The sequence below is a fragment of the Terrapene carolina genome, unplaced genomic scaffold (genome assembly GCF_002925995.2).
Source record: "Terrapene carolina triunguis isolate 2854851 unplaced genomic scaffold, T_m_triunguis-2.0 Scaffold93, whole genome shotgun sequence".
Lineage (NCBI taxonomy): Eukaryota > Metazoa > Chordata > Testudines > Emydidae > Terrapene > Terrapene triunguis.
This window is the reverse complement of record NW_020664444.1, coordinates 2,188,893-2,332,572: the sequence shown is the minus strand read 5'-3', so window position 1 is coordinate 2,332,572 and position 143,680 is coordinate 2,188,893. Positions and strand designations below refer to the sequence as shown.

Below are 143,680 nucleotides of genomic sequence, written 5' to 3'. Positions count from 1 at the left end.
GCTGCCGAGCCTGGGCCTCAGCCTCGGCCGGCTGTTGGCCTGAGTGTGTCCGAGAGCTGCAGAACTTCTTACAGAGCAAGTAGATTTCACACGTGTGTGTCCCAGGCCAGCCCATCTATTGCCCAGACTGGAACCCCTCAGCGGGGAAATCTACACTGATGAATCTCATGTCTAAAAAGAGGCTCCCCTTGGGTTTGATTTTAAGCTACAGCATAACGTGTCACTGGCACGGCGTTGCCTTGTGCTCTTGTCTCTGCCTTTCCTTTGCCAGCGGTGCTGGTCACCAGGAAGTTTGTGGGTGAGCAGGAATTCCTTCTGCAATTAGCACTCTCCTAAACAGCCTGCTGCATCTGCTAGATGAGCTCAGCCCTGGGTTCCTGATCCCACCAATGGGGGTTTTCAAGTCTGTGGTTTCTAGTCATGATCCCGTAAGGAGGAGCAGAGTGGACGACACCCTCGGAGCAAACAGCGTGCCTTCCCGTCGGGAATAGGCTGTGCTCAGTGGGTGGTGTCTGATGTGCGTCTGGGTCAAGATTCTCAAAAAGGGGTTCTGTAGTTACACCCCTAAGCCCACACGTAGACACGTCAATCAGTGGCCTGAATCTCAAATGTGCTGAGCATGCAGCAGTTCCTGTTGACTCCAGTGGGAGACGCTGCGCACTTTTGGAAAGCAGACCATCTCACGTACGTGCTTAAATATGGACTCAGGAGCCTAACTTGAGTTCTCCATTGTGTTTAAAACCTTGGCCGTAGATCATCACATACAAGGAGATTTCAAAGGCCTTCTAAGGAGAGTTCTCCATGTCCCCCCATTTCGGCAATCTGTCCTTTCCTTGAGCCACATCTCCATCCAGAGACCCCTGCATAATGCTTCTCTCTGGCTAGCCAGCCGAGGTCCTCTGAGGGCAACACAAGGGGCTCCTTTGTATGGAGGTGAAGATGCTGTCTGCGCAGCCCTCCCCCCAGCCTGGGAGCCACAATTGGATTCCCCCAGTTTTAATCCATTGACTAAGCAACGGTGCTGTGAGGTGTTTAAGCAGTGAAGCTGTTCTGTCGAGTGGAACAAGCCTTTCCATGGACCGTCTTGAGAGAGAGCCGCAGCCGTGTGCTTTGGGGTCCGCAATGGGAAGTGGTTTTAAGGTGATTTCATGCTGGTAAAAGGTATCAGATCGGGAGCCCTGGAGGCTCCCTAGAAGTTATAGATTTAGTAGAGCGCAGGCTGCAGGAATGGGAGCTTCCCCTCGCGCCGCCATGGAGACATGTCTCAATCCTGCCCGGCGGGGGCCATCCCTAGACGTACAAGAAGAACAATCAGTCTTTGGCTGCTTTACTGCAGCTGCCAGCCAGGTGCTGATCAGTGGCTTTGGCACCTGCTGACTGTAATCTGGGCTGAGGATAACAAAATGTTTCACAAACCCACCAAATCCGCTTTTTTTTTTTTTTTTTTAAACAGCCTCTCCAGATCTAGGCTGGGTTTAAAGCTTTCCAAGGGACGCTGTATAGTTCAGGCACAGTCCTCTGAGCACAGAATATTCTTTAACAGACGTTACCACTGGTTTCTTTATCTTCTTGGCCTCCCCATGGTGACATGTAATTTTGTGTGTCATGTTCAATCACCCCATAGTAACGAACGGTCATAGATCTTGGCTCCTTTATTTTAAAAATGGAGATCTATGTAATCAGAAGTGACAGCCCCACACTAGCCCACAGCAACCTGGTCGTGTTCTTACCCGATCTGTGGCAGAGGGGAAGCGATGTCACTCTTGCATGATACTTGTCCAGTGTTTTTCCAGTGCGCTTGCCTTTATCTTTTGGGGAGGTAGGCCCAGTGTGTTTCATTTTGTGTAATTAGATTTGAAAGCTTTTCATTTCAATTTATCTGCTTTAATTATCAGTATTCCTGTTAAATCTTTAATTTCAGATTCTATGCAGCAGAAATTGCTATTGGCCTATTCTTCCTACAAAGCAAAGGCATCGTTTATCGGTAGGTGAACATATTCTCCCTCTCTCCCCTTCTAAAGAACTGGTGCAGAAATAGGAGCCTGTTTGTTACAATGATTGGACTTTGTGCTTAGGGTTCAAGGAGTCTCTCTTGTACCTAGTAATCCGCACAGCAGTCCACTGGGGCTGCAGCCCATTGCAGTGTCATGGAGCACAATTTGGCAGCTGTCCGGGAGGTATACATGCAGTGAATAGAACTGGAGGCCTGTTAATGTTAGGGTACGTCTATACTTACCTCCGGGTTCGGCGGTAAGCAATCGCTCTTCTGGGATCGATTTATCGCGTCTTGTCTAGACGCGATAAATCGATCCCGGAAGTGCTCGCCGTCGACACCGGTACTCCTGCTCCACGAGAGGAGTACGCGGAGTCGACGGGGGAGCCTGCCTGCCACGTGTGGACCCGCGGTAAGTACCTTGTAGTTCGAACTAAGATACTTTGACTTCAGCTACGTTATTCACATAGCTGAAGGTTGCGTATCTTAGTTCGAACTGGGGGGTTAGTGTGGACCAGCCCTTAGTGCTTTGAGAGCATGATTTTCTTTTACCCCAGTTTTGTAGGGAAGAGAGCTCATAAAAGTGGTTTTGATTTTTTTTTCCTGCCTCCCTGTTTTACATTTCTGTTTGGGCAACATAGATCACAGCTGGTGGGTTGGATGAATTGTGAGATGTGTATTTTACTAGGGAGCGTTGTTTTCTCATCTTTGAGACTTTGTGAGTGGTTTGTCCTGAGACTTGCAGTATAAACCTGGCACTTACCGTTCCAATGCTTGCAATGTGAGTTACAACATTCTAGCTTAGCTAGATTACTGGCAGGCCTGGACAGCACTCCGAGGCTTCTGTCCAGGCACTGAAACTAGCCATCGCTCTTTCACATGCTGGAGTCTCCACAAGGCCCAAGGTAAAGCAGAACATCCTTAATGAATGTCAGATGTCATTAACTGCCCGTGAAGGAGAATGCTGACTGCACTAGTGTAGTCATGAGTTACTGAACACTGCTCCAAAGACGAAAGCAGTCGGGACAACCAGACATGAGGGACATTTTTTTTTTTTGCCATTGGCTGTTGCAGAGAGACATTGTAAGTCCACTAGTACTTTGTGCTTCTTCTCCCTATAAAATTGAATGCAGCCTTTTGTTTATCTGTCCTTGCCCAATCCAAATTCTAAGCAGCGTTGCCATAGTTAGTGAAGTCCAACAAAAAGTCAGCAACTGTAAATTGTGCCATTCCCGCTATTGTACTTTCGCTTAATTGACCAATTTGTCGAACTGAGGAAGTGCTTAAAGTATAATTTTGCATATGAAATGATCTTGGCTCCAAATAGCTAAATATAATTTCTCTATGAAGTGTGTTGCAATACTGAATGTTGAATTGTCCATCCCAAACCTTTACACTCCTCCTTTGGTGTCCCTTTCCATGTCACTGCAGGATTAACAGTCTTACTCCTGGTCTCCCCGTCACTCTGTGCTCCCCAAACGTTTTTGTGATTACACCAGGGAAACCAGCTCATGATATCTTTGTTCCTTCCGAGTTGAGTCATGATACATGGTTTCAGTTAACTGGGGAATTTGTAGTCCAGAGCTCTTGTATTATCTCTTCCCCATAATTCTGGTGCATTCACTCAGTCAGAGGCGGGATGAACCTTTGTACATGTACCAGAGGCTCTGCCACTGTGACTCAAGTTAGTAGATGAAATGTATGCATGATTATGTTTATGCTGGAGGCCAGTTGGCTGCTGGGTGAGAAGCCAAAGAGGGAGAGGAGTTTAGATGCTGCTACTAAAATATTAGCTGGAGGGAAATCAAGGAGGGGCAAAGGGTTTATTTCCACCCTAACTACTGGTTATTTTCCAGCCTTCCTTTTCCAGTAGACCCTACTGTAGCTTGTGTTAGAAGCGAATATGGGTAACTTGCGTTAGAATAGCAGATCCAGAGCATATGACAGAGGTATTGTGAAAAGGGGCAACCAAACCATGAACTTAAACAAAAACACCTTTACAGAAACTCAGGTGATTGTCTGCCTTCTTTTTGAACTACAGTAGTTCTTCTCCTGGTTGGAGGCTCTGGGCTAGATCTTTAGCTAGCCTAACTCTCCATAGCTCTATGAAGTCAATGGAGCTATGCCTGTTTACATGAGATGAGAATCTGGCCCTGTCTATCAAGCTGGTTGACATTAACTTCATGATGTGCCCTCAACTTCAGCTCTACGGTGTATGATTTCCATTACCCTGTTAAAGAGATTTGCAGCCTTGGGCACAACTTCGTAAATCTTGATAGCAGATGGCAATTGACTCAGAGTTCACAGTTTGCACCATGACAAACATACCACTAGGTTACCGGTCTGATGGCCTTGCTGTACCCTGTGGACAGAGATACAGCACATACGCCCTTACCCCAAACAGAGACCTTTGGCTTATTGTACAGGACATAAACAAGAAAATAATAACACAGACCACATAGCTGCTTGGTAATTACATGGGGAGCTACTTCTACTTGAAATATTGAACGTTCACTGAAAGACTACCCTCCAATTCTTTTTTTTAGTGTAACCCCCTGGCCGCATCGTAGCCGACACTAGAGAACTGAGCCAGGCATCTCCAGAGCTGAAGGCATGAGTCTCTACAGCTTGAGCTGAGAGGTGTAGCAGACTCGTATCTTCTGCGGGTCACGCACAGAGGCCTGTTGTGTTACATTAGGAAGAGAAGTTGAGATAATGCTAGAACCTTTTCTGACTTGCTACCATCTACCTTTAGGTTACATGTGAACTCCAAATACACTCTGAGGTGCATAGAAATTAAAGATGAAAAATGATCTATTAAGTCAATCTCCCTGCCAGTGCAAGATTGTTCTGTACAGTATATTTTCCAGTGTGTTGTCCAGCCTGGCGTTTATGTGGAATAGACATTTAAAAACTTGGGCGCCGGTATGCCTAGATTTCATTCTGAATCATCATCCCCAGGACGTCTTCCTACAAAGGGTGTATGTGTGAGGGAGAGCCCTTTGCCTGAATGAGCTTGGATGCAGGAGGTCTGTTGGCTTTCTTTACTACAGCCTTTCAGTTTGACCCTTTTGTGTAACCGTTATTTTACTGTCCTGCTGTAGAGACCTAAAGCTTGACAACGTGATGCTAGATAACGAAGGGCACATAAAGATCGCGGACTTCGGCATGTGTAAGGAGAACATCTGGGATGGAGCAACTACCAAGACCTTTTGCGGCACTCCCGACTACATTGCGCCCGAGGTGAGGGAATGAGATGTGCAGCAGCAGAGGCTCCTAGGCGATGGGTTTTCAAGGATAAAAATATCTTATGGAAATGTGTATTTCATAAAACACCTTTTGCTTCTGTGACCAAGGTCTGAATGGATACAGGCAGAGAAAACACAATAGCTTCGGTGGCTTTTGTCACTCAATAGATGCATTGAATAGCTTTTGTCATAAGCCCTCCAACAATAATTGTCAGTTGACAGCATTTCCTTCAGCGATGCCTGTGTGACTGAGTCTGGAGGTGGCTTGAGTTTTTTCAAACCAGAGATAAGGGCGATCCCTTTAGGACCAGCTGGAGAATGCATGCAAACCAAAATGGGCACTGGAGCTAACTGGGAATTTTCCATTGGAATGATTTTGCAACAGAACGTGCAGTTTCTACAAAGTTGAAATTTTTGGTGGAAAAATTGATTTTTTTTTCTATTTGGAAAATCAAAATAAAATATTTCATTTAGGATTGGTTTGACCTGATTTGGAATATTTCATTTTTTTTAACAGACCCAAAATGATTTGTTTCAAATGACTTCAATAAAACGTAAACTACACTTTCCTATTATGACACATTGCCTTATGGGAGCTGTAGTTCTACCCTCTTCTCTCCAAAAGGAGGGGCTCCCAGTAGGATTACATCTACCATAAGGCAATGTGCAGATTTCATTCTGCCCAAGCTGTGTGGTGCATCAGGGCAGTCACATGACTCTGGATACATTGTGGGAAATGTCCTCAGGCCGGAAGCATTGTGAAGGCATTGTGCTCCCAAACTACAGCTCCCATAAGGCAATGGGTTACCATAAGAAAATACAGTTTAATGTTGAAATGACTCAAAACAAAGCATTTTTGTGTCATTTCAAAAAACTGAAATAAAACATTTTGATTTCGGGAAAGTCTAAGTGTTTTGTTTGGATCAAAAATATTTCAACACTTCAAAGTCAATTTTTTTTTTCAGAATTCCCATTACAAGGAAAATTTCTGCTTCCCGTCTCGTAGCGGGACGAATGCCAATGTTGGAATGTCAGAATTCCTGGCAGGAAAGCAATTCTCCGTTTTGCTCAGCTCCCGCAGGGGCCCATCACTGTGTCTGCCAGGCTCTGGCAGCTGGGCCTTGTCACCCGGGACTGTACTGAACATTCATTCACTTAAATGTTCCTGTGATCTGTGCTGCTTCTCCCACTGATCCCAGCATTACTACTATGTGTGCCTACCTGCAGCAAGGAAGCCAAAGGCCTGGCAGTCAAAGCTAATGTCTGAGCATCAGTCCACCCACTTCCTTCCCAGCTCTCTGTGACCTGCAAGCAAGGAGTTGCCTCCGTTCTCTGCTCTCATTCCAGCTTTTCAGTGCCCTCTTCCAGCTGCTGGGTGGTGGAAAGAGGGTGAGGGAAGGCAGCAAGGAGAAATCCTTTACTGCAAAGACCCTGCTCACAACTTTAAGGGGTTCCAGCCAGACAGGAGGGAACCAGCGGGAAGATTCTCTCCCGCTCCCTCAAACCACCTTCTCAAGGGCTCAGCTCGGGTTGTTGGCCCCGAATCAATCCCCTTCCTCTAGACACAGAGGGCTGTTGCCAGCTCCATTTCCTCGCAGCACGACTGGGTCTCTGCCTGTTGGCCAGCCAGCTTGAGGGCTCTGGACAGAGACCCAGCGAACACCATAGCCCCCTTAGTAAGCTATGTTCTGCTGGCCTCCCTGGTTTTCTGGCTTGGGGATCAGTACCTGGAGTGCAGTCTCTGCCCCTTCCCTGGCAGCCCAGTTTGTTCCCCATCATCATTCCCCCTCCATCCCAGTGGAATGTGGTGTCTAGTGGAGTCACCTTTGTTGCTGGGGATATGGGCACTCACCTGCCTATGAATGTGGTCTGGATCTCTCTGCACCCCTTCTCCTGCACCCTAGGAGCTCTTCTCCCCACACCCAGACTCCCTTTCACTGGGGTGGGGCAGCAGGGTTCCTCTGACTCGGGGGCCTCTCCTTCTCCATCTTCCCTTCCTCATGTACGCTCTCCTGCTGGGATCTGGGGGCAAGGCTGCTCTGTCTCCAGGCCATACTCCTCTCCCAGGACCATTCCTCGTAGGGACCTGTCTCTGTCCTGTTTCCCTAGCAATTCTGCATCTGTGTGTGCAAGAGAGATCACTGTTCCCATGTCCAAATCTTCCATGGAGAGCCCGCTCACCATCATCCCAGCCCTGGGGACGTGTGCCCTACCCATTCATTCACAGCTAAGAGCCAGTAGTCTGTTACAGCAGCAGTGCTGCAGCACGTAGGTTGACAGTTCAAGACTGCCTGAGACCTTTCTAGTGAATACGCTCTGACCAGGGAGGCCGGTTCCCCTTCCTAATGGCTCCCTCCTGTACGTCAAGGAACCTGGTACAGGAATCTGCAGGACGGCTCAATAGCCACGTCAGTCCATAAGGCCTTGCCTCACTCAGGGAGGCCGACAAGGACTTTGTCCCTTTTGCAGCTTTGGCTCAGGGTACAGGCATATGGAAGCCAAGAGGCTTTTGTCCTTCACAGGGTCCAGTTCACAAGGTGTTAAATGTGCAGAAATTCTCCCCTTCATTAGGTCTGGGGAATTCCTGCCTTCTCCAGGTTCTTCCTATTCTACAAGGCCCCGGGATAAGTGCGCTCTCAAAGCAATACCTCCCTCCTTGTTATGGGGCTGCTCTGAGCAGCCTCTCGGGGGGGCGGGGGCATTCAGAAGCTCCCAATCTGTGATTCTACACCCATGGTCCTGGGAACCCTATTACATTGTCTCCGTCTAGCCAGCCCACTGGTGCTACTTTGCAGCCACCTGTCTGGGTGACAGCTCCCTTTGTTCTGCTCTTTTGTTCGGTTGGGTCTGCTTCTTGATTTGGCTGCTGTCCAAGTACTCGCAGAAATGCAGAGTCCTCATTGCCAGTCTTTGCCAGGTGGGGAATCTGTATGTTGTGTTTTCCTACCTGGGTGGTGGAGTCATTTCTGCTTCCCCGACCCCTTGAGTGCAGAAATCAAGAGTCAATGATCTTTGCCCTCTTAGATCGTGGTTTCTTCATGATTGGACAAGGCTCCATCTCTCACCCTCTCCTGGGATTCTCACTGGAGCTCACATTTGGAGCAGACTGGCCTCAGAGGGCAGAAGCGTCTGTTTCTGAAATCTGTAAGGTGGCCACCTGGTCCTCATCTTTATTTGGCCTGACCTGTTGGATCTGCCCTCGTTTGCTGATCCTTTGTTGTCCATTAGGGCTTCCAGGACTTCTGTAAGGTAAAGCACCTCCATCCGCTCACTGCTTGCAACATCCATTGTTTGTAAATGGTGTCACTGGATTGGATGGGAAAAGAGGAACGTCCGACAAGGGAAAACTAGTCACCAGTAGGTGACTGTACTCAGCCCTTCTCCCATCCCAGCCTTGACGGAGGGTTATCTCCCTGTCTTTGTACTGGAAGTCTCTAGTTGGACTGCAAGTGGGTGGGCAGCGTATCACTGGCCTTGCCTGGCAGATCAGGTTCCTCGTTGCATCTCATAGAGAGAACTATGACAAACGGAGTTACCAGTGACTAATATTCCCTTATTAAAATAATCCTGAGACATCCCCATCCTGTTACTCGCAATGAGAGGCTGCAGGTGTGTTCTGAAATAACTTCATAGCAATGTCTCCAAACTGTTCAATATCTTAATGCTTGTGTCAGCTTATTATTTTAACAACTGATGGCATTGGGTGTGACAAATTATGCTTAAAGTACCGCCTGGGGGCATGTTAGCCATTTATTTAAGGTAGCCAATGTTGCGCTTGCTCGTAAATACCTGTCCCCTTAAAAAAAACAAAAAACAAAGAAATTTTCTTACATTCTGCCTGAATGCTCAGCAATGAAACATTAGTATTTACCCATTGAAACATTTTAAGGAAATAAATCCCCTTCAGATGTATGTCAGATTATGTCCCAGTATTCTAAACTACTTTGTGTTTCGTCTCAGCCAGGGAGATAGTTAATTACTAGCCAAAATGTGTATTATGTAGCCTCTGTGTATTAAGAGTAATAGCTCTGTTGCTGTGGGTGATTAATACTCCTTAAAAGCAGGACAAATGACCACGTCCTTTGGTAGTCAACTGAGCATTATCACGTAAACACTTATTTTCCTTGGTTTAGTTTGTTTTTTCAATAGAAAAGCAGAGAATGGGAAATTAGGATGCAAATTGCTAATGGATTTAGGAATATTATTATTATTTACCCCTTTGATAGTTTTCTTTACCTGTCGATCTCAAGGAAGGAAGTAAATTTATCCCCATTTCATAAATGGGGAAACTATGCACATGCACTTGGCCAACATCACACAGCTGTTCCGTAGCAGAGATTAGAACCCAAATTCCAGGGCAGTTCACTCTCCATTAGGCTCTGCTGCCTTCCATGAAGAAGCTGAAAATGTTTTATGCTGCTATGGCCTCAAGTTAGAAACATCCTGTGACTTGCTTGACCCATTTGCTGGGACTCTGTTATAAGGTACAAGTCACCTTGGTACCTAAGGGACTGCAGTGAGTATGAATGACTATCACTGGTACAGTTTCCTGTAAAGAGAGAGTGCTCTTTAGTGGTTGTTTTTTCTGATGTTTCCTACCAGGTTTTTTTGTTTGGTTGTTTTATTTAATATTTTTTACTCTTAGAGGACTTTGGTGTGAGCAGTTCACCCCTGAATTTCCCAGGGCATTGGCAAATCACCAAAAACCAAGTGAAAGGAACACTAAGTGAACTAGAAGTCAAGGCAATTCAGAACTGACACTCAGGGTCAGATCTGAGTAGTTCAGCAACACTGAAAGGAAGAGGAACAGACCCCGATTCAACAAGCTATGTGCCTGATTTTAAGCACACTGCTCAGGTATTTATAATCAGGCACGTGTGTAAGTACTTTGCTGAATCAGGACCCCTGTGAAGTTAAGGACAGCATATCCGCTCTGATCTTTAAACTTAACTGAATGTCATTGCTTTTGTAGGTTTAAAGTAGGCTGTTAGTAGGTCATTTGATGAGGCCTGTGATTTAAAGACTGAAAACACCTTATTTTCCTGATGGGGCAGTAATGGATCATGGTAAGAGGTCATAATCAGGCTCTGTGTCGTACACCAGAGCGGTAACTTTGGAACGGTTCTGATCTATTAGGCCGATAGGATTGGTCATGTATTGTTTATCTGAACCCTGCCCCATGAGCCTCTTGTATGTAGCCGGGTCCTTTCCAAACTGTCGGAAGAGAGAAGCTCTTGTTATAACCGGCTCCATTTCATGGCTGTAATCAAATGCAAATGGCTGTTTGCATTATGGAAGATTGACAGAGTAATCTGAAAAATAACCCGTTGCCTTTTGTTCTTTGGGGATGTTGTTCTCTGAGGGAGAGGGAGGTGGAATGTGCCAGGGTTTTCTCTTCATGTGGGAGAGAAATGGGGCTCCATGTGGGCTCAGATGTCTGTCTGTGCGGATCAGATTGCAGGATCGGGGCCTCAGTCAAATGTGGGGGGTGGGGAGGTGGGAACAGAAAGAAAAACCTCTTGGAGTTGAACTGAATCACGTGTGTGTATATTTTACTGTGATTAGCATGTGATTTGCATTCATATTTGAATATATGAATCTATTCAGAATAGAATTCTGTAATTAGGATGAATAAATTGTGTAATTGTTCTGCGTTAAGTAACAGATGGCACAGCCTAAGGCCTGTCAAACTCTGTACGCTGAAACGAGGCCCAGCAGCAGCAGCTAAGCAAATAAACTGGGGCTTGAAAGAGCCCTTCAGAACACCGATTCGCTCTTTGCCGAAGCCGGGTTCCTTAGATTCAGTTTCCAGCCTGGTTAGAACTGTGTGTGCGCGTGCGCTTCCTGCTTCCCCTTTGATCATTGGTACCCAAGACTAGAGTGACCTCCTCATTTGAAAATGGGAAAATACAATGACAGAAACATGGACTCTCCCAGACTCCCCCATATGCACCGTCATTCAGACAGCTGGACCGGCTGACTCAGTAGCTTGGTAGAACAAACGGTGTTCCTCCTTCTCTCCTTCACTCTCAGGAGGGTTGATTGCTGGAGTAGTTACTTTCCTTAAATAGCTGGGAAATCAAAACACATGCTAGTAGCACCACAGTTGGGCTGGAAATGTCCCGGTTGTGCAGCGGGATTGTACATTAGCTTTTTCTATGATGAAGACACACAATCTATGCTGGTGTGTCTAAATTGTCCTTTCATGTGGGCAAGGTACTTTGTTCATTTGGGGCTCAATCACACAAGCCAATGAGTATTCTGACCCTGATCCAGCAAAGCCCTTAGATCATGTGCGTAAATTTAAGTACGTGAGCAATCCCATTGACTGTGATAGCTTGGGCCCTTATTCAAGATACTGTGAAGCGACTTAGGAGGTTCACAATCTTGAAACAAGTCTGAAGTCCGCTACTGATCATGCAGATTGCTAATGGTCTGAGTATTGTGCAGGGACACGCATTTCTGGAAACAGTCTCTGGTCCGCTTCTAATGCAGGAATACATACCAGCAATGTCTGCATGCATAAAGCATAAACTATGGTGCAATATAACTGCCTCTATTTTTGAAGAATGTGAAGTGGAGAAGGCTTATTTAGGTAAAGTGGGACTTTCTCATGGTCTGGTTGGTTTTTCTCCACTGAACAACTTTGCTATCTAAGTGGAGTTTCTCTGGAAGCAGAATTGTAACTTAAACCTTGCGATGCACTGGAACAATTTTTGAGCTTTCAATTTATTTCACTAGAAGGAGGAGAGTTTCTCTGTGCCAGACATTACTCCAGTTGGTTTCCGTTGTACTCTGCCATGACTGATGGCTGTTCATGACTTAGGAGAAATTAAACCAAGCTGTGTGCGAAGCTGGTAAATGATCTTACTGATTTCACGGCAAGGTTGTATAGACTGTGATTTCACAGCCACAAGTTTTCACAAAAAGAGCCATGCAGACAAATGTGAAATGTCATGTTTTGAGACAAGAAATTGACCCTTATTCCAATGAAATTTTGACTCTTGAAATTTCAAAACTGTAATGGCTTTCAATTGAAAATTGTATTATATCCATTTTAACTCCAAAATGGTCAGATTTGTAAGCAAATATGATGCTGCACAGTTGTGGGAGCTTTTTTTTTCTTTTTCTTTTTTATTTTCTGGAAGTTTGAACTATTTTATGAAATAAAAATGCAATCTAATAGCTTCAAATGTTGAGATTTTTAATTACTAAAATTTCATAAGCCCTTTTGAAAGATATACCTCTACTGAATATACCTAGAGGGCCAAATTCTGTACGATTACTCCAGAGCAACTGTAGAGAAATCAGTGGAATTAATCCAGTTTTACACCACTGTGAATGAGAGTAGAATTTGGCCTAATGTTTCTAATTGAAACAACGTTGTATCTGTAGCGATGAATCGGGGGGAGACCCTACAGTTGTGAGCAAACCTGATCACTCTGATCGTATCATTGTTCTCTCTTGTCACGCATTGACTTTTCAGGCAACATCTCAATTTACCTGGCTTCTTAGAGCTGAAGCTCATAGCAGGCTGTATTTAAGACACCATGTGTTCTGCATTTAAAAAATATATATATATATGCTAGTTGAAAAATCAGAGTGAATGTTTTGTTTTTCCTGATGTCATACATATGCCATGTTAACAAGTGCTGTGCAATGCCTGACTTGCAAAGGTGCTGAATACCTGCTGTTACTGTCTATTTCAACAGCAGCTGCAAGTACTCATCACTTCTGAAAATCCGACCACAAATAAATATCCCTGTCCTTCTGACCTGGACCAAGGCTTGGAATTATTTCGCATTGTGCCAACAGGCTAATAATTGAAGCGTTGTAATCCTGCTGTTTTTGTTGTTTTTAGATAATTGCTTATCAGCCCTATGGGAAGTCGGTGGATTGGTGGGCATTTGGAGTTCTGCTCTATGAAATGTTAGCTGGCCAGGTAATTGAATTTTCATTGATTCCCATGGGATTTTGTTAAATTCCATTGTGAGCAGCTGTTGAAGAGCAATTTGTTTTGTCACCGGCAAACATCGGGGGGGGGGGGCCATGGGGAGAGGCTGCCAATCTGAAAGAGATCAGTCACGAAGCGCCCGGAGAAACGAAAGGTGCTGACTTCCTACCTGAAGATCATAAACACAAACGTTATTCCAAAAACAAGGATATGCCACTTAACCTGTCTTCTCTCGCTTCCTCCCTAGGCGCCCTTTGAAGGGGAAGATGAAGATGAACTCTTCCAGTCCATTATGGAGCACAACGTAGCCTATCCCAAATCCATGTCCAAGGAGGCCGTGGCAATCTGCAAAGGGGTAAGGGACAGCCCTGGCTTTTTGGAGGGGGCAAAGAACGTATGGTTTGGTTTTTATGCAGCGAGGTGCGGAGTTGCACATGCAGCTGCGTGCCTAATTCCGGGCGCGCTCCCTACAGCTGCTGTCACACATTGTGGGATCACCCATACAAATGGGCAATAATGGCACAGGCCACTGTTATTGGGCTCAATACAGGAGTAACGGGGTGACATTCCTTGGCCTCCTTTTAGACAGGAAGTCAGACTAGATGACCCCGTGGTCCGTTCTGGCCTTTAAAATCTAGGAGTAAGTGCACGTGCCAAGTAGCTGTAAGATGGGCCGTCCCGCTTGCTTCCCCCTCAGGCGGTAATACTGCAGCCCCCTGGAGATTTGCATCCGGTGGCCGCTCTCCGTAACAAAACGGTGGCGCTAACGTCTCTGCAGCCGGGGTGAAATCCTGCCAGTGAGGGTGCTGCCATGGATTTCAGTGGGATCCGTGTTCACGCTGGACAGGAAAGCGTAAGGCTTCTAGGGGCTCACCTTTCCCTCGGAGGGCACTAGGCAGTGCTATGTATTTAGTGTCCAGTTGCCAGCCATTTTGAACACCTGCAGCAGAGAGATTGTGCCACTGTAACGTGTATCTTCCAGCCTACCTCTCCCACTGCTCAGGGTCAAAGATTGAGCACCCTTCCCCGTTCTGTGCAGGAGGGAGAACGTGCCTCAGAAAGCAGCTGCTTTCCCCGTCCCTTCGGCTTTAGCCCTTCTTCCCTGGTGATTCACTGTGTATGGCCAGTCCAAAGAGGGGCCCTGGCACCTCCCTGGGAAGAGGCAGGCTCCTTATGCTGCTGCTCCCATCTGCCCAGTGCAGCATGGGCTGGGAGGGGCACAGGGGCCACATATCAAAGGGGAGCGTAGCGTACAGCCCTACAAAGGCAAAGCCGTGCCAGTTCCTAGAGTAGGTCCCCCAGCCCTGGGGGGCTTAACAAGAAGATCCATTCGGATGTGGTGTAGGTGCCACAGGCTGTTTCCAGGCCAGCCTCTCCCGCACGGGGCCTCTCTGTTATTTCATGCCGGTCTCAAAGAGTTTTAAATACCTGTTGGCTTTTTGTCCCACGTCGTCATGCTGCTGCTGTCACTCCAGCAATGCTGGCGGGCGGTAGCACGGGGTCAGCACGTGTTGGTTTGAGCCCAGCTGTGCACCCCCGTCACGCCCTTTCCATCAGCCCTATCTGTGCCTTTTGGGCCAACAGTCCAAGCCAGTTTCCAGAGCTCTGCCCGTGCGCTGGCTCTGCTGTTGCTGCACAGCTCCCCTCTCTAGGCCAGGCCCTCTGATATTGGTAGGACCCTGTGGCAAGAGAAAGAAAGGTGAAACACCGTCCTGTGCTTAATCGGTTTATTAATGGGCCTCCTCTCCTCTAAGCAGCTCCATCCCATTTAGAAGCAGGACCAAACTCTTTATTTTCATGGCTGTCTTAGGCCCGATCTACACTACCACGTACTTCGGTATAACTTGCATCGTTCAGAGGTGTGACTAAGCCACCCCCTGAGCGACGTGAGTTCCACCGACCTGAGCACCAGTGTGGACAGTGCTACCACTGCCTCTCGCGAAGGTGGATGTATTGTGCGGACAGGAGAGCTCTCTCCCATCGGCATAGAGTGTCTGCACCAGAGTGCGATGAAGCACTTCTCGGATAGCCCGTAGTGGGGGTACGTGGACGTCGAAGGGGGTGACCTTGCAGCTGAGAATGTGGGGATGCCACAGTCTCCAGGCAGCACTTGGGGTTTGGGCTTCTGGCCTTCCAGTTAAGTGGGGGTGGTGGGGATGAAGTGTGGAAGCTGATAGCAGGCACCAGACTTAGGGCCATTTATCCAGAGACTCCTTTACCACACTGAGTGGCAGCAGGGGAAGTTCATGTATTTGTATTAGACATAAAACAATATCAGGGCCAGGATCTGGGAAACTTCATAATGATATTTCTAACTAATTTTAAGGTAGAAAGTAAGGCCAGAATCCTGCAAATTTAAGTGCCCGTATATGTATTTTGCAGGATCAAGGCCTAATTTTACCTTATCAAATGGCTTTTTAAATGAGACCCTGTATGGAGCAGTGTACTGAGCTGGGAGCCAGCCCTACAAAGACTTAAGGGCATGCCTAACTTTATTTGCACCCTAAGTGAACAAAGCACATTAGAGTCTTGATGTGGATGTTTATTATTCAGGTTTGACCCCATTCCTCAGTCAGCCAGAACTCAGCTGTAGTCCAAGCTCTCTGATCATTAGATTATTTTGTAGGGTGCCTGCTTTAGTTTTAAAAACTTTTTATTTATTTGTTATTTTAAAAATGTCAAGCTCTCTGTAACTCAGAAAGTAGCATTTGCACCTGTTAGTGGATAATGACACAACTTGTGATTAATTTCGCTGCAGCAGCATTGGGTAGCTCCCTTTCCCATTGCAGCAGGACTGGTAGCATGTGTTACCAATGGGAAGTACTGGCTCTTTGGAGGGGAAAAGTTGAAGTGTTCCAGGTTTTAAGTGGGTCATAGGGAAGCGATTGTTTTCCAGGTCACTTGGCAGTCAATTTCAGTAAAAAGTAACAGTAAAGTCTGCATGTTAATTTAGAAGCCATCATATTAATCTGAGCGGGAGTTTCTGCCAACTTTCTGGTTAGTGGGGGGAGGAGGAGGTTATTTCTCCAAGTCTGGCATTAATGAAGAGAGGAAGATGTTTTCTGGTGTTATGCTAAACATCATTATCCCCACAGTGCTCCAGAGAGTAACACTGGCGAGTGATTAGAGATTGGAGCAGTGATAAATCTAGCTGTCTGCTTTATTTTCTGTCACATCAGTCAAAACCTGAATGCTGTAAATCGACAAGAAGAGACCATGATTAAAACATCTGCTGGGTATAGCTGTAATGGCTTTTCTCACTTCTGGCAAATATGAAACTGCATGGAAGGAAATTTAACTATACATACAAGTCTGGTCTCCTTTGTAAATTCTTTCTTTTTTGTCTTGTGTACTTTGTGTAGACAACAAAGTGGTGGTTCAATACATATATTTTTCTGAACTAAAAAGATACAAGGGACATTGCATTTTTCTCCCATTATCCCCTGCTCCCCCACAAAAAAATGGACTGCAATTTTAAGAAGCCTCAGTAAGCTAAAAAGACAGACTTTTTGTCCAGACACATTAGAGGGGTCGGTATCGTCAAGTTAATGAGCATCTAAGTCTTGCTGCTTTTCCAGGAAAAAGTTTCATTAGCTAATATACAAAAACAACCCAGTATCAATTCAATGAAAAAAGCAATTGGAAAAAGCTCTGCATGTAAACATGAAAGATTTGTATGTCTCAGCCAGGATTTCCAGGAACAATTGAAGGGGGATTTTGTTGTCCCTACACAATTTTAATCCTATGTGCTAGTGCCAGTCATTTAGTGTAGTTGTAGATGTTGCTTTGGGAAGCCAGGAGATGGAAAGCAATTTGACACAGAAGGCACTATATCTGCATGAGCCAAATGGTAAATGTTCATCAGATGCACTCACTGGGAAACAAATGGGATACTTAACTGCGTCTTTGACTCTTCATTAAATGCCACTTACTAGATCAAATGTAATAGTGCTTTCCCTATTAGAGTATCGAATGGGTCGGGGAGGGGGGTGTTTTAGGAGAAGAAATCTGGTTGTTTTGCGGTGGGGGGAGGGAAGGGGGAGGCAGACATAGTAACAATTGGTTTTATTGTGCATAGCTTTCTTTGTGCAATCCAGTCTTGCTAAAGAGACCAGAAATGCTGGTTCAGCTATCAAAAGCCAGCACTCATGCTGGCCAGGCTCCTGCCATCAGCCCTGTGTCCTAGATGAAATGACAGGTTGGTCTTCTATCCAGACTACCTGGCAGGTGACAACTAAAAATATACCCCATCTCTTTTTGAGGGACACATTCTTGTTTGTGACCCAACTGGTTTTCCTAAAGTCTGTATTTAATGGATCACGTGTGCACTAGAGCACTGGCATCAATATAAACTGTTTTCTTCCCATATGGAGACTTTTGAATGTGCCTGAACAAAGTCACTGTTTCCAGGTGAACAGATTGCCTGTGAATACCAGGTCCCTCTTGAATCTCTGTTGATAGCCATGGCATTTCCTGCCTTTGCTTCCTCAGTAAAATCTACAGGTATTTGGAATGGTATTTTCAATAGCTCAGATGCCTGGGGGAGGAAAACATCATATAATATATAACTAGCACATTGTTTAGATCATTTTAGTGGTGTAATAGACACATCAGGCTATTCCACATCCCACTACCCCATGATCTATTGTTGACACGGATATTGAAGTAACACACAGTATCTGATATTTCCAATGGCATCTTTATCTTTTAATAACATTGAAAAGCTGATAAAATGTTTGGTTTTTTTAATATATTTTTGGGGGGGTTGTTTTGGGGTTTTTAAGTTCTTTAACATCAGTTTTAAGTGACCCTGATAATATGGGAAGATTGTCCGGTAGGATATGTCATCGGGGTGATGTTTGTGCCAGGCTGTGGTGACATGCTGAATGCTGCATGATGTAACAGGCTACATGCAACTCACTAATGCTGCAAGTGACAGTTCACAGCATTCTGGTGACGGTCAAAATTTTCCAAATTTTGAATTCTCAATGACCTATTTTTTTGTCAAAAAATCAAATTTTGATGGGGAAATTTTCACCAGCTCTGGGACAGTCTGTCTGATCCTAATGCTATCTTTGCTTTCCTTTATGGCTGAGAGTTCAGCTCAGTTTCTGTTGTCCCAGTTTACAGGGACACAAGTTATTGTGACTATGTTCCAACCATGAGAATCTGGGAAACATATAGATCGTGGCTTTCAGCGGTTTAGGCCTGTGGTTTTCTTTAAGTGAGTTTTCCCATCTTTTTGTTATCTCTTGGGATAACTGGCAGATTATGAAGACATTAGAGATGCTCTCAATAGGTAATGAATAGGCAATGAACATATAGTGGAGACAAACCCAGCTTTCAGAACAAGACACCATGGTACACAATAACGCTGAGTGGTAATCTCCATTTTAGGGACATGTCTAGTATATGCAATGAAGTCAATATGTTGCATGCATGTCATGTGAGCCAGACACTGAATTTAGAGAGGGGCAAAGATCTGTTCAAGCATTTCCACCTCTCAGTGCAGGATAATCTGCTTTAAACAAAGCCCTCAAAGATGTAGCTCCCTTTGCATCTCCATTGGCTAATCCTATTATAACTTGAGAAGTTAAGGCCCCAGGTCAGCAAAACCCTTAGGTACTTGGTTAAGGACTTTGCTGCATTAGGACTTGAATCAGTAGAAGCTGACCACATAGTCAAGATACAAAATTATGTTTTTCCTAGACTACATAATTGCTGTTTGAATTAACTCTTGAAATGTACCATTGGCCTTGAATATGTATTGGTCTAATACAGTCCTCTTCATCTACAGTGATGTGTTGTATTCACGGCATTAGTGTAGGGATTAAACCAACTTCTTCCTATTTAATACACACAATGCCAAATGATTCTCTTCTATAAGTCAGGAGAATCAATCTGTAGGCTTCATGGGCTTCTGTATAACAATAGCAGATGGTGCCTTCATGCTAACATGAAGAATAAAAGCACAAAAGGAAACTGGAAGATTTAATTTCTGAGTGCATGTATCAAAAATACAGAAGAATAACTGCATCACAATATAGCCCTGTGCAGCAATGCAGACAGGTACATCAAGTAGAAAATTAATCTTTTATAATTCATTAGTCAAGGCAAGCTAGGGTGACCAGATGTCCCGATTTTTTTTTTATAGGGACAGTCCCGATTTTGGGGTCTTTTTCTTATATAGGCTCCTGTTACCCCACCCCCGTCCTGATTTTTCACACTTGCTGTCTGGTCACCCTAAGGCAAGCTGTTCAGAATGTGGTGTGGATTTGTGTTAACTTTGGGAAATTGTGTGTTTAACAGGGAAATTTAAATTGTGAAAATTTAAAGTTTAAATTTAAACTGTATGTGTGTCTGTGTCTGTGTGTGTTTGAAACAACTGCCACCAAAAAAACAGCAGGTAAATGGTAAGATTTTGGCTAGTAAAACCTAATTAGTAAATTAATGTAGGATATATTTACTGCTGTGGATGAGAAGCTGACTATAAAACAACAGTAGGTGCAATGGAACAGATGCTAGTTCAAATTTTAATGTGCACCTCTACAATAATCAAATTTCTCTCTTAAAACAAAGATCTACCTATGAGTTAACATCCAGGTCCCAATCTAGAGAAATTTTAGCTCCATCAACAATTTTCTGCTATCATGCGTTGGAGAACGCCAGCTCCAGTAGACAACGCATGCAATACTCAGCATTCGGTCTAATACCGGCTGTGGAAGCACAACAGTTATTTACATCAGTTATTAGAACTACAAAAAATCCACTCAGTGAAATTGAAAATTCTCTCCTTAATTCTTCAATGTTAAATCCTCTTGTGTGAGGAGAGAGATAAGGGAAGTCAGGGGACTGTCGTGTAGGGAGGAGCAATGCTGAAAGGTGAGCGAGATTTCCATACAAACCCAAGTAGGCGTTGAAAAACAGACATTTTGGCATTTAAATTGTGACCATCAGATTTTTGTCAAATCTGAACTAGAAGCAGATCCCGCTGGTTTCCAAGTGAGATGCCGTATTTCTGCCATTCTGCCTCCACAGGATCTGATCCAAGTCAGTGGGAGCTGAGTAGGCTCATAGGTCTTCAGAGGAGTCGCGTGGCTGACACGTGTCTTGTTTCTAATTCAACATTTGAAGTGACTCATCCTGCTTGGCATTTTCACTGCTGAATTTTATATGTAGGAGTCCCAGTGCTTGATGTTTCAGCCGAGGCTCTGGTCATGCCAACACACACGTGCTTAACTTCACTACCATGAGGAGTCCCGTTGACTTCAGTGAAGTGAAACATGTGCATAAGAGTCTCCAGGATCAGGCCCAAGAAAGAACACCACCACCCCATATAGCTCTTTGCATGTTGGCTGGATGTAATCCAAGCTAATGTTGCATGTGAAAATCAAATGGAGAGATGGAGAGAGACCGCAACTGAATGAAACAAATTTGAGGAAGAGTTCTCAGTGGACATTTTAGAGTCTCCAATTGTTGTAGAGGAAATGCTTTTGTAATAACTTCCCATTGATTCCTAGACTATTTCTCTCCCCGCTGTGATTCAACTGGCAGGATTTGACTTATCAACGAGGGTCTGATCCAGAGCCCTGTGAGGGAGATGGAAAGACTCCCGTTGACTTCACTAAGAGTTGGCTCAGCATTATAATGAATATAGGGAATGCCAGAGCAAAGATCTGAAACAGGGAGTCTGCCACTGTTTGGTACTGAATAGAGCCAAAAGAGAGCCACCCAACAGCCTCCATCTGGGACTTCTGACCACCAAGAACAGCCCCCTCCCTGCCATATGGGACAGGTGGTGTGGCCCGTCCTTGTACTTCTATGGCTCATTCACTCTGGTAGGGGAATAGGGGAATCCATATCAAACGTTAGACAAAAACGTGACTACATTTTTATATATAGGCTACTACTTACCCTATTCTTCTGAATGACCAGGGACATTTTTGCTGTTATTACATCAGCATAGTTTATTACAATGTAATTTTTTATTCTTCTTATTTATTAATTTTTACAATGACTCGAACACTTCAATATCAAATAAGACAATATTATCCAAAACCATAATGAGCAAGTAAAACCGCTTCAGTTCCCCCGCCCTGAGTCCTATCATCAGGTTACCCTCCTTCTTCCAGATCCACCTCTCCCCCTTCCCAACCACAGCTGTCCTGTGCTCCTGGCAGCCACAGTTACAGTGGCTCTTCTCTGGCAGGAGGGGAGGGCGAGGGAGTGATGCTATACTGGACGGACACCAATATCACTTCTTAAGCTTGCTAATGGGATGCTTTGATCCTCGCCACTAGCAAATTAGCACATGTTGTCTGGAAGATGATTGATTCAGATCTCAGAAGCCAGGGCCCACTGCCTAACACTTTGCTGCTAGATGCTGGGATTTCTAGAGCTGATGTGGAAGCCATGAACATTACTTCGGTAGCTACTCAACCACTGGCACTGAAGGGGTTAACCTGGGCTGGTTTCCCGCACTGCCACTGGCGACCAGGGTGGTTGTTGGCTCCAATCTTTTTACTTCACTTCACATTTGTATTTCCGGTTTGTTTGTTTGTTTGTTTATTGGGGGGAGGGTTTTCTTTGCCACTAGGTCTGCGTGGCACTTTTTTTTTTTTTTTTTTTTTTTTTTTTTTTTTTTTTTTTTTTTTTTTAAGATCAGTCTCCCTAAGCAAGTTTGTGCAATCATGGTTGACTTATGTCAAAACATTTGCAACTTCCAGAACTTGTGTGTGCCTACTTGGACACACAAGCTCTGTTCCGTTGCTGGGATGGACTCTCTGCAGAGCGTGAAATTCACCCCTGACAGAGAGGCCAGGTCCAGGTTCCAGAATCACTTAAATCCTGCTTTCACCCAAACAGCATTGTGAGTTGTGTGCACACCTCTCAACCGCTCCTAGTTTTGAGGGCTGTCACTCATTTTAGTCCCAACGTTACCACATTCCACACATGTAAATAAAAAATGAGGAGACACCACATCAGAAATAGAGCCATGAATCAGAAGCTCCAGAAAGAGAGGCCTTGACACTAAAGGAAGCAGCTGTTTCCTGCGTGAGCGGTGTTGTGGTTCCCCTTTACTTTGGGCCTTTAAACATAAGACCTTAAGAACGGCCATACTGGGGCAAACCAAAGGTCAACCTAGCCCAGTATCCTGTCTTCCAACAGTGGCCAGTGCCAGGTGCCCCAGAGGAAATGAATAGAACAGGGAATCATCAAGTGATCCATCCCCTGTTGTCCATTCCCAGCTTCTGGCAGTTGGGGCCTTTGTCACACCTTGCCTCCCAGATTTGGCCTGTAGCAGGTTGAGAACTGTTCTTTGCCTGACCTGCCCTGGAAATTGGCAACGTGACCCAGAGAGAAAGAATTTGAATCTCTGTCCAAGGAAGGAGAAGGGGCAGTGGAGGTTTGTCAGCTGCTGAAGTGAACGTTCTCCCCATGAAGTGAGGGGGAATTATGCACATGTGTCATGGGGGGTGTGTGGAAGGCATAGGACTAGGCCTGTCTTCCTCCCACTTCCTGAGTGTTGGAGGAGGGATCGCTCAGTGGTTTGAGCATTGGCCTACTAAATGCAGGGTTGTGAGTTCAATCCTTGAGGGGGCCACTTAGGGATCTGGGGCAAAATCAGTACTTGGTCTTGCTAGTGAAGGCAGGGGGCTGGACCCAATGACCTTTCAAGGTCCCTTCCAGTTCTAGGAGATAGGATATCTCATTAATTTAATTTAAATTTATTCCTTTGCCTTTTCCAAGCAGTTCCAAAGTTCATAGATTTGAAAGGCAGAAGAGTCCATTGTGATCATCTAGTCTGACCTCCACAGCTGGTCACAGATTGCACCCTGTGGTTCCTGCACTGAGCCGACTAGTGTGAACAGCTGCATAAGTCACAGCTAGTGACAAGTGGGAAGTGGTGGTGTCCTTTTGCAAACCCAAGTCCCTGTGCTGTAGAACAAGATTTGCTGCAAACTGGTTGTGCTCTTGGAACTGGTTTGTTTTAACCGCCCTGCTTCTAATGAAGCAGTCCTTTGTTGCAGGAGTTATGTTCATATTCTCCCTGCTTGTCGACATTGTATAAACCTCTGGTATCTGCATCTTATCTCAGGACACAACCCAAACAATACCACCAGGATATTAATGTTTGCACAGCACCTCTGAATTCCCTTACTCTTCTCTGCTTTTCTTACTGGGTCTGTGAAAAGATTGGCTGACAATACATCCCGTTTTGACCCGGACAGTTCCTTTTTTAAACCCTGTCCCGGCCATCCCGACGTTTTTTTTGGCAAAAGTGGGCATTTGTCCCGTTTGTTCTTGGCCAACTTGATCAGTTGGCAAGAGCAATCGGGACAAATGCCCACTTTTGTCAAAAAAGTGGGGTGTGATGCGGAGGAATGTGGGGGAGGGATGAGCAGAGATGCCAGCTCCGTGCGGGGGGCGGGGGCAGGGCTCTGGCGGTGGGGGGGGGGGGGGCCCATGAAAGAATTTAGAGGAGACTCTAGGAATCCTTGCTGTGTTTGTGGGCCCCGTTGTGGGGTTTTCTGTTGAGGGAGATGGTCTGACTCTAGGTGACCCAGTTTGTCCCTCTGTGCCTGGCAGACTGGGTCACAGTGTAATGGTGGCCTCAGCCTCCTCTTGCGCCCGTTCGATTGGTGGGATTTTCTGAAGCAGTTTGGCTTTTTGTCAATGAATGTTTCTTCTCTCTCTCTCTCTAAGCTAATGACCAAGCACCCTGGCAAACGCCTGGGATGTGGCCCCGAAGGGGAGCGGGACATCAAGGAGCATGCCTTCTTCCGATATATCGACTGGGAGAAACTCGAGCGCAAAGAGGTTCAACCTCCATTCAAGCCAAAGGCTGTAAGTTTGATTGTATTAAAGTCTCTCTCTCTCTCTCTCTCTCTCTCCCCCCCCTCCCACTCCCACACACACTTTCTCTCACTCCCCGCGCGCTCATACACAAGCATATGTGCAGATGCTACTTTCCTTACCCACTCGATGAACGTATCCCACACTTACTTTATATATTTAGGAGATCCCACGCCCATAATGCTGGCACATGTCTAGCAACCATCCTAAGAGAATAAATCATTCTGCCTAGCGGGGCCCCTCATCTTAGCGTGACCAGATGTCCCGATTTTATAGGGACAGTCCCGATTTTGGGGGCTTTTTCTTATATAGGCTCCTATTACCCCCATCCCCAGTCCCAATTTTTCACACTTGCTGTCTGGTCACCCTACCTCATCTTGTCTTCAGAGTACAGAGGTAGAAAGCCTGTGTGTGTTGGCTCAGGGATCTTATTGGATTGCAATACCTCTCAATTCGTTAGCACCTGGGTCACTCTCTCCTGTTGTTCTCCCTCTGAAGCTGAAAATGTCTCTTTCTAAACTGCCTCCTAACATCTAGCTCGGGAACATATGCTAAGTCTGAACTGGTAATGAAGCAGCAATTCACTCACTGGCTTGTACCCCAGGTAAAGCCCAGCAAGTCTGGAGCTTGAATTGTGTATGAGCATTAGCAGAAAGCCAGAGGAGAATCTGAGTTTCTTCCATTGTTTCTGTATTTCTTCCTGCTGGACTTCGCTAGCCGGGGTGCAGGTACTTCTGGGGGATGGGAGGAATGTGCAGCATATATTGCTAGATGTGGGCTCTAAACTCTGAGAGGTGGGTATGCCAATGGTCTGTAGACTATTTAGCTACCATGGGTAAGAGGAATCAGTACTTTGACAGCATGTGGCTGGCACTGAGAGGCAATTTGAGCAGCCAGTAATGCAGCATGCGTTTCAGTCTGTATAACGCCTTGCTTGAGGCATAAGAGTCAGAAATCAGAGGAGAAAGGAGACATTTTGAATAACAAAATAGGGTTCTGTGCCTGATGTGAGGGGAAGGATGGCCCAATAGTTAGAGCGCTACCCCAGCTCTCGGGGGACCTGCTATGGTGTTCCCGTAGGACCTCTCTGCCTCAGTTCTCCACCGTGCAACATGGGCCATAGCAATGCCCTGCCTCAAAAGAGTGCTGCGAAGATAAATACCTTAAAGATTGTGAGGGGCTCCGATACTACAGTGATGAGGACCATATCCGTACGAGAGAGAGATGGATCTCCTGCTCCTCTGTCCCTTTCTGCAACGACCATATGGCAATAATCGATCATGTGGTGTCGAGACGCTAACGGCATAACAGCCCTATTACAATCTACTTCCTGGAGTCTCCAGCTTTGTCCTTCGGTTGCTCACTTCTGTGTGTGTGTGTCTGTGTGTGAGTGTGTGTCCTGCTCCTCACTTGTCTGTCATTTCCTGGGTCAGAGACCTGCACGCTGCGTGATCCCAAAGGCCCAAAGTTAAAGCTGATTCGCAGGATTGGGGTTTTGTGTTTAGTAACCTCAGGTTGAGCTGGAGGGAAGCTCCATCTGCTCGCGAGTCCGTCCCCCTGCATTATGGCAGAAGTGATTCAATTATCCCTGACCCACTCCTGATAAATGTGCATCTGGGTCCGACTCTCTCAAGTAAAGGAGGATCCCAAAGTCCTTTGTTCCATCCCAGTTTCAAAAGCTTTCCCCATGTTTAGCCCCAATTTTCCTCACTGCAGCTTAAGGCCATGTTTATTTTTCTGTCCTCCGAGACGGAGGATCATAAATCTTTGCTCTATTAGTAACATCCCTGCAGTATCTGTATGCCGCTGTCCTAGCTCTTCTGAGTAGTTTTGCCCCATGTCCTGACCCTTCCCTCTCAGGTCTTATTGTCCGAACATTTTATTATTCTTGCTCATTATACTTTTACCTGTATCCTGATCTCATCACTGCTGCTTCCTCCACGGGGCTACTTTCCTGTAATGAAATGCCCAGACTTGCTTTTCCCCTGACTTACTCTAAGAACTGGGTCCCTCCGAGGATACTCATTCGCTGTTAACAGCACATGGAATGCATGGAGCATGTGCCCGTAGGAGACGATTTAGCATTACATATCTGTGGTTAAACACCAATCTTCTCTAGCAGCCTCTTCCCTTTTAAAGCCCATTGCCTGACTGTTCAGAATGGAGAAATTGTCCAGCTGGTGGGCAAAGTTAGCGCCACCCCAGCTGCGTGATGGCTTCCCATTTGCCACACTCATTGCCTTATGCGGTGTTGCCAAGACTCCAGTTAGGGCACAGGAGTGGTCCCTGGGAAATCGGATTCTGTTCCTGACTCTGCCACAACCCCCATGTGGCCAGGGGCACCTGTCTGCATCTGCAGAACGGGGATCACGATACTTCTGTTCCTCCTTGTGCTCATTCGTTCTGAGTCTCCCCATCCCACCTGGATCCCGTGGACCCCACCAAGCCCCGGAAGGACTCTGGCTTTCCACCCTGTGCTCCAACATAATTATGTTTAAATTACTATTCTGTATTTACAAAGAACTCCAGCTGACTGAAGTCTTGTCTGGGAATGAAGAAACTCTGCTGTCCTAGGAAAAGGAACTCAGGCACACATCACCCAAGATCTGCTGCTGTGGGATTTGCACTCTGACCATATTCCCGGAGAAATAAATGTCCCATTCCCCACAACTACAAGCATATTGGACATTTTGAGGCTCAAAGGCGCGGGAGACACCTGGGTGAGGGTTATCCATTGCTGCCTTGTGCACCGTGGCTCAGAGGGGAGGAAGCTGTAGGTCATACACTGTGGGAAGAGATTTCCTTGCTGCTGTCACAGCCCTGGTAAAGCTTCCCCTGCTAGACCCTTGCCAGGCAGCTGTGTTTGGGTCCAATGCTCTGGACCCATGTGCTTTTGAACTTCCCTTGGTCTGGCTAGGCTCTGGCACCATCTTTCTTTGGCCTCCATGGCACACTTCCTGAGCACGAACTCCATCTGCTCCCCTTCGCTGACCCTCACTGTCCAGCTGCCAGGACCTGTGCTGACCTCCCAAAACATCCCAGTAGCTCAGGCCCGCTCTTCCCCAGAGCTTCAACCATGTGTTCACCCTTCACTTCTCCAAGAACGTGTGAGAGTTGAAGCACATAACATGGAGCCTAACAAGGGTTCCAAAACCTGCCTCTCTTTACACAGCACAAGAGCTATAAAGATCCAGACAAAACAATAAAACACTCGCACCCCCTTCCCTGCCTCAGTTTCCTCACCACTCTGGACTGTTCTTGGGGCTGAAGTGGGAGTCCCCTAGCGTGTCCAGGATCCTCCCCCTTCTCCTCCTGCACAGCCTTGCTTTCTGCTTCTGCCTCTGCTCCTGTCTCCCTCTCTCTTTAAAACAGCTGGGGGGAGTCCTCCTTTCATAAAGATGCAGTCCCCTTTGTCAGGTGCCTCTCCCCCAATCAGCCTTGTCGGGTGTTCAGAGTGCCCCACCAGCTCATTCTGTTGCATGATTACTGCCCACCTGGGTGAGCTGTTTTTCTAGTCTGGCTGCCTTCTTTGTCCAAGGGTGCTTCCATTTGAATAGAAGACTATCAAGGTTTAACAACCCTGCATTACTAGCCTTGCGTCAGCACCCCTTGGATGGAGGTAAAAAGACAGCAGAGAAGGCAGACTAGCCTCACAATCAAAATGGAGTTTGCAGTTTGATAGAGAGATGTACAAAGAATGAAATTACGAATTCTGTCATAATTTCAAACTGGAATTCCTAAATTGTACATAGATTCCCCAAATCATCACAGCTGGTGAATCATTTGGGGTCAGTTGTAAAGCCAGACCCTGATTTGCATGCTCAGGACAGGAAATATTTGTGTGAATTATGTTAATGTTCAAAAATGAAAACCCATGTGGGGCTGCAAACTCGAGGAGAGGTGAGGATGATGCCGTGCATTTTAATGTGTGTCTGGAAGTTACACCATTTAGCGCAGAGCTCAGGAAGCTCAGAGACTGACTTTCATTTGGCAATGATCCATTTTTCCTGAAATTTGTAACTGCTAGTTTTCCCCATCTGTGCTCATTTTCTAACCAGACCTGCTTCTTCCTCTCTCCTGCTGTTTACCAGTTCCTTCCTGAGCCAGATGTCCTGTTACTGTATCTGCCACATGTTGCATCTTCTTTGTTTGTTTGTTTGTTTGTTTTTAATGCAAAAAGTTGAATTCTGTCAAAAACGCTCTCTCAATGTGTTTGTTTTTAAAATGTTCAAATTGTGTCCTGCTGTAAATGTCTTATTTCTTTAAAATTCCCTTTGAACGTGGACCTTGGAATGGAGCATGGTAAGCTATTGTCTGTTGTTTCTCATCTAACAGCTTGCTGTAGGAAATATTTTAACATTTGATAGGAAAGGGAGATTAGTATTAAGGTAGGTTCAGTAGATTTTTGGATTAATGAGGATTAAGATGACTCAGGTACCTGCTGATGGTTTATATTTCAACAGCCATGCATCTGTGTTGAAAAATACATATTCCTTTAATGCCATCTGCCAAAAGGAAATCAAAGGAAAGGAACACTTTTTTAAAAAATGGTGCTGTCTGGTTATCAAAATGCCCATTCACAGTCACAGGGATACAGAAAATCTGGGTTTAAAATATCCTTGGGGAAGGAAGAGTTTGTGATCACTTTTAAAAGTTCACCTGTAATCAGAGAATACCAGGGTTGGAAGGGACCTCAGGAGGTATCTAGTCCAACCCCCTGGTCAAAGCAGGACCAATCCCCAGACAGATTTTTGCCCCAGATCTCTAAATGGCCCCCTCAAGGATTGAACTCATAACCCTGGATTTAGCAGGCCAATGCTCAAACCACTGAGCTATCTAAGGCTTTTAATGGCAGTAAGTTTGGTCTTGTGCAGAAAGGCGCACGCAACGGCAGTATGTGCTAACATGGTCTTTTTCACTTCCACAGAAATCTTTTTTTTTTTATTATTTATTTCAGATTAGCCATTGAAATAATATAAAGACAATACACTACATGGAACTTTTCTTGTCAGCCAAGGTTTTAAAATTCAGACTGTAGATAAGTCTCCATATGGACACACGTGTGCACATGCGCAGAGAGCTTGTCTGCACTACAGAATGTTACCATGTTTGAACATGAGTCAGCTGACACCAAGCTGATCACAATTCAGGGGTCAGCACAGAGCAGACCCCATTGAGTTCAGCGTCACGTCAGCTCATTTATTTGGCGACAGCTTTGCTCAAACACGGCAAAATGGTTTGCGCTGTACACAAGGCCACTGAGGCCGGAGCGGGCCAGGGCTCCAATACAGATGCCAGTTAAGAAGCTAATGGGAGTGAGCTGGCACTGGGCTGGGTCAGGCCCTCATCTGCTGTGTTTCAGCTCTGGTGGCATCTTTACCACACTGGATGGTCACCTGTCTATACATAACTCTTGCTGGGGACTAGCTTCACTAACCTCCACTTTTGCATAACACCCAAGAACTCCTTGCAGACACAGCGGCTGGGTTCAAATGAAGCCTTTGTTTACTCTCCCCTTGTCTGGCTGCCCGAAATGGCCACGCTTCACTTCTTGGAAAATTGTATAATTGTAAAACAAACAAACAAAAACGGACAGTTAATTATTCAGCCTGACTTGGGTCTGCTCTGTCCTTGGTGCTGAAAATACATTCTTGAGATCTTGTGGTTTGGTTCCTGCTTGGTGCTTGATTAACCTTTATCACAGTGACTGTAACAAGAGAGATCCGGGGCTGCAGCTTGTCTTTGGTATGCAGAAAGTCAACGATTCTGACAAGGGGCTGTGCTTCGTTGCTCTTAGGTTTGGTCTCCGCATACCAATTCCCTGCCTGGTGGCGCTTACCCTGAGAAGTGTGTTTACACACTCGCTCTGCCTCTCATTGAGATAATTATTGTTTTTGGTGTCTAATTACTCCTTTACTTTACATAAAGCCTAGTGATTTGAAAAGTCTCCTCACTCTGAAAGCCTTGAAATCAAATGGCAGAGTACAGAAGTGCTGACAACAAGGAAGTCAGTGAGGTTTTTTTTAATCTTAATTTAATAATTATCTAATTGCATAAATTAGATCTTATTCGAATCATTTTGAGTTAATGAATATTGAAATACTATTTACAGAGCCAGCTACTTAGGAAATGAGTCAGTTATGCGCTCCTAGCTCATTTTTCTTGCTGTAACCTCTGTTGTGGTGAGGTGAGTCCAGGAGACCCTGTGAGCCATTTCCGAATCAGAGATGGTGAAGGGTTTCGCGGGCAGCTCCTATGTAGGCAAGCACATGTAACTGTGCAGTGTGACTATACGGTACCTGCGGGAGGTGTGCACTCTACAGCATGTTAAGGCTCAGTCAAATGGAGAAGAGTTTTCTAGCTGTATACAGCAGAAATCCCCAACTAGTCAATGTTTTAAAGTGAAATGTTTTTCCCCCTAACAAAATGGACATGCAGTGAGGGTAAAACCATGAGCTCTTCTCTGTCCCCCTCAAGATCATTCTCTCTGACCTCATTTTAATGATTTGGTTTATATTTTCATTCTCTTCCGAAGAAACCTCTTTGGTTACAGAAGAGACTTAGCAGCCCTGATTCAGCAAAACATTTCAGCAAGTGCTTAAGGCCCATTGAAATCAATGGGACTTAAGCATGTGCTTAAAATTAAGTATATGCTGTGCAGAACTGGGACCTATATTATTAACCAGTTTTTTTGCATACTGAAAATATTTACTCAGTTAGTATGCAGAAGTGTTCCCAGTGTATCCCTGCATATAGATTTTTTTTGGGGGGGGGGGTAAAATTGTCAAATGCACTTAAGACCCATTTTCAAAAGTGACTTAGGAGTCTTAGTCCTTCCATGGGCTCCTAACAGCCAATTTTTAAAGGTATTTATACACCTAAACATTCAGGCAGGCACCTAGTGGGAATTTCAAAAGTGCCTAACTCCCATGGGAGTCAGTCCCACTGGGTGCCAGTCTCCATCTTCAGGCAATGAAATCTCTTTTGAAAATCTGACCGAGTCACTTTTGCAAATGAGATTTTGGCTTCTAGGTCACTTAGGGGCTTTTGAAAATGTCACTCTCTCTAGCCTTTGCCACAGGTTGGAGGTGGCACATTTCAATCCTCTCTTCTCCTTTGAAAATCCCACCCTTAATTGGGCACTGGCCATTAGCAGTTTGTAACAGCCCCTCTTCACAGTAGGCAGAGATTTGTATGGTTTGTGTGATTGCTAGGGGTCCTTTAGGAAAAAGCAACCCTGCTCCCCCCAGAGACCTATAGTGCTCCGGACTCTGAAGGCCAGGCAAGGAGATGAAGGCCCGCTTTGGTGAGCAAAGGATTAGCAGCACACCAGTGTACTCTGTAATTCTGCGTGACTGTCTCTCCCTCTCCTGGCTGTGAAAAGGGGACAAGGGGAGTGGAATCTGTTTCATCCAAACACTTCTTTATCAGTGCATAATTTCCACCCATCCTTGTGCTTAGTATAATTTTTAGAAGTTAAGTAGACAAAGCCATCAGTACAGCATCTTGGCAGCCCTAAATGCTGTCTCGTTCCCAAGCTGCTCATTTTTCTGCTAAGATGCTTTATAAGTGCAAAGCATGATTACAAAGCAATCAGCACTTTGTGCATTTCATGGTCATGGACAGTGCTTGTTTAAACTTCTCATGCTTACCCATAAACAGTTCTTTCTTTCCACCGCATGGACCAGGATAGCTAGGGAGATGCACTCCAAGTTGGGCTAATGGAAGCATGTGCAAGAACTTGGCCAGCTGAGGAGTCGTCATCTTTTGCCTCTTCATGTGGACTGAATTGGGGGGGAGGGTTGTTTTTTAACCCTGTTTTCTGTCTCACTGCCACAGTTGCAAAAAGGATTCTGAAGCAGAGACAGCTTGTTAAACTAGGACTTGGAGTCTGGCCAAAAATTACCTGCCTGTTTTTATTTTCACTCTGTCTAATTTGTGTCAATGTGTAGGTGATGGAATAAGGCAATATGTTATAAGGTGATGAAGTGCCCTCTTTTTAAACCTCTCCTCCTAGCATTCCAGAAAACCTTGCTAGAAGGAAAATACTTGAAAACTCTGGTCCCTTTTCACAGCACTCTGACTCCAGTGGAGCAGACCCAGTGCTTTCAGCGGTAGTGCCCCCTGAACAAAATACTGCTCAATGGGGCAGACCCACTGCTGTGGTAATAGATCCTAGCTCCATTGAAATCAACCGTGCGCTGGCGGTTTACACCAGCTGAGGGTCTGCCGCAGAGGGGATGAGTGTAGCGGAATCAGGCCCACTGCCCATGGGAGACAAGGTGGGTGAGGTAATATCTTTTGTTGGGTCAGCTTCTGTTGGTGAGCGAGCAGCTTTCGAGCTGCACAGAGCCCTTCCTCAGATCCAGGAAAGGTACGTAGAGTGTCACAGCTAAATACAGATAGTTTAGCATAAGTAGTTAGCACCACAGTTGCCAACTTTCACGTGGAAAATAAGCACCCCAACTTTCACAGTAAGCCAAAAATCCAACTACCGGTAATCCCATTTCAAAACAAGCCAGTCCCTAAGAACCCCAACACTCTGTGACTAGATCCCCCCGGCGTGCAATCTGGGCCTGTGGTGGGCCCACTGTGCACCCCTGATTCTCTCACCCCCTTGCCCCTGCTTGCCGGGAGCCGATCAAAAAAAAAAGCAACAAACTACAAGCCAAACAAGCAACTAGCTAAAAGCCAAAAACTAGCCAACAAGCAACTCACAAGCCAATTAAGCCAAAAACAAGCCCAATTTCTGCGGGGGTTTTTGCGGGTTTGTCATGTCTGGTTCTCAGGGACCATTCTGGCCCATTAACACCCCTATAGTTCTAGGGGAAAAAGGGGTGCTCATGGGGTACAGATTGTTGTAATAAGCCATAAATCCAGTGTTTTTCTTAAGACCGTGATTTTTAGTGTCTAGCAAAGTTATGAATGTAAGCTCCCCGGCCCGTCTTCTGAATGCATGGTGCAGGTTTCCTTTGAAGATGAGGACTGATAGGTCAGATGCCGAGAGATTGCTTTGTGAAAAGTGGGAGTTAGGTTAATCTCCCCCATTCTGATTAGGTGCTCACAAGCTGTAACAATGAGAGTTTGAGGGTGTGTCCAACTCACCACCTGAGCTGAACTTCAGGAATAGGGGAAGAGGTTTGTCATAACAGTGAAAATAGCCAGAGTCAGCGGTGTGGTTTTTCATTACATTCCCAGGATCAATGGGGAAATATTTTATTATGTCTTTGTTGTCTCTATTGGAAATCAAGCGAGATATTGGTAAAACAAAAAGGCTATCTTCTAAACTGACAGTTTTATTTCTGCAGCTGTTAATAAAAAAAAAAAGCCATTCTGCAGTGGCTATAAATATTAGACAGGATACTTTGAGGATTTGTGTAAAATAGATTCCCACTTTCTCAGTTCAGGATGGAGTGCTGCTTGTTTGTTCAGAGAGTACTAAACTGGGGTGGATTGCTTTCCCCAGGTGGCTTTTGTTAAATATAAAAATTACTCTGGGATGTCTTGCTCCTCTTACAGAGGAGCTCAGTTTTGGAAGCAGTAAAACTCGATGCTGATGTAAAGAGCATCTGTTACAGCCAACAGCAATGTGAATTCTTCTCCGTATCACTTATCCAATGGAATATGGCTATATCATCCTTCAAAAGAAAAACCTGTTAAAATGTTACTTGTCAATCTGTTTGGAAAGGAATTGGCCTGTTGTTCGCATTACCATGCACAGCTGCCTGCTGTATTAATTAGTGAAATGGCAGGATATGGTGCATAAGGGCTCTAAGGTACTGGGGGTTGGGGAAGCTGGTTTGCTGATAAATGTCTCGGTAACCTTTAAAGAAAGAAGGAGCAATTGTCACATCTCATTCATACAAGGATGAAAGTTGAATTAGGATCCATGAAGAACAAGAACCCTGGAGGCATGGCTCTGATCTAAAATATGCAGCACAGCATCTCGTCAAGGTCATTTCAACAATCACTATCTTAACAGCAGAACACGGATCCCTGGTTATAGCTCTCAACCTTTGCGTTTTGGATTGCATGCAGTTCACATTGGGTATTTTCCAAGTCTCTTTTGGTTAGGGCATTTATTTTGCCATGACACAAACTCCATCCCTTTCCCCCAAAATTGTAGTTCTGTGACTTTGACCTACTAGCCAGGCAATTTCCTTGCCTTTTTACAAACTTCAGGAACAAAGTCACCTATTCACAAATCTGGAAAATAAATTCATAGTGTCCGAACAACTTTTCAAATATTCATACTGTAAAGGCCTTTCCGATATTATGGCAGGAGTCATGCCTTGTTGATGCAGGTTTCTGTAGCTAAACATTACAATAATACTTTGTTTTCCTGTAGAACTTTTCATCCCAGGATCTGAAAGAACTTCACAAACATTAAAACCTTGCCCAATTAACCCTAAAGTAATTGATACTAAGTGTTTAAAAAAACATGCAGCGCATCCCTTCAAAGCACGTTCAGGCCTAGTGCCCCCAAATGTTTCAAATGAGCTACCGAACGTCTCTCCACCAAGAACTTGTGAAGCTAATGGCCAGTGACAGGTATATTTGCAAAGCTTTAAATATATATGGGAGTGGATGGAATCTGCAAGTGAGCTGCTTGTTAGCAGGTAGCTCTTGCTATGCTGTATGTTACGATTCTGGGAACCTTTTTCAGTTCCTTTCCCAATCGTTTGTTTTATCTTGTTGCTAAGGGGAAAAGCTAGTGACAACGTGGCCTAGAAAAGCCCATATCTCCACATTCTCTTGAGCCTCCAGGGTTTGCGCAACTGGCAACTTCATTTTTGTGAATTTATTTTCTATTGTTGATGCTAATCTGATGGCTTTCAGGCAGCCAGCTAGCAGAAAAGAAAACATTTTCTCTGCTGACACCAGTGTGTCCAACATCTAAAATATCTTTTGTAAGAGTCCAGGTCTGGTGTTTCATTGCATGGCTTGGGATAGCTACCAGCTCTTGCCAAAGAAACTGGAAGTCTTGATGGATATCGTTCAAATTTTATATTTTGTGGGTTGTCAGATCGGCATGAGACACTCAAGCTGTTTCGTCTTAATTTCTAGACATCTATGACCTCTCCAGCTGTCATGCCGAGTTAGGGAGGGCATGTGTCTTTAGGTTATCTTCTGCTCCCTGAATCATTTGGAAATGAGGAGCATCCTCTTAACAGCCCCCAGTAGTGCCACTAAGCTAAGGTGCCATCAGGGCTTTTGTTGCAACCTTCTCTTTCCAAAGTCTATAGCTTGGCCGCCTTTTAAAATTGTTCTGAGTCTTAGCAGAGGTGACAGGTTGGAAGCAGTCTTATTGAACCAACTTGGGAGATGATTTGATTGTGGAGGGAGGCCAAGAGAGCAAACAGAAGTTCAGTGTTTTCTGCTTCAGTAAAAAGCAGCCGCTTACCCTGCGAATGGAGGGTTCCCTTCTGGTGTTCTCGGCCCTTTGTTCCCTACGATGCATTGCATCATGGGCCCCGTAGAATCGATTTCTCTCTGCTGAGAGGAATTTGGGGAGGGAAGAGTGTGAGGACATCAGAACGGAGGCTGGGAATTGGTCTGTGGGGGCGGAGAAATTACCCAGTTTATCTGTATAAAGAGCATCTAACCGGCCATCTGCCTATTGCTCTGATTACTTGGTTCATATATTTGTAACTCTTCCCCTCACTCAGTGTTTGTCCTAGACACTGCGCTTCTCAGTGCGGGCCTGCATTTCCCCTGTGCCATTTGAGGCACCCCCACAATATAAAGGATGAGAATCGCAGTGGACTAGTTCACACCGGATCTGCACTTTGGATTGCTTAATATCTTTGTAACTCACGTAACTTCTTTGTCAGCCTTGATCTTGAAAGACTCGGGCATTTTTATGGCTAATACTGTGTTGTTCAAAGACCAGCTTCTAACTGCTGCTAAACTAAGGCCTGGTCTACACTTAAACATTAGATCGATCTGGCTACCTTGCTCAGGGCTTTGAAAAATGTCACATCCTGAGTACCGTAGTTAGGTTGACTTAACCCAGGGTGCGGATGTGGCTAGGTCGATGGAAGAATTCTTCTGTTGGCCTAGTTTCCGCCTCTCAAAGAGGAGGATTAACTACCTGGACAGAAAAATCCCTTCCTTCTATGTAGGAAAGATCTACACAACGGCACTACAGCACCATTGCTGTACTGCTGCAGAGGCTATAGTAAACGTGGCCTCAGCTTTTTAAGAACCTTCCCTCTTGTTTTGCCACTGACTGACTCCTCTTTTACATAGTGACAATGAAGTGACTTGTCCCACTGAAGTGCTAAAAGGTTACCACGTCTGGTCGAAATACAGAACTGGGAGTGATGCTAGCCATATATTTCATGGAGGGGTGGTCCCTGTGATGGAGGGGGCAAGGTGTATTTGCCTTTCACCTGGCTAGAATAGCATGGGGAAAAGAGACAGGAAAAAACTTGTGAGGTGTCTGAGCACATTTGGGCCCTGATTCAGAAAATCACTTAAGCACATGATTACAGTCTCTAAGTATCTGTACTGGGGAAGAACTTTTCTGATCATGGACAGCTGTTTAATCTAGCCGAAGGCGTAATGAAATCCATTGGGTGGAAGCTGAAGATGGACAAAGTCAGGCGAGAAATAAGGTGTAAACTTTTACATTGAAGGTAATTAACCATTGAAAAAAACTTACCTAGGGCTATGGTGAGTTCTCCATCACTTGAAGCCTTTACATCAGGACTGGCTGTCTTTCTAAAAAAAAAAAAAAAGTGCTCTAGTTCAAACCTAAATTATGGGCTTCATGCAGAAATGGGTGGGTGAAGTTCTGTGGCCGTGTTTGTGAAGGAGATCAGATTAGATAATTGTAATGGTCCGTTCTGGTTTTAAAATCTATGAATCAGATGCTTCAGTGCTTTGCTGAATAGGATGAGCTTAAACTCATGTTTAAGTTTAAGCAGGGGCTTAAGTGATTGGCTGAACTGAGACATTGATCTGCACAATGGGAAAGGGCTACGTTATGGCTGAAGAATACATTCTGAAGATGAGCAAACAGGCTTTGCGTGGCTGTGGCTAGCATTTAACTTCCTCTTATGTGGCTAGCATTTAACATTATTCACTGAACTGTCCAATGGTTTTAGGAATAATTATGGCTTACCTGGTGGCTGTAAGAACATAAAATATGCCAAAGGGGCTGTGTATTAGCGAGCGGGCTGATGTTAGCATTGTCTCTTCTTTTTTTTTTTAACCTCATCGGTGAACAAAAGTGGAGAATTTTGAACAGTTCACAGGTATTGTCTTTACTGTTTAATATTTTTAGACCGACGTTACGTTTATTAAAAATGCAAATCTGTTTTCTCAGCAAATGATAGTTCATTTGGGGAAGTCCCAGCATGTAAAGCATATGTGCTCTTTTGAGATGTGTATTCGGGAGGAGAGATAAGGAGGCAGATAGGTCCTGGCTCCTGCACCTCTAGTGCCAGAGGGAATAGAGCCAGGAGTGTCGTACTTCAGTGATAAGAAATACAGCTCGCTAACCATTAAAGTAAAGCCATTAATTCCAGTTCATATAGGATGTGATATGCATGTGGTAGGTATAGTCAAGCAGTTTGTAACTGTGTCACTTCCTAATAATAGACCATTGATAAGTCTTATGAGCTTCTGTTATAACCTAGTACCCATCTAACAGTTCTCTGTAGCAGTATCCAAGGTTACAGGAGTTCTTTACATACTTTCTTTTACATTCAAAGTGAAGTGAAGCATTTGACAGGTTTCTCTCACTCCCGTCCCAAACCAACCCTTTGTTCCATACAGAAAATGTAAAGCCCCTATGGTTGAATTCTCAGCTGTCAGCTGACATCAAATGAGGTTCTGGCCCCTAGAATTACTATTTAGAGGATCATTATGCTGGCTATTTTATAGTGTCACCTCAGTGAACCTATCAGAAAGGCATAGCAGTGGCGCATTTCTGCGCAAGATGAGAAACCTGGAACCTCTTGGGTTCTAATCCTGGCTCTGACACTGATTCCCTTGAGGCCTTGGATAGGTCTCTTATCCTCTCTGACTCAGTTTCTCCATTGGTGAAATGGAGAGTATCCTTATTTTTCTACCTCATGCACCACGGAGAGCAGGGGGATTAAGGAGAATGTAGAGTGTTTGGAAGAGGACCCGTCCTGTGGAAACACCAGGGAGTACTTAACAAATGCAAACTTTTTAAAGGAAAGTGAAGGTGAAGCTGTGTGTAGCTCAGTGTATGGTGGTGTCTAGTGGCCAGGCTGGCCAGCCCAGGACAGCCCATCCGGGGAATACAACCCCTTTGTCCGAGATGGCACGTACTTTGAGCGCTGGAGGAGATGGTCTGGGTTTAGTTTTTAACCCTGTACCCTTTCCTTTCATGGTCTTTCCTCCCCCTGGGAACACACCTGCTTGCATGGGCTCTCAGGAGTCCGGGCATCTGGAGAGGCAGGATGAGGAAGTACTTAGTGCCTAGTGAGCCAAGAGTGCTGGAGATTAATAGTGTCTTATTTACTAAGCCCCCTCCTCTCACTCACTCCCCCCATGGGAATATTATCCTATTGCACAGGTAAGGAAGCAGAGTCCGAGAGTATCATTTTTCTGAGGTCACACGGGGGGTCATTGTAACAACCAGGATTAACGCTTGTGACTTCCTGACTCCCAGCCCTGGGTTGGGACCCCTAGACCAAGCCTCCCTAGGATGCCTGCTCATGTGACAACGCCCAAGAGCTGTTTGTTGTCCTGGAGAAAGAAGGAGCCTACGCACCCCAGGGTGGGGAGTGGTTGCACTTCTCTCAAGGTGACCCTTCCCCACTCTCCTAGAGGAGGCCTGAAATACTTTTACAACCTACCTCTTTTGGCAGCTGTATTATAAATGGGACCTTCTCCCCATCCCTCCAGATCAATTCAACGGAGCGGTTTCCCTGTGGGTCATAAGGCAGCACACCTTTCCCTCATGCTATGCATTTTCCAAAGCAGTTCTCTCTAAGAGATGCCCACTTGCAGTACCTGCACCGTTTCCCAGACCGCGATGCAGGAGCGAGCGGTGCAGTGTGGGACGCAAGGACTGTTACGCCAGGGATCTCTTTGCATGCGGTGCTGACATGGGTTAGTTTTGCTGGAAGAAAGTCTAATCCAAGCAGCATTTGGCATGTGTGTGGGAGCATGAGGTGTCTGACAGGTGTGCTGGGGTGGGGGTGGGGGGACGACACTGTAAATCTCTCCGGTGGCACAACGGCCTTGTCTGTGCTAGGCATTCAGCCCGTAGGGGTTACCTAGTGTGAGATCTGCAGAAGCTGAGGTGTCGCTGCTTAAACGTGGACAAGTGGAACTATCTCAACTGTTGCTTCATGACAAAACCGTCTAGTTCCCAGGCGATGGAAGGGAAGGGTGAGGTGTGTATTGGTAGAACACTGGTGCTCTTTGATAACGGAAGCTGCCTAGAGCTTAGCGGCACAGCTCAAACAGGTACAGTATGACTGCATGCGACTGGGAAAAGCTCAGCAAGTAATTGCACTGCCATCTCATTCCGCTCCTGCAATTACTAGCCATGCTACAGCCTGATAGTTTATCAGGCTCTGGCTACTCCATGAGAAAACATAGCCTTGCAATTAACAAAACTCATAAGTATTTTGCATCTTCTTTTCTTTTCTCTCATTTTCCTCATTGAAATAATCTGCTCTGCAAGGTGTGAATGGGAGGGGATTGCTGCAGACCGCATCCAGTTTGTTTTGTTTTCTCCACCCACCACGAGTTCTTTTTTTCCCTCTCATAGTGTGGACGGAATGCGGAAAACTTCGACCGATTTTTCACTCGCCATCCACCCGTCTTAACTCCACCTGACCAGGAAGTCATCAGGAACATTGACCAATCAGAATTCGAAGGATTTTCCTTTGTTAACTCTGAATTTTTAAAACCTGAAGTCAAGAGCTAAGTAGCTGTGTAGATCTCATTCCTGCATCTTTATCACCCAGTCCCAACAGCTGTTGTGGTGACATTCTTCATTGCAAAAGTTGCATTCATGGTTTTTCTTTTGTAACGATACTAGAGTGACCATGTTTCAAAGCCAGAAGTGTCTTCACATAATTTGGGACCTCTCTGAATGACAACTGTTGTGTGAAAAGTACTGCAATTTAATTATGTTTTAATCAAATTTTACTCCTAGCTAATATCAGTACATTGACCGACAGATCATTAAATGGGGTGTCTAACAGCTCTCCAATTACAGGCCATGACAATTGGGAGAAATCTAAATATTTGCCTTGCTTTCCCGTTCTTTCACTTATCTAGCCCTTTAATGTAATCACATGAAAATAGCTGCTGTCATTTCAGTCTGTTAGTGGCAAAGCAAGTGGTGTTCATTAAAACTTTACCTGGGAATTAAGTGTGGAACACTGAACTTTGCAGGCTTCTAATTAATTCTGAGTCTCCCCCCCCCCCCCCCAAAAGCAAATAGTTTGTCAAGAGATTGGACATGGGACTTCTTGTCTGACATGCAACCTTGAGTCCTTGTTTATTTAAAAACACTGCAAAATCTCTTGCCCTTTTTTAAAAATTTTTCATCAGACACAGCACTCCCTGATAGCAGTAATAAATAACTGGGGAAACCAAATCTATTGCTCACACAGATTTCTCCTGATTGTGCAGTTTCTTAGTAGCTTTTTTTATTAAAAGAAAGTGCATCATCCAGCTATAAAAGGAAAGTTTGAAAGAACCCTTGTAAATGCTTTCAAATCTATGGTCACCCTAGTAAACACCATACATGACATGGTTTTTACATTATTTCATATCAAACCTTTTTTTCTTTGGGTTTTTTTCAAATGCCAAAATGATTAATTCAGTTTGTTACATGCGCTTTAAATGTGTCAAAAATGGTATTAATGAAAATGAGCTGATATTTAAAGTCTAGCAGTATTGTGAAATCTGATGAAGCCTGTAAAGAATTTTGTTTTCACTAATATTCCTACCTTAAAGAATGTTGCTGGATATTTAAATAGTCTAAGTTTGTGTTCCTAGAATCCAAAAAAAGGAAGGGGGTGGAAAAAGCTTCAGGAAAGATGTTTCTCATGAAACAATGACAATCGTCTCACTTCCTTTTGTACCATTCTGCCAGATGTTTGTGGGCTGTCACTTTGAATCAAGCTGCTTTGAGCTGTAATGTGCCAATCTTTTTCCAATACTGATTATAAAATAAAAAATAAGAAACAACGTCAAAAAAAAACCCCTGCATTTATTTGTGAATGATGAATTTCAACACAGTCCTGCACTCTGAGATGCCAGAAAGCATGAGACTGAGTCTCAGTCGGGATGGAGTGGCTTTGGGAATCGGAATGTTACATGCACATCATCTCTGATTGCTGACCGTGTTTGAGTCCAACCTGGGATACCCCCAAGTTTCCAGGTCTGCTCTAAGGCCACAGCAGGCAGTAGCCCACATCACAATACCGTCTCCTCCACCCACAGTGTCACTGCCCAGCGTGTGGCCATAGGTCTGAGCTGAATTACCCCTTTCACTCCTGTAGAGTGTGTGTCCTTCAAGACAATGCATGAAGCTATCAACTGGCATCCTTCGGTGGCATCACCACCAATCTCTGCGGTATGTATAAAACAGTGCCCCTCCTCCCACCCCGCATTAGAACAGCCATACTGGATCAGACCAATAGTCCATCCAGCCCAGTGTCCTGTCTTCTGACAGTGGCCAATGCCAGGTACCCCAGAGGGGATGAACAGAACAGGGAATCATCAAGTGATCCATCCCTTGTCATCCATTCCCAGCTTCTGGCAAAGAGAGGCTAGGGACACCATCCCTGCCCATCCTGGCTAATAGCTATTGATGGACCTATCCTTCATGAACTTATCTAGTTCCTTTTTGCACCCTGTTATAGTCTTGGCCTTCACAACATCCTCTGGCAAAGAGTTCCACAGGTCGACTGTGTGTTGTGTGAAGAAATACTTCCTTTTGTTTGTTTTAAACCTGCTGCCTATTAATTTCGTTTGGTGACCCCTTGTTCTTATGAGAAGGAGTAAACTCCAAGATCTCAACTGCTGATTGAAGAGCGGGCTTTCTTGTTCTGAAATCCAGGTAAAATTCATTCTTTCTCTAGTGAGAGCTCAAGAAACCCCATCATCCTTGACACCCTCTGGGTTAGCTCTTTAAATGTCTTTAACAGTAAGTAATGATTACAGGATGAGGCTTTGAAGCTTCCAGAAATTTTAAGCGAAACTATCTCTATCAGACAGTGCATGGTGAGCCGGTGACTCATTACTGCATGTGTGTACTCTCAAGGGAGCCGTTGTTCAAAGCAATTGGTAGGTTTTTAGCTAGAGAGAGATCACAGGCATCTGCTAATCTCATTCTCCCAAATGCATACAAAATTCCTTTGCTTCCTCTGGAATTCCGCTTCTGCTGCATTATAGGAGCCTTTGAGCTCTGTAGGATTATTCTCAGGGTGCCAAATAAAGTACCAAACGCAGCAGGGGCTACCTGCTAGCCCCCTTCCTCTGTTCCAGCCCACATCACAGGAGATGCTGCTCAGTGTGGAACTCTTCCAGGCTATAAGAAAGGGGCACGGACAGGCACTGGAAATGACTGCTGAAGAAATTGTGACTGCCCCTCTAATGTTAAGGGAGACACAGCTGGGGGAGTGATTTTCTTTTAGGAGGAAGTTGCCCACATATAAACAGGCCTCTGTGCAAGACTCTGCATGTGGAATGCACGGTCCCAGCAGCAGCGGAGTACAGAAACAGCCTGAGCATTAGAAATTCACATTTGAATACATGCGGGAGGCTAAACAGGCCCCTCCTTCACCAGAATTCAAAGTGAAGCTGGACAGATTTGCATCCGACAGCTCCCGCTTCACCCTTGAGATGTACAGCGTCTCCTACACACAATCAGAAATGCAAAAAACCTGCCACCCAGCACATCTCCCAGAGGTCGAGGCAGGATTCGGTCCCCGTTGGTCTGGCTAGCCAAGTTTTACGCATCCCTGCCCTCCCTTAGCCAGGTGATTCCACAGCCTTCTGCATCCCACTGTCAGGAAGCTTTTCCCGCTACAGCCTCAATTTCCCTTTCCTAATTCATTCCAGTACCTCCCACTTGTACCCCCCTGTATCCCTTTCCCTGCTCCCTCCACAAACAAGTAACTTCCTTCCTCGGCAGAGGCGTAACTAGCATGTGCATGCGCACACACATCTTTAGAGAGAAATTCACAGTGAGAAGAAAGAAGTTATAATAGTTTTGCTCATCACTAAAGCAGAAACCACTTTGCTGCTCTCACCAGCTGGGGATTCTCTCTATGGATTTCTCTCCCAAGCCAGCGGAAAAGTGCAAGGGGTGAAGGGAAAGCTGCTGTAAAATATCCTAGCTGGTGAGGTCCGTACAGGAGAGACGGCTCCAAAGGGATGGAGACAGTCGTGCTCCAGCTTTATCAGCAGTTCTCTGCTATCAATCAACCAACGTTCCTGACCCCTTGAATGGGCACTTGCGGCGGGTTTTTCGCCTACACATGCCGTTGTTTCACTTTACAGATATCCCTCCATGCTGTGCTTTTGTAGCCTGGGAAGGGCCCCTGTGCGTCTTTCCATATGGCCTTTTGGAACCTGTCAGTAAAGTTGCTACTCCCAGCCCTTCCCTCTGCACGTGGAGCTCTAAGACAGCAGAGCTGTGCCAGTCTGGGCAGTTACTAGAGTTGCCAATTTTGATTGGACGTATTCCTGGATTAATCTTTAATTCCTGGAGACTCCAGGACAACCCTGGAGGGTTGGCATCCCTAGCAGTTACCCCCATTGGACCCTTTCGCCTTCCCAGTTTCACCGACGAGGAGTGCAGGGTCTGGCCCCTTGGGCCACCCGTCACTCGTCAAGCGGATGTGGAGCCCGGCTCATCAGCACGAGAGGAACAGGGTCCTTCTGGCCATGCCCTGGGGTGGGTAACACCCCGCTCGGCTCCCAGGTGCATTCCCATCTCCTCTTTCAGACAGAATCCCTGCATCCCAAACTGGCCCCTTCTGCTCCGTCTCCCCCCCACCCCATTATCCATGCCTTGCCCTGCACCCCCTCCTCACCTTTCCTGGGCAGGGGTGGGAGTGAGGTGAGGGGGGAAGCAATTACACCCCCCCCCCGCCGCTTCTCTCAGCTGCCAGCTGACCAAAGGCAAATGTTAGCGAGCCAGACTTTGGGGTGGGGGGGGGCAGACACAGGTCGGTGAGACAGGGCATCTGGTCACTTCAAGGGTGGGGGAAGGCCGGGGGCATCTGCTTGCTTTGAGTGGCAACCAAGCACGCGGTCACTGTCTTCTCCCTGTGAGCCCTGATCTTTTGCCTCCATTTCAGCTTCTCTCTCCAACTTCCCCCACCCGCAAGCCCCACTGGCCTCTTAGTCCATGCCACGTTTGCCCCTTGTGTCCCCTCCCTCCTCGTTGGGGCTTTTAACCTCCTCTCGTTCTCCCCCACGCCTTTTTGAGGGCGGAGGCTGCTGTCTCCCCTTGAAACGGTCTAGGCCTCCCTGGGGCAACCCAGCTCCAGGGAGCAGCGTCTTGTACAGAGCCTGGTCAGTTGGAGGGAATGCCCCATGGACGGGCTGGTCTCTTCTGGCCATCCGTCTGCTGCGCCCTTGGTGACATCAGGCGCTGAGCACTTCCTTGTCGCAGGCTGAGGTGACCAACAGAACCTCCTCCTAAGCCAGCCGCATCACGGTCGCCGGCATTGTCGGCGATTAATATCCTAGGAGAAAACGGTACCTTCCCAATAAGGGTCTAGCTGGATGTGTCCGTGATGACCTGAAGTAAAAGAGCCGGCTGAGTTCAGGCACAGGGCCGACTGAGGGGCAGGCGTTTTCCACAACACCCTGGCCCCCACCCACTCTGACCGGAGCGATTGCTCTGAGCTGACTCACGTGCAAGTGGCTGGTGAGTGTGATTGTGATGTGGCGCTCCTGTCCTAAGCAGCAGCAAGAGGCTTCCTCTGGAAATGCAGCACACCGTGTGTCGGGGCCGCTGCTCTCTGAGAAGGGACTGGGGGGGCAGACTGCTGTCTGGTTCACATGCTGGCCAGGGGCCTCCTTTAGACTTCATAGCCTCTGAGCCCAGCAGAACTAAAGCGTGTTGCCAAGATGCAATATAAAGCCTTCCTGATACTTCATCAGTAAAGACAATCTGAAGGTGAATGGCCATGCCTGGCTGAGAGCGGAGTCTTCAGGGTACTGCCAGGTCAGTGCATTTGCATTCAGGCCAGGTAGCTGTCGGAGCGTGAGGTATTCAATCACAAAGTGACACGGCTTCTCCAATGTGTGAATGAGGTTCTGCTTCCCTAGCCGTGGAATTGCAGCCCCGAAGGAGCATTGTGCAAAGCAATGGCTACCCCTTTGACACTAGCTGACAGGATAATAAACCAGAGCTGCAAAAAAGGCGGTGCTCTCGAACGGAGAGCATGGGCACCGCAGACGTCTATTAAAACAGGGAGACCCCGTCTAAAACCGGACCTTGGAAGGCCAGTTCTCGGCTTTCAAAAATACAAAGTGACCGACAGGATCCACAAGACGCACAGTTACCTGCAATGACACCTGCCTCCACCCAGAGCCCTCTGGGTGCTGCTAAACTAACTCTCATAGCCTAGCACAGCAGGGAAGGGAGTCCATTGAATTTGGGGGGAACGAAGGGTATGTCTCTCTCCAGCAGTGCCTCCCAAGCTCCAATATGCATCGCCAGGGCTCCTGCCACTTCAGATCTAGCTTGTATCCCAGCCCCCGCACTCTTCACTGCAATGGGTCTATGCTGGGCCCCCCTTCCACTGTGCAGGCTCCTGCTCCTATGGGAGCTTGCAACCACCCCGGGCTGAGGTTTGCAGTAGCCCAGTGTCTGTCTGAAGGGGAGGTAGTGCACACTGGGTAACACACACATCCCCGCGTCAACTGATGTGATGGCCTGGGACAGCTGGAAATCAGGGCCCTGAACTAAAGTTGGAGCTTACTGGTAGGATCTAGCACTTACTGATCCTCTTTGCTTGGACACCATGTGATGAGCACCTTACCAACACCCGGGTGAGCTCGGTGAATGATTAAATGCCCCCGTTCCCTTAATCACATATTTTTATACTGATGAAAAGTGCTATGTAAGACCTAGAGATTATTACTCTGTTGCATGGAATAGCTGTGGTAGGTCACCTGTCTGCATCCTGTTTCAGTCATCACATAGAATTCTCGTAGGTTTCCTCAGCATTGGAACTATACTGTTATTTACATACTGCAACATCTGCCATCTTTAGTAACAATACAAGTTCGCCTCTGGATATTTCTTTACTGATGAGGTATTTCTGGTGCTTCTATTGTGTTTTTGCTGCTACTGGGTTCATACACCAGCCAAGCTTTTTTTAATGCATTACAGCCAGCATGTATCTTAGTTTACACAGGCAAGTTCCATGTCATAAATGAGTATTAAAAACTGCATAGCTCTTTTTGTTTAATGAATTGGGTCTTGCATGCTAATAGAATGTCAGCCTAACTGAGACAATAATTCTTTTTGCTTTAGTCTAACTGTACAGTCTATATTTCTGTGATGATCTGGATTTAGAAAAGGTTGCATCTATGTAATTTTATTTTTACACCAGGTTTTTGACCCACTGTATATTTTATGTGTGACCCTGGAGAAAATCACATACTCATCTCAAATTAAATAGATAAAACAATGTGGAAATCAAGATGATACAGCAGCTCAACTACAAATGTCAGACTACTAACAGAAAAAAAGGGGGGGAAATGATCTACCACCAAACTTTTATGGCTGATTAGTTTTGTGTGTATGCTGAAATCATAGTAAATTGCTTAATTCCAATATTGGGGCTTGTTGCTTTCTCCGGGACATTCTTACTGTAGATAACGAATCCGTGTTTCCAGTGAAAGTTTTGCATGTTGAGAAACTGTTCTGTTAGTTTTCTTTTTTAAAGCTGCCGGATTGGTGGGTGAGGGGAGAATTTTCCATTTGAATGCCATGTCCCTTCTGTACCGTACTGTGCTGTCATCATGTCACTGTATAACTTTTGTTGGGTATTTTGAAGTGTTAGATAAATGCTTTCCTGTTTTTGCACACTGTACCCAATTGCATTTATGTGTATAAAGGCTACTGCTGAGTATTTGAATGTAGTGTACCTAATCTAACGTGTAATTTTCCTAAAAACCCAAACAATTTCAGAATATATGTATACATACCATGTACAAATCCTAAAGAATGGGCAGCATCGATCGCTCTGAACACGCATATGGTATTACAGACATCCACCTTGCTGGGATTTCTCTTGTATTTTTCTCTCCCTTTTGATTGTGTTTAATTTTGTGCTTTCCATTTGACAGAAAGACAAACGAGACACTTCCAACTTCGACAAAGAGTTCACCAGGCAGCCTGTGGAACTCACACCTACTGACAAACTCTTCATCATGAACTTGGATCAGACTGAGTTTGCTGGATTCTCCTATACTAATCCAGAATTTGTCATTAATGTTTAGACAAGATGCAAATGCCACCTCCTGTGCTTGCAGTCCAAACCTTCAGATCGCCTTGTAAATATCAACACTAGTCTTCCGGGATTAACGGTGCATACATGTATACATACCCTCATTCGAAATGTGGACATAACTTATTTTAGGAGGCCTTTATATGTATGTGTCACTTGCTAGCGTGGTTCCTACATCTGGAAATATTTAGTTTGTGAGGTAACAGCAAGAGGTAATACTTCTAGACACTACCAATAATGGTAACCAATAGAATTTTTAAACAGGTCTGAATATTGTCTCTAAATACCAAATTGCTACAGTCTTTGTAATTTTTAAAATCCGATACTGAGATTCTGGTAAACTTTTAATTATTCAAAAATTGTTTCCTTGGAATGCTAAGCATGGTTGTTATTTTAAACTGTTGTGCTGCAGCTTGCAATGACTGTGAAGTTGACTTAGAAGCACCTTTTGTTCAAGAATTGAAAGTTAAATCTGATCAGTGTGAAGAAGTCTGCGTATAGACATATTTATATTTTTAAATGCATTGTATATACAGTCAAACTGGCTCAGTGAAGCTGTCTTCCTCTTTAGCCTACTGTAAAAGTGTGCGTTTCAATACAATAATCATTTTTGTTCCTATTACTCAGGCATAACACTACAAAATGAATTTCATTCCCCTTCTAGGAAATCAGAACACATGTTTTTTCTAAGTAAAAGGTGGGATTTTTTTTAAACATCTGGAACAGTTTGCAGTTTTGATATACTATGACAACACTCTTATAAATCTTTCTCTTGTTTTTTTCACAGACACTGTTGAAAGTTAATAGCTCTGTAAAGGATATTAATATTCTACCAAAACAGACACATTTGCAAGCTCAGTTTACAGTTTAGCAACTGAAAATATGCCCATTAGGAGAGGGCGCTATTGAGGGCTATTTCTAAAGGTAACTTTTTTATAGTATACACCCTTTGCTATTATCTAGATGTGCAATGTAATTAATTTCCCACATGCCCTGGTTTAATTTGGAGTAAAACTAAGTTCGGTTTTCAAGGGTTTTATTTAGTAACCCAGGACCATATGTATCATTTTAGAATTTCTAAATTTTACAAAAATATTCCAGCTGATATTTTTAATAAACAATTTCAAGATGCATGTAGCAAGGTGCCATATGGAAGAGCGAAGCCAGACAAGGTCAACTGCTAGTCCTTCAGCTGGCTAGCTATTCTTTCTCTTTATTTAGGCACAAATTCAAGAATTAAGTGTGTACATTTGGAAACACTGATTGTTATTCTTGTCTCGCTGTATGTGAGTTGGGTTGGTTTCCAATAATTTTTTGTTTTTAAACAATACCAATTTTAATTCATGAATATAGTGAAAAGTAGAGGTGGGGATCTTATGAGTTATATGGAATCCTATAGAGAAAATAGTGGTTTGTAGGTCTTTTATAAACCTCAAACTTTGCCTTTTGAATATTTTTTTAAAAAGGATTTAAGGGAAAAAAAACTGCTAAACACTAGGAACAAATGTTTTTAGCTCATCCATGGGCCATGAAAAGTGTCCAAACAACCCTAGATTTACTCTGTTCCATTCCTGAATTTAATGGAGGCCAGACCTGCTGCTTCTTTGGGGCATGGTGTATTCTTGGTCTCCTTGAGCAATGAATGAGCTGTATTTGAGGAAGCAAAATTAAAAAAAAAAAAATTAAAACTGCAAATTGTGCCAGATCAGTTAAGAGGTACACGGGGAACTTTGCATCATGCCACGACCAGGGAAGATTTGGTTTGAATTTATGATGAGAGTTCTCATAACTCCAGCATATATTGCAGAAGATGCCTTAGTTTCTTCTGCAGATCACAGCTGACTTTTTTGAAGCAAGTGTGTTACTGTAACTGTCAAATATATTGCTACAAAGTTAGTATTACTTAAATGGTGAATGTTTGTATTTTAAAATTTTAATACCCTGCCCCATCCTAGTTGATCATGGAATATCGTGATTTACCTTATGGCAAGGAAGGTACCATGGTAACTTTACCATATGCAATTTTTTACATGCAGCCTAGAGAAGGGGCTTTTGTTTTAGACATTTCTGTATGTTTGAGTGACAATTCTGCATGGAGTGAGATTTGCTTAAAAGCTAAAGAACACAGTTACCTTCTACCACAAGAACTTCCTAAGTCCCCCATCCTACAAACAGTTAGACATGGGCTTAACTGTGCTCATGGGAGTAGTCTGGGATTGCGCACACATGTAGAGCTAAGCACGTGGATCAGTGTCCGCAAGACCAGCACCTAAGGTCCCAGTCCTCAACCCCCTTAGGCAAGGCCTGATCCAGAGTCCAGTGTAGTCAATGCATAAAGCTACTCATCCGCTTCGCAGTCTGCAGGACCAGGCCTTTGAGTTTGTTCACCCAGGCACTGCCTGTCCTGCCACTGCCCAAATATGTTTTTCAAGGTTTGTTTTCAGACTGTTTTATGGACACGTGTGAAATGGAAAAATCTGCCCAGCAGCTGACACTAAGATTTGTAAGGACGCTGCCAAGGAAGGACAAAGTGACCAGCCTTGAGATGGTTGACTCTCTGCTTGCTGACTGAAGCTTTATAGAAGATGGATAAACCACCAGCACTTTGGGAGGATCTTAACCACTGAGAGACTTCAGACAAGCCCCACCAGTACTCGTGTGTGCTGCGGTCTGAATAACGCTGTGTAAAAATGACAGCTAGACAGGTCACCCCTCTGGAATGCACATTGGCATGGCTCTCTGTCCGAGAACGAGAGTGCAGGCTGGAGGGAGGCGTGGAAACAGAAGTCTATAAATATGATGGCAGGGATGCTCAAAAGGGCAAAGGGGAGGTCCATGAGCCTGAGACTAAAAAAAGGGGAGAACTCCACACTGGAGAGCAGGGAGCTCCTGACAGGTCACTCAGGCAGGGGAATAATTCTCCAGAGGAATTTACTCTGGCAAAGGAAGATCCCCTTCCACCTCTGTAAGTGTCTACACTACTAACTGTGCTACAGCAGCACACCCGGGCCACTGCCGCCTTTCTAGTGTGGACATCAGAGGGTTAGATTTCATATGTAGAACAGTCTAGCAGAGGCAGGGCTGAATTAAGCGTCACCCTGATGATCAGAGAGCCTGACTCTGGTCTCACACTGGATTTACACCAGTGTAACTGGTGATTTCATTGGTGCCATCCCTGGTTTACCTCCTGTGGCTCTCCAGGAGGCGGCCTGGTGATGTCAGGATGGGGTGCACAGCCTCTTTAGAGCGAGTGCTGTGTAATCGCTTCTCCTGGAGCGGGAACTGCTCTGGGATAGACGTGTCTAAAGCTGGCAGCCAGGCTGAGCAGACTGTTGGGTGAGCTACTCCTATGCTCAAAGGCTGATGTCTTTCTGAACCCCAAGATTACTGTAAGGGAGGTGAGCCCTCACTCCTCTGCCTGTGCATGGAATACGTCCCCCTGAACAGCGCAGGCACATGGGCGGCCAGGGAACTCGGGTGGTTTCACTGTTTTCTGTTTGCGCCTTACGTTGGTCTATGGCCCATCGGTCAGCAGCTGTGTAAATCAGGCCTCTACGAGGCGTTCCACAGAACTGTCCAAAAATGGAGCCTTGAGCGGGTCACGCATTCAGCATTGTGTTTAGGGACAAGCTGGTGTCTCCCTGGCGTTGTGGGGTAGAACATACGCAGATTGAGCTCGGGTACAGCAGGCAGGGCTCAGAGGCTAGTGGCAAAGGCAGAGGTAAAGCTGTTTGCTTTTCTAGGCTTGTTAGAAATTCATTTCCCAACATTCATATTTACATCAGAGCAAAGATTTCACCAGCCCTGATGCTATTTAGTTTGTTTTTAGAAAAACAGCTGAGAAGTAAAACCGCCTCTCTGCTTTTTAATCTCTGTTTCGTTTAAGCTGCCACTGCAGTGGGCTTGGTTCCAAGAAGCCAGGGTTCGGAGTCCCTCACTCGAGGGGAGAAATCGGGATGTTCAGGTTTTAATTCACTTGGATTTGTGTAAGTGTAGAATCTAAACTGGACTCGGGAGCCCTGCTCTGATCAGTGGCATGTTGGCTTGACGCCGATAGTAGGCGTGTCAGTGAGCGTGTTTCAAGCATGCCTGTGTTTTGCTGCAGGAGTTTCCAGTGTTGTGCGTATACTGCTGATGTGCGGTGCTCTTAGCGCTAGCCATAAACATGCTGCTTCCCTCTCTGCTATTTGGGCCAATGTTTGTTTGGTTTTGTTTTAATGTGCCTGGCTTAGGCACAGGGACAATCTGTTTTAAAAAGACAAAAAAGGACCTGGCACCAAAATCCAGGTTAAGACCCTCCCATCCCACCAAACTTTTCCCTCTGTTGGGCTCAGTCTCTCTCCCCATGAGATACGGGTTTATGGCCAGGACCCTCCATGATCTCAAGGGGACTGAGTCAGGTATGGGAGCGTTTTACATCAGGATTCTCATTTCCTCTCTCTGATCACCCCTGCCCCCATACATGGCCTCACAGCTAACTTACAGCCCTGGGGGGAAACTGAGATCCCCCAGCTCCCTGCCATATGCAAAGCTCCTCGGATAGGAAAATGGTGCAGGGGTTACCCCTGCTGCTCACTTGAGAGACCAGGGTTCGAGTCCATGCTCCACCCCAGATTGCAACCAGGTGTGGGTTTTTACAAAGTGATTTGTATCACCAGACACACGGGGCGTGATTCTCCCTTGCACGTGCCTTTTACATCCTCATTTACACCTGTGCAAATTCGATGTGAATCCTGCCAGCTCAGAAATGGTACTTGCCCACAGGTGTAATGTATACGTACAGCACCATGCCGAGGAGAACCGAGCACTGTGTGAGGGCCTTAATCTGCAGAGCCCCTTCCACTTCCTTTGCTTCAGAGCTCAGCCTTGTCTGCACACAGAAATGCCACCGATTTAACCCAAATTGTTTTTTAAAGTTACACCAGGGCACTGGCTGTAAGGGTAGCACATTTCGGTTTACGTTACACCTGTTCCTAATCCATTTAAGCTAATTCGTTAGAAGCCACTCTTAGACTGGAATAAGAGCATCCTCATAGGCTTTTGCACAGGTTTAACTAAATCGAATTTAAATTCCATCTTTAAACCAATGCAGCTTTGTGTGTCACCAGATTCATAGCCAGGGGTGAGATCTCAAAGGGGGTGTGAGTTGTAAATATTCCCTGATGAGCATGTTGAGCCCAGGGACTCCGGCGCAAATGGGATCAAGGTGATTGTAGCGTAGGATAGATATTGTGCAAATGACTGGGCTCATGTTGTTTAAGCTTCTAGAATTACCTCAAACAAACAAATGCTGCAGTTTCTCTGCTTCTGCAGTAGCAGTTGTGCCCTTGAGCTTGTAATTGGTGGGAGAAGCCCCAAGCAGCATGCTCCAGGCATGGAAATGTCCTCAGAACTCCAAGTTGGTTCTTTTTAGGATCATGTTCCAAGTGGCAATTAAAACAACCAACCACGAAGTTGAAAACTACCTTTGTTAATCAGTTTGTGTTTGAATTTAATTTCACCTGCAAGTATTTGACAAGTTTTCTACACCATGTAATACCTGCTGTGTGTTTGTCAAAGGATTCTCCTAAATACCTACTTTTAGATGGACATATAATCTTTATTCTATTTGCTGCATGTATGAAACAAATAAATAAAATATCTAATTTTAAAGAAACCTGTGTGGCTTGGTTTCCTTTGCTTATGGAGGACCTGTTGGGGGTTATTTTGCAGGAATCTATGGAAAATCAGCTGTTGTCACTGTGTGTATGCTAATTGGATAGTTGGATGAGGCCACTGTCCTGTTGAGATCTAACTCCTGTGTATCAGAGTTGAATCTTATTGCACAGATAACATTGAAATGATCTAGGTGATTTCTGTAAAGAACAAATATCAGATTGCTGGGTTTCTAACAAATAGACTCTTGCCTGGAAACCAGTGATCTCGCAGCCTGGAGGTAGGTTTAACCCCTTCCAAGTGCTATAGAAGAGCTAGCTAGCTATTTATTAATTGTGATGATTCTCTCTAGCAGGTGGTTAATGTCAGATGTGGGGTCAAGGAGTTGTTCCAACCTGCTGCATTTTGAGTAGTTCTTCCTTTCATGGAGCCCACGCAGCGGTTTTTGTGAGTTTGCAAGGGGCCGGGGCTGGTGAATTTCACGCTGGCCTGTCTTCCGTTTTTATGTTGCAGCATCTCGTCACTTGGCCACCTAATGTATGAAAGAGACGATTCTTTAAATGGAACGGGCACACAGCAAGTTAATGAGTTAATCCCCTGGCAGCTTCAGCTCCAGCACACTCTTTAGGTCTCTCAGTAAATTCTCTTTTATAGCCTATGACTATAGCCTATGAACGTTTAGCCTGTTTTATGCTGGGCCACTATGTATCGCCAAAGCCATGGCTTCCCAAGGTGCTATTGTTATGGACAGCTAAATGCCAATGTTATTTGTATGACCACAGCGCCAAGGACCCTCTTGTGGTAGGTGCTGGACCAACATCTTGTACAAATATACCCCAGCATTTGGAAAGAGCTACTAAACAAAAGGGCTGGGGGGGGGGGGGAGAATTCAGTGGAATAGGAATGCCTGGGCTAGTTAATTCTCCTCTGTTGTTCAAATCAGACATTTCCCCAGTTTGGAAGCCCGAGCCGGCAGAAGTGTTTGCTGTAAGGGTCGGTATAGACGAGGGTCTTTGATTGTAATTTGAGCTAATTCCTAATTAAGTTGAGTTAATGAACAGCTCAAGACTCCAGGATGTGCATTCCTAGTCCCGCAGCCCTGCACAGGGGTATCCTGAGGATAAAGGGATTAAGATACGTGAGGTGCTCAGATCCGGCAGTGACTGGGGCCATGTAGGAACCTATAGGGCACATCTACACTGCAAAGAAAAACCTGCAGCATCAAGTCTCCGGCCCAGGTCCATTGACTTGGGCTCATGGGACTTGGGTCGCAGGGCTAAAAATAGCAACGTGGACAGTCCCACTCGGGCTGGAGCCTGGGCTCAAAAACCCAGCGTGGGGGGGAGGGGCTTGGAGCCCAGGTCAGAGCCCCACCCCCCTCGCTGGGTTTCGGAGCCCAGGCTCCAGCCCGAGTGGGAGCGGCTATGTTTAGCCTTGCAGCCCGAGCCCCAGCCAATGGGCCTGGGCTCTGAGACTCGGTGCCACGGGTTTTCCTCTGCAGTGTGGACATGCCCGTAGATAGGGAGACTTTCAGCCTGGCTGACTAGATGCAATGCTGGCCTCCAACTGACTCAGCCTGGGCCTGACACGTGACATTAGCCTACAGGAACCTCAGCCTGTGCGTGCAAAAGTCCCTACACCGGGGCTGATCCATGCACATACCAGCAGAGCCTAGACCCCCCCGCAGCCTGTCTCTCCCACCCCCTGTTCAGAGAAGTGTCCTGTGGCTACTTGGGCTCTTTGGGGGCCGGCAGGAGTGAGGCAAACGCTCTGTCTCCTGCTCAGCTCTGTTAAGCTGGGGCTGAGGAAAGCCCCATTAGCGAGGGGGCCTCTCTGGGTCTCTAGCAGCTGGTCCTGCACTCTCCACCTGTGCTCACTGGAGGCAGCAGCACTGGTCCGTCTTCCCGCAAACACCTGACTCAGAAGGGCCGTCCCAAGCGAGCGGCTGGGGGACAGGCCCTTGGGAGGGCAGCGTTTTACTGAACTCCAGTCTCCGAGTGAAGCCATGGGGCTTGCTTTGCTTGTATGGCCTGTGAACAGAACGGCAGAGTCTGCTGCCCCCGGCACCGGCTCACACAGCTCCAACTCAGGGCTGAGCATGTGTGCTCGTTGCATTGTCGTTGTCCTGCTCGGCTCCATGTCCCATTGGTAGCTTCATTAAACAATCAGCTAGGAGAAGGGATTGGTTTATAGGAGCCATTAATACTGGCCTCTAGGGCATCGTGGAGTGCCAAGTGCCTCCCACTCCCAGAGACCTGTAATCACAGCCCCATAAAATACACCCCAGAGCCTCCCGGCTGTTAGAGAAAAGCCTGGTAGTAAAACCACATTGTATCTCATTGTTTTAAAACCCCAGGAGGTAGAGGGCTTGATATGACCATTAGACCTAGACCCCTCTCAACTTGGATCTGGGCCCCATTGTAACTGGTGTTGCACAGACACAGAGTCCGAGACAATCCCTGCCCCAAACAGCTTGCAGTGTAGCCAGCGGAAGCATGGAAGAACCGAAGGAGTATTATTTACAGGCCGGGTATGAGGCACCACGTGAATCTTTCCCAAGGTCACCCAAGGAGTCTGTGGGCAAGCCGGGGCCTGAACCCAGATCTCAGCCCAGTGTCTGAAGCACAAGGCCAGCTTTCCTTTCTGTCCCCAGGAGCTCGGACGGCTGTACATCACCCCCTAGCACGGGCTGTAGCGTGCCTGCATCAATTAAGGCTGTAACCTATTAGAGTGAATTTCCCTTCAGTTCATACGACAGCTGTTTCAGTCCAATTCCCTTCCCCTAATGATGCATGTGCCCATGAAGCCTCCAGGGAGCTGTTCCCCATACAAACAGGAACAAGGAGGGGCAGGGGCTGGGGCTGGGTTTTATTCTGCCCTTGTTAGAACAGGAAAGTGGCAGTGCAGCACTGCTTCCCAGCAATGCCCAAACTGGTGCTGAGCTGCCTTTCAAACCTTTACCCAGCTGTGTCCATACATGCTCCTTCTGCGCATGTATGGCTGCAAGCAGGAACCAGCATGCAACAGAACGAGGAGGGATACAGGAGGTGGCTCTTGCATGGTGAAATTCAACCTGTGCAGCAGGCTGTTGATGCACCACTTCAACCCTAGGTCAGCCCTCTGAGCAGCAGGGATACCTGCACCCATCCTCTCTGGGCTAAATTAGGACTCAAGGTGTGTGTTGGCTGTCAGCAGGCCCTCTGCACAGGGATGAATTTCAGTTCCTCAGAATATGCACCTAAGCCAACCAATAATCAGTTTGGATACCTGCCACAAGACCTCTCTTCCCCCCTCAATGGGAGGGAAGTTAGAAGAGTTTGGAAAGGCTGCAGTTGAGTTCCTTCTTTCTTCACATGCTGTCTTCATTTGATACAAATTATTCACCAGTGAGCATGCCCATATTTCATGCATTTATTACACCATGTGCCTCTGGCTGGACATACATCCTCTCTTGGGATATGACTTTTTCCACACCTTGCATAGGCTGGAATTTGTTTCTCTTAGCCTGAGAGTTTTCTGTCCTTGCCTCAGGGGTTTTATTAGAATGACTTTTAACGTTCAAGTGTCTTTTTACAGTTTCTAAACGAGTTTCAGGCTTTTCAAGTATGTCAATTTTCTCTTGGTTTTGCTGTTTCACCTGTTCAGACTGCTTTGCTATTTGAATAGCTGTGGCTAGGGTTAAATCGCTCTTCAGTTGTAGCTTTTCTGAAAGGTTTTCATCTGTTAGCCCACTAACCAACCTATCTCTGATATTTCCATGTTTTGCATTCCCAAAATCACAGTTTTCAGCCAATGTATCCAGAGCAGGGCCGGCTCTAGGATTTTTGCCGCCCAAAGCAAAAACAATTTTGGCCGCCCCCCCCCCCCGTTTTTTAATTACCCCACCCCCAGCCCCGCCTCAACTCCGCCCCTTCCCCAAATCCCCAGCCCTGCCTCCTCCCCCCAGGCTTTCAAGCCTAGGAGGGAGGGGGAGAAGCGGCGCCCGCGCCGCGGCCACTCGGAGTCTCCCCCCCCCCAGGCTCTCAAGCCTGGGAGGGAGGGGGAACAGCGGCGCACAAAACAGCTGTTTCGCGCGCCGCGGTCGCTCGGGATCTCCCCCTCCCTCCCAAGTTTGAGAGCCTGGGAGGGAGGGGGAGCAGCGGCGCCCGAAACAGCTGTTTCGCGCGCCGCGGCCGCTCGGGATCTCCCCCTCCCTCCCAGGCAGCAGCAGCGGAGGTGAGCTAGGGCGGCTGGGGCACATTTTTAGGGGCGGCATTCTGGCGCCGGCCATGCCGCCCCTAAAAATGTGCCTCCCCAAGCACCAGCTTGTTTTGCTGGTGCCTAGAGCTGGCCCTGATCCAGAGCTCTTATAAAACATTCAACATTTTCCCCCTGGTTCTTGAATTCTCTAGTGGAAACATGCTCTTTGATAAACCACATTTCTCAGGGATATAAGGTATGCATCAAACATAGCCAGAACTCTTTGACAGTAATCTTTGTGACTGTCTTCAGTAAAGTCAAAGGCTTTAAAGTTATTTTCTGCTTGTTTGCCCCTAGCATAAATTAAAGACGATACCGGCATAGCTCCAGTTTCCTTGTGAATCTTTCTAGCAATGCAAAATTGTATTTCCAATCTGTCCATTCTGAACGTTTGTCAAAGCTGAAGTTCTCTGGAGCATTGAAGGGTGGTATGTTGAGACCCTGCAACTTTTGTTGCTTTGTTCCTTCTATCTGCAACCCTTGTTGCTGTTTTCCTTCTTTTTCTGTTCTTAACTTACTCCTGACACCATGTCATGTACCTCTGTACCAGAGGGAGCGTGGCTACAGAGCTTGCTTACACACATCAGATGTGTTCATCATAAGATCCTTTAATGCTCTGCCAGGTAGGACTGAGGTTCATTTAAATGGGGTATTTTACACACGGGGCCACCTAGTGGCTGAACAGTATAATACAGAGTAGCATTCTGTTACACTTGTTAAGAACCTTCCTTTGTCAAAAGTTTAGTCTCATTGTGTTTTCCAGCAGCTCTCACTTAAGAGTGTCAGTGACTAATCCTGTAAGAGCTCTCAGACCACCAGTTACATCTTGCCATTGGATGCATCTCCAGGTTGTTATTCTTCATGGCTTAACTTCTCCTGAAACAAGCCCTTGGGAGGGGTTGATGCTGGTGGCCCTTCTTCCTTTCATGACTTGTTGTTGCTTTGTGATCATCAACTTGCTGAATCAGAGCTAATCAGAGACATCTGTTTCCCTAGCTGTGTCATTGGGCTTATGTTATACCCACTGATTATTGCTAGGCAGTATTTAGCAATATGGATCCTGCATCTGATTGCTTTCTCTTTATTCTCAGCACTTGAACAGAGTTGCCTGAAAGATGTTTATCGTGCTTGGCACTGACTTACAAATTGCCATCAGTGTATTAAGTTTTGCAACAATGAAGTTTTGTGAGTGTGCTAACAGAACATTTCCTCCTTCAGTCAGTAATTACATATCAGCTTACAGTGAGATGATTTAGTCTGTGGCCACGACAACCTTGGGTGACCTCTAAGATTTTGTTGCTTTTCCTGTGACTATAAAACCGGTGAAGCGTAAGGGGAGGAATTTAGTTTGAGGACAATTCCTGTGCAGTTTAAACCACAACAAAAGCACACCTTGGCTGCAATTCTGGGCCATGTCTCCAGGAGATGCAGCATAGAGGAAGAAGAGCAAAGACAGTTTGAATCTATCTTCATCCCCTCAAGGTTCTGGGCTGCCCCAGGGGCCAGTGTAGCCTCTGGCATAAAATTAGAGCAAGTGAGGCATGCTTTATTGTACAGCGTGACTGTAGATCCCCTCACAGCTAGGACCCTCCACCCTGCCCAAGGCAGGCCCATCCTCTAGATTCATTGTTCGTGAAAATAGCAACTTCCAGCCCGCTGAAAAATACTTCTTAGCTTTAGTCATTTCAGCTTCTGCAAATGAAATGTTTGGTTTTGCGACACTTTTCTTAATTATGGAAACTAATGACAAAGCCGTTGTGACAAATGACTTAGCTTTTGAATAGTGAAGTTAATTAATTCTGAAGTTCGATCCTCCATCAGAGTCACCCCCAAACCTTATTAAGGAGTCTGCGTACATAGTGTAACGTAGTGGGCTATGGAATCAGTCCCTGCAGCCTGACAGGTAAAATTCTCCCCAACTCTGAGCTGACTGAAATGAGGAGTATAAAGGATTGGCGCGCACACTGCATTTTCCTCTTGAGCCATCACGCCATCCATCACAGACCTCAGGAAGAACACAGCCTCATTAATGTTTGAAAGAGTGACCAGAAGCAGTTTTGCTTTAGTCTCTGACCTTCAGGAGCCATCTCCCCAAGGCCATCTTTCATGCATTTAATTTGCATTACAATCCTGTTTGCCTCATTATTCTTTATCCACTCCTTCATCAAAGAATTTAAATCAAATCAATTAAAACGTGGCGGGTTGGAGCAGCATCAAACCTTTTATGGTGGCTCAGGCTGCTCCAGCTGGGCTCAGACCATGAAATCTTCCTTAATCTGCCATTAGGTGTCCCTTCATTGCTTCTGTGGCACCTTTGCCATAGAAAGACCTCTTCATGATCTTTCCTCCTCTCACCTGAGGCAGGATGGTCTCGTGGATAAGGCACAGGACTGGGAGTCTAGGTCCTGCTCACAGCTCTACCCCCTGCGACCCTGGGTGAGCCATTGCCTTGGTGTTCCCATCTGTAAAATGGGAGCGATACCTATCTGGTCGGCCTGCTGTGAGGGTGAATTCATTGCTGCTCAGGCAGGAGGCAGTACAGAAAGGATTCCTGTTTCACTCCGTCACTGTTCTGAGCTCAATAACACGTAGCAATAGCGGTTAGTTCCCCGTGAGCCTGACCCAAAGAGCAGGAAAGTCAGTGGAAAGATGCCCATTGCCTTCAATGGACTGCAGTTTCAGGCTCCTTCATCCTAGCATGGAGACGCTATCTTTAGTCTTCTGTCTCTTCTGTCTCACCATTATATGGCACAGCTTTGGTCCCCAGGCTGTGGCAGGAAATATTTGGGCTTCACCCTGTCTGTCTGTTGTGCTGACGCACCAGGTACAAACCTCTTAAAGCAGGAGCCCCCTCGGCCAGAAGGTTGCACTTGTTTGATGCCTAATGTCTGGCAGAATGCTCCTGCCTTGCTTGCACGTGGGTCACGGATGTCTAGAAAGGTGACTGAACTCAGCAGCAGGTCCGTGAAGGCACAAAGCAGGCTGTCCCTACAGTCGAGTCCCATAGCATCACTTACCACTTAAATAATCGTAATGGCGTTTTCAGCGTGCCCACAAACAACAAGGGCCCCTCCCCAAGCCCTAGGAGGTGGGTAGGAATCATCACCACCATTTCACAGATGGGGAAATTGAGAGACACACAGAGGCAAAGTGATTTGCCCAAGGGCTCAGTTCCTAGTTCCTGTCCCCCGTGCTCAACCCTCTAGAGGCCAGAGCAGGTTAGACATCAATGTCCCATAGCTTCATTATTGGCTTGCATGGTTCCTGGTATCTGAGTCTCCCTTCCGTCAATTGAATCAAAGATGTATTGAAATTAAAGCAGGGGGGAAATGATTATCAGTTAAACCAGCTCCTGGCGACTGCAGGATTATTCCTTACACTGTGTTCTCTATTGCTTTGTCAGTTTTAAATGCAATAGGCTTTCACCGCTGGGATTTGTGATGCCACAACCTAGTAGATCTCATTGTTGGGAAGTTTCTCTGTGCCAGGAACAGATCTTCTTGTTCAGGTTGTAAGCTTTGGGGGCAAGGAGTGCCTCTTTGTTATGTGTTTGTTCAGTGCCTGGCAAGCAATGGGTCCTAGTCCGCGACCGAAGCTGTTTGGTCCTACCACAATAGAAATAATAACTAATAATAATAATTAATGGGTGGCCTTGGCGCACTCTCAAAATGGGATTTAAAGTGCCAGGTGGTAGTTCTTTTATTGAGCCAAACTTTCCACCCATGGGCTCCTAAACAGAAGCGCCTCAGTCTCCGTTTGGGCATCACAAATAGATGTTTGGGCACCGAAATGCCAAATGTGAGCATGAAGATGGGACAAAAATGGGACCTGGGCATTTAACGTCTTTTAAATACAAGCCTTAGCCACAGAACAGCACTGGTCAGCAAGCCAGGAAAGAGCTCGGAGAAGAGGACAGCGTACCTGATTAGCCGAGGAGCTTCCAGGGACTGAGGTAAGAATCAAAAATCAGAATGAAACAACAAGACGTAGTCGCCAGAAGAAAGAGGACTCCCAGGTGAATGAGGCAGTCTGGGGAAAGAGGGGGAAGAGTGACACAAAGTACTTAGGAGTGAATTTCAGATCTACCGTCAGAGAACAGAAAAGAAAGACACGTGCTCACAATAAGACTAGTGAAAGTGCAGTAGGGGAGTGAAAACACGGGGCAATGGAAAAGAGCTCTAAGATTTAACGGGCAAGAAGGGTTTGTGGAGAGGACATACCAAGTAGGTCGTAGTGAAGTCTGCTGCTTTGGCTGAACTTTCTGTGAAATATGACTGAAGAATGATTTTAACTGGTTTGAGTAAAGAAATCAAGTACATTAAGCATTGGTATAGTGAAGGAGGAAGAAGTAAAAACGAGATATTTCAGGCTTAACAGGAAACAGCCCTGAAACAAACCAGAGTGCTGGGAAGAATCCCTGCAGCTGAGAATCCTGCAGGGCAGAAGGTGATCCGAGGACCGGATAGGGCTGTTCCAGCTCGAACAGTGAGCACAATCTGCATGACAAGTGTATTGCAGTCTTCTCTTTCTTCTGTGTCTACATGATAGTGCTGTATCTCCACATTATACCTCTGGTATAGGGCTGGTAGCACTGCCTATTATTGATGTTGCCTGACTCTTCCCATTGTAAGACCCTGTTTTCAGTTGCCTATCACTGTGCCAATTGGGCTGAAAGTTTCCAAGCTAGGTGTTTGCGTCAGGTTGAACTTGGCTGGAATGTGTCAGCCAAAACAGTTTAGTCATTTCTGAGAACGAGGCTAATGAGGGGGGAAATACATTGTTTTGTCATTTAAAAAAAAAAATCTGGTGACATTTTTTTTTTATCAAAGAAGTTCTAACACTCCCACGCTTTGGAGCAGGGGCTTGAAATTTGGTAGGTGGTGGCCTTTGTGTCCGGGATGTGCTTTTTGCTACTGTTGTGAAAATCCACCCAAATTTGGTCATGTTATAAGCCTTTGAAAAATCTCAGTTTGCACATGCTCAGTTAACAACCTCTTGCATCTGAAGGCTTCAAAGATTCCATATGCAGTGAGCATGCTCCATCCCCTCACCGCTCCTGGTGCTCACCACACTGTGCATGCTCCGGCTCAGGAGTATGGGGCAATTTAAACTGCACTTTCCCTGTAATTGTTGCTGTGGGCCCAGGTGGGGCTGGGCACCTGAAATGTCAGCAAAGAGCCTGAGCGTCCTGTGTCCTCCCTGCTGGTGCTCAGGCAGCATGGAGGAGAGAGCTGCCTGCCTGCAGCGGCGCCAAGAGACAGGCCCGGGAGAAAGGAAAGGAGTCAACTGGAGCGTGGTGGGACTGGGACTAGGAGTTAGGGAGGACTGGGCATGAGACGAGAGCAGAGGTTGGGAGTGGCTGGGCAGGGAGACTGGGATTGCGAGCTGGGGAAAAGGAGGAGACTGGGACTGGGAGCTGATGAGAGAAGTTGGAAGAACTGGGAGCCAGTTGGTGGGGGCTGGCAGAACACTGAGATGGGATGAAGAGCAGGAGGGAAAGGGGGAAACTGGGACCTGCTGGACAAGAAGACTGGGACCCGATGGGGGGAAAAGGTGGGGGAGGAGAGAGATAGCTGATAGTCAGGTTACTGGGGGAGAACTGGGATGGGCTAGGCAAGGAAGGAGGGGCAGGAAAACTGGGCCTTGGATGGGAAGCCTGGAGGAAGAGAGTAGGATTGGTAAGGCAAGAAGAATGGACCAGGATGAGAAGTCAGGGGTAGGGAAGAGACAGGAGTGGGACAGAAACGGGTTGCAGGGGATGGGGCAGAAGGGGTTAAGCTTGGGGGGAACAGGGAGAAGGCCTGTGACCACTAGAGAACACTCCCCTGCAGAACAGGGGATGGCATCCAAGATTCCTGAGTCTCACTATCAGCAAATATCTGTGAACCCCCCTGGCAAAGTGTGTGCCTCACCCCCCTCTAGTTCTGGGCCACATAAGGGATGACAGCGCACTACTGCTATCAGTGACTCCATTAGCTCAAGGGCAGAGGTTTGGGCAGTGGATCTCCAGGTGCTAGTTCTGCTGATGAGCCATGTGGGTGTCACATGATGGAATTTCTGGTTTTACTTAAAACCTAGGAAATGACACACACCCGTTTACATTCAAATAAGGAGTTATTGCCTTTGCAACTTTAAACATAACAGTTAGGAAACATCAGAATTAAGGTTGGCCGTGCAACCTTAATTCACCCCCTTGCATGTATGCATTATGATACAGACTTTAATTATATGATTACATACTGCTTTTCCACAGGGCCCTGCCTTGTTCAGTGCACAGGATGGACCTGTTATGGGGCTGAATAAGGGTTCTGAATGAAGGGAAGCTGTTGTCTGTAGGCCCCCTTATTTGTTGAAGAAGTTGGAAGGTATGCCGGGAAAGGGGCAGGGGTCTGCAGGAACAGAAGGGACAGTCTCATGGTTAAGGCAGTTGAATGTTGCCCTGTAGTACTGGCGTCTATTCCTGCTTCTGCCACAGAGATACTATGTGATCCTGGGCAATTCACTTAATCCAAACTTTCCACAGAGGGTCACAAATTGCATGGTCCTCATTTTCTCAGTGCCCAACTTGGTACCCTGCACTCCCAGCTGCAACCAAAGTCCGTGGGAGCTGTGCTTTGAACATATAAAGTGCTATATAATGCTGCGGGCTCTGAAAAATCAGGTCCTGTGGACCTCGTATTGGGCATCTCAAATTAGCAGACACCTTTGACCTTCATCTCTCTGTGCATCAGCTCCCCAACTGTAAACTAGGGCTACCACCTCCTCCTCTCCTTACAGATGGGCTGGGAAGATGAATTAACTAATATTTGTGACGCGCTCAGATATGACCGTGATGAGCCCATGAGGAAATTAATAATTCTGTCTTCAGAGCAGGGGTTCAGTGTGGTGCAGTATATAAGGCCTAGGGCCATACACTGAACAATGAGGATAAAACAAAATAAAATGACTCTGCTCACTGCGTACCATCCATCCTGTGCACTGACTTAGGCAGTGGTCCTCTGGAAAAAGTAGTATATGATCATGTAATTAAAGACTACCATATTGCATATGTACAAGGGGCCAAGTTAAGGTTGCACCGGCAGCCTTAATTCTGGTATTTCCTAACTTTCGTGTGCTTGATTTTGCAACCTTAATAATATACTTTTAACATTGTTTTGTGTGTGTAACAAATACACATACTTACACACATATGCATATGTGTATAATAACCACTGTATATATTGTATTGGAAGCAGACTTTACCAGGTAAATCATTAGTTTCCTTATCTCATACACACAGCCTTTAAACAGCTATTCTTTTACTGCTGGATATGCTAGATGTTGGTTTTTAAAGGTTGCATGAGTCATAATCTCATCCAACCAGCAGCAAAAAAACTTTGGAGATATCTGAGCAGCAGACAGAGAGAGAATTTTGTAACTAGGGGCAAGTAAACAATCAAAAGCAGTATGATTGGAAAGGCATTTCTCAGTATAATTTCCATGGATGGGAACTTGGCTTTGGTTTTGGGCTGTGGTGCCACTTTAGGGAGGTGTTAAAAAGCGGTAACACTAATAGGACATTGTTGATTAGCCATTGATAGATGCTCTCTCTGATCTGAGTGTGTAGGAAAAATCCCCAGATGGAATGGTCTTGGGGATAAGGCACTAAACTGGCACTCAGGAGAGCTGGGTTCTGCCACAGACTGCCTGTGTGACCTTGGGTAAGTCACTTCCTCAACGGGTGCCTAACTCCTCTTTTCTTCTTACTAGTTTAATCCAGCATCTGAAACATCGGGGAAGCATCTTCTCAGAACAGTCTAGACCTCATGGTGGTGGTAAAGTTAGAAGTCAGTTAGAAAATTAGCTTTAGAATGAGGGGAAAATGCAAAAAGAGGAGCAACGGAAAGCAGGTCTTTCCAGCGGCAACAGGAAAATGCCCCATTATTTGGAACTGGACAATCCCAGATAGGGGTCCTATGAAGAAGACAGGAATTGTCGGACTGGATTAGATCCAAGGTCCATCCATTCCAATGTCTTGTCTTAGGCAGTGTCCAGCACCAGCTGCTTCAGAGCAAGGAGTAAGAATAGTGAGTTAGGCAGAGGTGGGATAATCTGCCCTCCACATTAGGTCCCCTTCTAAACCCTAATATTCAGACCCCTTTCTAACATTAAAATTCTTCACACCCACGTATCCCTGGCCTCCCATGGAGACACTCAGGGCCGGCTTTAGGCCAATTCCACCAATTCCCCCGAATCGGGCCCCGCGCCTAAGAGGGCCCCGCGCCCAGTGGCAGGGCCACCCAGAGTGGGGGGCAAGTGGCCGAGAATCCCTTCCCTGGCTAGAGGCGCCTTTTTAATTTTTACTCACCCGGCGGCGCTCCGGGTCTTCGGCGGCACTTTGGCGGCAGGTCCTTCACTCGCTCCTGGTCTTTGGCGGCACTTCGGTGGCGGGTCCTTCAGTGCCGCCGAAGACCCGGAGCGAGTGAAGGACCCGCCGCCGAAGACTCAGAGCGCCGCCCAGTGAGTACAAGCCCCGCGTGTTTTTTTACGTGGTTTTTTTTTTTTTTAGTCATCCCTGCCGGGGCCCCGTCAAAATTGTTCGAATTGGGCCCCGCACTTCCTAAAGCCGGCCCTGGAGACACTGGGGCATGAACCATCACCTCCTGCCTGCAGGGTGCAGAGAAAGAGGAACCTGTCTCCTCCGCTGTGAGCCGCGTGCCCTACTACTGCAGCAGAACATGGAGGGGCAGGCAACCTTCCACCTTCCCCTAGCACCAATCAGCTGACCAGTTGAAACCTGTAAAAGGAGAGGAGGTGGCAAGCTGCTCCAAATTGCTCAAGGTAAGTGGGTGTGGGAACCACTGCGTGGGAGAGGGATCCAAAGGAAGGCCTGGTTCGAGACTCTTCATGAGACCAGGAGTGAGGAGGTTTCTAGGGGTGGTTCTTTTCCCCTGAGACCAAAGGGAGGAGGAGTCTTCTCAGCCCATAGTCAGGAGGTGGAATGGCCAATCTGCAGGGCAAGCAAAGCAGCGGCTGCTGTTGGAAGCAGTCAGGACAGATGCATGTAGCAATCAGCTAGGGGTGCGGCTGAGAGTCACACACACCTGGCAAATTGGATCTTTTGATTCCCCATTAGGACTTTCCAAGAACGTCTCCTTCCTTTGAAGAAGGTTTAAAGAGTCTCCCTGTGAAAACTAGTTCCAAGCAAAGAGGCCTGGGAGATTAAGGAGCTACTTCTCCTGCTGAGATGGAGAATCAATACAGCAGCACAGAGGTGAGTGTTCCAGGACCTTCAGCCGGACTGGGCGGCTGCTGTTCTGAAACACAAGCAAGGGCTTGTTGGGTGAAGAGCAATTTAGGATCTCGGGGGAAGTTACTGGCAGGTTCACGGATGATAGTCTGTGTCAATGCGAGGACAGGAACAATCTTGTTCCAAAGTGCTACTCGAGTGGGAATTGACTGGTTAGTATCTTATGCAGCATAAAAAAGGATTTGGCCTCTTGTCAGCTTTATTTAAAATTGTAACCAGTGAACTAGAATCTATATTGGAGGAGTGGGTACAACAGCATTTGGACAGACAGAGGCAGCTGCCACATCCCAAAGATAATGGGACTCTGCAAGATTTATAAGGTCAGACCACTCAAACTGTGCCAGGGGCTTGGGAATAGCTACAGGTGATGCTGGGGCCCAGATGCGATGGGGTCAATCTCTAGTCAAGGTTTTTCTGTTTGAAGCACATGTATGATATGGGAGCATTAATTACACTTGGTCACGTGCCACCTGGCCTGTGAGGCTCTCAGTGCAGTTTACAAACCAATCGCTTCGCTGCACAAGAGCCCGGCTGTATCTAATCTAGTTAAGCACGTGTCATGCCCCACCACTGCAGTGTGTAGGTGACCCCTGGAGTAGGAAGTTTTATACCCACTTTACAGATGAGGACATTGGGGCACAAAGAGATTAAGGGCCTGCTTCTGGGGTGTGCTGTGAACCCATCCTCACACAGGAAGGCTGTGGGGGGGCTGGGAATGGAACCCCGTCTCTGTGTATCTATGGGGTACCTACCCCTGTACATAGGGTTGGAAGATTTTGATTGGTAAACGTAGATCCATGTCAATTTTACCATCCAGAGACAAACTGACACACATATTTCAATTGATGGTAACTGAAATTTACAGCTAGGCCAACTAAGAACGATGCTGCTTGAGAAAGGAGGGGTTTGATGTAAGGCTATTTACTTTGTGTAGTTTGACGAGTTGAGTTTGAACAGTTACACAGCTTTCGCTTTTTGAATCTCAACATCTCCTGTCATTAAATAATTGTCTGACCTCCCCTCCCCCAACAACATTTCCTTCAACTGTGAAATTTTACATCTATAACCATTCTTTAAAATCTTAAAAACCCATCACTTTGCGCAACCATGAAAATGTAAAGTGTTAAAAATCTTTAAAAATACTTCGCAATAAACCACTATTATCCCTTGAGCTGGTAAAACCCTAAACACCAAGTTGTGCCCAGCCTAGCTCTAGGTTAAGGAATAGTGCGCATACCCCGCACAGGCAGGGGTTGCGGGGTTTAGTCCATAGTGGTTGTGACCACATCGCGGGGGGAACAGCACCCGCCTCACGGGTCCAGCACTCTGGGCGCCATCCTGCAACTGGCCATGACTTTCACCGCTGTCCAGCGTTCCCACTGCCCCTTGCAAAGTCCTGCAGGGGCCTGGGCTGGCGGTGGGGCTGCTCAATCCCGGGTGGCGGTGGGGGGCAGGGCAGTGGGGGGCAGAGCGGGGATGGGCAGGGGCAGGTAAGGAGAGGGGCAGGGCAGTGGGGGCCAGAGCAGGGAGGGACTGGGGGCAGGGCAGGGGGCGGGGAGGGGCAGGGTAGTGGGGGCCAGAGCAGGGAGGGACTGGGGGCAGGGCAGGGGGCTGGGTGGGGCAGGGGGGACCATGCACCGGCCCGGCTCGCAGGGGGCTCGTGCTGAGTCTGGACCAGCGGGTCCCACGGAGAAGCCAAGTGCCCATCTGATCATGCGGGCGGGCGGGCTTGCCGGGGGGGGGGGGGGGGGGGGGGGCACGGGGGGGGGGGCGCACGGGCACGGCCCCGGGCCCAAGCAGCGCACGAGCTCCAGCAGCGGGAGCTGCTATGGGGCGGGGGCGGGGTGTGTCGCCGCCGCAGCCAGGCACCAGTGGGTGGCGTCTCGTGAGACGTGCGTGCGTGTGAGACTAGTGAGGTGTGTGTGTGTGTGTCAGGCTGGGGCTCGCCGGGTGTGTGCGCGGACTTGGGGCTCGCGCCTTGCGCGTGCTGCCCGGAGCCCCCCCAGCAGCCCGGGGCTCGGACCCAGGACCCAGCGGCCGCTCGCGGTGTCAGCGCGGGGCTGGGGAAGGGGCGCAGCCGGGCCCCGCTCCGTCCCTCCCAGCCGGCTGCCCCTTTAAGGGAGCTGCCTCTGCCTGCAGCCGGGGCTCATCCTCCCCGCATCGCTTGGCTCCAGCTGCTCCATCATGAAAACTTGACTGGCCCGTCGGCGGGGCCGGGAGCCGGGCGGGGAGCTCCGCGCAGGGGCAGGCGGCCGGGGCGCCCCTAGTCTCGGAGGGGACGTGGTTTTCTCCCCCGAACTCCCAGCACAATCCCCGCGGGGCTGAGGGGAAGGCGGAGCCGGCAGCTGTCCCTCGGGGGGTGGGGAGGACGGGAGCTGTCCCTCCAGCACCCCCGGGGGGTCAGTAGCGCTCCCTCCAGCACCCCGGGGGGTGGGGGGACCCTGTGCCGGGAGCTGTCCGGTCCCTCCAGCACCCCGGGGGGGTCCCTGTGCCGGGAGCTGTTCCTCCAGCACCCCGGGGGGTGGGGAGACCCTGTGCCGGGAGCTGTCCGGTCCCTCCAGCACCCCGGGGGGCCCTGCGCCTTTCCTCTGCCGCTGTTGTCCTCTCCCCCCGCCCCCCGCGCCGGCTGTGGGTGGGACCGGGGCGAGCTCCCGGAGGGGCTGGGAGCGGGTCCATCTCAGAGCGGTGCCTCCTTCCCCAGCCCCCCGAGAGGAGCTATTTTTGCAGCCCTCCCGCCCCCGACACACGCACCCCCCAATCTCCACCTCTCTCCTGCTGCCTCTGCCTTGATCGCGCCAGTGCAGCCGCGCCGCGGGGAGGGGGCAGCCGAGCGGCTCCCGAGCCGGGCTCCGACCCACGGGCACCGGGCCGGGGACAGCGATGCGCGCCCGGAGCCCGGCTGCAGCTCGCCAGGCGGAGAGGAGCCCGCGCCGCCAGCCCTGCCCCTCGCTTCCCCTAGGGCTGGGGCCGGCTCCAGCGGCGCTGGCCTGAGCCGGGCGGGCGAGCAGCGCCCCGCCGCCCCTTCCCCGCGCCCGCGGCCGGCGGACGATGAAGCAGCATGAGGATGTGTGACCGAGGCGTCCAGATGCTGATCACCACCGTGGGCGCCTTCGCAGCCTTCAGTCTCATGACCATCGCGGTGGGCACGGACTACTGGCTGTACTCCCGCGGCGTGTGCAGGACTAAGGCCACGAGTGACAATGAGACCAGCCGCAAGAACGAGGAGGTGATGACCCACTCGGGCTTGTGGAGAACGTGCTGCCTCGAAGGTATGTCCCCAGCCCGCGGCGGGAGCTGCGGGGCAGTCCGGGGCTGTCTGGCTGCAGGGGGCTGAGGGGCCGAGCCCTTGTGCGGCTTAGCCCCGCTCTGGGGGGACATCGAGTCACGGCGGGTGCGATGGGGGCTTCTCTTCCCCTCGCCCGCTTTGCTTCCCCGCGCCACCGGCCAACTCTTACCCCGTGTGCGCTCCAAGTGTCCCCGCTGCCATTGGAGCCCGCTTCCCGAGCAGGGACACGCGCGCCTGTTTAGATCCCCTTCCTTCCCCAGCCACGCCAAGAGAACTGACCCCCGTAATATGGGCCTGGAGCCTCCGCGGCTGGGGCAGGCACTGTCCGCAACACTGTGGCCGGGCCTTTAAGGGTGAAAAGGAGAGAGATCCCTCCCTCCCACTGCAGACAGACGCACAAGAAAGAGCCCAGCAGGTTTCCCATGATTGCTAAATCAAGTTTCCGTTTTAACAAGACCTGTTCTCGTTTGGTTAAAGTGAAACTTTTCTGCCTGGCACCTGCTTCCATAGAATCACTGATTTACTTACATCTACTCTAATCCCTGGCTTGGAATATGGGCTGGGAGTTAACACTTTCTAGATACAAATACAGCCAGTGGAGGAAATTCACGGGCAGTTTCTGTCTGGTCTAGGCGGTGATGGTTCCAGGCTTTGGGTGGGGCATCTCTCTAGTTCTGGGGGAGTTGTGGTGAGTGGTTGAGAGCCCTGATGTTCCGAAGACCGCATGATTAGAGCTGCTCCTAATGCCAGGCCTGTTTCAGCTTTCCCACGATGCCGGTTTGGGCACCACGTACTTCTGTCATTTTCCGAACCGCTGCCTTGCTGCCCTTACCAGAGAAACAGCTATTTTAGGATGGGGAGGGCTATCCGTCTCCCTTGATGCCCAGGCTCCTTTTCTAATTCAAGTATGAATGGATAAATAACACACAAGCAGGTCAAGTAGTGATGTGCTAGGGAAGACCCTAGTCCCTGTTCCAAGCCATGAATCGGGGGTCTGGATAGATACTCTCCCCTAGTCCAGTCTTTGCTGGACTACAACTGGGTGATTCAATCCATTAGACCAGCAGGTCTCAAATTTTTGTATGCTGAGCCCTCTTTCCAGGAAACAGAACCAGTCACACACACCTCTTCTTCCTGACCATGTTAGCTGGGAAAGGGACCACACCTCACACTCCAGGAAAGGCTGCATTAGCTATTGTATCTGGAAGGAAGCACCTACCATGCCCACCTGCCCACCAGCGCCCCCACCACTCACTGGAATCCAGTTTCCCAAGTCCATAAATGTCTGTGTCAGAACTTCACTCTGTAGTGTACTCCATGACCTCCTTGCCAACAGCCGGAGCAGTGCTCCTTTCTGTGTTCTCCATTGGCTGCAAATGTCTCCAGCCCAAATAGGCTACAAGCTCCAAAACTGAGTATGCTGCATCTACATAAGCTGCCACTTTTCAGAGTTATGTCTACCGAAAGTTATTGCATGCTATTTTAATTAGGAACAGAAAATCATGATTAAGTATAAATTTGGCCTGAATCCAAGCACTAATACCTGAGCAGTAACCAGTGAAGAGAGGAGCCAGGTTGGGAAGTAACTTTAAATAAATTGCAGCAGACGGTTCTGTAACCACCAAATAGGTGTGTTAAGCTGGTACTTAGACATGAATGGCCTTTTACAGCACAAAGCTCCATTCGTCTCCCTGCTATGCACCTTGTAATGGGGAATTCTCTCTCTAACTGGCTAAATAAGCTGTGATATTTCTAAGGTGCCTATTTCCTTGGTGTCTGAAAGTGCTCAGTACTTGATGACAAGTATATAAAACGTGTTCCTTCTTTTTGTATTCCGTGTGTGTATGTGTAAATGGTATTAAAAGCCTGAGCCAACGTTCATTGAAGTCAGTGGGAGCATTTCCGTGGCTTTCCATGGGCTTTGCATTAAGCCTTAATTGTATATAAATGAATCTGTGGTTAACGGTCACTCTTTTGGGGATGGGGACAGGTAAAGGGGGAAAGAACCAGGTGTGTGAAAAGTGTTAGGGAGGCACAAGGAATGTCTGAAATTCTTATTTTTGTGTGTGTTACATTTTTTTTAAATGACTGTTTTTGTGCTACCCTCACTGATGTAACTCCCTGCTTTGGAACAGACCAAGAGAGAGAACGGGGCTGGGTTGTTTTTAGAAATTAGACCCCGATCTCTTGTGTAACACAGTCAATAAGGTGCCACCCAGCATCAAGCTGAAGCGCCAATCTGAATAGCACAATTCCTTCCCCATAGGTCAGGGATGAAATCGGAGATGACTAAGGAGAAGAGTGCCTGACATTGCACTGATCACTCCTATGTCGTATTCCTGTCTTCCCCCCTTCCTCTTGTCTCTTGAGGCCCCAATCCTACAACTGACAGCTTCGCAGTGGATTGCTGCACCAGGACATTGGTTTCAATCCCCGGCAGTCTGCCTGTGCAGTATTATTTGCAGGGCTGGGGCCTTTGGGTAGGGACTCTGTCTACCATTGTGTTTGTGCAGCAGCCACTACCATGGGGCCTCTATTCTGACTGGGGCATTACTGGAGTAATGGCCAGTTTGGCCACCGCTCCCTTTGGCTGGTTTTGAGCCCGTGGCTGAGCTGCAAGGGACCCTTCCCTGTTAACCACTGAGCCACGCAATGCTCATGAGTAAACTGCCAAGTCCAAAGGCAGTGGAACCGCTGGAGGGGCCTGGCCGCACAGCGCTGGATGCTACAGGCACCGCCTTGATATTTGCCTGAGAAACTAGTTTGTGTTTTGTGCTCTGTTAACTGATCTGATGCTAGAAAAGACAAATTTGCCTCCAGCAAAGTGTGAGCAGCAGATCAACATTCTCAGCTAGATAGAAGGGGACATTTTGCTGAAATAAAAAAGCTCTGAATTTCCTTCTCTAATTCAATATATTTTGTCCAGCTGTTATGTTAGTCACTTTGAAACCCACCCGTCTCTGCTGTGCAATAAGATGGCTGTTAAGATAGTGCATGGAATACTTTTTATGCACAAGATATACTGACTGGTTTCTAAGGGAGATATCTCCTCAATCATACCTGAAGTTATATATATTCATTTTCCTGGATTGGAAATACTTGAATTTTGCCCTATATCAACACTCATTGGAAATGAAAATGGTGAGCCCAAAGATGCAGAATATGCTGTTAACATTAACAGGTGTTTTCCGTGCGTGGGACAGAGAACTTGTCTTGAACAGTTCATGCTCACGGCCTTTTAATGTATTTTATGCAAAGAAATTAAATGGCAAACTGCTCCATGTTGGATTTTCTCCACCTGTGTGTTTATGGTAGATTATTCAAATGGCCAAAGAGAGTGTTGAGTTTGTACTGTCTCTCTGATGCATTTTAAATATATGTCAGTTATACATGCACAGTAGCTGCGTGGGAACAATTTATATCACATGACTGTAGAAAGCCCATAGGCAAAAGAGGATAAATCTTGAATGAACCAGCAAAGGACCTATGTAGAGACACCCACACTGGAAAATACAAATTAATGGTTGACTCGTTATCTAGAGTCTAGGCAGGAGTTCACAGACTACCATGCTAAGGTGGCCTTTGTTTTAAATTGCAGTGTTTGAATTTTAATGATCACTTGTAGAATAGGTGAATATCTTATGAAGCTACCTTATTGTGCTTCTTGCTCAAACTTGACAAATATATTTTGTTCCTGTGCATCCTCTTTGGTGGTTTATAATACATTGTTTTTCCTCCTCTTTGACTTCATCGTTAATATAGAAAGGGGAAAATGCACAGAACTTTTATAGAGAAAAGGAAATAGTTGAGCTGGGCTTTGGTTCCTGAAAAGTAACAGCTGTTTGGTTTCCATCAGATTTAATTTAACTCAACAACATTAAATATAGTGCTCCTAATTGTTCTCTTCCTTACGCTGGTGTCAATTGGGAGTAACTCCAAGTTATTACAGAAGTGTAAACCAGGTGTGAATGAGAAGACAACCAGACCCAGTTTGTTTGAATTATCCATATTTTAAGCACTGTCTTGCCTATTCATCTTTCTCAGGCACCTTCCTCACTACGCCCAGTCCCAAATGCAGGTCTCTCCCAGTGTAACCCTTAGGAGCACCACCATCTTTCTAGAGAGCCAAAGTTATTGCTCACCTTCTTGATGTGAGAGTGGCTAAATGACCTTTCTGTAGCTGACCCTGTTGTGGCGTTACTGGTTTAAGTAGCATAATCCTCACGTAACTGGGTTTCATACCCACTGCACTAGGAAGCTGAAGACCTCAGGCTGCTCATTGGCTGAGGTTGCCCTTCTGGATCATGGACTGGTCCATCCAGCTCAGTATTCTGCCCCCAGAAATAGCCATTGACCTGTTGCTGCAAAGGAAGACAAAAGCCTCCATAATGTATCCTGATGGATAGAAATCATTCCTGACCAATGAAGGTGATCAGCTGTGCTTTCATTACAGTGGGGTATCCCTTGTTCATTTGCTCATCTCTCACAATTAGATATGTTCATTAATGGTCATAAAACTATCTAGTACTATTTTTAAAAAATCCTGCAGCCCCACTCACTGTCACAGTGGCCTCCTGGCTCTGCCCCTGAATCCCAACGTGGGCTGTTTTTGCAAGGCTAGTAGCCATCTGGCTGTTAATATCCTGTTCCCATACTAGCTAGATGCCCCAGTGGAGATCAGACTCCGTTGTGCTAGGTACCTGTAGCAGGGCAGACTCTGTTCCTGCCTCTTTGCACTACAGAAACTGGCTCAGACTCTACTGGTTGTGTATGCATCATGCCCCGTCTTTGAGCTCCCTCCACCAACACCTTTAGACTGTGCAACAGCCTATTTACAACATCCAAAGGGCTCATGGTCTACATAGACAAGGGGCAGAAGGGCAAACAGGGACAGGTTGGCCCCTAAATATGAAGTATATGTATTGCTGCTTTGGACTGTATTCTGTTTGAAGATAGCAAATGAAATTAGGTTGTGATCACTTGTACCTAGGCAACCATCATGTTTTAGTTCTGTGATCAATTCATCTTTATCCATCAGAGTCAGGTCTAATGTAGAATTACCCTGAGTTGGTTGCCATGCTTTTTGTGTTAGAAAGTTATTTATAATGTTTAGAAGCTACAAGGCAGCATGAGACCTGTAGCACATGTCCCCCAGATAACACAATTGTTCTTTCTATATATTATAGATAGATGTTTAAAGAGCTGCTTATCCTGTTCCTTCATCTGGTTTGATGTCTGTAATAGAGCCCCATCAACACCCTGTCTTGTGATTGACCAGTTGGAACACTGATCCATAAACATTCCAGTTCCTGTTCTTCTGGGTTGTCAATAACTCAAACATTGGCAATGGTATCTTTGATGTAGTATCACCGCGGCCCACTCTATTGTTCCTGAATAGGGTTTATCCAGTGACTTTAACATTCCAGTCATGTGACTGTACTCATATTGCACTTACTTACAATGAGGATCAACCAGTCCCCATCAAGCTCTAGGTTTGGGGGAGAATAAAGGTGGTATGACAAGGTGTATCAGGTCCTTTGAGGTCCCCTGCTGGAGGCTTCTGGTTCCTACCACACCCCACCCCAGGAAAGCAGCAGTGAAGGTGGTCCTTCAGGCCTTCCTAGAAAGGCTGCAGGGAAGTAACCAATCAGAGCACAGCAGGCTTGGATAAAAAGAGCGGCAGGGCCTGAGCAGGTCAGTTCCTGGCTGGGGTCAGAGGGGCAAGGATGGATGCTATGGCCACAGGAGCCTCAGAGAGAACCAGAAGTTGAGTTCTGGCTGCATTTTGCTTTCTGCAAGTAGACTGTGGACCTGAGAACTGTAACCCTACGGGCTGGGGTGGCAGGGAAGAGACCCAGTGGGAAGAAGCCCAGGGAAAACAGCAGCAGCTAATTGAAGGAGTTAAAGGGAGCAGAGCATGACTGCTGTTCATAGGGTCCCTGGGTTGGGATCCAGAGTCGTGGGTGGACCTGGGTTCCCCCACCAGCCTAAGGGGAAGTGGCCTAAGCTTGTTTAGAAGCCCAAGCAAAGGGCTGGAATTTAAAGGGCTTAGGGATGGAGCTGATGACCCTGGTGAGGGCAGACAGACTGTCTAGTGAACTCTTAGTTACCCCCCAGAAGGGAACTGAACTTGAGAGATGTCCTGGCTGGAGACCTGGGGCAGTGAGAACCAGTGAAGACAAAAGGTCTCCAGGGAGAACTCCCTGGGGGCGCTGCTCTAGAACAGGGCATAGAAGGACTTAAAGTTAGCCCAGGAGGGGCTGAGAACTGATTCCGGAGACGGGACTGAAGACACTAACAAGGGTACAGTGATAGTCCTAGCTGGACCTTTGTTACCCCAGGAGACATTCATTTATGCATATTGACTCTGTGTGACTTGGCCAGAGGGCTGCGCCACTGAAGACCTGCCCGGCCAGGTCGGCAGCTGACGGGGCATCAAGAGCAAAAAAGAAAAACCGCAGTACCACACCCAGCCCATAGGAGGCACTCACGAGAGGTGAGTGTCCCCCCGTGACAGGTGGTTCCAGTCCCACCCCCTGTGTTTCTGCACCAGGTGTATCACAGCTGGACTAAAGACTCGAGCCCATGGCCTCCAACACACAAGTAAAAGTCTCAGTGGAAGCGGGAAAGTGGAATTCCTGGAAGTTCTGATTTTGGATTGTGGTTAAATAGCAAGAGCCACAGACCATGGTTCTGAAGGGAGTCAGGTCACAAACTGCCTGCCAGACCCAGGACATTTCAAACATGCCTGTGCTCAAATACCCAGTTTGCCTTGAACATCCATGTAGCCAGTATTTACCCAGAGGGACAGATTGCTTTAACCTGCTCCTGAGAACTAATCTTTGAGAAACTGTCCTGGGGAAGGGTTGTTTTCTTTCTTTTTGATAGAGGCCTGCAGTGTTCTCTATTAGAACGGCGATGTGTTTATATGGCTTGAGTACCTGTATTCAGGGCTGTACAAAGTGACAGCTTCCACATTGCCTGCGAGCGGCGCGGGAGGAGTAAAAGAGCAGTCACTGTGATGGGTGAAAGTGAAATGTGTGCTGTGAACCAGCTCGGAGTCGGGCATTGTATAACTGCATAGGAGCGGTGTGTCGTCTGGCATCTCCCGAGCTGTGACTCTTTAATAGTGGTGGAAGTCTGCATGTGAATGAGGCTTATGTGGAATTTTTCCATGTATGGTCGCTGCTTCCATTACTGCTGTACACAATTCGGGATGGCTAATGAAGGCTGAAAAATCCCGAGTTGAGGCTGATTGCTGTGGGATGTAGCATTGGTTTTAAAGGGAGAAGACCCTGAGGATTATTACAGGAGAAAGGGATCCTCCAGGCTTTACTGCTGTGAATAGATGGGGGATAATACGCTAACTTCCTGGTGGTTAGAATACAGAGATTCAGATGAGTGTGGTTGAATGGTGAGAACATGGCAATAGGAGTTACAACCTCTCACTCTGCAGTCGTGTAACCTTGTGCAAATCTTTGCACTTCTGTGTCTGAGTTTCACCATTTGTAAAATGGGATAATGACACCTACTTCTCAGCAGGGCTATGTGGGTTAATCCATATTTGTCAAATGCTTTTGAATCCGTGGATGGAATGTGGTCTAGAAGTGCAAACTGTTATTGTTAGTCTAGGGAATATACAGACAACTGGCAGAGAGTAACCCATTGAGCTGAGATGTAGGTGGGATCACCCCGTGCTCTCTGTAGACACGGCGCATTTTGTACTGGCACAGGGGAGCCAATCACTTCAGCATGTGGATCAAACGCTTGCAAATTACAAAGGGGAGTTTTTGTTCTAAAGCTGTCTTGAGTAGGTGATGCCCCAGTTCCCACCTGGGGATGATTTAACTCAGAAGTCCATCAAACACCTTGAACTAAACTCGCTGCTATTGGAATTCCACTGATTGAAACGGAGTCACCTCCTGGATGGAGCTCAACCCTTCTCTCCTGCCCTGGGTGTAAAACAACGGCTACTTACCAAGGCACAAGTATCCGGCTTGAATGTTACCCCCACATTTCTATATATGCCGTGTGCATGCAGGGAGGCCGCATTATCTAGTGCACAGAGCACTGGGCCTGGAGTCAGGAGGCCTGGCTTCTATTCCAGCTCTACCTGTGACCTTGGGAAAGTTGCTTTCTCTCTCTGTGCCTGTTTCCCTTTCTCCTCTGTTTAGACTGCAAGCTCCTCAGGACAGGGACTGTCTCTTGCTGTGTATATGTGCAGTGCCTAGTTTAATAGAGCCCTGATCTTGTTAAAGGCATCTCCAAGCTCCTGTAATATTAGTAATTAATAAAATATATGGAGTCGTAATTGCAACAACTGCAAAGAAAGAGTAGCTATTAATGGAATGATGTCAGATTGGAGGCAGGTCTCAAGCGGGGTTCCATGGGGATCTGTTCCGGGGCCAGTATTGCTGAACATATTTATTAATGACCTGGATGTAGGTATAGAGAGCAGACGGATCAAGTTTGCAGATGACACAAAGCTGCGGGTGGGGGGGGGAGGGAGAAGGGAAAGGGGTTTGCCAAAACTTTGGGTGCTAGAGCTAAAATTCAGAGGGACCTTGATATATTAGAGAACTGGGCTATGGACAATAAAATGAAATTCAACAAAGACAAATGTAAGGTGCTGCACTTAGGGGAGAAAACCCAAATGCACAAATACAGAGTGGGGGATAACTGGCTTGACAGCAGCATGGCTGAGAAGGATCTGGGAGCTGTGGTGGATCCCAACCTCAACATGAGACTGCAATGCGATGCTGTTGCAAAAAAAGCAAATGCATTTTTAGGTTGCATTAACAGAGATATAGCATGCAAGTCATGGGAGGTGAGACTACCACTCTACTCAGCGCTGGTTAGGCCTCAGCTGGAGGACTGTGTCCAGTTTGGGTCACCAATGTATAGAAAGGAAGTAGAGAAACTAGAAAGGATCCAGAGACGAGCAACAAAGATGATCAAAGGGCTGGAATGCAGCCAGATGAGCAAAGGCTGAAGGAACTGGGTATGTTTAGTTTGGAAAAGAGGAGATTAAGGGGGAATATGATAGCATTCTTCAGATACTTGAAAGGCTGCTACAAAAAAGACAGAGAAAAGTTGTTCTCTCTTGCCGCAGAGGGCAGGACAAGAGGCGTTGGGTTCAAACTACAGCAAGGCAGATTTAGATTAAATCTCAGGAAAAACTCCCTGACTGTAAGAACTGTTGGCCAATGGAGCAGATGCCTCAGGAGGTCGTGGAAGCTCCTTCACTGGAGGTTTTCCAAAGGAGGCTGGAGAGCCTCTGTCTGGGATGGTTTAGACCCAACAAATCCTGCATCTTGGGAGGGGGTTAGACTAGAGGACCCTGGCGGTCCCTTCTAGCCCTGGGATTCTATGATTCTAATAATGTATGATAGAAGCCTCCTTTTACTCAGGTAGGAGTGGATAATAGAGGCTGTTAGTTTTGCGTTGCCAGTGTTGGGGCATTGTCACAGTTGTAATGTTGTGAGGCTGTTTGTTTTAAATTCCTATTTTTGCTCATGCGAACCAACTCTGGTCCTGGGCTTGCTGTGCAGCACCTACTTAACGCATTTAAAACAGCTACTGATCAGTGCAGAACATATTGTGATTTTACTTCAAAAATACCTAGATGTACATTTTCAAAAGTGACTAGTGCTTTCTGGATGCCCAATTTGAGATACTTTAAAGGGGCCTGGTTTTCAGAGGGTGGGAGCTCACCTCTTTCCAAAAATCAGGCCCCTTTCAGGAGTCCCATGTTGGACACCCAAAATCACCACTTTTGAAAGCCAGGCCTTTTGAAAATAAATAAATAAATAAAAAGGACTATAACACAAAAATGGCATCTGTGTCCCAATGTAGCCACAATGCGCTGTGATTGTTCTGGGTATCTTGACAGGAGCGCCGACGAAATGGCCAGGATGTTAAACTCTGCTAAGTGTCTCCTATATCATACTAATTACTGCTCACATGGATTTTCCCATGGATTTTTGTAATGCACGTAATGTACACTCCAATAAATTGACATTAACCTCATTTATCAAGTTAATACAAAGGTTTTTTTAAAACGTATAAATAGTTAGCACCACTCTGCGGCAACCACACGAGGGCTCTCTTATAGAGAAGGGTGTCAAAGTGCATGGTTCACCTTGTAAATGACCCTCTCATAATAAGACAGAAAATATCATATTGCCTCTATATAAATCCATGGTATGCCCACACTTTGAATACTGTGTGCAGATGTGGTTGCCCCATTTCAAAAAAGATATTTTGGAAAAGGTTCAGAAAAGATCAACAAAAATGATTAGGGGTATGGAACAGGTTCCATATGAGGAGAGATTAATGAGACTGGGACTGTTCAGCTTGGCAAACAGACGACTAAGGGCGGAGATGATAGCAGTCTATAAAATCATGACTGGTGTGGAGAAAGTAAATAAGACACAAGAACTAGGGGTCACCAAATGAAATTAATAGGCAGCAGGTTTAAAACAAACAAAAGGAAGTATTTCTTCACACAACACACAGTCAACCTGTGGAACTCCTTGCCAGAGGATGTTGTGAAGGCCAAGACCATAACAGGGTTCAAAAAATAACTAGATAAGTTCATGGAGGATAATCCATCAATGGCTATTAGCCAGGATGGGCAGGAATGGTGTCCCTAGACTTTGTTAGCCAGAAGCTGGGAATGGGTGACAGGGGATGGATCACTTGATGATTCCCTGTTCTGTTCATCTCCTCTGGGGTACCTGGCATTGGCCACTGTCAGAAGACAGGATACTGGGCTGGATGGACCTTTGGTCTGACCCAGTATGTCCGTTCTTATGTTCTCTCCCTGGCTGATTCATAGAGCAGCTCTGCCATGGCCTTTGTTATTATTAATTCTTATCAGCACAAATAGCATGTAGATGCCTAAGGAGGTAAAGCACCCAAATCCAACTCCCTTAGGCTGCTTTGACAACCCCAGCCTTGGCGCATGGGAAAGTGATGAAGGAAATGGAATGAAAACTCAGCCTCTTCTCCTCACCTCCCTCTGTCTTCAGATATACAATTACACAATCTAATATATCCGGTACATAGTGCAAGTGCACAAGAAAAGGGAGTGTTATCTAATGGTTAAAGCACAAGTCTGGCAGCCAGGAGTTCTGAATCCTGTCCCCAGCTCCGTAACTGACTCCCTCTGTGTCCTTGGAGAAAGGCTAGAATTGTAATATAACCTTTTACAATCTTTGAAACGATTTCTTGGACTAATTTCTTGAATTTAGTTTAGTCATTGATATTTAGGAAATAGTTGAAGATGTTTTTTCAAAAGCGATCTTCAGAGAACTCACTGTGGTTTATGGCTTCACACTTCTTCCTAAAGTTATTTGTATCCTTTCTTTTCTTTTGTCTGGGGTTAAATGTACAAATTGAATCCATCTATTTTGCCATTCCTTTTGTGAAGTCCTAAAGCTCAGACTATAATGAACCCTGGCTCAATGTGAACCCAGACTTCAGGGAGAAAGTAAGGTATCAGCAGGCATCTAGAGAGATTCCTTTGATTAAGGAGACACCTGCTGTGATAAAGAGTGACAGTGTCTGTTTGATTACTGGTGTCTTCTTTCTTTGCTCATGTATATTGACAGAGCTCCACAATAGCTCAATAAATAGAAGACATTTCAGAGTTTGTGCTAAGGAACACTATTGCATTCCTCATTATATCATTTAAAATTGATTATATAACAAAAAAGTGTTAACATCATTGATTGGTGGGACTAGCCCTGATGATTCACAGATGAGTCTTTACAGTCTTATCTTCTAAGCTACATGCTTAGGTAGATCAGCTCAAACATTTTAAATTTAATATTTTAGAAATATAATCTGCAAGTAGGGCTGTGCTTTATTTGAAAGCACATTCCGTGTCCTGATGAATATTTATATCCTAGGAAAATACAAAGTAGCCTGCTTGAAAGTGTTAACCTCTTGTTGCCATTACCCAAAGCAAACATAAACATCACTGGATATGCACATCTGTTTTGGGTCAAATGGAATTTCTGAGGGGAAAATATTGAATATTGGCTACAATTGACTGGATTGTGACCTTGCTTGACAAATGTATGAAATGACTATAAAGGGATAATTATCTGAAGTGAAATTAACCTCGGCCAACCCAACACACATCAAAAAGATTTCAGAACAAAATCCATTTTTGTACTCGAATTACCATGTATTCTGTGATGACAAAAAAAGAGAGGAAAGGATTGATTTCTGCAAAATGCAGCCCAGAAAAACCAGACCTTATCCCCCCAGAGCAGAAACAGAAATCCATATTGACACTAAGACAGAGATTTCCATAATGGTGCAAAAAGGCAAATTCGTGTGTGCAGTTGCTGAGACTATAAACCAAAGTACAGTCCTTGTGCACACACATTATGCACATATGTGCAGTTATAAAACAGGGGCCTCTCTCTCCAAACCCATTGGCCCATCTCCATGGAAACCACTCTTGCCAACAATTATTTGTTTTTAGCCCTCCTTAGAGAGCCTAGAATCAGCTTTGCATCTGTGCCTGGATACCATGCTATGGCGTGCAATATGAACCCCAGGGATCTAGAACTCCAAACCACAAAAGGCAAGAAAAACAGTGTTCACGTTGTGGGGTGTTAGATCTACCCCTGTCTTGTCAAATAACAGCACGATATTAATGGTGCTGGAGCCTCATTTATTGGCTTATATACTCTTCTGCCAGGTTCATTTCCCTTCAGTGTCTCCTCCTCTTGTGGTCCACTTTGAGCTCTTGGTTGTCCCCTGGGAAGCCTTGAATGCTCTAGGATCTGGTTACTTTTGGAAATCACTTTCCCCCTGTGTCCCATTCTGCTCTGCGTCCTGCCCAGTCACTCGTGTTGTTCATTGCTGGGGTTGTCCTCTGCAGGATCACAGGCAAGGCAGCTCTCACTGGAGCATCTCCACCTGTGGAGCTGATTTTTCCAAGTTCTCCACCAGAGGCCAACTTTGATGCACGTTAGGGCATGGTATAGAGCTCACGTTTTTACTTAGTACTTTAACAAACTGCCCTTGAGGTATAGTATGTGCCTTGAGCCCTGTTTTAATCTAGTCATCGGTAAGGTCAGCTTGATGTTTTGTATGTGTTTGTTTATCATTTACTGTGAGACTCGCAGATGCTACAAAATAAATAACTGCAGCTGTTATTCCGGGTTATGTATCTTGTCCCGTGAGTAACTTACAGCGCTGCCTCTGAGACTGACGGAGGCATTCAATCTCTAGCAAGGACAGCGTGAAGTTAAACCATTTTCTGCTCTTGTTTCAATCGCTGCCCTGTGAGTGGATTTCACTTTCTCACCATGTTTCACTGCAGACGGCCTGATAAGTGAGACTAATTTGCCATTTTTTCTATTTTAATTTCAGTCCCAGGGACAAGGAACGGTACCAGAATTTTAAAGCTTCAGACAGGTGAACTGCAGCTGTCGGTTCTATTTGAACTTTTCCAGTAGTTTGTGGTGTGTTGGCTACTTCGTGTCTGCACCTCAACCAATTCCCATCCTCAGAGGCACCTAGCCTGTAGCTATTCCATGGTGAGCACTTCCAAATAAGGAATGATAGAATGAGCTCATGAGTATGGCATATTGTTCCATTTTGCAACATATTTTGTTTCTCTATCTCTGCCTTGCAAAATTCACCCCCTTCACCCAGGCTGAGTAACTGCATTTGATAGGCTTGAAAATATAAGCATTTTTTGTAATCATAATAGTAAAGGACAGGCAAATAGATTATGGTTCCTGGACAGGTAACATTTTATGACAACGTTCTCAGGTTCTATCTATTTCTGATCTCCCCTCTACCTTGGGATTTAGGCATCAAATACAAAATTAAGAATGCTACTATTTTGGTCTGCAAGGGATGGCCATCTCTAACAATCCTTGCATCAGCCATTGCTACTCAGTTTTATTAAGTAAATGTTTTTATTGTATGGAGGAAAACAAAACTATAGCAATTACAATGAAATAAGAAAACCCCATACAGGTAAGTACAATGTAAGGCCATATCCATCTTACTGGACAAGAATATTTTACACTTGTTTTATGCTCGAAGAAAAATAACCATAGTAAAGAGAAAAGTGGAACAAGTTAGAGGAAACCAGGGATAAAAGATACTCAACATGGTATGTCAGACAGAAGAAGCCCAGCATAGAGTCAGAGAATCCTCATCTTATAGCAATGGCATTCGTTTTTTTTTTTTTTTAAAGAGCTCAGCAGATTGGGTGAATGTTGAGTTCTGAGCACGTAATTAGGTACCTTCAGCGTAAAGATCACCTCAGTTGAGCACCTATGAAATACACCAAAAGGTCATCAAATTAGAGGAGATCTCTCCCCTTCTTTGATGTGCTACTCAGTCTACAGCAGCCATATTACTTAACCTAATGTCCCCGTTTTCTCATGGGGGGGGAAAACATTGCCAAGTTGTTCTTATTTAGTGCAAAAGACTAGGATGAGAGCAGAAAATGTCATGTTGTTCCAGACCTGTGAGCAGAGGAGAAGAGCAAAATGGGGGAATATATAAATTCAATTTTGCTGCAGTTTTCTAAGTCCCTGGGAATGCCACACATTAGGGATAATGTCATCAGGCAGGCATACCTTGTGATTTTGCTGTTGGCAACAGGATAACAATAGGTCGCATTTGAGGGTGATGTGTCTGTGGCTCTCAAACACGCATAGTTTACGTTTCTCTAGTGAATTGGTGATTGGCATGTGAGTGTATTTTTACTATGTATTTGTGACTTGAATTGCAATGGGGAAAAAACAACCCTGAATATCCAAAGCGGTTACTAATAAGTAGCTACCGTTATTGAGATATTTGTCACTTTCACCTCTTAAAAACTATTGCCCTGACTGTGCTGCCTCTAATCCCCCATGAATAATTCATCATCTATGCCTGGGATAAAGGCATTGCCACAGTCTGGCTGGCCCCATTCCTGTCTTAGAAAGGTCGCTACGGTATTTATTTGGTCTGTTATGGCTACTGGTGGATGTTACTGCATTGATCAGCCATTTGTCTCTGTTTCTTTACAAGCATCTCTTGCTGGGACATGACTGGCAATTGCTACAATCTTCCCAGCGTTGACCAGTCCCCCAGTCAGTTAACTAGGATTTGTGTGAAACTCCTAGGCTGATGGGCCTGTTTTGCCCTTATTATGACTTGGGGAACTCCATCTTTCCCCAGTGCCTTCCCTCTTTTCATGCTCTTGGTGGGCTATCCAGCTCCCTCATCTTTGACTCGCCATGGGTACGTGGATGGCAGGTGGGTGATTTACATGCTAAATCAATGCCATGTGAACCCTTCACTACTATGGGCTGATTCTTTATTGCCCTGCCCCTTGTACGCCTTTGCCAACTGGGTGTAAAACACTCCCCAGTCAGAATGCACGTGGGCATTCTCTTCCAGGTGCTAGTCCCCAGGGTGTTTAGCCAAGTGACGAGCCTTGCTGTGGTAGCAATTCCCCTGTGAGCTCTCATTCTCCTTTCTGCGGAGAGGTTACAAAGTGTTATTTCCTTTGTCCTTCCCACATTGTCGTTCTTGCTCTTTGTTCGGATGGTTTTTCAGTTTATCGAACTCTGCACCGTCCCTGGCCTTCAGATCACTCGTCCTCCTTTTCTCCTCATCTCGGCTTTCCAGAGAGGATAGCAGATTCTCTGGGGTTCTTATGCTGGAGAGGCAATGTTTAGGGGAAGCAAGTACCCATGGAGAAATGACCTATGGAATACTGTTTGATTCTGACAATCCCTTGTGGGGGGGGAGAGGATAAGAGAGACATGCCACTGTTATACATTTTCAATGTATGTGTGAATTATTGCTCTTACAAGGATTAAAATACCCAGTAAAAACAGAATTGGACTAATAGGTAAAAAGAGGTAAAATCAGAGAGGTCTATCCCAAAATGATAGGGACACAATTATGCAAGGACACACTGACGTTTGGCAGAGTTGCAATTGAGTTGTGTTCCAAGAGAGAAGGAGAAGTGTGTATTCACTAGTGTTACAGAACCTCATCGTTTGCTTGGCACTCTACCGAACATGTAGCTAAGTCCCTGCCCTGGTGTATGCTTTAGACATGGACTAACCAGTGAAGATAACAAATGAAAAAGTCAGGGGGAAGGAGGGGGGAGTAGAAGGAAAAAAGCTACAATAATATCAGGCAGTTAGTTCAGAGGCATTCCCTCCAATGCCCCTCACAATGCCCAAGGCACCATCCTGTATAGGCAGGGCTCTGTGAGGTCTCTGTCCTGCAGGCTCTATCATGTGGGTAAGGCCCTGCTGTAACATCCCTTTACAGTGCTATGGATAATTCATCTTTCCCTCCTTGAATGTTCTTGCCTGGCATGTCCTCCAAACGAGAATAGTCACCCAACTAGTGCTCATCTGGATTTAAGTGACCAGTTTGCCATTCTCTGGGTCACTGTTTACAACCTCCACATAGTGTTTTGATTCAAACACTTTGGCAGCAGTGAGTTGCTGAGTTCCCTCCCTTCCCACCAAAATGTCATTCAGCATCAGAACAAGGTATGTCTTGAATTAGTCATAGGGGGTCCCATCATTCGTGAAGCAAATGGAGAAAATGGGTCAACATCTTCTCTGTTATGGACCGTCACAGCTGTTCCAAACCTCAGAAAAAACCAACTTTACCTTAAGAGGTAATCTGGACAATAATCTTCACAAAGTTCCATTAAACACTCAGTCACTACCAACCCCTCTAAAGTCACCAGTACAGCTGAAGTCAAACCTATTGCAATAAAACCAGGAGTGCATGATGGTAACACAACTCAGTTTTACTTGTGATTATCTGTATCAAACTACCAGTTATTTGCTCTAAATCTGCCAAGAATTGGACAGCAAAGCAGCATCTGGCTCGCTTTTGCCATTTATCATCAGCACCTTGACTTCCCAAACCAGCATGCAGACAAACCCAGCAACCTTCTCTGCATGTGGCTGGGATTACAAATCAGTGATTGTATTTAAAAGGGGCAATCAACCAATGGGCAAATCATAGAAATGTAGGACTGGAAGGGACCTTATTAGGTCATCTAGTCCAGTCTCCTGCACTGAGGCAGGACTAAGTATTATCTAGACCACTTCTGATAGATGTTTGTCTAACCTGTTCCTAAAAACCACCAGTGACGGTGATTCCACAACCGCCCCAAGGTAATTTTGTTCCAGGGCTTAACCTTTACACTTAGGAAGTTTCCCCTAAAGTCTAACCTAAATGTCCTTTGCTGCAATTTAAGCCCATTATTTCTTGCTCTGTCCTCAGTGGATAAGGAGTACAATTTATCACCCTCTTTTTTTTTTTTATAACAATCTTTTCGTACTTGAAGACTGTTATCATGTCCCCCCTTAGTCTTCTCTTCTCCAGACTAAACAATGTTTCCTCGTAGGTTATGTTTTCTAGATCTTTAATCATTTTTGCTGCTCTCCTCTGAACTTTCTTCAATTTGTCCCGTAGTGTGGTGCCCAGAACTGGACACAGGACTCCATTCGTGGCCTTATCAGCTCTGAGTTTGCTTTAGTTGCAACAATATTACATTGTTGACTCATATTTACTTTATGATCCAGTATAATCCCCAGGTCCTTTTCTCACCAGCCTGCCAATGTTAGAACCCATTCCACCCAAGGGTCTAAGTCCTTCATAGAATCATAGGGCTGGAAGGGACCTCAAGAGGTCAACTAGTCCAGGAGTTCTCAACCTTTTTCTATCTGAGCCTCCCCCTCACACACACATACATGCTATAAAAACTCCATGGCCCTCCAATGCCACAACAGCTGTTTTTCTGCATATAAAAGTTTTTCCTAATGTTCAACCTAAACTTCCCTTGCTGCAATTTAAACCCATTGCTTCTTGTCCTATCCTCAGAGGTTAAGAAGAACAAATTTTCTCCCTCCTCCTTCTAACAACCTTTTCTATACTTGAAGACTGGTATCATGTCCCCTCTCAGTCTTCTCTTCTGCAGACTAAACAAACCCAATTTTTTCAATCTTCTCTCATAGGGCATGTTTTCTAGATCTTTAATAATTTTTGTTGCTCTTCTCTGCACTTTCTCCACATCTTTTCTGAAATGTGGCACCCAGAACTGGACACAATACTCCAGTTGAGGCCTAATCAGCGCGGAGTAGAGCAGAACATTATACACATTAATCAGTTAGCGTCCCACTCATACCCAGTATTATCCCTTTTTTTTTACAGGGGAAATGGTGGCACAGAAATGTGAGATGTCTTGAGCTGGGGAAAGAACCCAGGAGTCTTGTCTCCTGGATCCTGTTCCTGTACCAACTAAACCGTTTTCTCACCTTGCCCAATGAGAGGGTGATAAGTTGGGCTGTGAGTGAGAACTCTGAGGTGTTTGGGTTCAAATAATATCCGTTCTGAATACAGCCCCTTTCCCTGGCTAGTGCATCGTTTACGAACCAGTCCTGATCGCCAGAAACACTCTCGCCATTTTAAGGGTGTGGCTTGTTACATTCTCCACTCACAGCCAGCAAGATAGGAAGACCGGTCTGCAGTCAGGGGCAGGAGGAAGTGCAGAATCACCCCATGACGCTAGAGCCAATTAATCAGTTCAGACACATGCTGTATATCCTTATAGACGCATGCCTACTGGCTGTTACGTTTATCCTAGCCAGTTGACAGATGTGTAAGTGCCTCCCCTCAGCACCAAGATTCCTACCACAGCAGCATTCTACATTACAGGGATTTACAAAGGGGTAGGTGCATTGGTACCTTATTAACTCAGTATTTTACTGGTGTGCCTGATCAGGTACGAAGAACAGATCTGTCTGTCCAGTGCAACATGTAGCCTTTACTGTCTGTTTGTGCCATCTAGCTATGTCAGGTACTTCTAAGATGCTTACTAGTAGCTCTGTAATGTCCATCACCCTGTGTCTGGGCACCCCTGTAGTGACTAAGCACATGAGTCTATCTGTGTATCTCAAGTATCGCTAAGGTGCTGATCACCATGTTGTGTCTAAAGCAGTCCCCCGTCTTATGCAAGAACTAAAGTATTCCTAAGGTTTTCTGTACGGTTGATCCAACCTTTCATTAAAGACCAGATTCAACTTGGCAACAACTTTTAGCAGGTCTTTTCTTAGGCTGTTACTTAGGGCAGGTTTCACCACAGGGATATAGGGAGAGATTTTCAAAAAATTCTAGGGAAACAAAGTCTGCGATTGTGTAATTAGAGACTGTATTGTAATGCACACGCATCCGGAAGTGGGATTAAGGTTGCTCAGGCAACCTTAAATCTGGTGTTTCCTAACTTTTGAGTGCTTGACTTTGCAACTGTAACAATGTTCTTTTAATGTTGTTTTTGATGTTCTATAAAAGTGAGGCAGGAACATTTCATGAGCATAACCACCATGTCTAGATACTGAATTATAACTGTGACAGACTCGTTAGAAGTGGTGTCACTTTTAATAGCTGTTACCTGGGAAAGACATTCTGCTACTAAGCATTTAGGGGCAAATTAGGGTCACGCTAACACAGCTGTGTTCTGCGGGGGTGGGGCAACACCCATGCTGGGGGCAAGTATATGGGGAGCACTATGGGTGGGGGTTCACCTGAGGGAGCATATCTGGATGGGGACATAGCCCTGGGCACGGCTGTGCTTGGATCAGCACTGGCTACACCTGTTGGACAGTTGTAGCAATAGGTAGCTCTCTTGGGGCTTCCCTACTGCCAGGGGAGGTATCATGCCTTTGAAAGCCATTTTGCAGTCAGGCTCCGGATATATGATTCCCACCCCCCGCGAGTCTCAAGAGAAGAACTGAACGCTCAGATAGTAACTATTCCAGGCCCAGACCTGCTGCCATTGAAGTTGATGGCAAAATTTCCACTGGCTTCAACAGAAGCAAGATTGGGACTCAAGTATAGTTACTCTAGGATAAGAATTAATGAGAGAGAATTGCTGCATAATCTGAATTTATCCATCCATTCTTCCATCCATCTACGTATCTCGCTTTCTCGCTCTGTCCCTCCCCCCTCTTCATATCTATATTCAGTAACTGCCTTCCAAAAAGAAAAACCGAGTGGGAGTTTGAATTGTTTCAAAGCCACAGAGTTATTCTAGCGAAATGCTTTCTGCTTTGAGTCAGATTTGAGAAACCTTGGAGGGAGCCAGGCTAATTTATAGCTCAGAGAATCCTGAGAACTGGGCCGAAGGGACACTGAGCCCTCAGAAGGACACTAGCTGGCTAGGGGGAGGTTTGGCATTCAAAACATCCCTGATTCACACCAAGTCCGTTTCAGGCTGGTTAAATCCTTGAGTCTGGGCCAGAGCGCAGGCAGCTGCGATAGAAGGTTAAATGAGATGGACTCCCATCCTCCAGATCTGTGGGTAACAGAAGGTTAGTACCGTACTCAGTACGTCTCCAACGTCAATTGTGATAATGCACGACTGCCTCACGGAGCCAGAGCGCTCCAATGTACTGTTCAGAACATACAGTATCCCCACAGCTCACATTCCTGCTGTCCCCCCAGGCACAAAACACAGAGCCTAGCTGTGGGGGAAAGTTTACTTATGGAAAAATCCTATAGCATGCCATAGGGTGAAACCAATAATGTTCTATAGAAGTTACTCTAAAAACCTAAAGAATTTAACAGATAATGAGAATCTTTCTGTAGGTTTTGGGGGTTTTGAAAGCATCCTTTAGAACCGCTATAATTCTCCATTTAATCCTATAAGATGGTCCCCAAAGAAACCCTACAGAGAGGTTCTAATTTTCTTTTCAATTATATAGGATTTTTCCCATCAGGGATTGTTCTTAAACCTATTTTCTAGTCTAAAATTAGCTTGGGGTGGCCCGTGATGGACAGCAGTTGGTAAGGGATGACCTATATGTTTCCTTCTACGGAAATTCATTCAGATTTGCCATACTAATATTTATTTTTCTACAGTTTGCTAATATGAAATGTAATTTTTTTCCCCAAATGTCAGTGTCGATTGATTCAGTAGAACACCTCTCCGTCTTAAGGCCATTTTACAAATTCTGTAGACGTTCTTGAGTCAGTAAACATATTTTGGGGCATGAGGAGGGGGTTCCTTCAAAAATGCCAAACCAAAGGATACACCAGTGAAATACATGTCAATATACAGACCACAAAACCAGGGTCCTTTTAAGGGGGTGAAATGTACTGGGTGTTTCAAGTAATATAGTGGGCTCTGCTTTGCCCGTTATAAGGATGTCAAGGTGTTAGCACGGGATTTAGGAGACATGGAGTCAGTTCTCTGCTGTGCCACGGACTTCCTATGTGACCTTGGGCAAGTCATTTAGGCCAATTTTTTCAGAAGTGGCTAGTGATTTTGGTTGCCCAACAGGAGATGCCCTTTACAGGGGCTGATTTTTAGAGGGTAGGTGCTCAGAACTGTCTACCTTTAGGGGGCCTCAAATCCCAAACCACTAGTCACTTTTGCAAATCTTGGCATTCGTCTCTGTGGGCCTCAGTTCCCCATATGTAAACTGGGGATAACAGCACTGCCCTGCCTCCTGGGGAAAACAGCTGTGAGGATGTGGGGAGTTCAGATGAGTACCTAAGATAGATAAGGGCCCCGGACAGGCTGGGCTTCTAATCTGGGGAATGAAATGTACATCATTGAAGAAAGACGCCTTCAATCTTTCTGGCTTGTAAGTTAAATATGAATTTTGAACCTGAAGCTGCAGTTCACAATCGTTTCCAACCAGCGTATCAACACAGGCCCAACACATTACACACCGAATCCCCTGCCATAAATAGGCTTCGAGAGATACACTTTCTTTAAGTGCACAAACGGCAAGGGGCAAATATTTATACTATTAAGGAGATGTGACAGGAGAAAAAAAAAAAAGGCAGGTGTTTGAGTGACAATCTAATATCAGAAGTTCAAATACTTATCATCAAATGCACGGCATAAAAGAAATCAAATAGCATTTTTGCAGGGAAAACAAGCTGCCAAGTCTCCTCCCTGACTAAACCTGGTTTAAAGATTGACTGTACAGCTGGAAAAACTATGGATGAACTGTAAACATGAGACGCTCACCCTGATCATGGCCTGTCAAAACCATTACATTGAAAGTGCTCTGAGCTCCTTTCCCGCATGACTCACCAAGTCTTGAGCAAATGTGTTTATTTGTAAAGATCCTTATTTCAAGAAACACTGACCTTTTTTAATGCCTTGTGCAATAAGCTCTGGAATTCGAAATGCCTTTTGGCAACTGTTTAGTCTTGCTAAAGCTCCAACAGTGTGATTTCCATGGCAATTTACATATATTTATCCTTGATAGTCCACATTGTACTGCTGCTTTGAAAAACGATTTACTTTTGCTGCCCTCATAATGTAATTCAGCATGTGTAGCACTCGAATGAGATCAGACCGTAAGAAGAAGGCATAGAGGGATTCACTTTATTGCACTCAGCAATTAAGTTAATGACAGTCCTCCACAACCTGTATCTGACGGAGCAGAGTGGTGAATGGTGTCACACTTCCGATCCACACCACACATTCCTAGGGGATTATGGTGTGTCCAGGGCTGCTACCGTGTCATATGACTGCAGGCTGAGGGACTGCAACCACCTGAGAAAAGCAATGATCCCTTATTCATGGGCTGCCCTAAGAATAGAATCAATACCTAAAGCAAAGAGGCTCAGCTCTGGCATTTGCTGTTTATTAATGACCGGGATAAACTATCAGTGGTGCAGGTCAGGAAGGTCCATTTGTAACCAGGGTTTTCAAGTATTTCATAATGTACATCCCTGAAATCTTCTGTCTGATTCTAAAAACTAGCTCCACTAGGCAGCTGATGCTGGTCGTGCAAGCTAGGTTCAATCTCTCGGTGTCTTTGTTATCCAGAGACACACGTTTCATCTTTGATAAGTTGAGAGAACATTACGATTCCAGGCAATGCACTTGGGGGAAAAAATCAAAAAGGGAGAGTTTACTTTTATGTGCAGCCCTAATCCTGCCCATGTCTTTGTGTGGTTATGATTTGCTTGTACATGCCACGATCAAGGGCTAGATGCAAATAATACCAAACAATACAGTATTTTTACAGCCTCGGACACAGATTCTGTTTTTGTCATTCTTTTCCATTTATACTAAAATAGTTTAATAGATTATGGGGCCAGAAGGGGTCACTGTGATCATCTAATCTGTAGAACACAGGCCATAGGGCTGCCTTGAATTAATTGGTTTGAACTAGAGCCGATTTTTTTAGGAAAAAAAAATCTCATCTTGATTTTAAAATTCCTGGTGATGGAGAAACCACCACAGCCCTTGGTAAGTTGTTCCAGTGGTTAATTACTCCCTGTTAAAAATGTACAACTTAGTTCTAGTCTGAATTTCTCAGGCTTCAGCTTTCAGCCACTGGATCTTGTTATACCTTTGTCTGCTGGATTGAAGAGCCCTCTAGCATTAATATTCTGTTCCCCTTGTAGGATTTATAGGCTTTGATCAAGTTGTCCCATAACCTTCTTTTTGTTAAGCTGAATAGATTGAGCTCCTTGAGTCTAGCGCAATAAGGGATGTTTCTTCCAATCCTTTCATCATTCTTGTGGCTCTTCTCTGAACTCTCTCCAATTTGTCAACATCCTTCTTCAATTGTGGACAGGAAAACTGGACCCAGTATTCCAGTAGTGGTCACACCAGAGCCAAATCCAGAGGTAACAACCTACTCAAGATTCCTTTATTTATGCATCCAAAGATCACGTTAGCTCTGTGGGCCACAACGTCACACTAGGACCTCACGTTTGTCCACCACGATTACCAGTCTTTTTCAGAGTCACTGATTTCCAGGATAGAGTCCCCCATCCTGGAAGTGTGGCCTGCATTCTATGTTCCCAAATGTCTGACTTTATATTCGACCAGATTAAAACTCATCTTGTTTGCTTGCACCCAGATTACCAAGTGATCCAGATACAGAGAGATCTGGGACCTGTCCTCTTCATTATTTAACACTCCCCCAAACTGTGTGTCCTCTGCAAAATTCATGAGTGATTATTTTGTTTTCTTCCTGGTGATTGTAAATAGCAAAGGGCCAAGAACCAATCCCCCCTAGAAACATCTGCTCAATAATGATTCTGCATTTACAATTTTATATTTAGCCAGTTTTTAATCCATTTAATGTGTGCCGTGTTGAATTTGTATCGTTCAAGTTTCTTAATCAAAATGTCATGCAAAAAACCATCGTTACTTTGACAGGATCTATTTTCCATAAACCTAGGATGATTGTCATAAATTATATTACCCTCCTTTAATTCATTATTATTTGAGTCCTGTATCCGCCATTCCATTTTTCATCCTGGGATTGATGTCAGGCTGATAGGTCATCCCATTTACCTTTTAAAATATTGGTACAACGTTAGCTTTCTTCCAGTCCTCTGGAACTTCCCCAGTGTTCCAAGACTTAGAACCAATCAATGTTAAAAGAGCTGGCCAAAGAGCTCTTTGGACAGTTAAACTTTGATGTGAGTTATCCAGACCTGCTGGTTTTAAAATGTCTGGCTGTGATAGCTGCTGTTTAACGTGCTCCTTAATTAATTTTGGAATGGGAAGGTATTTTATCGCCATATGATCTGAATACATCTGGCTGTTTCCCAAATACAGAATATTTATTGAACACTTCTGCCTTCTTTGCATTATTATTGACAATTCTGACATTTCTGTCACAGTAATGCACCAATACCATTGCTAGAAATCCTTTTGTTGCTAATATACTTTTAAAAACTCCTTCTTATTGTCCCTAACTCTGCTGGACACAGATTTCTCCTTGTGTCATTTTGCTTCCCGTATCAATTTTTTACAATCCTAGTTTGGGATTTCTGTTCATTACTGTCAACTTCCCCTTTCTTCCATTTGTTATAGATAGCTCTAGATAGATAGTTATTTTATGGCTGCTTGCATTTCCTCTTTGAGCCAGGTTGTTTTTTAACCAGTGTGGCCTTCTTCCTCAGTTGGGTGATTGTGGCTTTTTGTAGCATCGAGTGAAATGTTCTTAAACGGTTCCCAATTATCTTTCAAATTTGCCTGTTAAAATTCCTTCTCCCAACTAATTTGGCTCATAAAGTCTAGTCAGCTTTGTGAAATTTGACCTGTTTAAAGCACCAAGTAGATAGATTACTGGTCTGCACATAACAAGTTTAATCAAGTCATGATCCCTTGTACCTAAGCTATCACTAATTTAGTTCTGCGATCAATTCCTCTTTACTTGTGAAGATGAGGTCTAACCTAGAATTCTCCAGTATTGGATGCAAGATTTTTCACGTTAGGAAATTGTCACCTATGTTTTGAGAAATTCCGAGGACTTTTTAGTACTGGCACCATGAGCCCTCCAGCATGTGTCACCCAGGAGCACACAGCTTTTAAGTGCCTAAGGAGCTGGTCACCCTGTTCCCTAGTGTGATTTGGTGGTCTGTAGCAGATGCCAGCTAATACTCCATCTTGTGCTTTAGCTCTTTGGACACTGAGCCATAAGCATCCAAGGTCATTTTCTTCCAAGTTGACAGTGACTCAGAAACTGGCAATGCCATTTTGACCTAGTGCCACGCCGCCTCCCCTTTTGCTCACTTGATCCTTCCTAAATAGGTTATAACCACGGATTGTAACATTCCAACCATGTGGATCTTCCCACCAAGTTTCAGCAATACTCACTAGGCTGAATTTATGCTCCTAAATGAGCAATTCCAATTCCTCTTGTTTATTACCCAGGCTCCTGGCATTGGTGTATAGGCAACCAAAAAATTCCTTACTTCACGTCCTTTGCTGTCTTGATTCATTTTGTTCCCAACATGGTGATTTTGTGCTAATCGGGCGCTCACTTGTTCCCTCTCCTCAACTCTCCCTTTTGTTATTTAATTTGTCTAATGCCCCCTGCCTAGTCTAGCCAACTTATCAGAGGAAGCTCTGGTCTCATTCCCTGCTCATCTTTGCTACATATTTCACTATATTACTAATTTAGCCATGCACGGCCCCCCTCTGCTACAAACTGTTAAAATCCGCACTAACAGCCCTTCGCATGCACCCAGTGCGATTCTCAAAGGTTCAAAACGTAGACAAATCAAATCCAGTTTCGCTCCGAACCCAGTAAGACACTCCTCCCACATGCTAAATAGGAGCTAGAACTGGCATCAGCAGGATTATTGCAGAAAAGAGAAGGAAATCTGATGTCACCGAAGCAATAATTCTTTAATTACACCCCGTCCATCTCGGTTTGTTTGCCCACTGCTGCGGGGAGGGCCAGGCTGTTACGTGTGGGTGGTAAAGTGACAATGCAGTCAGCTGGGATAGGTTCTTGTGACAAAGGAGAGGGGATCAGAGGGAAAATCAAAGTTTTGACACTGGGACAATTGCCGGCTACATAATAAGAAAATTGTTGAATGCTGAGGATTTGGGCTTCCAGCAAATCTTGGTGTCATGTCTAGATTCCAAGCTTCCATTTTAAAATACAACCTCTGCTCCCACACTACGAGAGCAGGGGTGTTAACCCTGGTTAGCCCCCTCACTTCCCAGCGGGGACAGCACACAGAGAGGCAGTCAAGCCCATGTTATAGTTATGCTCCATATGAGCCTTAAATCACCAAGCTACCCTTGAACACAGCCCTAATTTTCTTGAGTTATTCTGTCAAATCCTGACAAAGCTGCAGCTTGCCACTCTGCCAGAGAGCCCGCTCGCTCCTCGAGCTCCGCTATAAATCGGTCCGTGCAAGAAGGGTCCCTGCATGTACGCTGAGCTCAGTGAAATGAAACAGAGGCCACTGCAGTCCTCTGAAGTCTGGTACACCAGCTCTCTCCATTCAGTGTGAATCAGGTCACTAGTGTGAAGGGCACGGAACGTCGCAGGGGTCTGCCTGTGCAGTTTGTAAACGCCGAGCTGCCTGGTGGAACCCGATCACTGAGCCTTTAGTGGGGAGAGGGTCCCCTCCAGAAGCCGAAAGCTAAACCACTTTCCCACTGAAAAGGTTTTGACACAACCAGCCAGACTCCAAAGAGAAGGCATGACCCTGGGGCCAGGCCACTGGGCTGGGAGTCAAGACCAGAGTTCTCTTCCCAGCTCCCCCATTGACTTGCTGTTTGACTGTGTACTAGACACTTAAGCTGTAGTGTAGACATAGCCTATGTCATGCAGGGGTGTGAATAATGCCCCCCCGCCAGCGACATAAATTACACTGACATAAGCTCCGGTGTGGACAGCGCTATGTCGGCAGGAGAGCGTCTGTCACTCGCGGAGGTGGTTTTATTATGCCAATGGGAGAGCGTCTTCACCAGATGTGGTGCAGCTGCAGCTATGCCTTTGCAATGCTGTACGTGTAGATGTGCCCTTCGCCTCAGTTTCCCTGTCTGGATAATGGGGCTAATGATACTCATCCAACTTTCCAAAATGCTTTAGAGAGGCAGTTGCATAACATCATCCCTTTAGCCCACTGGTTTGCAAATCAGTCTCTGCAGGGAACGGGAAAGAGAGCCTGGCCAGCCAGGAAAGGGGGGCAGCCACTCCACAATGCATGCTCTACGCAGGAATATATGCAGAAAACCCTACAGAAGGCAGTGCTGCCCAGGGCAGAATTAAGACCCCTCCCGTGCAAATGTCTCAGACCTAGTCCTGTGTTTTTTTGGTACCCTCCTTGACATTCTTACGTCTGCTACTCTGGGCACCCAGAACAAATGGCCACTTCTAAAAAGGTTGGCCCTACTTTCTTCTCCCTTCTCTGGAATCTGCATTTCCTCCTCAGTTACAGCTCAATATTAAATTCACTCCGCACTGTGCGTTCCTAATCAGATTTAGCACCAATTGCTAAGTGCTCATCTACCCTGTCACCGTGTTTTCCAAAATCCGCAGCAGCCAGATCTGCCATCAGCCTGCCATTCCAAGGTACAACCTGGGAAGGATTTCTTTCTTGGGCCAGATAAATACAGATTTGAACGTGAAGCATTAGCTATTGATTTGGCTACCACGTCAACATAAACACTCCAGCCAAGCATATTCAAAGGGTTTTGTTCTCCTCTCCCTTACACTGAAGCAGCTCCATTAACTCCTCATGTACACCAATGTGTGAGAGAGAGAAGGGAATCGTGGCCAAAGCTTTTGTGCTGTCCACAGCCTTTTCTCTGGCTAGAAATCAGAGAGAACAGCACTTGGACTGATCCTGCTCTCATGCTCGTTGGTGTAAATCAGGAGTAATTCCATTGATATCAGTGGGATTATATTGATGTATCGTGTGTGTGAAGGAAGAATCGGACCCTTCTGACTTCAACCCTGCTAAGTCCAAGATAGTTTTTTAAGTTACAAAGACATACGCATCCACTACACTCATGGTCACCGCACAGGGGCAGATTGTCACTTGGTGTCAATCAGGAGTAAGTCCAAGGAGGTCAAGAGAGCGATGTCAGTTTACACCAGTTGATGATCTGATCCTTATAAATTTTATTCTAGGAATAATGGGTCAAAGTTGCATTTTCAAATCCTTCCCGTCTCATTTGTGGTGCCCGTGAATTGGCCTTTGGTCTGTCATGAGGCGGGATGGACCAGTACCTCAAAGAAGGATTTGGGAACATTCATCCAAACAAAACCCAAAGAAGTGAATGCAGCTAAGGGCTCACACTGGAAGTGTTTGTGTAGCTGTCCTAAAATCTCTCCCTTGGATGGGTTTGGGGTTAAGGCACTGGAGTTCAATCCCCAGTGGTGAAACTCCCTAGATGATTTGGGCTAGTCCCTTGGTCTCTCTGTGCCTCAGTTTGCATCTGTAAAATAGAGATAATGATCTTTCCTTCCACCCCTTGTTTATCTTGTATATTTAGATTGTAAGGCCTTCGAGGTAGAGCCAGTCTCTGACCATGTCTGTACAGTGTCTAGTGTAGTAGCACCCTGAGTTTGGCTGGGACTTGAGCTGGTCAAAGGTTTCCAAATTCTGAGTCTTTAATGAAAATTTTCATCAACATTTTAATTAAAAAAAACCTTTTCAATGAAAATGTTTGGGGTTTTCAACCAATGATGAAGCCTATTAAAAAATTTTGAGGCTTGACACGTTTCTTTGAAATTTCAGAAATATCAGTAAAAAACTTTCAAAGAAGTCCCAACCACTTTTCACTCTTTTTTTTCCCCTCACCAGCTGTAGTTGGGACTGTCAAGTAATTACAGGCAGCACAGGCAGTGACACCTCTAGTTAAGGTTGGCATATATTTTCCGTTATAAGACCATGTTTGCAGTTGCTTGAATTTTGTCGAACTTAAATCTTCCAGGCTAAAATTTTTCTTGCCAGCTGTTGGCATCAGGCCAAATTTTTTTTGGAAAGCTTCAGTTAAAATGATTCAGACAGTTCTGTGAACAAGATTAGGGAAAATATGTTGTTTAGCCGGTTAGAACTGTTTCTGTGGGACACTGTAGCACCTCCATGCTTTGGAGAAGAGGCTTGAAATTTGGCAGAGAGTCACCCTGGTGTCAGGGAGGTGCCTTTTGCACCTCTGAAAATATGCCTGAATTTTGCCAAGTTATAAATATCTGAAAAAATCCCAGTTTGCACATGCTCAGTAGAGTCGTGTTAGAGTTTGGCAGCTAAATTCTCTGAAGATGCTGTCTGCACTGAGCATGCTCCAGCGCCTGACTCAAATGCAGAGGGCTGAGGAACAGGCTCTGCAGGGGAAGAAATGCAGGATGAGCAAGGATCGAAGCCTGGGGGAAGGGACTTAGGAGCAGGAGATGGGACGGAGGACAGCAGCAGGAGCAGAGGGGGGCAGAAGATGGAGGGGAAATAGGAACAAGGGTGGGGAGAGGGGCAGGAGCCAGGGGCGGGGAGGTGATAGGCATAGCAGGGGAGGGGAGGAGCTGCAAGGTGGTAAGACAGAAACAGGAGGAAAAGGCCCAGAATCTCCCGGCAACTGGAATAGGTGCGCACTTTCCAACTTCTGCAACCAGTGAGACCAGTGTCTACAGACAGCAGCCCCTCTAAGAGCCCTGGTTCCGTCCCAGAGCACAGTCTGCCCTTTGCCCTGGATGATGCAGGGCTCCTGTGGAAAGGAGAGCATGTGTCCATGTAATGACTGTATCTTAACACACATGCACAAGGGGGGCAAATGAAGGTGGCAACCTAAAATCTGGCATTTCCTCACTTTTGAGTGATTGACTTCACAACCTTAGTGTGAGGGGTTCTTTATGCAATAAATCATCATGTCCTGCCTCTTGTTTATAACAGTTTGTCTGCTGTCTGATTGGATGACAAATACCAAGCGGTATAGGTAGCATGTGGTGGAGTGGCCAGTCACACCATTAATGTTTAAGGAGGCAGCTGAAAGGAATTGGCTTTTGAAAAAAGCGTAGGCTGACATACGCTAACATACAGTGTTCATCAAACAACAGTGAGTAAGAGATTTGTAATGCTGCTTGCAGTGACTCAGCCGCAGAGCAGACTGTTAGGAAACCAGGGCATACGCCCCAAATTGGTTGTGAGTTCTGCACTTAGCTTTCACCAACCAGTTATCAAGCGTAAAGTCCTCCGGCACTACAACAGCCTCAACACGGAGTCACTCCAGTCGAGCTCTCCACTCATCTGATCCACTCCACTCCACTCATCACTCTGTGGTAGATGGTCCCTTACACCAAGCATCACAGCGATATTCAGGTTACTCCCACTCCCGAAGGACCAATCACTTATCTCATGTCACTTGCACCTTAGACATCATGGCAGAGGTCACACTTGTAGCCAATTCTATAATAATCTATCTAAAGAGTTATTGTATTGGAAGATGAAATTTAGAGAATTATTTACAAGGTTAAAGCAGGTTAACATAAGTACACAAATGAGTTTCCATCTTAAGTTTCAAAAAGTCATAGAGCTTGGTTATTATAAAAGCTTCTATACATCCTTTAGGGCTAACCCAGGCTAAGCAGCTGTGGAGCTCTTGCTTATGTCTAGAAAAACCTTGTCCCCAAGAGTCCAAGCAGCATAAAGATTCCAAGTTCCTGTTTGGGGGTTTTATCCCCTTCCTGCCATGTGCTCTGCGCTGCAAAGTCAGCTGACAGGAGGAATCCACTTGCATGACTCACTTTCATGGGCAGGGCGGGGAACATGGGGGGAGAAAGCAAAACAACAAACATCTTTTGTCCTCTTTAATGTTCCACAGTAGTCTGTCTGCTGTCAATGGACCTTTCCTGCTGGGCAGCACATAAGACCTTCGTGCTAATTAATGTCTCTCCTGTCTGGTGATTTACACCGTTAGAGGCTCACAATACAACCACTCAAATATTCCCTTACAATATGAGATACAGAGGTTATAAATGGGATTAATGCAGCAACTCACAGGCATTCAATAATCTAAACACTCCACACATTCTTATACCTCTTTTGACACCACCAATACGCAAGTGGGCCAGACAGATTCCAGCCATGTATTTGTCAGTGTTCCATTGAGACATGGAGACGTTGGCATGAACTGGCACCTGGTCTGCCAGCGTAATGTGTTCATAACAATCTGTGTCTCTTCACAGAGAATTTTTGTACAGAAATAAAGGACCAAACTCATGAAATAATTTTTTCCCTATGGGTGAAATTCATCTATTGGCAGTCTGCCCAGTGGTGAATCGTACCCTGTGAAGAGCTGACCATCTTTAATGAAGAATTGGAGGTTGGGCCATATGGTGGTAAGCTCTGGAATTTGACTTATGGCTGATTTTTAAAAAATTAATGATCTCCATGCAGGCAAACAAACGAGAATTTAAAAAAAGATTTGCTAGAATTGTATTAACTTACAAGGATAAACTCAATCGTTGAGCTCATTAATTTGAACATAGTTTATTTACACTGACTCTGCTCACTCACTAATTTCTCTATCATAATTACTGTTTGAAATAAAAATCCATGTTTATTGTTTTAAGATAAAATACAACATGGTGGCAATAGAAATTATGACTAGCCAGCTCTTCTTGGACTGGATACAAACCCACTGAAGTCAATGGGCAGTCTTTCCTTTGATTTCAGGGGCCTCTGGAGGAGACCCTTGCTCACCATAATGATAAAGTGACACTTCCAACCTGCCCTGACCTACCATCAGGGACTGAATTTAGTATCTCTGAGCTTGTTCTTTCCAGAAAGAGGCTTTCAGAGGCATATTGAAGCTTCGTAGTGATAATTCAGTTCTCCTTATCCTCTGCATTTTAATTTGACTTTATATTATATTAAGAAATAATTGTGGGTGGAAAACAAATGTGACTGTGATGAGCTCCACTTTCAGCCACTCCCTCTCTCGGCAGCTTTCTGTTCAGGCTTCAAGTCTCTCACCCCTTAGTACCTGTTAGTTATTGATATAAAGATTATTGTTGACATTCTTTGATGTGATTGCATTTACTGGGATCAGACCAGTGCCAGATCCTTCCATGACAAGTTGCCTCACATGTTATAGGTTCCCCTTCATGCCTGGTGTTGAAGTCAGTGGAGTTACACTGGTGATTAATTTGGCCCAAACACTCTGTGCTATGGCTGTCCCTCAGCCCTGCAGAGTGTTGTCTGATCGGTACATTATGTGTTAATTATATTGATTACTTAAGAATTCCCAGCTCTCACTTTGAGGCTTGACAGGTGTCACGGAGTCCCCGGGCGATGCTCTGGAACTGCTCCCCACAAAGCCAGTCAGGACTTTGGGGAGCCTCCTCTCCCTCGGAGCAGACGGTCTTCAGGGCAAGAAGCTCACACGACTTCACCTCCTGGGTCTCTCCTTGGAGCATTCAGCATATGCCCCTCCATGCGCTTCCCACAGCGAGTCTGCCCAGGCAGGGTCCTGGGGAAGCCAGAGGGTCCTGCACGCACCCCCACTTTGCAGTCAGATGTGACTCTCAGCCAGCCAGTAAAACAGAGGTTTATTAGATGACAGGAACACGGTCTAAAACAGAGCTTGTAGGTCCAGAGAACCGGATCCCTCAGCCGGGTCCATTCTGGGGTCCCGCGAGCCAGACACCCCGTCTGCCCTCACTCCTAGTCCCCAGCCAGCTCCAAACTGAAAACCCCTCCAGTCCCTCCTTCTTTGCTGAGTTCCTTTCCCGGGCTAGGAGGTCACCTGACCTCTTTGTTCTCCCACACCTTTAGCATCCCCTTGCAGGGGGGAAGGACCTGGCCATTAGTTGCTAGACAACAGAGGGTCAGCCAGAAACTGAGGCACCCACACAGTATTCAGAGGAAACATTAAGAACAGTCCCACTTCGTCACAACAGGTTCTTGTCCCAAGATCAGGCCCAGTATTCTTCAAGGCCGCAGATACTGAACCACAAGAGTGCCATAGCAATGAATTGACGTATATGAAAATAAGTTGAGATCATTGATATACTCACCTATAGGAGAAGGACACCCCTATATGAGTAAGGTGAGAAAATGCAAATAAGAAAGAGGGAGAAACTCCTACTGAATATGCATCAGACATTGTGGCATCAGCGTAACAAGAGAGAAGGGTTTTTCCAACCTGAATACCAACAAACACTCTGGCCTGCTCTTCCCTGCCCAAAAGGTGTGTGTTCTGCCTTAGGGTAAATGCGTATGAGTGAGCCCAAGGCAGGGCCGGCTCCAGGCATCAGCGAAGGAAGCAAGTGCCTGGGGCGGCTAATAGAAAGGGGCGGCACGTCCGTCCGCTAATGGGGTGGCACGTCCGGGTCTTCAGCGGCACTTCGGCGGCAGGTCCTTCACTCCGTCTCTTCTTCTTCGGCGGCACTTCGGCAGGAGCTCAACCGTTTTTTTTTTTCTGTTGTTGTTTTTTTCGCCGCTTGGGGCAGCAAAAAAGCTGGAGCCGGCCCTGGCCCAAAGCAAAAACACAGTGAAGACAAGGCACTTTAACAACCATGAGGGAAGCCAGGCAAGTTCAGCACTATGGGTTCACCTTGCCTTTACCTCACTGTAAAACTAAAGAGCCTGGTCTTTACTGTGGTGTTACCTCGGGACAGCTCACACACTAGTTACCCACTGTACAAATCACACCTTCTTTAGCGTGAAGACAAGGCCCCCAAGGCATGTATGTCATTCTCCAAAGCAAACTAGGGAAATGTGCTCTAAAGGAAAGGACTATAAGGTGGATGCACTACTGGTTGAAAGATCATACTAGAGTAGTTATCAAAGGTTAGCTGTCAAGTGGGAGGGTGTACCTAGTGGGGTCCCACAGGGGTCAGTCTTGGGTCTGGTACAAGTCAATATATTCATTAATGAAGTGGATAATGGAGTGGAGCGTATTCCTATATAAATTGAAGATGACACCAAGCTGGGAGGGGCTGCAAGCACTTTGGAGGACAGGATTAGAATTCAGAACAACCTTGACAACTTGGAGAATTGGTCTGAATTAAAAAAAATGAAATTCAGTAAAGACACGTGCAAAGCACTACACTTAGAAAGGACAAATCAAATATGCAACTACAAACTGGGGAATAATTGTGTAGGTGGCCATACTACTGAACAGGATCTGGGGGTTAGAGTGCATCACAAATTGAATATGAGTCAACAGTGTGATGCAGCTGCAAAAAAGGCTAATATCATTCCAGGGTGCAGTAACAGGAGTGTTGTAGGTAAGACACAGGAGGTAATTGTCCTCCTCTACTTGGCAGTGGTGAGGTCCCAGCGAGGGGACTGCAGCCAATTCTGGGCGCCACAATTTAGGAAAGAGGTGGACAAATTGGAAAGAGTTCAGAGGAGAGCAACAAAAATGATAAAAGATTTAGAATAGCTGAGCTATGAGGAAAGGTTAAAAGAACCGGGCATGTTTCGTCTTGAGAAAAGAACTCTGAGAAGGAGACCAGACAGTCTTCAACTACATTAAGGGCTGTTAGAAAGAGCCCGGTGAGCAATTGTTCTCCATGAGTACTTAAGGTAGGACAAGAAGTAAGGATCTTAATCTGCAGTAAGAGAGATTTAGGTTAGGCATTAGGAAAAGCTTTCTAACAATAAGGATAATTAAGGTCTGGAACAGGCTTTCAAGGGAGGTTGTGGAATGCCCATCATTGGAGGTTTTTAAGAATAGGTTGGACAAAACCTGTCAGGGATGGTCTAGGTTTACTTGGTCCTGCCAGAGCACAGGGGCCTGGACTTGATGACACCTCAAGCTCCCTTCCAGCCCTGCATTTCTATGATTTTATGCCTGCCTTCACTGGAAGGGAGCCTATGTACCAAACACTTGTGGGTTGGGCTTTCTTATCACCCTAAATAAATACGCATGAAAATCCCATCTTTTACCCATTTGCAAGAACAATTCCCTCCCCTCCCCTTCCCTTCCCTTCCCTGCTCAATTCAACACATGCCAAAAGTTTGGATGGGGTGGAACCATATAATAGAAAATAGCACCAATTTATTACCTGATTCCTTTTCTAATGAAAGACATAAGTCTAAAGCCTTAAACAGGAGCCCTGGAAACTACCCATCATTTTCAAACTCTTTTGGCCCCTTTATTAGTCAGAGTTGTTTTTTGCTTTTCTAAACTACCTTGTGTAGGTTGTAATTATCCCACGGATTCCAGAATGGGGGACAATGATTCACTGTCAAAATGTAGATTCTTTTTTAAAGACATGCTAAGAGAGTACGGCTTTTCCCTGACACATTCTGCTAACCAGGGCTGGCACCCTAGAATTTAGAAATAGCGAAAATCTGTTGGATTAGCCAGGCCATCCCCACTCTAAGGCAGAATGCCTGTATCTCTCCTGGGCCTTTGCGTGGCTTAAGTCTGACTATCTCCTGCAGTGTGAGATCCATCACCTCTGTTATTTCATTGAGCTGTATTACAAGGATTGTTTTCCAGCTATTTAGTTCAAACTTTGCACGATTGGCTCTGTTCCTTAATCACCCAAACCAATCCCCTCCCTGCAATGTGCAGCTCACCTATTCCGCCGGGCTGACAGCATGGCAGCGAAGGACAGTCACACCGGCGGCAGAACGGACTAGCAAAGGCTGGGCAAGCTGCCCCCAGGCAGCACAGCTCTACCAAACGGCTTGCGAGGGTCAGAGTGAGGAATTGGACCCCAGAGAATCCAGGGCTTTCCGGATTGATAGTTGGGTTATTTATCTCCTGACACTGATTTGTATCCCCATTGTGTCCCAAACAGGGTGGGCTTGTTATATTTTCTCTCTGTATTCGGATGTAGGCAGAGAGAAATATGGGTTGAATAGGGATAGAGAGTGTCAGCAAACGGTACCATACAGCACAGGACAGGTGATATAAAACACAGGCACGTGCCGTGCAGTCATTAGAGCAGCTTCCGTACCAGGAACTTTGGGGGAATTCTTCTATAGGCTGCAAGCTTTATATCTCACTGCCTATTGTAACCTCCTCCAGGGCATTGTAGCTTTTTGCTGTTTCCCTCTCCTGGGCTGTGAAGGGGTTTGTAATGCAGGTGCTGAAGAACTCTGCAGCTGGTAGTAGGTACAGAAAACCTGTTAGAACTTTGTTTTGAAAAACATTGTATTTCCCCCCCCGGGGGTGGGTGGGGGAAATAAGTCAAGACATGTTTCCTCCGCCCTCCCAGAGTAAGGTGCATAAACATCGCAATCCAGTAGAAAAACCCAGGCCCTGCTCTCTAGAGGAGGAGCTCCTGTTGACTTCAGCTGGAGTTGTAAATGCGCTGGAAATCAAGCACGCACAAATCTATTCTCCCTCTCTCACACGCATATTGCCAGTTTGCACTTCCATTGTCTGTAAGACTCCTTGCAAAATGCAGAAATTTGCAGATTAGTTAGTAAATGAACAAACGCAAATTTAAAACCACGACAAGCAAGGATGATGCATCAGATCATAGACTTTGTTCGTTACTTTTGACAACTGTAGCAATTTAGACCTGATTGTCTCTAACACCAGGAATGTGGTGTACTATATTTGGTACAAATACTGAAGTCCCCACTACATCTGAGACCCCACTACCGCTCTGCTCAGATCTTTGCTGAGGAGCAGGGGTAGAACACTAGATTAAAGGGATTTAATCCTGCAGTCAGATCAGTGCAGTCACAAGGGCCTGCCTGCACAAATCCATTTTCTAGGGCCCAGGCTGAATTGTGCAGGTCAGAGTAATTCTACAGCAGACCCGAAACCCTGCTTCTCCCTCTCTGGGCTTGTCCCTCTTCCCCACTAATCCTCAGCCTCAGTGCTTTCGTGTGCTGTTTTCTGGCTGATGCTGCCACCATTGGTCTATGCACTATGTCTCTCGGTGCCTTTGCCCATAAGGGACTGTACCTCCAATGGCGAACGCTGATTGAGTGATTGATTTGGTAGCAGGGTTTGGGTTTTTTTCCCAAAACAAAACTCCTTCTGAAAGAGAGAGAGAGAGAGTGTGTGTGTGTGTGTGTGTAGATGAAATCTCTTAGACTCAAAACTGAATCATTGCACATAGACTGCCATATTGGGGTATGTGTGTGTGAGAGAGAGAGTGACAAGGAGTCAAACTTTGCTCTGATGTAATCTAGAGTCAAGTCATTGAGGTGAATGGAGATATTCTGGATTATAGCTCGGAGAGTATACTTTGGCGCTGTGTGTGTGTGTGTGATCTATCTAAAGAAGGAGAGCGAGTGCTGCTCATTAGAGATAGTAACAGAGACGTTTTGGTTTTTTTAAACTATCTCACATGGCTCATCTTAATTTAGCTGCTCCCCAGTGTAATTTATGCAAACAGATGCATATGTAAAGAGACAACAAGCAATGCTCTGAAGCATGCAAACAAAATCCATTTCATCGCAAGGACAGGCTGCTGCCCTGTGTCCATGAGGTTTCCTTGGCTATGGGAAAGACTGAGGGCTTGTCTACACTACCGCGGTAGTTCGACGGCTGGCAATCGAACTTCCGGGTTCGATTTATCGCGTCTGGTGTGGACGCGATAATTCGAACCAGGAAGTGCTCGCCGTCGACTGCGGTACTCCACGTCAGCGAGAGGAGTACCGCGGAGTTGACGGGGGAGCCTGCCTGCCGTGTGTGGACCGCGTCTGAACCGCGGTAAATTCGAACTAAGGTATGTCGACTTCAGCTACGTTATTCACGTAGCTGAAGTTGCGTACCTTAGATCGAATTGGGGTGTTAGTGTAGACCAGGCCTGAGACATAAAAAACCTAGCCACGTACTGGTCCTTCTCCGAGGCCTGTGCATGCTATATTGCCCTAGGCTCGAGCAGCTGCTCTGGCATGATTGTTCTCGGCCATCGGTTTGGGGCATTTGTAACACAATCTCACTGGACTCTGCCTGCATTTTGGTTAGCTGTTTGCATTGTCTCTGATGAAGCTGGTCAATACTGAAGACTTTGCAATGTGGGAGGCAAACAAGATGCTTGATTATTTGAGATGAGGAAAGGAACAGGTGGCATCACTGCTGCTTTGTTTAGGCCTCGCTGTAGGAGGGTAATGTCTAAAACGCAGAGTCTGGGCAGAGGAGAAAATCTGGCTCACGGAAATGCAAATTGGCTACAGGGCAGAGTAGCTCATATGTATCTCTTTAGGCTAGAAAGAGGAGCCGCGGGGAGCCGTGTTACTTCTCATCTCTGGATAATTGATATCAATAACTCGGCAGGGGGTTGCCAGGCTAGCCAGCTTATCCTGAGCGTGCAGGGACAGGGCCTGATTCGGCTCCACCTACGCGGGTGTAAGTCAGAAGGAACCTCACGGAAGCTGATGGGGTTGCAGTGGTGTAAGTGAGAGGATCATCAAGCCCAATGTCACAAGTATAAAGAACACTGGTTAGATGGACAGAGCCTGCTCGGGGGGATGAGTCAGGGAACCGGTCGCTGTAGGTCACTGCTTCAACTCCAGCCGGGTTTTGTAGGGACTGACAGGCCCTGCAGGCTCATGGCTGCTTGGTGTCGCTCTTTCCATATTTATTTAGTTTAAGATTGCCACATAAATCACTCTGCCCAGACGCTTAAACCTTGGGGTTGTTTTTCTCATGGCGTATTACAGCCAGGTAATAGAATAAGGCTAAAAAGATGCAGCTAACCACTGAGTATCAAAATCACACAAAAGGGGTTTTCTCCCAAATGTCCCAGGGCCCTCGAGTAGCATGAATCTTAGAAAGGGAAAGTAATAATCGTTGTCTTTCTGTCTCCCCAGGCATGGCCGGGGGCCGGGGGGAGAGAAAAGATCTAATATCCCAATATTTTGGCATTTAAGTATCTATTAAGAGATACGGTAACAAATTCTATTCAGAGTTGATTTTCAAACAGCTACAATAATAAAGGTTACAATGTCTCCTTCTTGTAGAATTGGGACGGCAAGAAACCCTTAGCGTTATCAGTTATGAACCAAGGACCGAGTGGAAACCATAGAGGACTGGGTCTTGGAAGACTGGGTCCTATTCCCGGCTCAGCCACCAGTCTGCTGAGTGACCGTGGGCGATTCGCGTCACCGCTCTGTGCCTCAGTTTCCCCATCTTTACAATGGGGATGATGATCCTGATCTCCTTTGTAAAGTGCTTTGAGATCTACTGATGAAAAGCACTTGGCATTGTTATCCTTAGCTAGCCCGAGTTTAGTGGGGTGCACACGGACCTCAGGTCTCAAGTTCAGACCTTCACACAAGATATTTCCTCCTTCCGGCTGAGTCCTTGTACCAACACGCAGGAGGATGGAGATTTTCTTCTCATTTAGGGAAGATCTTGTCCTCATTTTTCCAATCCTGATTCATGGGTTTGCACACTAAAAACAATAACAGCAGCATGGCCACTCCCAAGGATTCAAAAATGAGGAGTCAGGTCCCTCAAAATCATGAAATCAGCTGAAAAGCGTGAGATTTTTATAACAGCACCTCTGCGGTTCTCTTTATTTGGCTTCTGACTTTTGAACCTTTAGGATTTATGTTTTCAAGCTTATCTCCACCCCCATGAGAGCTAAAAAGTTTACTTTTGTTAATGACAGCAGAGATTCTGGTGTATTCACGTTGCTCTGGAATCTAGGGCTGTATGAAAAACACTAAATATCACCAGCCTTGAGATAAAATCATGAGAGTTAGCAACACGCTAACCACCTTGCCTTCTCTGATCTAAACACAATAGCAGTGTATTCCTCTAACAAAAATCAATACAAACAGACCAAAACAACCCCAGCCAAAACCCTACCAAAGCCAACCGCTCCGCTGATGAGAGAGAATGAACCAAACATTTACTGTAGAGCTGAAAGGAGCTCAGACCAGTGGTGAGGGTGGGGTAAGAACCAGAAGAGAAGAGACTGGCAGAGGGGTTTTCTTTTTAAAGTCAGGGAAATACAAATTGCACTATCTAAAGTCCTGCTCATCTAAATTAAAAACAGTGCTCCCGAGTGGTCAGAGCTCACTGTAGTAAGAAAGTCAATAGTCATTGGGCAAATTTACTGTGCAGTCCCCACTGCCCAGATGATCAAACTGATGTGCACAGTGGTTGCAAGTGAAAAGTTTCCTGGAAGAATCTGCTAATATGAGCGAGATTCCCGCTAGAAAATGGGACTGCTGCCGGGGCCTGTCATCTAGCTCAGTGTTTCTCAACTACCAGGGACTGGCTTGCTGCTTTCCTAACCTGGGTCAGGGAGATCTCAGGGACCGGTGCCGGTGCCGGTCCATGGACCGGTCATTGAGAAACAGTGCCCTAGCTCACAAAGGACACATGAACACTGGATTAACGCAGGTGATTGTTAATATATAGGGCCTGATCTGAAGTCAGTAGAAAGTATTCTTTAGTCTTTCCGTGGACTTTAGTGGATCTTGCATCAGGCTGTTGGTGCTGAGAAAGGTGCTGGACCCTGGGGTGCCTCTGGAGCCTGAAATCCTCCACAGAACCGACACAGCACAGAGACCGTGCAAGCTGCATATACCCCCCGCCGATGTACCTCAGCCTGGAGCCAGCAGCCAAGATTTTCAGAAGTAACTAGCAATTTTGGAGGCCCAGCTTGAGACCCATCCAAGGAAACTGATTCTCAGTAAGTGCTGAGCAAGTGGCTTTCATGGTGTCTTGAGTGGAGAACCCAAAATCCAGACACCCCCTTGCACAGCTCACTTCTGAAAATCTTAGCCAGAGGGTCCACCTCAAAGGATGAGAGGGCAGCTCAGTCTCCAGGGCCTTCGCTTCTCTGCTGAATCTGCCAGCCGGTTCTGATGCTGGGTGTAGTGACATGAGTCTTGACAATACAGTTAAATAACCCGAGCTGCTCCTGTTCCCTTTACCCCTTGCTGACGGGTTCCTTTAACAGCCCTCTCGTCAGTGTACCATCCCGCTCCTCCACACCCAAGCGGGCTCAGTCGGAACTCAGAGGAGGACCGGGGCAGGCAATGCTGTTTAGTGTGTGGTTATCCTGTCTCAGATGTAACCCAAACTGATGGTGGAGCATCATGCCCCAGTGCCCAGCCAAGCGTTCTGATGACAGCGCCGCATTCCTGGGCGATACGGCATGATGGGGGAGCTGCAGAACAGAGATGAACATGGTGAACTCTCTCTGCTCCCCAGTTTGTACATTTCACACCAGGCACTTCGTCCCATACTACCTTGTCTGGCTGCTGAATTGTTGACATTTCCTATGACTGGGCTTTCCGGGGGAATTCCTCCTGAGGCAGGCAGAGCAGAGTTCTGGTGATGGAGAAAGGAAAAGCGCTGCAACCTATTTCCTAGGTCCCTGGGTATCTAGCAAGCTATCTGCTCATCCCCCTCCCCCCACATCTCAGTACCTGGGTCACGATTGCATAGCTGCAAAGGAAAGCACTGGGCTAGAACTTGTATTCCCTTGGGCCAAGCTACAGGCCCTTGTCATATATGAGCTAACGGAGAATCTCCCTTACCTCTTTCCAGCATAAGGCTCTGACACACAGTTGAGCAGTTCTGATTGCACCCATTAGAGGCCAGTGTGTACACACACACACAGACACATGTACGCACACACCTGTTCATGTCAATATACTGTACCAACGCTTATTGGTGTAGGGCAAGGGTTCTCAAACTGGGGGTCGGGACCCCTCGAGGTTTTTAATTTATAAGGGAGGGCGCACTCAGAGGTCCTCACTACAAACGTTTGAGAACCGCTGGTGTAGGGGAATGAAGCATCAGTTGACCAAAGGTGGCTGCCTGACTTCTTACAGCTAACACCATGGGGCCCATCATTTGGTATAGTGACTGGATTGCATCTGGGTATCTAGTAAGAGTGGCTGTTATGTTCTTATTGGGGACACCCCACTTTTTTGGTGAATGCCCATTTCATGCAGGGTGCCCTGCGTTAGGTGTTAGCAATGCTGGCATTCCCTGGTGCAGAGGAAATGTAGGCCTCTGAATTACATGTTTGGCTCTAAGTGAGGGAGGAACCGGTATCCAGCCTAGGTGGTGGGGGCAGGTTAAGTCTGCAGAGATCACACTGACTCCGGATCACAAACATTCTTGCAATAATTTTTTTCTCAAAGCTCCGTGGTTCCCCCCCCCCCTTTTTTTTTCCAGCAGTGTCCCCAGGCCTCCAAAGGGGATTTGGATGTTTCTGAGGGTGTTACTGCAGCATTACTGTTCAGGAGACGGCTGAGGAGCAGAGCGTGCAAAACCCTTTTCAGTCGTCTCTTACCAGAGATATTGGCTTTTTTTCTGATGTCTGACACTGGAGGAGAGGAAAGATGCGTTCCCGTTTGATTGTCTGACGGAGGCTCCAAACCCCCAGTGAAGAGGGAAGCTTGTGGGAAAGCTGGTCGTGGCTTTGGCGTGGGGATTCTGCCATCGCCACAAGTGCTAGTGGGTTCGAGCTGGGCCAGCTGTGGCTGCAGCTCCATCGCGGGGGGTGAACTCCTGCAGAGCCCAAGCTAGCATCCATTGCAATCCAGCGGCAACATTCCCACTGGTTTCAGTGAGGGCAGGAGCCAGTCCACAGAGAGCATGTAGGGCTGGAGAGCTGAGGCCGTGACCGCGTGTGTGAGAGAGAGAGCGCTAACCCTGACACAGGCTCTCCCCCCACCCCCCTCACTTTTGCAATATAGACAAAATCTTCCCTAAATAAAACACCATTAGCAGCTCACTCGGGAAAGGAGCTGTTCTCTCACGGGAGGGTAATGAGGCCACTGACCCAGAGGCCGAGGGGAGCTGCAGGGGCTGTGAAAGGCTTTCGCTGGAGAGCGTGGAGTCACAAGTAGCCAGCATGCCCTCAGCTCTGCTGAAAGTGCACAACCATTTAGCACATTTGTCAAACCGCCCCGGGGAGCCTTTTGCAGTAGCCAGTGGTGGATCCAGTGCGCCAGTGCGGGGAAGATTGAGCTTGTCCCATGTGTTCTTTATAACCATCTGCACGAGGTTGGCAGCATCTGCCTGAATCCTGCCAAGAAAGGATTCAGTGGGTTCTGCTGACTCACTGATCCCGGCTGCACTACACTGGAAATTTTCAAAGAACGTCCCATTCTGATTCAGCTCCACCCGTGTTAGCAGTGGTGGGAGCCCTAGTGTAGGCATGCTGCTGGCAGCGCTTTGAGCACCATGTCATGTAACCCTGCTCAGAGCCCGTTCACATGGAAGCTTCCAAGGTAGATAACATGTGGATTGCTGAACCAATAATAGCAACCCTAGGACATTTTTGGAAAGTTTTCCTAGTGTAGACAGAGCCAGTGAGGCAAGAGGTTCACTACCCTACCCAGATAGCCACTCCCACCTCCCTTCTATCTGGGGAAAGAGGATCTAGGGTATGGGCTGAGCAGTCCTGGGGGAGGAACACCTATTTGGGTGATGTTTCAAGATGCTGCTTATGTGATCCAAACCAGTTCTTCTGTCCTTGATTGCAAATATGTCTACAAACGACACAGTGAACGCAAATTACAAACAATGAACCTCCAAATCACTTTGCTTTGAATCCTGTTCCAGCTTTCCTGGGGTCCACTTTGCCAGTATGCCCTGGAATAAAACATTGCATGCACCAAGATTAAGACAAGCAGAGAGAAGAGTTAGCCCTGCTGCTGCAGCAGATGAGGAAGGCCCTGGGTCTCTCTGGAGTGGACCCACTCTTCTAGCCCAAGAGTCTCCCTGAGCAGCATCACACAAGCTGACAGCCTGGTATATAGTGGGCAGTTGTCATTTCCAGGGGGCTGGCCCGGGACGCATTGTGTGCAGTGATAAGCTAAGTTACCTAATCAATATTCACACGAACAGGGAGAGAAAATTACTGAGATCCATGACAGGGACAGTTAAGCAGAGGATGAATAATGGTAGAAGCCTTCTGCCTTTGCTCAATCCCTCCTGGCCAGTGTACGAATTAAACCCAGCCCAATATGACTCAGTTACATGAAGCAGTGACAGTGGCATCTCCACTGCATGCATCATCTGTGGAAGTTACTTAGGGTATGTCTACACTACGAGGGTAATTCGATTTTACTTAAATCGAATATGTGGAATCGATATTGCAAAGTCGAACGTGTGTGTCCACACTAAGGACACACTAAGGACAGTAATTCGACTTTGTGAGTCCACACTAACGGGGCGAGCGTCGATATTGGAAGCGGTGCACTGTGGGCAGCTATCCCACAGTTCCCGCAGTCCCCGCTGCCCATCGGAATTCTGGGTCGAGCCGCCAATGCCTTCTGGGTAAAAAAAATTTGTCGTCATCCGTCCGTCACTAACGCCCTCCCTCCCTCCATGAAAGCGCCGGCGGGAAATCAGTTCGCGCACTTTTCTGGTCAGTGACAGCGCGGACACCACAGCACTGCGATCATGGATCACGCTGCGACCATCGCTGCACTTGTGGCCGTTCTCAACACCTCGCAGCTTATCATACACCTTTCCCTGAGGCAGATGCAGAGAAATCGGGCGAGGAGGCTACGGCACCGCCGTGAGAGCCTGAAGTCGGAGAGTGGCACAGAGCTGTCAGAAACCACGAGCCCCAGCGCCCAGGACATCACGGTGGCAATGGGGCATGTGGATTTTGTTGAACGGCGATTCTGGGCCCGGGAAACAAGCACGGACTGGTGGGACCGTATAGTGCTTCAGGTCTGGGATGAATCCCAGTGGCTGCGAAACTTTTGCATGCGGAAGGGGACTTTCCTCGAACTTTGTGAGTTGCTGTCCCCTGCCCTGAAGCGCAAGGACACCCGCATGCGAGCAGCCCTCACTGTCCAGAAGCGAGTGGCCATAGCCCTCTGGAAGCTTGCAACGCTGGACAGCTACCGGTCAGTCGCGAACCACTTTGGTGTGGGCAAATCTACCGTGGGGGTTGTTGTCATGCAAGTAGCCAAGGCAATCGTGAAGGTACTGCTCCCAAAGGTAGTGACCCTGGGAAACGCGCAGGTCATCATAGATGGCTTTGCCGCGATGGGATTTCCAAACTGCGGAGGGGCTATCGATGGGACTCACATCCCTATCCTGGGACCGGACCACCAGGCCAGCCAGTACATCAATAGAAAGGGCTACTTTTCAATGGTGCTGCAAGCACTGGTGGACCATCGGGGACGGTTTACAAACATCTACGTCGGATGGCCGGGCAAGGTTCATGACGCTCGTGTGTTCAGGAACTCTGGTCTGTTTAGACGGCTGCAGGAAGGTATTTACTTCCCAGACCACAAAATAACTCTTGGGGATGTGGAGATGCCTACAGTCATCCTCGGGGACCCAGCCTACCCGCTAATGCCCTGGCTCATGAAGCCCTATACTGGCGCCCTGGACACAGAAAAAGAACTGTTCAACTACCGTCTCAGCAAGTGCAGAATGGTGGTGGAGTGTGCTTTTGGCCGTCTCAAAGGGAGATGGAGAAGCTTACTCACTCGCTGTGATCTCAGTGAAACCAATATCCCCATCGTTATTGCAGCTTGCTGTGTGCTCCACAATCTATGTGAGAGCAAGGGGGAGACCTTTATGGCGGGGTGGGAGCTAGAGGCAAATAGCCTGGCTGCTGATTACGTCCAGCCAGACAGCCGGGCCATTAGAAGATCCCAGCGGGACGCCCTGTGCATCCGGGAGGCTTTGAAAGCTAGGTTCCTGAGTGAGCAGGGCAACCAGTGACTTTTCAGTTTGTGGACAGAGAAGCTGAACCTGCCCCCGTTTCTTTGCCCAGTTCATTTTGACTATCCTCTCCAGTTACATACCCCCTTCACCCCCTTCCCCTTCCCAAAAAATAAAATCATTTCGATTTTGTTAATGAACAGCGTTGTCTGTATTGCTGTTTTCGCGGGAATATTTTAAACCGGGGACGCAGACTGTGGCGGGGGGCGGGTTCAGTGTTCTGATGCAAATGATGCTTCTAAACTCCCGGAATGACAGGCTCCGCACTGGTGGACTGGTTATTTCAATGGAGAACATGAAAAACACCTCCCAGACTGACCAGGGTAACCAGTGACTGCACTGTGTATGTGTCCTGATGCTGGACCTGACACCGCCTCTGTACCCTGCTAAAGGTCACTGTCCTGCCCAATTACCAAGCCCCTTCCCCCCCTCCAGACAGACTCTCCCTCAAAAGAACCTGACTGAAACAGTAATGGAGAGAAACAAACATTTTATTGCGAACCAGACATGAAACGTGGGGTGTGAAACTTGGACGGGGGCTTCTGTGAGGTGGGTGGGAAAGGACTTATGAAATTTTGGGGAATGTCAGCCTTCTAGTGCTAGAGCAGTCTGCAGGGGTTGACTGAAAGTTTTAACGGCCCTTGCCGCCCCTCCTTCTTTGGAGTTTGGGTGAGGGTGGTGTGGGACTTGGTGGCGGGTGAGGGCGGTTACAGATAGACTGCAGCGGGGCTCTGTCCTCCTGCCTCCGGTCTTGCAGAACATCCACAAGGCGCCGGAGCGTGTCCGTTTGCTCCCTCATTAGTCCAAGCAGCTTTTCAGTAGCCTGTTGGTCCTCCTGACGCCACCTCTCCTCCCGTTCCATGACTGCTCGGTGCATTTGTGACAAGTTCTCCCTCCACTGTGTCTGCTGGGCTGCCTGGGCTCGGGAGCAGTCCATTAGTTCTGAGAACATGTCTTCACGCGTCTTCTTCTTCCTCCGCCTAATCTGCGCTAGCCTCTGGGAGTGTGCTGAGAGGCTGGGTTGGGAGACAGTCGCAGATGTGTCTGTGTGAATTGTGAAAAGGGAGTGAATTCCTGAGACAGATAAATGAAATTGTATACAAAGAACCTAGTCTTTCTCTGTGAACAAGACCATGCACTGCACCTCTCACATGCGCACTCAGGACAAGGTCGAATTTTCGGCCGTCGCCTTCAGTGCCTGTGGACTTGCGGAGGTCTTGGACTGTTCAGAGAACTGTGGCTGGAGACCTGAACTTCTGGAGCGGGCAATAATGGTAAGCCGCAGACTTGTGGCTGCTTAAAACTCCAGCAGTAGCACTGGCCTCCTTTCACATTGAAAGCAATGCCAGTCTCTGCTGCCAGCAATCAGGACAGCATCAACTCTGCCCCTGTCCCACCCCCTCGCGGCTGTCCCAGGGAAAGATCCCTGTATGCTGCCCCTCTCCCTCCACCGCGTGGCTGTAAAGCAGTCCCAATACTAACATTCCCCTCCCTAATTCAAAGCAGGGCGTCATGAGCGACATCACCCTCCTGAGGATCCCGGACACCCAGAGAGAACGCATGCTGCGGGAAAGCATGCAGAAACCGGGGCCGTATGCCGCCATGCTATGTCGGGCCATGATCCCGGAGTACTTGATTGTGGCGTGGAGGGGGCATGTCTGCTACCACGGAGGGCCCACTAAGATCGCCCTACCCCGGAACCTGATCAACAGGCTTGAGCTCTACCTCCACGAGACCTACGAGGAGTTCTCCTACGAGGATTTCTCGTCGATCCCCGGCCACATTGACCGGATTTTCGCGTAGGTGCACTGGGACTATGGAGTGGAGCGTCTTGGGCCTGGGAATCATGGAGTAACGGACATTGTGAAAATTTTTTAAAACACTTGGGACTAAATTGAGAAGAGCCCAAGACAGAGAAATCATGAAAACCCATTTGTTACCTTTGTAAATATTCCTGTTTTGTACCTGATTATTTTTTTACTAGTTTACAGAACTTTTATAAATGTACATTGTTAATAGTATAAATATTACCGTTCTGTTTTAAATAAATGTTTACATGTTTACAGCACTTACTGCTTGATCCTTCCCCTGATTCTGTGTCCGGGGTAAGGGATGGGGACGGTTGGTACGGGATCTCGGTAAGGGTGATGAAGAGCTCCTGGCTGTCGGGGAAATCAGCGGTGCCAGCGCTGTCGACTGCCTCGTCCTCCTCATCTCCTTCTTCATCTTCCCCGTCCGCTGTCATGTCCGACGAGGAACCGGCCGCGGACATGATCCCATCCTCGGAGTCCACGGTCAGGGGTGGGGTAGTGGTGGCGGCCGCTCCCAGGATGGAATGCAGTGCCTCGTAGAAACGGGATGTGTGGGGCTGGGATCCGGAGCGTCCGTTAGCCTCTTTTGTTTTTTGGTAGCCTTGTCTCAGCTCCTTGATTTTCACGCGGCACTGCGTTGCATCCCGGCTGTAGCCTCTCTCTGCCATGGCTTTGGAGATCTTCTCGTAGATCTTAGCATTCCTTCTTTTGGAGCGCAGCTCTGAAAGCACGGACTCATCGCCCCACACTGCGATGAGATCCAAGACTTCCCGATCAGTTCATGCTGGGGCCCTCTTTCTATTACATTGCACGGCCATCTCTGCTGGAGAGCTCTGCATAGTTGCCACTGCTGCTGAGCTCCCCTCGATGTCCAAAGAGGAACTGAGATTCAAACTGCCCAGACAGGAAAATGAAAATGAATTCAAATTTTCCCGGGGGTTTGGCTGGTCAGAGCATCCGAGCTCGGACTGCTGTCCAGAGCGTCAACAGAGTGGTGCACTGTGGGATAGCTCCCGGAGCTATTACCGTCGATTTCCATCCACACCTAGCCTAATTCGATATGGCCATGTCGAATTTAGCGCTAATCCTCTCGTTGGGGAGGATTACAGAAATCGATTTAAAGAGAGCTTTATGTCGAACTAAATGGCTTCCTGGTGTGGACGGGTGCAGGGTTAATTCGATATAACGGCGCTAAAGTCGACATAAAAGCCTAGTGTAGACCAGGCCTTAGAGAAAGCTGGCAAGCCCCAGAATCACAAGCGTGGGGTTCTGTTCGTAGGAGCCCTGGTTCCCCCGCCTGGATTCTGGGCATGAGTTCTGATTTACCCCAGGAAGGGGAGAGGATTGCCCTGTGGTGTGAGTACAAGTCTGCCCTACATTTTCACAAGTGGCCAGTTACTGTGGCTGTTCCATTTTGGGGTGTCCAGCTTCGGACACTCAGGCCCTGACTTTCAGAGGTGTTGTGCACCCGCAGCTCCATTTGACCCCACTGAAATTCTACCACTTCTGAATTTGCCCACACCCAGAGGCCCATTTTAAGTAAAGATGATGCCAAGCTACAAAATTTGGATCCAGAACTGTGTCTCGACCCCCTCCTCCAAGATTCAAAGACTATTAGAATTGGGGTGCAGCTCAGGGACAACTTGCAAAATTTGGACCTGGGTTTGGATTTTGAACACTCCCAAATTTTGCAGTGTTGGTTTGGATGTCTTCTGGGGTCTGTGGACATGCATTGCAAAGCGACTGTAATACATCCCCATGCAAGGTGCAGTGTACCCATGTGACCATGAATGGTCAAGGGAGGTCCTTAGAGCACCGAGCAATTTCTGAGCTGGTCAGAGGTTTTCTGGCCTTTACTGCTGTGCACTCATCTCACCTGATTCACAGGCGACAGAGATTGTCACACCAGATCAGATCGGGGGTCCACCTGGCTCAGGGTTTTCGCCCCGGACAGTGGCCAGGACTAGCTGCCTCAAGAAGGGGTGAGAAACCCTGCAGAGGAGTCTGCGGGAATAAGCTGTGTGTGGAGGAAGCGCCTTCCTTCCTATCCCAGTGCCTCAGCAGTCGGCTTAGGCCCCGAAAGAGAAGGGTTTATTGCCCTTATTTGTTTATTTTCCCTTTAAGGTAGTCAAACACCCTACCATCACAGGGTAATTGCTTTCCACTACAGTGGTGCTGGTTCCACTGGGGAGCAGTAAAGGAAACTCAGCGGAGAACTCGGTAGCAGTCCGAGGGGACGCAGTGCACAGTCCGGGGGGGACGCAGTGCACAGTCTGAGTAGGACGCAGTGCACAGTCCGGGGGGACGCAGTGCACAGTCTGAGTAGGACACAGTGCACAGTCCGAGTGGGACGCAGTGCACAGTCTGGCGGGGATGCAGTGCACAGTCCAGGGGGGATGCAGTGCACAGTCTGAGTAGGATGCAGTGCACAGTCCAGGGGGACGCAGTGCACAGTCTGAGTAGGATGCAGTGCACAGTCCGGGGGGATGCAGTGCACAGTCTGAGGATTAGTCTGAGCAGAAGAGAAAGGGGGAACCTGCTGTCAAACTTATTCAATGTTCATTTTTCAATCCTAAGGGAGTTCCAAGTAGGTCCTAAGCCAAACGACATGTGAATGCTGCTTCATCCAGAGCCAGGGTTCCCTCACACTGGGGCATGTTCTAGTCCCTGCTTTGCTTTGTTAGGTACGGAACTCACCGCTGCAGGTTTAGCTCCAGTTATCCACGTACCAAACGTACACTCTCTACTACTACGCTGACCGGGATAAAGACGAGGAATCCTCCGGCATGACCTGATTCCCAGCTGGGGTCAGGAAAAAAATCCTCAATGTTAGGGGGTTTGACACCTTCTGCTGAATCATCAGGCATTGATCATTGTCAGAGACTAGCTACCGGACTATTGGTCTCACTGGTGGTCTGAGAAGTGGATCGAGAGCTCTCTGTCCTTGACCGAAGGAATGGGGGTTTGAATTTGTACACGGATTTATTTTCTCCCATATGTTATTAGGGCTTTGGACTTAAATACCTGCTAACAAGAAAGGGGAACTGCAAAGCCTCTTAAACAGCCTGGTTACAAATACCCTCCCTGCTGGACTCTTCACACTTTGCTTCCTTGATCCCTGTGATGTCCTAATGCTACCTGTTCTCTGTGGGCCCACAGCAAGCAGGAAAGCGTTCAGTCCAGGCTTCCCTGCTAGAGGAGAAAGAAGCAGGAAAGGGCATGAACCCCGCTTTAGTTTCCCTTCGCAGGTCTCCTTTACTAGCGGGTGGGTGGCTGGGGGGGTTGTAGGTCTGGCTGTAACCACCGCACACTGCAGCGTATCCGGAGGACGTGCACTGAGCTGAGTGTGTGCGTGAAGCAGTAGTTGCCCCCTGGGCTGCTCCAGGGATCTGGCTCACGCCGAGTGCGTGGAGGGCTGTTCCCCATCCCCTGTATCCTATAGAGAACTAACCACTTAGTTTGCAAAATAACAAGGGGGGGGGCAAGTAAATGAACAATAAGGGATCATAAGAGGGGCAGATACATGTAGCTTGCTAATTATGTATGGTAATGATGGCAAATTTTGGCCAATCGTAGAGCGATAGATTATCATAAGCAACTGCATAGAATGCTTTGGTGTAAGTGTTTTCTTTGTTCTTGCTGACTTATGAGCTCGAACCCAATTGCAATTGAAATAAACGGATCGCCCCTCCCGGGGCTCCTTGCTTGGCTAGCTGTGTCCGCCTCTCCTTATTCCTCAGCTGGAACGGACAGAAATTTCTATGACACAGAGAACTGGGCCTAGCTCCTGTCCCCATCCCCAGTGCTCCTGAATCAGGGTGAGGGGAGAAGGCCAAGGCTGTGTTCTGGGGGAGCCATCAGCATTTGGGGGGCGAGGGGGCGCTGGGATCCAGGATCTTTCTCTCTGAATTCAACTGTTGTGGTGTTTGCTCAAAAGCTGGGCATTTTTTCTGGGTACCATGTGACTTAACGGTTGCCACGGTAACTATCTTGGGTTAATGAATAGCGTGGAGTAAAAAATCCTAGATAAATGTCAGAGCATAAAATAGATTCTGCGGGGTGTGGGGCTGGGTGACGGGCAGCTCGGGGAGCGCGCGGCTGGCTTTGCGCAGATTACACGGCTGCTGGCGCTGGGAGCCAGAGCTCGCTGTCTGTCTGTCTGACACTCTCACACCCTCCCTCAACTCCTTCCCCGGGGGCCCTTTCTCACCCCTTCCCTCCCTCTCCTTCTCCCTCCCCAGCTCGGCTCTCGCTCCCCCTCTCTCCTTTCCTCTCTTCTGACAATTCCCCTTCCTCGGGGGTTAGAGTCCCTCGGGGGCACAGTGACCAGCCAGCGCCTTGGTCCCACAGCCAGCGTCTGTTCAGCTGGGCCCTAGCACCCTTCTCCTGCAGCTCCTTGGTGACTCCAGCTCTAGGCACTTTGTTCCCCCAGCCAAATCACACGGGGAGCCAGATCTCCTCCCCCAGAGTTGGCCCAGAGCCCCTGTGGTGGAGAGGACAGAAGGGCGTCAGGAGCATGGCCAGTCCTCCATGCTCTCACCAGCCCAGGAACTGCCACTGAATTGTAGGTTCCTTCCCTCCCAATAGCCTTCTTTCTCCCTGGGGTGGCCCCTTCCCTGCAGCCTGGGCCTGAGATCTCGGTGACTTTTATGGCTGCCCGGGACCCTGCACCCTCTGCACACACACCCTGCGGACCTTCCCAGAGACAGCTCTGTCCAGATCCTGTGTCAAGCAGCTCACAGCAGAGTGAGTGCCCCCATGCCTTCCTCGCTCCCTGCTGAGCAGGTTCTGCTCCCGCTCATGGGGCAGCAACCCATGCACAGCACGCATGACGGCAGACGGGAGAGCAAAGGCTACCAAGTGGTACCAGAGAGCTGGCCTGCTTTGGCCAGTGCTTCCGCCACGGCCTGCTGCAATTGTGTCTTCTGAACCCGCGCCGTAGAGTTGCCACTTTCGGTTGGACGTATTCCTGGAGGTTTCATCATATGACATAATCTTTAATTAAAGAGTGAGTTTTAATTCCTGGAGACTCTAGGACAATCCTGGAGGGGTGGCAACCCTACTGCTGCATCAGTTAGAACTCAGGCAGTCGGAGTCCTGCTGCCTGCTTGTCTGCCTGGCTCTGTTTTCTCACCCCACGCCCACCACTGTGGTATCCAGGCAGCTCGCTGGCTTTAGGAACGACACCGCTCTTCCCCACCCCTTCAGCCGTTCAGTTTGTCATCATATTTTTTGTTCCAGAATAAGGAGAGAGAGTGTGTGTGTGTGGGGGGGGGGGGGGGATTATTGGAATTTCCAAATACTTGGCTGTCCTGTCAGTATCAGTGGATGCCCGAGAAGGGACCTGCTTCCTATCCCAGGCTTAGGAACCTAGGAATTGCCAGATGGTTTCAGACCCAAGGTGCAGCCACCCCAGTATCTTGTGGCTGGCAGTGGCCCATGCCAGCTGCTTTGGGGGAAGGCGTAAGACCCCCCACAGCAGCAGCCATTGGATTATCTGCCCCCACGTTAGGTCTCATCCTGCTCTCTAAAGCCCTGAAGCTGGAGGTTTCATGTCCCTGCCAAAATGGCTGTTGGCATTAATTACAATAACGCTGGATACTCTTGAGATCCATAGAAATGCACCATCTCTTTGTGAATCTCGTTAAATTCTTGGTGTATTTCTCCTGTATACACTACTATGGAATGGCTCCTTTTGTACTTTACACTCCCCAAAACACACACACACAACACAGGAACTAAAAATATCTGACATGCCAACAGGCATGAAACATTGTGGGATGTGAAACATCATGGGAAGCCATGTGGGTTAACCCTCTCCAACCCTCCCTGCCCACAGCCCATTCCTGTGTTCTTTGGCCAGTCATCGATTAGGTATATCTAAAGAGCCAGACAGGGTTCCCCACAGCGAGGTGTGGACCTGCCTCGCTGCTGAATCAGCCAGCCTGATGCTCAGCCATGCTCCAGCACCGGTCATGGCTTCCCATGCTGGTTTAGACTGACAAGGAGAACTTCAAAAGAGATAAAGCCCAGGGAAATTAGTCTTCTCATTTGCACACGTGCGTCACTGATAGACTGACTTTGTCTCCAAACTTCTCTCCCACACTGTAGCCAGTGAAAACATTTTTTTTCTCTCTCTAATCAGATAATGAATGCTGGCCCCATGACCCTGCCCAGGAGTTTATTCAGACTCTGAGAGTGAGTCAGTGCATTTGGGCAAGATCTTGTAAAGTTCCACACACTGTGCACAGCGCTCCTCGCTAATAGGAGCTTTATAGCCATTAAACGGCACAAAGGGCAGATCTATACTGAATAGAACAGAGCTCGGACTTCGTGTAGCTTTGAGATGCGCGTGAAGCCAAATGGACTTGAAGGAGGCACCAGAAAGGTTATACATTGATTTCTAAGTGCAGCCACTGTAAAGTTTAGACTCATTTAATGCAGAACCCTTGTTTCTTAATCAGCAGCGAAGAATCGGACTCTTTCAGTCTGAGCCACGTATGAACCGCTGACTGGCGAAGGGGTTCTACCATTTTGCACGTGGCCCATGTGTTCCTCAGTGTGGACGTGTGTGGTACAGGGGTGTGTAGAGTGGGTCTGTGTGTATATGGTGAGTGGGTGTATGCTGAATCTGTGTGTGTGTGTGTGTGTGTGTGTGTGTGCGCGCGCGTGCTGGGGGGCATATGCCTGTGCTGGGTCAGAACATGTGTTTATAATGGCACTGTGTATATATGCTGGGTCAGGATGTGTGCAGTGTGTGTATGCTGGATCGGGTTGTGTTTGGGTCAGGATGTGTGCTGTATATGTGTTGAACAGATTACAATTTCCTTGAATTTACTCATCATTTGAAATTATTTGCATTTTTGACAGTCTGGATTGAATCTGAATGCTTGAAATCTGAGCTCTGTTGCAGAATCGTAATTGCTCAGCTAGTCCCATGGTATCTTTTCTGTTCCCTGCTCGGACTTACATGTGCACCTGCTAGTGACGGCGGCTGTGCTCTTCTCTGTGGCTAGTTCTTTCCCTGGGACTCCACGCAGCCACGTCGAGGAGTCAGAGATGACTCAGAGGGTTCTCTCGAAGATGCTTCTGAAAGTCTGGGAGTCAGGTCTCATTTCAGTTACATTGTTGTAAATCCAGAGTCACTTCACTGCAACTAGTGGAGTTACACCAGTGAAAAACTGGAGGAGTCTGAGATATGCATGGAGCACTGGGTGCCCCCCTGAGCCTGTATCCAGCACAGCTTTTAAGCATGTGCTTTTCTTTGAGCACCTGAGCAGTCCCAGTTGACTTCAATGAGACAACTTAAAATTAAGCACATGCTCGAGTGCAATGCTGGGTTGGGGTGCTAGGGGCTGTACAAATCTCCACAAACTTCTGTGGTTGTAAATATTAAGAACAGGACTAGAGCTGGGCAGAGACAGGTCATGGCATTTCCTGGATGAGTTCGATATTTCAAAATTTGGTTTCATAACGATTTGGAATAAACCCCCAAATTTCAAAATTCTCTGCAAAAGGGAATGGAGCCCTGGCTCAAGGGTAGAACTCCTGCAGAGCCTGGAAGCCCTGGGGCCCCTGGCCATGGGGCAGTCCATCTGGCAGGCTGCCCCAGAGCCATGGACCATGGAAGCCCTGGGGTCTCCAGCAGCCCACCAGGTGCACTGCCAAGGATCTGGGCAGGAATGCAGGCATGAAACCAGGCAGATTTCCAAAGGAAGTGTTCCTGGCAGGCAGGTTTTGAAACGGGTTAAAGAGGAACTTAGCTGAAATCAGACTGTCCCTGTGAAACATTTTAATTTTGACAAATCAGCAAATTCCAATGAAATAAAATGTTTTGCAGGGATTCTTTCCACCAGCTCTAAGGGGATCCTGGTTGCGGTTACGTTGCTGTCATCCGCATTTGCATCTATGGCCTGATCACCTAAAAACTAGCTCACCCTAGCAACATCACTCAGGGTTGTGAAAAATGTTGCGCCCAACCCCGTGGCCAGGTCGACGGAAGAATTCTTCCATCAGCAGAGCTCTCCCCTCTCGGAGAGGTGGTTTAACAACGTTGAGGGAAGATACATCCGACATCACTGGAAGGGTCTCCACACCAGGGCTCTTCAGTGGCACAGGTGCAGCACCAAGTTGTGCTGTAGCAGCTGCAGTGTCAACGTCCCCTGTGCAACTCAGATCAGAATCTGTCCCATGAGACCAGCCTTTCCTGTGGCTTCTTTATTCCCAATCCTGGCTGAAACCCAGCCAGGCTGCTGTCCTGCTGACTTTGACCTTCCCAGCAGCTCTCCCATGGATGTCAAGGGGAGCGGCATGGGGAAGCAGCCAGAGATGGGGGATTTCAGAGTAGCAGCCGTCTTAGTCTGTATCCGCAAAAAGAACAGGAGTCCTTGTGGCACCTTAGAGACTAACACATTTATTTGGGCATAAGCTTTCCTGAGCTAAAACCCACTTCATCCGATGCATAGAATGGAACATATAGTGAGGAGATCTATATACATACAGAGAACATGAAAAGGTGGAAGTTGCCCTACCAACTCTAAGAGGCCAATCAATTAATTGAGATGAGCTATCATCAGCAGGAGAAAAAAAACACCTTTGAAGTAATAATCGAGATGACCCATAGAAGGTGTGAGGATACTTAACATGGGGAAATAGATTCAATTAGTGTAATGACCCAACCATTCCCAGTCTCTGTTTAGACCTAAGTTAATTGTATCTAATTTGCATATTAATTCAAGTTCAGCAGTCTCTCTTTGGAGTCTGTTTTTGAAGTTTTTTTGTTGCAAAATTGCCACCTTCAAGTCTGTCACTGAGTGGTTAGAGAGGTTGAAGTGTTCTCCCACTGGTTTTTGAATGTTATGATTCCTGATGTCAGATTTGTGTCCATTTATTCTTTTGCGTAGAGACTGTCCGGTTTGGCCAATGTACATGGCAGAGGGGCATTGCTGGCACATGATGGCATCTATCACGTTGGTAGATGTGCAGGTGAACGCGCCCCTGATGGTGTGGCTGATGTGGTTAGGTCCTTTGATGGTGTCACTTGAATAGATATGAGGACAGAGCTGGCATCTGGCTTTGTTGCAAGGATAGGTTCCTGGGTCAGTGTTTATGTTGTATGGTGTGCGGTTGCTGGTGAGTATTTGCTTCAGGTTGGGGGGCTGTCTGTAAGCGAGGACGGGTCTGTCTCCCAATGGGAGTTCGCAGGACCTTTTGTTTGTTTAAAGTTTAACTGAATTTATCTAAACAAAAAAATCTGTATTTTAGGCAAAGGTTTGGCCCAGACTTTATTTTATTCAAACAGGTTCCCATGTGTCTCTAGCAGACATATGCTCACGATCATGGGCAGTGCGTGAACACCCCGTTCGGGGAGGCTAGTCCCCTGCCCTGCTCCTACTGCCCGGGGTTTAGCCTCCACTGCCCATGCCCAGGATCCTGGTCTGCCTGTCTGTCCAGTCACACAATGCGTTTGCAGGTCACCAGATCAAAGGTGCTCCTCTTTAGTAACTAGGGCAAAGAGGCCACACTGTGAGGAAGAGGGGCTGATCTCTTTGAATGCTGGTGTGCCTCCGGGCACTAGCAGCAGCTTGGCAATCAGCGTCTTTGTTAGGTTATCTAGCAGAGCAGTCCAGAACTTAGCCTGGAAGGAGATGACATTAACCTCCCAGTCAGATGGGCACAGTGGCAGGGCTGAAGCCTGGGAAAGTTTTCCCAAGTGGCAACAGATGGGCTCATAACTTTCAGGGCTTTCTATTCAAATGAGAGAATTTGGAGTGAAAGGGCTGGGAGGATTTTATCGACAGACGCATTGAATGATTCTCCACCAAAAACCCAATGACGGATTTGCCTGAAGCGGATGGGCAGTGAGAGCAAATTGTTGCCTGGCCTGCTTTATTTGAGCCTAAAGGAAGAAAATGAATGTTCATTCATGCCCTTCTGTCCATCAGACAGTGTGTCAATGCTGGAACAGCATGCTTTGCGCCGGCCGGCTTTCAAGACAAGTGCATCTGTCTATCACACAGGGAGGAAAGTGAGACAGGCTGTCCATAACTGCGGAATAACAACAGGGCTGAGAATGTTTCAGAGTAGCAGCCGTGTTAGTCTGTATCTGCAAAAAGAACAGGAGTACTTGTGGCACCTTAGAGACTAACACATTTATTTGAGCATAAGCTTTCGTGGGCTACAGCCCACTTACAACAATGCAACCACTGTGCAGCATGGCTGGCCAGACAGAGGGCAAACCGCTCAGGTTAGATCCATTACACAGGCCAGCTGAATCCCGAAGGGGATCAGTAAAGATCACAGTGCCTGGGACTATTAAAAGAAATAAGCACAGTTTACATTGATACTGTGACTTTCGATATCCCAGTGCAGGGGCGCTGGGACAATGTGTCGAGTGGGGGTTCTCAGAGCCATTGAACCAAACTGCCTATGATGGAAACGACGTCAAGTCGGGGGTGCGGCAGCCCCCCCCCCAGCACCTCTAGTTTCAGCACCTATGTCCCAGCAAGCTTTGCAGAATAATTACAGGAATTGCTTCCTCCTCAGGGGTGGGGGACACAGCCCACAGCACTGCCAGCCATGAGCGCAGGAAAGGGGTCGGGCAGGCAGAGCGTGGTACCCAGTTACCCTTGCAGAGGAATAGCTGGTGCACAGAACGGCATCACTCCGATTGCTGCTCCGGCTCAGGGGCTTGCTGAAGGGAAAGCAAATTTTCCCTGAAAGTCCCTGGTCCGAACCCAGCCTGGCTCGATAACGACTAGTCGCAGGTGATCACTGACAGCAAACGGTGGTAGCTTCCTGGAGCAAACAGGCCTTCCTCTCACTGGGGGAGTCGACATGTAATTTCAGAGAGCAACACGTTCTGATGGTCAACTCCACCCGTTCCAGGAGCCTAGGAAAAGCATGGAGCCACGGGGCTCTCCGCTGCCCCAACGTGACCCTGTGCGGGTGTGGCTGCTGTGGAGGTGACCAAGGGTCAGCACTACAGCCAAGGACACAAAGCTGGGAAGAGTTAAATCTGTCAGGCTTCCCTGCAGATGCAGCTAGGCCACAGGAGCGTCCCTGGAAATGACGGAGCAAAGTGAATTCACGGGAATCGAGCACAGTGCAGCAAATCCCACCCAAGAGCAGAGCTCTCCAGTGGAGAAGTGGAACGCCTCAGCTCTGACGACCTCCCCAGAGTGCAAGGGAGGGGAGGGAAGGATTGGACGTCACACGACAAGTGGGGCATAGGGGGCTGCAGCTGCGTGAGGTGCCTGGTGTGAGCGTACCTGTTTGTCCTTCCCCATAGCTCTTTCCCAGCGCCAGCTCCTAGCTGCTCCGGTGTCCACGTTTGGGTCTGGGTCAGTGGGTGCATGTGCAATGCACAGAACTCTGGGAGCCCATCAGAGTGGGGGGTGTTGGGTGCCTTGCCTTCGGGGAGCACCCACAGAGGGGAGGGAGGGAGCCAGGAATCTGCGAGCCTGTCGGGAGAGGGGTGGGAAGGAACGTGGGGAGAGTTCGGGTGCTCATGGGTGCTGTGATGGCAGATGGCGGGTGCCACTTTTAACCTTCAGCCTTTTCTTGTGTGTGAGACTCCTGAGTGCCAATAATAAAGGGTTCAGAATAGGAGCAGATCCTGCCCTGGTAGCTCCTGGCCCTGCTGAGTGAAATGGAGACGCTGGGTGCTCCAGAGGTCAGTTGACACCCAACCTTTATTTGCTGGGAAGCTGAAGTTTACTGAGGAGCTCTCAGTGGGATGGAGCTCAGCGATGGGCAGTTTAGAATTGCCAGCCCATGGTTCATACCTGGGCCACACGGGGATGAGCGAGAGGCCAGAGGCCTGTGGTAAAGGATCTTTGTGCAAGGTTCCTGGGGCTTAATGAATCCTTGTCTAGCGATTCCAGTGCCTGGAATTCCACAAGGGACTAGCCAGTGTCACAACCCGGCCCACCTGCTCGGTGGCTGTTCGTTAGCTGACCCACCGCTAGGCAGCGGGATGTCGTAACAGAGTGCGGACATGAATAAGGGGAAGGTTTTCAAGACTGCCAAGAGAGGTTGCTATTGGTAGCACAGCAGGCTGGGTTGCCTTGGGAAACAATCACAACCCCAACCCTGCCAGGAATGTCCAAGAGTTACTATCTCCTAGTGGCCAGAGCAGTGCGGCAATCGCCGCATGAGGAACCAGGGGAGCCTGCCCCATGGACAGAAGGCACTTGAAAGCCAGATCTTGGGGGATGCCTCCCAGGCCAAGCCCTACAGGGAGGGGAGAAGTTTTAAAGTCAAATCCTCAGACACGGGCTGCCGAGGCAGCTCTGGAGCCTGATTCCCTGGATAGCTCAGCTGCTGGTGTTAAACCCAGAGGGAAGCCATCCAGATGGAAGCTGTGTGTAGTGGGGAGGTGGCTTTGTGGACCTTCCATTGCGCCTTCTCTGCTCATCCCCAGAGTGGGTCTCGAACCCTCCTTGAGCCATCTGGGGTGGGGTGGGGTGGGGTGGGGTGGGGTGGGGGAGAGGGATAGCTCACTCAGTGGTTTGAGCATTGGCCTGCTAAACCCAGGGTTGTGAGTTCAATTCTTGAGGGGGACACTTAGGGATCTTGGCCAAAAATCAGTACTTGGTCCTGCTAGTGAAGGCAGGGGGCTGGACTCGATGACCTTTCGGGGTCTCTTCCAGTTCTATGAGATAGGTATATCTCCATATATTATATTATTTTTATCTTGAAAACACCACTGATGCGCCCATTGGGTTTGTGTTTCCTTAGGAACATTCCGAGGAGTGTGTAAAAAAATCGATCATTTCCCGGAAGATGCGGATTATGAGCAAGACACGTCCGAGTACCTCCTACGTAAGTCTGTGTCTACACTCGGCCCATTGCGATGCTGCTTGTTACCTCCCGGCGTGCGCTCAGACCCTCGAGTGAGAGCAGCAGCTCTACGACTCTGGAGAGAGAGAGTATATGAAATATTAATATCACTCTCCAAAACGGTGACTCCCTCCCTGAATTCTGGCCGTTCCTTTCATTCCCATAATATACAGACACACGCTGGCATCAGCTCTGCCTCTACCACTCGGTGGCGCTGCCTGGGATGCCCATACCTGGCCAGGATCTGTGCGTTCTGCTGCTTGAACCAACACCAACAGGTTCTTGCCATCTGATTATAGCAGCAGACCAGCAAAGGTCCTTCTACGGTTCATGCCTCCTGACCAGAGTAAATGGCACCTTCTGTTTGTTGGTGTAATGATGTCACATCTGATGAGCATCTTTCTCCATTGTCCCCTTTCAAATCTGTCCCGCCCTTTCCCAGGCCCAGTCCTGTAAGATGCCCAGTATCCTCAGCTCCCGGGAAACCTGCAGCTGCTGCAGCGTCAGGAGTTAGGCCCTGGCAATTTTGCTGCGAGAGGATTTTTTTATTACAGTGATTCCTCTCCTCCTTTGTGTCCTGCGTTTCCGCAGCCGGCTCTGGAAATTGTTGGCATTCAGTGAGGTGAGGATCTGAAGCCTCTGGCATGTCTTCTGCCAACAGCAGTCAATTGCAAGTAGATTGAATGAAAACAGAGCTGGCAGACCTCCCAGGAAATGCAGAACACTCCAGCTTTCTGGGGTGCCCTGGCTTTTCACCTGATCAGGAAATCTAGCAAACGAATAGGTGTTTATATGAAAGGGACCTAATAGTGGAGGTGGGCCAGATTCTGAGAGAAGGAGCCGTATCCCTTTTACACCTCCACAAATGTGTGTGCAAATAAACATGGAAACACGAACGTGCAAATGGACACCTATGCATTCGACACAGATGCACACAAACTCACAGGTAGATATGCACCCACATGTGCAAAAAAACATTGTAGCTATGCGCACACACTACAAACGCACATGTTCACTCACACATGCACGCCAAACACCCACACACAAGCATGCACAATAGCACAGATATGCACGCACACCACACATCTGCAAACATTTTCATTTTAGCAGATTAGCTTTTAACTCCCCCCTCCCCTGCATTTTTTTCTTTTTAAAGAAGCCTTTTTAAAAAAAACCCAGAATTGCATTTTAATGGGGCTGCTCTATAATCCCTGGATTTATTTTAATGGGCCTAACGGGGAGAAGAGAACCCCAAACCCGAGCACAGCCCATTAAATGCCTTTGCTTTAGCAGCAGATAGTAGTTTGCTGAATTAATTAACGTTGGCCATTTTGAAGGCCTAAACCTTTACAAGTCCAATTAAAAAAGGCAAAAGGGCCTGTTCTCTGTAACTGCCTGGGCTTAATGCCTCCAAAGTTGGTACTGAAATGGCTTGGCTGAAGAGGAAAGGTTTTTTACGTAAAGCCCCAGCTCCTGGAGTCATGTTGTTGTTGGAGAGTCTCAGGTTTCTTTTTTTTTTTAAAGTAAATTTCTAGTCCCCATGTGGAGAAAAGCTGGAAAGCATGCCTGGAATACCCAGAGGGCAAATCAAAAGAACTCCAGATGTGTTCTTTGGTAAAAGCTCTTGATTTCATTATGGGGGGAGGGGATCTGATCCATGATTTTTGAATGCTTGGGGTTGGCAGTACTGCTAGTCTCAGTGCTATCCCCAGTCTCATGAGAAGTGGTGTTTTTCCTAAAGCCCCAGCACCTGGAGTCATGTGACTATACCAGAATGTAAGCTTTCAGTTTAAAATAAAAGGTACATTTCTAGCCCTGCTGGCTGTGTGGGAAAAGCTGGAAACCCTGACCCCGAAAGGCTCAAAGCCCAGGAGGCAAATGAAAAGAACCAGACTTGTTTTTAAGACAAATTCATGATTTGCGGGGCCTGACTCATCATTCTGAATGGTGGTCAGGGTTGGCACTGCTGGCTCAGGGACCCTGAAGCAGGTCCTGAAGTTGCCTGTCTGCAGAGCTATTCTCCGGGCAGAATTAAAGTCGGGGGTGGGGGCAGCACAGACAGAAGGTCTGTGCAATAACTGGGGAAGGAATGGACTGGGTTTGTCTCAGAGGGCAGTAGCCGGTCCTTTCAGTGTTGATGAACTTAGGCCCCAATCCTGCAGGTCTGGGCAGACCCACTGGCAGCATTGGGACTTTCATTATTATTATTAGAAACCTCATTAGAGACCCTGAGTTATGCTGTTAACCCTTTGTGCTGCTCAAGCCGTGCAAAGGGCCAGATTCTGCACATAAGCAGCCAGCAGGGAATTATCCTTGCAAAGGGGAACTCTCCTTTGGCATAAACTTGGTGGAGTCAGCACCTGCACCAACTGACCCCACCCGACCGTGGCAAAAGGAGCGTGTCCAGAGAAGGGTGTGCTGGAGGAAAGTGACCCTCCACTGCTCTGAGGTCCCTTAGTGGCATAAGTTAGAGCAACTTCTAGGCTGCTCTAACTCACACCATGCTGGCACAGCATCAAGGAGTCATAACCAGCTCAATGCACCTTCAATCCTCCCAGCCCCCAAGCATTTTACTGTACTGCGACCTTCTAGCTCCCGAGCATATACGACTGAAGTCAGTGGGAGTCAATGGAAGAAAAAATCAAATGCACAAATACAAACTGCGGGAAAACTGGCTAGGTGGCCGTGCTGCAGAAAACGCTCTGGCCGTTAGAGTGGATCACAAATTGAAGATGAGTCAACAATGTGATGTAGTTGTGAGAAAGGCTAATAACACTCTGGGGTGTATTAACAGGAAGGTCTTATATAAGACACAGGAGGTAATTATCCCGCTCTCCTCAGCACTGGTGAGCCCTCGGCTGGAATACTGTGTCCAATTTCAGGCACCCCATTTTAGGAAAGATGTGGACAAATTGAAGAGAGTCCAGAGGAGAGCAACAAAAATGATAAAAGGTTTGGAAAACCTGACTTATGAAGAAAGGTTAAAAAGAATGGGCATGTTTAGTCTTGAGAAAAGGGACCTGATAACAGTCTTCAAATAGGTTAAGGGCTGTTATGAAGAGGAGGGTGATCAATTGTTCTCCACCTCCACTGAAGGTAGAACAAGAAGTAATGGGCTTAATCTGCAGCAAGGGAGATTGAGGTTAGATATTAGGAAAATCTTTCTAACAACAAGGATAGTTAAATACTGGAACAGGCTTCCAAGGGAGGTGGAATCCCCATCACTAGAGCTTTTTAAGAGCAGGTTGGACAAACACCTCTCAAGGATGGTCTAGGTTTACTTGGTCCTGCCTCGGCATGTGGGGAGGAGCTAGGTGACCTCTCGAGGTCCCTTCCAGCCCGGTACTTCTCCAGTGTTATGATTCTTGCCATTGATTTTAATGGGAGCAGGATCAGACCCTGCTGGTTTGAACCAGAGAGCCAGCCTCCCCATCACTTAGCCGTTCCGTCACTAGTGTCTGATTTGCCAAGGAGCTGCACATGCGTTTTCACAGGGCCCGTGAGACTGTGCGAATGATGATTGACGGGGCCCTTCTCCTCTCCCCCGGCTAGGTGCCGTGAGAGCATCCAGCATCTTCCCCATCCTGAGCGTGGCCTTGTTGTTCTTTGGGGGCCTGTGTGTGGCCGCCAGCGAATTCTACAAGAGCAAACACAACGTGATTCTCAGCGCTGGGATCTTCTTTGTCTCTGCAGGTAAGTTCCCGTCCGAGTCACAACTGCTCAGGATTTGCATGGCTCCAGCCTCCCAGGATTAGGGCCCCGTCCTCCTGTGTGCTGCACAGGCATCTGGTGAGACGCAGTCCCTACCCAAGCACCTTAAACCCTAAGACAAGACACAAGAACTGGGTGTGGCACACAAGCCGAGGGAGCGAGGCAAATGAGGGGGCAGGAAGAGGAGTGGGTGGTTGTGTATCTGGTGACAAGTTGCAGGGTAGAGGGGAGGCTATTTAAAGGCATAAATAAACCAGACACATTAGTTCTGTCGTGTTCCCTGCTGGCCATGGGCCTGGTCGTTGTTGGAGGGCAATTACAGAGGCCTTGCGACAGAAGTGGGCCTTAGGGAGGGGTCTGAAGGAGGAGGAGATTGCTGCTTTACATGTCTGTTCGGGCAGGGGGTCCATGTGTAAGGGGTGGCCATGGAGACTGAACTCCCCTCTTGCCCCGAGGGCAGGGCTGGGTGTTCCTGTCCGGCTCTGCCTCTCTCTTACACCCACAGAGCTTCTAGGAATTAAGGGCTGGGTATGCTCAGACCTCAGCAAGGTCATTGGCCCTCCATCCCCACGGCAGGTGCAGACTAAGTGTCACACCAGTGTCACACCCGTCCCCAAGCAGCCTCATACCGGGGTGCCTCTGCCCTGACAAGAAGCAGTCCCTCCTGGCGAGGCGGCCAGCAAGGGGGCTAGTTAATGGGTTTTTCAGTGAGGTCGCCATCAGATGTCATGCAGCAACCTTGGCTCACTACTGGCCTTGTCTGGATTTGAACCACTGACGTAGAGGTGAGAGACTCTGTCTCTCAATTCCCATCATGTCCCTTATGGAAAAGCCCTAAAGTAGCTGGCGGAGATTAAACCAATAGGGTCCTTCAGCAACCAAATAGGGTTCTGTAGAAATTCCCCCATACGTTTATCACACTGAGCTGTGAATGATCATCTCTCGGGGGCTGGTTTTTTAACCTGTCCCTAGAGCTCTAGGACAGGCTTCAAAAACATACCCGAAGGATCTCCGTCTCCCTGCAGGTCTCTAGGACTCTTCCCAGGAGGGTTCCCCCAGCTTCCAGGCTGGTTGGTACAACACAGGCCAAATTTCCCACAGCAATTAGCCCCCCTCCCCCTGCAGGGTACGTCTACACTGCAAAGAGGAACCCACGGCACCAAGTCCCAGAGTCCAAGTCAATGGATTTCAGGCTCATGCTGTGGGGCTGTATGGAATCTGCGCTCCGAGAGACCTTCCCCCCGGGCTCTGGCAGGCCCGAGGGGAAACGTGCACGCTGCTATTGTTAATCCTGCAGCCCAAGCCCAAGTCAACTGAGCCAAGCTCTGAGACGCCGCAACCCAAGGCTTTCTTTGCCAAGTGGACATCCCGTCAGGTCAGATTTCCAAAGAGCTCCGCTCCCAGTTAGGCACCAAAGCAGCCAGCTTTTCAGAAGGGATCAGCACGCTGGGGGCTGGGTGCTGAGCTCCCGCTGGGAATACCAAGGGCTGGGAAATGTGGGCATTAGGCAGGTGAAGAGTTGCAATCTTCAGAGGCAAACGAGGCTCTTTTGCACAGCGTGTCCCTCCGGGATTCCTCATTTCTGGGTGTGATGTTTCCCGACACTTTAGCTGATTATTTTATGACAATGTCTTAGTCTCAAGAAAGTTTTGTTTTGTTTCTTCCCCCAAAGAGACCAGTCAGTTTCCTTCCTTTGGCTGACAGGAGCATGTGATGTCGATGAGAAACCAACCGACAGAACCAAATCGATTCATTAAGTAAATCCAAATGCAAGTGGCTGAGCCTCACTCCAATCCCTGGAAGTACCACACCTGCTCTGCTGTGGAGGCAAAAATTGCTCAGCTCCCCTGTGGAACCTCCAGACTTACTAGAAATTAAAAGGACAGGAGTAATTATTGTTTCCTCCTCCCCCACACACACGAGCTTAGAGACCCAAAAGGCTGGAGGTTTGGTTCAGAAAAGTCCCTCAGTCCATGTGCTTCTGATGCTGTTATCTGAACTCGCTGAGGGCCAGAGGGGGCCGATGTGGCGTGTGCACGTGGAGTCGCACCTCTCCGTGGTGACCTGCAGGAGGCACAATGCTGCCACGAGCCCCCAGCATGCAGGGCTAGCTGTCCTTGCTCGGGCAGCTCACTGGGGGAAAGGCTCCTTGTGCACCCCCTGACCCTGCTCTCTTGTGCAGGGCCTAGACTGTGGAGACGTCTACGCTGCAGCCGGGAGTGTGCTTCCCAGCTCAGGTAGGCAGACACGTTCGAGCTCGGCTTGAGGTAGCACATTGAACGTAGCCGCGTAGCCCAGGGCAGCACATGTGGCATTTGGGCTAGCCCCCCAAGTATGTGCTACGGGGTTCAAGGCCGGTCCGTTCTCAGGCAGCCAGCCCAAGCCCCCACGTGTGCCACCCCCGGCTCTGCTGCTTGTTTCAGCGTGCGAGCTGGAGAAGAACTAGAGCGTTTGTCCACCCAAACTGGTGGACACTCTCCCAGGTGCAGTGTACGCGTGCCCTGTGGCTGGCCCCTATTATGGAAAACAGGCTGGATGTCCCACTAGAAGCTTCCCAGGGTGCCCTGCTTCCCCTCGGGGAGGCAGCCCCCAGGGAGCAGACATTGACTCTTAGGGTCTTAGCCAGAATCAAGAAATCCTGAGACGCAGGAAAATAAACACACACACCTGCCAGCAGTCCCAGTCTTCTGGATTTGGGACAGGCCTGAGCCTGAACGCCAGAGACCAGAAATAAAACATGAGGAGAGCAGGAGAAGTCTCACAATCCCCTCCCTGCTCGGTGTTTGTGGTGTTTGTCCACATTGTGAAACGCTCCAGCCCCAGAGGAAGCCACCTTCCCTAGAAGACAGAACGAACGGGGCTTTCACCCAGGGCTGTCTGGTGTCTGACTAGTGGTGGGCCCAGGGTGACAATGCCATTTTGTGACAACATTTGCGGTTTCCAGACTTGTTTTTGTTCCACCTCAGACGCTTTCACAAAACGGAATTGTGTCGAGACCTCCATTTCCGGAGAGTAACGGTCTGGCTGTGGTGTCGTCTCTCTCTCACCATCTTGTCAAGTGACCAGGGAGCTTGCACCTCAGAAACCTACCGACGAAAACTTGTTAAAACTGCTACGTCTCCACAAAACGTTTTGGCTTTGACGGAAATACACTTAGTCGAAAACGTTCTGAGCCTCTGACCTGCTCTGAATGGGTTAGAGATGTTCTATTAGCCCAGCGACTTATGCTGCTTGTAAAGGGAGCCCATCCTTCCTTCTCTCTCTCTCTCTCTCAGGTCTCAGTAACATAATCGGGATTATAGTCTATATCTCGGCGAACGCCGGGGACCCAGGGCAGAGCGACTCCAAGAAGAGCTACTCGTACGGCTGGTCCTTTTACTTTGGCGCCTTGTCCTTCATCATCGCCGAGATGGTGGGGGTGATCGCTGTGCACATGTACATCGAGAAGCACCGCCAGATCCGCGCCAAGTCCCACTCTGAGCTCCTGAAGAAGTCAGCCTTTTCTCGCCTCCCCACCTACCGGTACCGGTTCCGCAGGCGATCCAGCTCCCGCTCCACGGAGCCCAGGTCCAGGGATCTGTCTCCTGTCAGCAAAGGGTTCAGCACCATCCCCTCCACCGACATCTCCCTGTTCACCCTCTCCAGGGATCCTTCCAAGGTGACCATGGGGACGCTGCTCAACTCGGAGCGGGATCACACTTTTTTACAGATCCATAATTCCATCCCCAAAGAGTTCAAGGAGTCATTGCACAACAACCCAGCCAACAGACGAACCACACCGGTCTGAGCCAGCTCCTCCCCACGCCGCTCAGGCGCTGTGCCAGCCAGGGAAGTAGGGAGAGGCGTTTTGTCTGGCTGCATGACATGATCCTTGTGATGGTGTTACCAGTGAAGCTCCGTTTTTAAAGAACAAACCTAAATGGCTCCCCGCCCCACCCCACCCCACCCTTTAAATGCCACTTACCAGGCCAGGCCACTGTGTTTATGGTTGAACGGCGTTTGGGCCCCAGAATCCCGCCCCTTTTCCTTCTGTGGTTGGAAAGGGACATCGGCTTTGCTGTGACTTCCTGGGAGCAAGGCCCCTGAGGACTGGCAGGGTGGTTTCGAGTGGCCTCTGGGACAGTGACTTCTCAAAGTCACCATTGTTCATGTTGATCATAACAATCACAGTGTTACCTTCGCTGTATGTCCCAATGGCAACATTGGAGACAGCCTTGTTTGTGAGAACCATTAACCCGATAGTTACATTTATGCGAAATTGCCTAGAAGTTCAGGGTACGAAGCACTGAGTCGGCTAACGTAATGAGCGCTCATGTGGCTCAAACATTTTGCCTTGTTGTAATGGATGGAGCGCTTGGGTCTGGGTTTCTTTCTGGCATTTCGTGCATGCATTAAATAGCTTGGAATCCAATTTCTTCATGTTGGGTTGGAAGAAACATCCTTTCAGTAATTTTCTGTGGTTTTGGAAGGGCTTTTGGGGGTGTGTGTAAGGGGGCAGAGTGCATTCCATTCAGATCATGTAAATGGACTAAGAAGCAGATTCCCTCCAATGACTAGTAGCAACTAGACTGCATTTGATTACCCGCTGATGTTAAACTGAAAGAAATAGCTCCCTGAAATTAACACACACACGCACAAGTGAATGTGTGGGCACAATTAAGGAGGGGATGTTTGGCCTAGTCTTATTTTAGAAGCTGGGTTTGCATCTGAGCCTCTGGCAGTGATCTGCGTGTCACTGGTGTATGAGTCTGTAATGAAGAATGTCTCAATTGACTGGGAGATTAAAGAGAAAAGTAACAATAAAAGTTTGGCGAATCAGTTACTTGGCTAAATGAGCAACTCACTCTCAGGCTGCTGTGAACAGCTGGGAAATCGTGAAATGTGTCAAACAAAGCACTTTACAATACAGCCTCGAGCTTTCCTATCAGCACTCCGAAAGGTGCAGCAAAGAGAAAGCAAAGGAACATGCGTGTTCTGTAATGCAGGAACACTGCCCAGCAGCAGGCAAATCAGCTTCACCATCCCAGGATGTGCACCCTCAGCTCTTCCAAGCTAAGCCTGGTGCTAAGCCAGCTCGGTGCTTCGATGTGAGCCCACTGCAGCAAGTGGTGGCGGCGAGCTAGGACTTATCAGCAGGTGGCTTCCTGTCTGGGCCCCGCTGTGCTGCTGCAGGTGCGGTACTCACACTAGGGTTAAATCGGGGGTGGTGACCATTTCTCATCAGTAAAGAGCCCAAGGCAATTTTTGACAAGAGAGGGGATTTTAATCATGGCAACCTGGCCAAATTCCATCACATGCCGCCTCCTGACTTTCCCCTGCAGTTACATACAATTAAACTATCACATCCTGCTCTGCACTGTTCTGCAGTGTTCCATGCACTGTTCAACAGCTGCCTTGTGCTGCCAAAGAGGTGGCTGCATTTCAGGGATGGGTGTAACAAGCTCTGTACATACACAGTCTACAGTGTGCTTTGAGTGTCCTATGGGGCAGAAGCCACTCTAGGGAAGTAAGATTTATTCTGAAGGAGTGAAGAACTGCACATTGAAGTATTTCATTAGCAAAGCCCTGTCAGGCATAGCTTCTGAGCATTTGCTCCTGGCTCCTCTCAGTGGCTGAAGAAGTGCTGTACACGAAATAGACACACCGCCCTGGCATGGCTGCTTCTGTGCAGTTGTGCTTGTCTGACACCGATGGTGCCTGCACTCTATGCGCTGCTGGAAGTTTAGACCGAGCCTGAGGATCTCAAAGGGCGCCCCAAGCTTTAACTGTAAAAGCCCCCCAGCCCCTTGTGAGACAGGAACCTTCCACTGAGCATGGGGAGGGTAAGTGACTTGCCCAAGGTCACTCAGCAAGTCAGTGGCACAGCTGGGCAGGGAACCCAAGAGGCGTAGTTGCCGATCCCCTGTGGTGACCACTGGACTCACTGCTGTGGAGACTCAGGAAAGCAACTGCCAAAAAGCAACAGTGTAGGGACCTATTTAGACCAGGAGTCTCCCCAGCGCAGCATTCCTGCCTCTTGTGCTGAATGCCTGTCACCTGCTCCTCCTGCTCCAACTTTGGGGCATTTAGTCAGGGTATAGGTAATGAACATCTTCCCCCCACCCATCACTGCCCCAGCAAGCAACCCCCCATCTGCCCACCACAGAACTATATATAGGGTGAACGACTCAATCACTGCACACAAGTCTGCTCCTTTAACCCAAAGTGGCCAAATGCAGAGTCTGAAGTCCCAGGACACACCCGGCCGCTGCTCTCGCTGTTCTGGCCTGTCTGGATTCCTCCTTCTCCAGGTCATGGTCCCCTGGCAGCAGAGGCCATGGTGCCCATGCGTGCTCGTTCCATCTGATGGCAGAAGGAATGCCTCGATTTTCACTGCTGGTGAACTCAGCCACTGAGCGACGTCCGTTTACCGGCCAAGGACGCTGCATGGCAGAGGACCGATTGCAGCTGTGCGGGTTTCCTTTTGCTTTACAGCATGGACATAAAAATAGGCTGCAAAAAAAGCATGGCTCCTTGCCGCTGATGGTCGGGCCCTAGGTGTCAGCGTGCAGATGCTTTACTCAACCTGAACCACTGCAAAGCAGAATTAGAACAGGGCATTGCCTGCTCTAAGGTCAGGCCAAAATGCCATTTTTTCTTAAAGGTGCCAAGTCAGGAGAGCCCTGGGACATCCGGTCTGTCTGGGAGCAGGGTAGGGGACTGAAGACCCCCAGGCACTCCTGGCCCGGTTCCTTTGCAGAGGAAATGCCATGTTTGTATGCAGTAGCTAAATCAGCAGGGACCAATTTTCCTGGCTTCACTTTGTCTGCTGCATTTGACACATCGCTGGGCTTAGAAGTCAGCATTAGAGAGGGCCTCCTCTGAGCTGCCTTTGAAGGGAAGTGCTGGCTGCCTGCACAATGTGACAGCTACAGGAAGGCGAGGACTGACAAAAAAAATGTTTAGTCGTTAAATGTCAGGGCATGTGTATGCAGCCAGAGAATGGGTTTGAAATGAGCAGCCACCTTGTCTCGCTGGAGCAGAGATCTTCTGATGGAAGCAGTTTCCAAGCAGCTGGCCTCACACTTTGTCATGGCACTTAATTGAAATCTCATTTAACCTTCTGACAAGCACGACGGGCCTGCTGGAGAGACTTTGTCTGGGGGTGGGTTTACAGGGCTTGATTAGGCAGCCCAGAGATTGTGGATCACAGACGGAATGTGTGTCCAGAGCATTCTGGGGTGTATTAACAGGAGGGTCACGTGTAAGACACGGGAGGGAATTGTCCCGCGCTGCTCAGCACTGGAGTACTGTGTCCAAATCTGGGCGCCACATTTTAGGTGAGATGTGGACAAATTGGAAAGAGTCCAGAGGAGAACAACAATAATGAGAAAACCTGAGCTGTGAGGAAAGTTTAAAAAAAAATGGCCATGTTTAGTCTTGAGCAAAGAAGACTGAGTTGGGGACCTGATCGCAGTTGTCAAATATCTTACGGGCTGTTCTAGAGAGGACAGCGATCAATTGTTCTCCATGTCCACTGAGAGTAGGACAAGTAATGGGCCTAATCTGCAGCAAGGGGGAGTTAGGTTAGCGATTAGGAAAAACTTCTTCTAATGACAAGGATAGGTAAGCTTTGGAATAGGCTTCCAAGGGAGGTTGTAAAATCCCCGTCATTGGAGGATTTTTAAGAGCAGGCTGCACAAACACCTGTCAGGGATGGTCTAGGTTGACTTGGTCCTGCCTCAGCACCAGGGGCTGGACCCGATGATGTCTTGAGTTCCCTTCCAGCCCTACAGTTCTATTATTCTATTAATCACAGATAACGTGGAGGAAGAGGAACTGTTCCATTTACTTTCCTGCTTTGTTAACAGTAGAAGGTTGGTTTTCAACCTTTTTTCATTTGCAGACCCCTAGAAAATTCCGAATCAAGGTGCAGACTCCTTTGGAAATCTTAGACACAGTCTGAGGACCCCCCCAGGGGCTGCGGACCACAGGAAAATGGATCTGATGTGATGTCTGGCTTGCGTGTCCTTTGTAATCTCTGTCAGTAGCTCACAGCCGAATTAAGAATGTGCATTTACAGGACACTTCTTCCCTTGCATACTCCCAGTCTAGCTAGAAACAAAAGGCCAGATCTCCAGCATTGTCCTCCCTCTGCTGAAGTCAATGTACACCAGCAACTGATATTATTGTCTAAAGGCTAAACTCTTTTCCTAGACTACTTCTCATTGGTGTACAGGTCACCAGAAGACATTGTGCTAATTTCCAGCCTTAGGAACGGGTCCCTAAGCCATTTGCTCACAAGACAGAAGCATGGGGGGTGCTAGAAAGGTTGGGACTTGACACAGAAGCAAGCATGTCTCTTTCCAAACTCCTCACCTTTTGGGTTGTTCTGAGGGGATGGAATCAATTAATCATGTGACGACAGCTCTGGTTATTCGGCTTGTCCGATCAGATTTCTCCGTTAGCACCCTGAGTGTTGCAGAATGTTTGTGCGGTTTTGTTCAGCAGCTCACAGAAACGAAAGATGGAAAATCTGATGAGGCCAGCTGCTTCCGCTCCCTGGTCCCTACTTTGCATTTTGTAATGTCCTGTCCAGGGTTAGCTCTCAACGTCTCCAGCAAATGAGCCTCTGCCCTTCCCCTGGGAGACTGTCCTACTCCTCGCAGGATTTGTTCACAGCAAATTTCCCCTGACATTCAACCTAATTTTTCCTTTCTTTAATTTCCTCTGGTGACCCCTGCTCCACACTACAGAATTACTCTGCTTGCTGCTCACACCCTTCAGGCATGTGCCGGAATTGTCTCCTGTGCCTCGTTAGGCATCAGTTAGCCAAGGGGACACATTCAGCTTTGAGTTTTTCCCCAACCTCTCCAGCCCCGCATGACTTTTGTTGTTCTTCTCTCACTCTCTCTATGCTTTCTCAGGATCTTTTTAAGAGCAGACTTTTCCTGGTTAATTCACAGATCTGGGGTGAACTCCTGGCAAAGGAAACTTGTGCACATACCAGCTGAATGAAGAGTCAACAAACTGCCTTCCTGGTGAGAAATCGACATGACTTGCTACTCGTGCACCTGCGTCCCACTTGACTGATTTGAAAAATCAAACCCATTCTTGACATCTACGGAGCACAATTGTCCTTTGGTGTATCGCCCAGCCGGCTGGGAGAACAGGACAATGTTTTTTATGTGCAACCAGATACATAAGAATCTGATTCTAAGGATGTATTTTACTTAGGCTGTTGAGTGTTGCTATGTTCAGAGAGCACTGGTTAGCATCTCATTGTTAGCGCTGCATACAGAAGAGTCCCTCGAAGAGCTATTCAAACAAGCTAAAGAGAGAGAAGTTTTTACAATAAAAGATCATGATTACAAGTGGCTTTAGACTATGTAAAGATTTTTTTGTCTTCATTAAGGTTTATTTGCTACCAGTGCAATGAT

The 143,680-nt window shown here is 47.3% G+C and overlaps 2 protein-coding genes across 3 annotated transcripts in view; both read left to right on the top strand.

The window, feature by feature from the left end:
- PRKCB (protein kinase C beta) overlaps positions 1-41,228 on the top strand; it is a 227,428-nt gene extending 186,200 nt beyond the window's left edge. For both annotated transcript variants that reach the window (XM_026650793.1, XM_026650794.2), the window contains 6 exons: positions 1,922-1,984; positions 5,098-5,236; positions 13,103-13,183; positions 13,443-13,550; positions 23,903-24,043; positions 39,813-41,228. In XM_026650793.1, the coding sequence (XP_026506578.1) occupies positions 1,922-1,984; positions 5,098-5,236; positions 13,103-13,183; positions 13,443-13,550; positions 23,903-24,043; positions 39,813-39,971 (691 nt within the window). In that variant the 3' untranslated portion in view covers positions 39,972-41,228. The remainder of the gene's footprint in view (positions 1-1,921; positions 1,985-5,097; positions 5,237-13,102; positions 13,184-13,442; positions 13,551-23,902; positions 24,044-39,812) is intronic.
- A 28,551-nt stretch (positions 41,229-69,779) lies between these two features.
- Positions 69,780-138,079, top strand: CACNG3 (calcium voltage-gated channel auxiliary subunit gamma 3). Its single transcript, XM_024217854.1, has 4 exons — positions 69,780-69,990; positions 130,449-130,532; positions 134,103-134,243; positions 137,537-138,079. Exons 1-4 carry the CDS (start codon positions 69,780-69,782, stop codon positions 138,046-138,048), a joined length of 948 nt encoding a protein of 315 aa, XP_024073622.1. The 3' UTR covers positions 138,049-138,079.
- Positions 138,080-143,680: the final 5,601 nt, after the last annotated feature.

Excerpts from the sequence above, each read along its gene's own strand:
- CACNG3 (XM_024217854.1), top strand. The coding sequence starts at position 69,780 with ATGAGGATGTGTGACCGAGGCGTCCAGATGCTGATCACCACCGTGGGC. Across the intron at positions 130,533-134,102 it reads CACGTCCGAGTACCTCCTAC|GTGCCGTGAGAGCATCCAGC; the intron begins GTAAGTCTGTGT and ends TCCCCCGGCTAG. Across the intron at positions 134,244-137,536 it reads GATCTTCTTTGTCTCTGCAG|GTCTCAGTAACATAATCGGG; the intron begins GTAAGTTCCCGT and ends TCTCTCTCTCAG.